The sequence below is a fragment of the Choloepus didactylus genome, chromosome 5 (assembly GCF_015220235.1).
Source record: "Choloepus didactylus isolate mChoDid1 chromosome 5, mChoDid1.pri, whole genome shotgun sequence".
NCBI lineage: Eukaryota > Metazoa > Chordata > Mammalia > Pilosa > Megalonychidae > Choloepus > Choloepus didactylus.
The window spans coordinates 166,050,591-166,194,769 of NC_051311.1; the positions used below are offsets into that span (position 1 = coordinate 166,050,591).

Genomic DNA, 144,179 nt, shown 5'->3' on the forward strand with positions numbered 1-144,179 from the left:
AAGTTCACAATAAAAACTTCATTAACAAATGGTCTCTGGAACAATGCATATCTCTGAGACACCTGAAACTCAGAGCTAGAGCTTGGCAGATATGAATGTAAGTATTAGTGCATACAGCCACTGTCAAAAAAAAAAAAAAAAAAAAAAAAAGCTGAAAAAGAGCCCAGACTTCAATTAGTGATATGAATGAAGCAGGTCTGGTTAAGACCAGGGCAAGCCAGGCCAAAGGGTAAAGGTTGAAACTGATTGTGTTTTAAAACTTCAACTTCCATGTGAGACCAAGGGAATAGATATCTATTTGGTACAGGATCTAAATTTTCTAAACGGTACAACTCTACAGTCGATTTCTTCAAACACCACAATTGCATGGAACTTTGAATAGGAAGGGAGATACGGTAGGTTAGTATAGGCTGGAGTGAAATAGTGACACATCCTAGAGTAATTTGGGCAGATAATAAAAAATATATTTACGGCCTCCCCCTCCCCAGCCCTGAGGATCTGGGGGAAGGTGCGGATGTGTTGGACATCCTCACCTGGACTGGTGTTGTTGTCACAAACATTGGGACTGGCCGTTTGATGTGCTGAGCCCTCGAGCATGGGACTTGCCCTTATGAAGCTCATTACCACAAAGGAGAGTCTAAACTTGTATGTAATGGTGCCTAAGAGTCTCCCCCTGAGTACCTCTTTGTTGCTCAGATGTGGCCCTCTCTCTCTCTAACTGAGCCATCTCGACAGGTGAACTTGCTGCCCTCCCCCCTACATGGGACCTGACTCCCAGGGGTGTAAATCTCCCTGGCAATGCAGAGTATGACTCCTGGGGATGAATGTGGACCCGGCATCGTGGGACTGAGAGTATCTTCTTGACCAAAAGGGGGATGCAAAATGAGATGAAATAGTTTCAGTGGCTGAGAGATTCCAAATGGAGTCGAGAGGTCACTCTGGTGGACATTCTTATGCACTATGTAGATAACACCTCTTAGGCTTTAATGTATTGGAATAGCTAGAAGTAAATACCTGAAACTACCAAACTCCAACCCAGCAGTCTGGACTCCTGAAGACAATTATATAATAATGTAGATTACAAGGGGTGACAGTGTGATTGTGAAGACCTTGTGGATCACACCCCCTTTATCTAGTGTATGGATGAGTGGAAGAATGGGGATAAAAACTAAAGGACAAATGGGGTGGGATGGGGGGATGATTTGGGTGTTCTTTTTTCACTTTTATTTTTTATTCTTGTTCTGGTTCTTTCTGATGTAAGGAAAATGTTCAGAGATAGATTGTGGTGATGAACACGTAACTATGTTATCATACTGTGGACAGTGGATTGTATACCATGGATGATTGTATGGTGTGTGAATGTATTTCAATAAAACTGAATTTAATAAAAAAAAAAAAAAAAGGAAATTACACTTGTAAAAAAAAAAATGAGGAAGAGATTAAGACATTCCCAGATAAACAAAAGCTGAGGGAATTTGTCACAACTAGATCTGCCCTAAGCAATGCTAAAGGAAGTTCTTCAGACAGAAAGAAGAACATTTCACAGTGGACCAAAGCAGCATAAAGAAATAAAGACATCCAGTAAATATAAACATATGATCATTATATGGGCCAGTACTTTTGTATTTTTGTTATGTAACTCTTGTTTCATAAAGACACTAAAATGCAAATGCAGGGAAAGTATGATTTTGGACATAGAATTTATGTACAAAGATATAATTTTTAACAAGTACCAAAAAGAGAGGGGAATGGAGGGATATAAAGACACTGCATGTGCTTGTTATGAAAGAAGTTGGTATCAAAGCAAATCTGATTGTTATAGATTTGGATGTTAAAATTTGACCTCATGGTAACTACAAAGAAAATACATGAAAAATACATTGTGAAAGAAATGGGAAGGGTCTCAAAATGGTATGATACAAAATCCAAATAAATATGGAAGGCAGCATCAACAGAAGAATTGAGGGTCAAAAAGTATACCAATTACAAACACAAAATACCAAAATGGCAAAAGAAAATCCAGCATTATCAATAGTTACTTTAAATTTAAATGGATTAAACTCCCCAGTCAAAAGGCAGAGACTGGCATATTGGATAAAAATAACCTATGACCCAACTATATGCTATTTACAAGAGACCTTAAATTCAAAGAAATAAGTAGGCTGAAATTGAAAGGATGAAAAAAATGTAACATATAGTAGTAACCAAATGAGAACTTGGTAGCTATACTAATATAAGATAAAATAGACTTTAATTCAAAAACTGGTATGAGAGATGTACCAGTTTGAATGTATTATGTCCCCCAAAAGCCATTATCTTTGATGTAATCTTGTATGGGCAGACGTTATCAGGGTTGATCAGATTGTAATTCTTTGAGTGTTTCTTTGGAATGCGCCCCACCCAGCTGTGGGTGATGACTCTGATTGGATAATTTCCATGGAGGTGTTGCTCCACCCATTCAGGGTGGGTTTAAGTTGATCAGTGGAGCCATATAAATGAGCTGACACAACAGAAGGAACTCAGTGCAGCTGTGAGTGACGTTTTGAAGAGGAGCAAGCTTGCTAGAGAGGAACGTCCTGGGAGAAAGCCATTTTGAAACCAGAACTTTGGAGCAGACTCCAGCCACGTGCCTTCCCAGCTAACAGAGGTTTTCCGGATGCCATTGGCCATCCTCCAGTGAAGGTACCCGATTACTGATGTGTTACCTTGGACACTTTATGGCCTTAAGACTGTAACTGTGTAGCCAAATAAACCCCCTTTTTATCAAAGCCAATCCATCTCTGGTGTTTTGCATTCCGCAGAATTAGCAAACTAGAACAAGAAACAACAAAGATCGCTAAATACTGATATGTCTACAAGACATAACAATTATAAGTATATATGCACCTAAACCAGAATCCAAAAATTTATGAAGCAAATATTGATAGATTTGAAGGGAGAAATAGATGGTTCCACATTAATAGTAGTAGCTTTCTATACATGACTTTCAATAATAGATATCTAGACAGAATATCAATAAGAAAATTAAAAATCTCAGCAATATCTTAAACTATCTAGACTTAACAGACATATATAGATCACTTTTGCCAACAGCAGCCGAACAGACATTCTTCTCTAATGCACGTGGATCATTCTCTAGGAATTATAACCGAGAAGTTAGGATTTAAGGACTGATTATGATTACTGAATCATTATACAGATATTCCTTTTTACTTTCTGGTATATTAGAGTAGACAGAGGGAAATACCTGAAACCTGTGTTGATCTCTGATAATTATTGTATGGCCTTTGTCTTGTACTCTTGTGATTATAGAAATCTTGTGAAACTTCAGTTGTACCCATTTATCCAGTTTTTCAAATTTAAATTCCTATGATCACTAAAAGCCTGAAATGTTTATTAATGAAGGTTCTAGGATCAGCCTAGAACTAACCCACCCTAAGTCTGAAGTTATCTGGATAACTGAAGCTGGATCTAACCAAAGTAGGTCCACCTAACAAGTAAAGTGGCTTAGAAATTAGCCTGCAAGTATTATCATTACAATACTAAAAATCATGCCCATCATCATATTAAGGCTGCCATTTTCTTACATACATTCTGTGACTAGGCATGTAATCAATCTGCGTGTGCTCAATAATTAGATCACTTCTAGTTACATAATCTGGGGCTGTTGTACTCATTATCTTAAAACATCCCACCTTCTGATGCTATAAAACTATCAGAATTACTGCAGTTTGGGGAGGCAGAATTTGGACCCATTTAGACCATCTGCTCTCCTGCTTCATGCTTAGCAATAAAACTCATTCTTTCTTTGAAACCCTTGTGTCTCAGGAATTGGTCATTTGAGCACACTGGGGAAAAGAATCCACCACCTTGGTCTGGTAACAAAACAAGTTTCAATAAATTTTAAAATATTGAAATCATACAATGCATCTTCTCCTACCACAATGAAAAGAAGCTAGAAATCAATAATATAGGGAGAAATGGAAAATTCACAAATATGTAAAAATTAAACAATGTACTGTTAACTATGGGTCAAAGAAGAAATCACAAGGGAAATTAGGAAATATCTTGAGGTGTATGAAAATGAAAACAAAGCAAACCAAAGCTTATGGTATGCAACAAAGGCAGTGTTGAGTGGGAAATTCATAGCTGAAAATGCTTACATTAAAATAAGAGGAAGATCTCTAATCAGAGCCCTTACCTCAAAACTAGAGGATCTAAAAAAAGAACAAACTAAACAGAAAGCAAGCAGAAGCAAGGAAATAGCAAAGATCAGAATGGAGATAAATGAGACAGAGAATTTTAAAACATTAGAAAGAATCAATAAAGCCAAAATTTGGTTCTTTGAAAAGATCAGCAAAACTGACTAATCTTGAACAAGACTGACAAAAAGAGAGGATACAAATAACAAAAATCAGAAATGACAGGAAGGATATTGCTACTTACCCAACAGAAACCAAAAGGACTATAAGAGGATATAATGAACAACCAACAAATCAGATAACCTAGATGAAATGGGCAAATTCCTAGAAACACATTAATAGAATGTGGTACATACATACAATGGAATATTATGTGGAATGGAGCCTGATACGTACAACAACATGGGTGAACCCTGAAGACACCATGTTGAGTGAAATAAGCCAGAAACAAAAGAAAAAATGTCATACGATCCACTGATATGAAACAATTAGAATAAGCAAACTCATAGAGTCAGAATAAAGAATATTGATTACTAGTAGATAGGGTGGGGGTAGGAATGAGGAGTTAATGCTTAAAATGTGCAGAGTTTCCATTTGTTGTTATCACAAAATTTTGGTAATAGATCATGTTGATGGTAGCACAAAATTTGGAACATAATTCACAGCACCAAATTTTATATTTGAATGTGGTAAAAGGGGGAAATTTTAGGTTGTACATATTATTAGAATAAAAATTTAAGAAAATACATAAGACTGTACAACACAGTGAACTCCATTGGAAGTGAAGAACTATAATTAATAGTATAATTATAAAAACATTCTTCCATGAATTATAGCAAAGGTACCACATGAATGCAAGATGTTAATAATAAGGTTGTATATGGGAACTCTGTATTTTATGCATGGTTTTTCTCTAAACCTACTTCTCTAATAAAACGAAAAAGGAAAGTATTCATAATTTGACTGGCATTTCTCATGAATCAATTTGCTGTGTCCATCTACAGATAGGCACAGATTGCTTAAAACATGGCAGGATCTAAATACAATTCTATGCACCTCCTGTTATGTCCTCCAATTCCTTACCAGGTTCCAGTCCAAGTTAACAATATGAAAAGTTTACATGCTCCCCAGCAGCCTTTAGGAAAAGTTGTAATATTTTTATTATTTGAATAGAAGTTCCCCTGCAATGGAGTGGATTCTAGAAAAATTGATGCAAGTAAAAATACTTTTTAAGTCATTGATAAATACAGGGCATTCACTCTGAACACAAATGACTTGTTATTTATTCTTATTTTTTAAAATGTTTTTAGTAGAGATATGGATTTACAGAACAATCATGCATAAAATACAAGATCCCCATATATCACCCTATTATTAAGACCTTGCATTGGTGTGGAATATTTGTTACAACAGATAAAATCACAGTTTTTTTATAATTCTACTATAATTGTCCATTGCTTACCTTAGGATTCACTGTGTTATGCAGTTCCATGGATTTTTTTACAAAAATTTTATTCTAGTAACATACGCACAACCTAAAATTTCCCCTTTTAACTACATTCAAATATATAATTCAGTGCTGTTAATTACATTCACAATGTTGTGCTACCAGCACCACCATCCATCACCAAAACATTTCCATTATCCCAACAGGAACTCTGTACCGTTAAGCTTTTCAATTTCCCTGCAGCAGTACCCTGAAGGTAAACCATGGACCTTGCCACTGGAAAGTGAATTGATCTTGGGCCTCCTGCAGGAGTGGGTTTGTGAGAAAGGCATTCGCCAGGTTAATGACAGTTCAGCAAACACTGGTGGAGGCCATAATGGCATCCATGGGAGAGCCAGTATCAGCCTATTCCCTGATAGAAGTACCTCCCCTATCCCAGCAAGGGCTTGTCCTACATCACACACAGGGATACCAGCAACAGGGCTTTGAACAGGGAGAAAGTTTCCCTTCAACTGAAAGGTGCTCATTTTATTAATTTATTCCTCATACCTGCTGTAAAAGTGGAGAGGTCAAGGGTCCCAGAAAAAATGGGCTTGTGCTCCTTCAAAAGTATTCCAGGGAGTGGTGGTATCTCCTGGCATTTCCCCCTCTGACAGCCATGCCTCATGGCAGACATTAATAAGCTGGTCAGTAAAGGTGTGACTGCCCAGCACCACCTCGCCCCATGTCAGCACTGTCTGATGGATGGTGGATGGTGGCATCACTTCCCTTTTCAGCATCACTCAGCCTCACAAGACAACCCCATCAGCTGCACTATCCTATAACCTTACTAGCCATGCTGCCTGTCTCCTTAGGATTTTGGTGGAAAGAGCGTGTGCTATCAGTCAGCTTCACAAGGGTTTAGTCCTAGGTGGAATATATTTGATTCACTGACAGAGGGGGTCCTTGAGCTCCTGCTGATCTAGTCTGTTTCACCTTTTCTGTGTAAGGGGATGTGCATGCACACACTTCCCTTCCTCATTCTCTGAGGTGATTTCCTTGAACTCCTTGGATTCAATCTTGCCAAATGATTCCAAGTCTTTGCATCTCAAATGGGAGCCTTTGCTATGAAGTTTTATGTTAGAGAGCCTTTTCCCACCCATTTTTCACAGGCCAAGGTGTTCAACCTAGACTCCGCTTCTTCCACCTTCTCAGCCATATCAGTTCCCAGCAAAGTTGCAGTTGACCTCATATTTTCCTCCAACTGCACTTTTTTCTCTAGTTTATATACTCTGGCTTCACTGCTAACCATGCTTTGGTAGTCACTCTTGCTGCCCACAACAGGGGCCACACTACCCCAGTCACTAGCTGCTTCCCCTCTTGGCCAGCAGAATGCAACTTTAGCCCTTTCAGCAGGAAGGCAAGACCTGCCAGAGCTGGAGCTTTTAGAGCATCACCATTCTCCAAGACCCAGACGTCTACAAGACATGTGACAGAGCCACACATAGACCCTTGCAGCCAACCTAGAATTCTTTGCCAGTTCCTCTTTCCCCAGCTCATGTCTCCAGAATCTTGCTTACTACCCCAATTCTGTTCCACTGAACCAGCAGCAGGACTCACCCCAAAAGAAGACAGAGGGGAAGACCCAGCTGGGACTGTCCCGAACAGGGCTGCTGAGATTCCAATGAAAAAGGTACTAAATACCAGAGTGATCAGTCCAATAATATTTATTAGGGGAACTGATTAATTCCCCTAGTAGCTCCCATACAGAGCTGCAGTTATCTTGCAATGGACAGTGAAAAAGCAAGAAGTTCACTCTGCATATATGGCAACCTCTCCACAGATTATATATAACCATATATATAACAGGAACAAAGATGCCTGAGTGTCAGGGGCTTACCTGCAAACATTGGGAAAATATTTTGTTATGTGCTCTTTTCTCAAAAGAAAATTTGCTAGGGGTGGGCTGCATTCAAGGTTATAGCAGCCAAAGCTCGGCTTCCAGGGTGTTCCAGGAAGGGATGTCTAAGGAAGGTGGGGTGACATCAATACTTGGTCAGGTAGGAGATGCTATATGTATCACACTACATTGTGGTGACTGAATTAAGGCAGACACAAAAAGACAAATATTATATGACCTCAGTTATATGAAATACCTAGAAGTAAAATTCACAGAAACAGATGGTAGTTTATAGGTTAGAGGGGCATGGGAGGGGCCAGGGTGGTAAAAGAGTGATAACTTAATGTGTTAATAGTTTCTGTTTGAGGTAATGAGAAAGAAGGGGTAATGTATGTCAGTGACTGTAGCACAATCCTGTGAATATAAATTACTACTACTGAAATTGTACACTCGAATGTGGTGAAAAAGAGTAATTTTGTGTTCCATATTAGTTTCTACAATAAAATTTTTTAAAAAGCCTGAGGGATATGGTAAGGGATAGGCTCAAAATCAAGGTGACAATAAAGGACCAAGGTAAGGGATCAAGTTCAAGCTGGGGATCAGCATTAATGGCAGTGTAAGGTCAAGGTCAAGATCAAGGCAAGGACAAGATCAAGGTCAAGATCAAGGTCAAGATCAGCGTGAGAACATGTACAACTTGGTGTCAGGTGAGAATCAGAAACAAGGTGAGGGAAAAATTCAGATTGAGGTCAGAAGCATTGTCAGAATGGTCCAAATCAGGGTCAGGGTGATGGTCAGGTTCAGGGTCAAGCCCAGGGTCAAGCCCAGGGTCAGATCAGTGTGAGGGACAGAGCCTTGCTGAGGATCTCAGGGAGAAGATCAAGGACATGGTATACATGAGGGTTGAGCCTCAGTGTCAAGGTCAGGATCAGAGTCTAGGTGAAAGTCTGGTTGAAGAGTCAGGGTCAGATTTACATGACTCTCAGTTTCAGGATGAAGGTCACATTAGGAGTCTGGGTGAGGGGTTCTGGGCAAAATCAAGGTGAGCATCAGCGTTAGTTAGGATGAGGTCAGGATCAGGTTAAGATTCCAGTCCAGTATCTATATAAGGCTCATGATAATATTACGATGAAGTTCAGAGTCAGGGTCTTTGTCAGGGCAAGGGTCAGATTTAGGATCAAAGTCAGGAACCGAGTAGGTGTCAGGTTCAGAGTGAAGTCCAGTATCCAGGAGAGGGACCAGGGAGGGTCGGGGTGCAGGGTAGGGTTAGGGTAAGTGTGATGGAGAAAGTCAGAGTCAGGCTGAGAGTCAGACAGGTTAAGGTCAGATTCAGGGTCAAGCATGGGTTTTGGTCAGGGTAAGGGTCAGAGACATGATCAGGGAAAGTCTGAGTGAGAGTGAGGGTGATGGTCATAGCTACACTGAGGTTGAGGGTGAAGGCCGAGTTGTGGGACAGAGTCAGGGACAGGATTAATGCCAGAGTGAGTGAGGCTGAGGTTCAGGTTCAGTGTCAGAGTGAGGATTATGGTCAGGATGAGCCAAGGTTGGGGTCAGGGTAAAGGTCAATGCCACCGTCAGGGTTAGTGAGCCAGGGTCACTGTCAATTTCAGGATTGGTGTGAAGGTCCAGTCAGGGTCAGGATGAGGGTGAGGCTGTGAGTCAGTGTCAGGCTGAAAGTCAGGGATCCCTGCTTCCCCCCACCCTCTCCCTCCTGCAGCACCACACACAGGCTTTCATGGGGGCAACTTTCTGTAATGCTCTGTGCTAGTTTACCTGCATGTCTACCTCCTTCACCTCCTTGGAGTCTCTAAGTGGCCTAACCCTGTCCCCCCTACCAGAGTATCAGTGTCATAAACCAAGGATCCTGGAGTGTTTTGCCCATTAATGAATCCCAAGCACTTAGAAGAGAGCCTGCCACAGAGAAGGTAAATTTGTTGAATGAATGGATGGGTATGTACTAAAATAATTCTGAAAAAGGGTACATTTGAAAATAAAACACAATAAAGTGTTATTTCTTTCTGGGGGAGAACTGTAAGAATGCTTCTTGGTCTTCTTAGAATATGTTCATATTGTTTTGATTTTTTAAAAAATTAACAATGATTATAATCAGCAATAATGGATCTTTCCACTTGGAGAAAATAAAAAAAATTTGGGTAAACTGTTCACACTGTGATTGGCACAAGGTACTCAATGAAGTAGAGCCAGAGCTGAAATTCAGGTAATGGGAGGCCTTCCTGGGAAGCCCTCCACAGTTCCACGGGAATAGTAGAGACATCCTGTAAGGCAGGACAGCAGAGAGGGCCATTATTCTACAGCAGCTTTAAAAACAAGGCCTCAGTACACGGAGGGGATGCATTTCCCCATGTTCTACTTCACTTCTTTCCAACATACTTCAGTCCTTTGCAGGCTAGAGACTGATGGAAAAAGGTGGGGAGAGGGGGTGATTGTCCTCTAGCTTCTTATACACAACCTTTGAGGGAACAGTCTGGAGATGAAGACGCATGGGACGGTTCTAAAAGCGGGACAGCAGAATTTCACTGTAGCCCACAAGGAAGTAGTACTTGTGAGAAGGCAGTTGCCTGAGCTTCAGGGCACAGATCTCCACCTGGTCAGGCAGGCAGCCCGGGAAGGTACCAGCAGGAACGTGTGCAGGAAGACATCCTCCACTGTTCAATCTGCAGCATGGTCCTCCCCGTCCAGGTTGTCTGAGGAGAGAAGGACATCACAGAAGAGTCAGCCCAGCTGCCTCAGGGACCTGCCAGACTCCACAGGTGACACCCACAAGCTATGGGCATCACCCCCATGCCCCGCCCCACCACCTCCTCTGTTTTCCTCTACCAGTGGGATAACAACAAAGTATTTTATTTCATTAAATTCTTAAACCAATCCTGCAAGGTAGATGATATCATTATCCTTGTTTTATAAAAGGGGAAACTTAGGCCTGAAGCCAGGGCACAAAAAGATGATCTGGCCCCTTTCCCACTCTTTCTTGGCTTACAGAAGCACTGGCCACCAGCTACTTCTAAGATTAGGGACACAAGCTCTCCCCTGAGAGAGCCTCCTGCAGAGTTACACAATGTGGTCCCTGGAGCCCCCTGCAACACTTAAGGAACCTGTTAAAAAATTCTCCACACCCCACCCCCAGACCTAAGAGCCAGACCTGAGGGGTTGGGAGACAGGAATCTATATTGTAAATACGTTTTCCAGGGCATCTCAGACATCCAAACTGAGAACCTCTCCCCACCCCCAGGAGCCAAACAAATACTACTTGTAGAGATAACATATGTGATTAAAAAGAAAATGGCATGAATTAGAGCACAGTCATCTCTTACGTGATTCTACAAGCAGGCTTTAGACCTGTCATTGCCTGAGTTATCTTACATCCCGGTAAATTGGACCTAAGTGATAACAATGCAAAATAATTTTTGTCTACAGACATTCTAATAATTTCTGTTCTTTGGAGGTTCAGTTGACTCTATGTCCTAGGTGGAAAAAGCTAGTTTTGCATTAATCTTTAGGTTCATTTCAATATTCCTGATGTGTCTCAGCGTTTTGATTTTTTAATTAGATTCTATTAGATTTTTTTATTAGATGTTATTAGATTTCTGATTCCACCATTAATTACTGAGTTAAACAAAAATCTTGGACACATGTTCATTTTCTATTTGCTTGACATTCGTGGGTGTTTTTGTTTTTAACCGTCCTTTAACATTCTGAACAAAAGCGAGGGCTCCTCTTCCTGTGCCCCTGAGGTGGGCGTGCTGCTGTCTCTGGCACGTCGCTGTGGCCTCACCTGTGTGCAGCGACAGCCAGCCCTTACGGTGGGCGATGTAGTGCGGCGCGTGGGCCTCCTCGTGGGTCACCGGCTTGTCCCCCTTGCCCACGCGGACCCGGGCAGCGCGGTTCTGCGAGCAGAAAGGGCCGTGACCCCGAGCGCTCCCCGCGCCCCCACCTCTCCCCGCCCTGCCCGCCAAGGGCTCCTGCCCCCGCCTCCCCTCCCTCCCCTTGGCGCGGGCCGCGGAGACGTGCAGGGCGCGCCAGGCGCACAGCAGCTCTCGGCTCCCGGCCAGGGCCTGTGCGGATGGGGGAGCGTGAGGCGGAAACCCGGGCCTCCCACGCAACCGCCGCCCGACCCCCAGCCGCACACGCGCGCCAGCACTCGAGCCGAGGGCAAAGGGCGGCGGAGGCGGGGCCACTTGGCCGGGGGCGGGGCGAGGAGGAGAGGGGCGGGGCCGGAGGACGCGGAGGCCGAGATTTCCGGTGCGGCTCTGGGGGCGGGGCCTGGGTTGCTGGCTCTGGAGCTCCTGGGGAGGGGCGGCGGCTCGCAGTTGCGGGATTGGGCTGGGCCGGGCCGGATCCGGATGGTTCTGAGATCTGAGCACCTGGGTTTTCCTGCATTTCCCCGCAACCCTGCTAAAGGTGCATCCCTGCAGCTCTCCGCCATGCCACGACCCTTGTATCAGGTTTCAGATCCGAATATTTGGTGATGCAAGAAGTGAGTTTCGCCCCCGAAAGATCTCGCACATTACTGAGGAGGGAGAAGGGCTCAGGGAAAACGTGGCGTCTCCACCCGGGTGTACCCCCCGCCCGCGGAGCTTGGGGGGCTCCTGGCTCGGAGGGGAAGGGTGGTTTTTTCCAGGTGCTAGAAATGAGGCCGCTGAGCCCCGCCCTAGGGAGAGATAAGGAGATAAACCTGGGCTGCACCTCCCCGTCAGCAAATGATCCACACCCGCAGAAAATCGCGCTCTGACCCACAAATAATGAAGACGCGTGTTTTCGTTAAAACTATACAATCCTTCAATGGTGAATTAGGGAGAGCGAAGGGTTTGGCCACGAGTGACCATAACCTTAGCGGCTAACTAGGAAACTAGGTTAACTCAGGAACGAAAATTTAAAGTAAGGAGGAAAGGGCCTGCGCGCAAGGAAAATCATAGGGATATCGTAGGGACTATAACACTCAAACCAGAGCCTGCCACTGTAACTGGTTTCCGGTAATCATTAACCTCAGAGGGGAGAGTAGCAAAGCCGGGGGTCTTATTAAGAAATCCCGACAGTAACTGAAAAGTCACGGGCTCTGTAGTCAGACCCAGGTACAACAATCTTGGCACAGTTAAGCCTCAGTTCCCTAACCTGTAAAAAGGACCAGTAATAGCTCCTACCTCACAGAGTGTTAGGATCAAGAGAGATTATTTCATCAATGATAGTTGTTATTCGTTATATTCTAATGAACCATGTGAAGTTGCCAATATTTGGCCACTTTTGACTAACAAAGATGGCAATTTCATATGGTTCATCCTAATGTTATTTGCTCTGGGCTCTGGTTTACAGTGTTTTCCCCTTGTTTGCTGTGGGAGGGAGGGTTGAAATATCTTCTGGGAATTGGCAGGGACATGAAGACAGACAGTTGTATGCTGGAGGTCACACAGGAGAGAGGCAGTGAAGAACACATCTGGCCAGTACGTTTTGCATTACCAAGATTTCTTTGACCAACCTTGACACTGGGACCTCATAAAACCTATTAGAAAAGGTGCAAGGTTGTTCTGGTTTGTTGAAGCTGGCCTAATGCAAAACACCAGAAACAGATTGGCTTTTATGAAGGGGGATTATTTGGTTATGAATTTACAGTCCTAAGGCCATAAAAGGGGCTGGGAGAACTGGATATCCATATCCAAAAGAATGAAAGAGGACCCCTACCTCACACCCTACACAAAAATTAACTCAAAGTGGATCAAAGACATCAACATAAGAGACAATACCATAAAACTCCTAGAAGATAATGTAGGGAAATATCTTCAAGACCTTACACTCAAAGCATAAACAATGAAAGCAAAAATAGATAAGTGAAAACTCCTCAAAATTAAAAGCTTCTGTACATCAAAGGAATTTGTCAAAAAGGTGAAGAGGCAGCCAACTCAATGGGAAAAAATATTTAGAAACCATGTTTCTGATCAAAGACTGATATCTTCCATATATAAAGAAATCCTACAATTCAATGACAATAGTACAAACAACCCAATTATAAAATGGGCAAAAGATATGAAAAGACATTTCTCCAAAGAGGAAATACAAATGGCTAAAAAACACATGAAAAAATGTTCATCTTCACTAGCTATTAGGGAGATGCAAATTAAGACCACATTGAGATATCATCTCACACCAATTAGAATGGCTGCCATTAAATAAACAGAAAACTACAAATGCTGGAGAGGATGTGGAGAAATTGGAACTCTTATTCATTGCTGGTGGGACTGTATAATGGTACAGCCACTCTATAAGACAGTCTGACAGTTGCTTAGAAAACTAGATATCAAGTTACCCTTCAATCCAGCCATTTCACTTCTTGGTCTATACCCAAAAGATCTAAAAGCAGTGACACAAACAGATATTTGCACACCGATGTTCATATCAGCATTGTTCACAATTGCCAAGAGTTGAAAACAATCCAAATGTCCTTCAACAGATGAGTGGATAAACAAAATGTGTTATATACACACGATGGAATACTACATGGCAGTAAGAAGGAACGAGGTTGTGAAACATATGACAACATGGATGAACACTGAAGACATAATGCTGAGCGAAATAAGCCAGACACTAAAAGAGAGATACTGTATGTTACCACTAATGTGAACTCTGTGAAAAAGGAAAAAAAAAAAAGTTTTATATTGTAGAATGTAGGAGACCTAGCAATAGAAAGCAACTACTGAACAATAATGCAATAAGAACAGAAAAGTAATGGAGGGTAATCTTAATTGTATGGGAATGCTCAGGAATGACTATGGTTTGTTAATTTTCTTGGGGTATGGTAGGAACATGTGGGAAGCAATGTAGTTATTTCAGGCTGTTAATTTTTCTTATTCCTTTGTTTTGTTTCAAATGTTTTTTTAAAAACTCCTTGATAAAGAGTTAAAAAAAATTACATGCCACAAAAACAAAACAAAACAAAACAAACAAACAAACAAAAAAACAGGAAAAAAAAAAAACCCAAGAAATCAAAACAACCAAAACAAAAGAACAGATACTTGGGCTGAGTCTTGAAACAGATGTGAGTCAGATAAAGGACAAGAGTGGGACTGGGTTTCCAGCAAAGGTGACAAAGGCGTTTTGGGAGCCAACAGCCCTGCAGTGGGAGATGCTTCAGGCCAGCTGAGCAGAGGAACAGGCTAGTTGAGCAGAGGAAGAGGCTGGCTGAGCAGAGGAACAGGATAGCTGAACAGTGGCTGCATCACCAATGCTGTGCTTGGGACTTTAGAATTTGTCCTAGAGGCATAATCAAATTTGTTTTCTCCACTGTTCCTTAGGCCTAAGGTGTCTCCCAGGAATTCCAAACTGACCTGGATCTTTCCAAGAGTGATAAAGACCATGTCAGTTGGCAAACATTTCCATGGTCCAAATTCTTTGTTACCTACACTTTACTAATCTTTTTTTATCCCTTACCCTGTTGCAAAAAGGATTTCAGTTCATTCATCGGGTAGAGGGAATCATGTGAGTTTTTTGCATGATTAAAAATGTTTATACAAATTTTTATACAATTAGAATGAGTTGTTGCATTGTTTAAATCAGGAGGAGACTGTTCAACCACTCTTGTACTCCTGAAATAATTCCACTCAGTCATGGTGCATAATCCTTTTATACAGTGTTGGATTCAGTTTACTAGTATTTTTAAAGTAGTTTTGCATTTGTATTCAACAGAGGTATTGGCCTGTAATTTGCTTTTCTTGTGCTGTCTTTATCATTCTTTGATATAACGGTTATGCTGGCCTCACAGAATGAATTAGTAACTGTTTCCTCTTGAATTTTTTGGAAGTGTTTGAGGATTGTGGTCTTAATTCTTCTTTAAATGTTTGCTAGAATTCACCAGTGAATCCATCTGGTCCTGAATTTTTCTTCATTGGGAGATTTTTTTAAATTACTAATTCAGTCTCTTTAGTTGTTATGGTCTGTTGAGATTTTCTTTTTCAGTCTCTTTACTTGTTGAGGTAAATTTCTATTTCTTCTTGAATCCATTTAGGTAATTTGTGTGTTTCTAGGAATTTGAAATTCATTTCACCTATTTGTGACTTCTTAATTAAGCGAGTCTTTTCTAATCAGCATATAGTTGGACCACACTTTTTTCCATTCTTCAAGACTCCGCCATTTGACTGGAGTGTTTAATCCATTTACTTTTATGATAATTATTGATGACACAAGACTTCTGCTATTTTGCTACTTGTTTTTGTATGTTTATACCTTGGAAAAGATTTCTCTATTATTTTGATTTGTTGACATTTTTAGGCACTTGGGTTGTCCCAACAATCCTGTAAAGGAGGCAATGGTAGTCAGGTTTTTCAGATTGAGAGTTGGGGTCTCAGACTCACCTGAGGTAACAGAGATAATTTGAAGCAAGGCTTCTTGTTCCAAAGCATATGTGCCTTCCTTATCTAGGATCCCTCACCACTGCATCATTGGGTAGAGGTGGGGGTTCAGAAACACATTCAGATGGGAGAATGGCCTCAGTATTTGTTGTTGGCATCAGAACACTTCAGACTGGCCTTTGTGAATTTTCTGAATATGGACCAGCCACATCAGAAATGAAGAAAATCTTCCTAGTGGTGTCCCAACCCTACAGGCCAACCGGACCCCTGCTCAGGATATGGGACCAATGTCCTGGGGCCATTGAAGAGACAGAGATGTAGAACTATTATTATCAGGCAAGAATCTTTTAACTCTCAGAATGATAACCAGGAGGAACCAGTAGACACTTTTAGGTTCTAAAACCAGTGGTTCTCACCTCTGGCTGCATGACACAATACCTTGCACAGGTTTTAAATATCCTGTCTGATGTTCCATCCCCAGAACAATCCCCAGAACACCAGAATAATTAAATAAGTCTTGGTGGGGGCGGGGGGGGGGGGGACTAGGCACCAGCACTTTTTAAATGTTCCATAGATAATTCCAATTTGCAGCCAGGGTTGAAAACCAGTGTCCTAAACTCAAAGTTTATTTGGGAGACTTTGACAACCTGTATATGTAGAGAATTCCTTTGGGAAAGAAGGCCAGCCAGATGCTCCTTAAACCTCCTCCTTTTTCCAGCTGCTCCAGGAAGACCCAAGCAGCTGAGTTCTGGATGGGAGAAGACTCAAATATCAGTTCTAATCTTGAGAGGACTGAACTCAGCCCAAGTCCACTACTGTTTGGCCACAAGGCAGATGAAGTGCCTGCTGGGTGGTCTGGAACTCTTTGAGATGCTCTGTCCAGTTGAGTCCACAGCAGACCACCATGGGCTCATCTGATGTGCTAGGATACAGCAGACCTAGCCCTGGCCATGTGGTGTGGTGACACTCTGTGAGTGGCATCATCTGGGCCCACTTGGATTTGCAGAACCTGGATCCTGGTGTTTATTCCCTGGAACTCACCAGAATTTAGCCTCAAGTAGAGGGCTTCCCAGCTTGAGGAACATCTGCCTCTTTTTTGGCAAGGAGTGTTAGCCAAGACAATTCAACTCATGGTGGTTCCATTTGCAAGGCTGGTTTATCCTGAGTCAGAAATGCTGACTTTAAATTTTGTAAATCTATGTTTTTTATACTATTCCTGATAATTCATTTTCTCATAATCAACCCATTCACCAAGAGGAATTCCAGAGGTTCTCAGCTCTATTTTGGAAATAAATCAACCACGGAAATCCTATCAGTTAAAGCAAGAGAGGTGTCTCAAAAACATCCTCTCTCACAGATAGGCAACCAGAGTACCTCTGATCACATATTTGCCCTTGAATAAAGGCTAAACAGAGCAGGACCCACAGGCTCACCCCTGTGAGTTCAGGCTCCATGCTACCACTCCCATTCTCCCTCTGCTGCAGCACAGGAAAAGAGGTAAGCTCAGTGGGCAGAGGTCACTTTCTTTCCTGTAAATCTACGAAGCTATAATTGCTTACTTCAGCTTTGGGGAATATATTTCCTCCAACTAGGAAAGGGGCCCTGGGGACATCCACTTTCCTGATATTGGACCACAGGGAATTAGAAACACATTATCAGCACCACATTTGGACCTTGGGCTGAGTCAGATCCCAAAGGAGCAAACCATTGACTGGGAGTAGAAGGGTAGGAATCTGCACCAAGAAAGGTAAGATGGAGGAATGGGCCTTGTATGAGCCAGAAATTGTGTCTCAGACACTTGTGATTTACCAAACACCCTGCTATATCTGAACAAAAACACAAGTGGGACATTCTGGGGAGCTCTGACTGAGAGGACAGAAAATTAGATAATTAAAATGCAGCCAGTGAAGACTATAATAGGAGCAGATAAATGGGCCCCATAAGCCTCCTCAGGGAGGGACATTTGGCAATCTCATGCCAGCTCCACACCAAATGTCAACTAGAGTCAGCCACAACAAAGGAAAGGGGGAGGAGGTTCCAGGCAGAGAACAGCACAAAGAAAGGATGCAGAGTGAATGCCATGAGTGAGAGGCAGCAGTCATGGAGACAATTCTAGAGAACCATGAACCAGATTCTTTTTTGTTCTCCCTATTCTATGGTTTGGACTCAAAAGAGCCCATAAAGCTGCACTTTGAAGTAATTTTGTTGGAATCTTAGAGGCACTCAGGATAGCTTTACAGCTAAAATCATTTTTTATTACTATCTCAGAAAAGAGAAGACATTTTTCTTTACTGGGCTAGCACACCACATCTGGGAAGTTGAGGATGGCTACCATATCAGGTTCAACTTTACATTAGAAGACACCACTATTTTATATCTCTATAAGAAAAAGGAAGCCAATTAATTTTAAGATACCACTGACTGATTATAACATGAATCCTGATTTGACATGTTAAAATATGAAAAATTTTGCCTCCTAGATTTGATAAAATATAGCAGGTGAGAGTGATGTAGAAGGCAGTAAATAAACTAGGAATAGTAACTTTCTCCACATTATAAAGGGCATTTATGATAAACTCAGAGTGAACATTTTACTTACGCAATAGTGAAAGACTGAAAGTTTTTCCACTAAGGTCATCAGGAACAAGACAAGAATGCCTGCTTTCACCATTGTTATTCAACATTGTGCTGGAAGTTCTAGTCAGAGCAATTTGATAAGAAAAATATAATAAAAGCCATCCAAGATAGTAAGGAAGAAGTAAAACTATATCTATTCATAGATTACACTATGTTCCATATAGAAAATCCCAAATAATCCACAAGAAATTTAATAGAGCTGTAAATGAATCTAGCAAGTATCTGGGTAGAAGAGCATCACCCAAAAAATCGATGTTTCTATTCACTAGCAATGAATATGCCAAAGACAAGACCAAGAAAAGAGTTCCATTTATAATAGCATCTAAAACAATAAAATACTTAAAAATAAATCTAACCAAGGAGGTGAAAGACTGGTACACTTAAAACTACAAAACAATGCTGAAAGAAATTTAAAAAGACATAAGTAGATGGAAAGATACCCATTTTCATGAATTGGAAGATGTAATATTGCTAGGCTCTCAATACAACCCAAAGCAATCTACAGATTTAATGCAATCCCTGTCAAAATTCCAGCATACTTTTGTGAAGAAATGTAAAAGCCAATCCCAGAACTCATGTGGAATTACAAGGAGCCCTGGATAGACAAAACAACTGAAAAAGAACAGAGTTGGACATCTTACTCTTCTTGAATTCAAAACTTGCTTCCAAGCTGCACAAATCAAACAGTGCGGTAATGGCATATGGAATAGATGTATAGCCCAATGGAATAGAATTGAGAGTTCAGAAATAAACCCATACATCCACATCCATTGATTTTTTTTTCATTTTTATTGAGATTTTTCAGAAACCATACAATTATCCAGAGATCCAAAGTGTATAATCACTTGCCCCTGGGTACCCTCATACAGCTGTGCATCCATCACACTTAATTTTTGTTCAATTTTTAGAAACTTTTCATTACTCCAGACAAGAAATAAAGTGAAAGATGAAAAGAGAAAAAAAGAAAAGGAAACTCTAATCCTCCCCTATCCCTAACCAACCCCCTCAATTGTTGACTCCTAGTATTGATATAGTACATTTGTTACTGTTTATGAAAAAAATGTTGAAATACTACTAACTGTAGTATATAGTTTGGAATAGGTATATAGTTCTTCTCTATATGCCCCTCTATTATTAACTTCTAATTGTATTGTCATACATTTGTTCTGGTTCATGAAGTGATTTCTAGTATTTGTACAGTTGATCATGGACATTGCCCACCATAGGATTCAGTTTTATACATTTCCATCTTTTGACCTCCAACTTTCCTTCTGGTGACATATATGACTCTGAGCTTCCCCTTTCCACCTCATTCACACACCATTCAGCACTGTTAGTTATTCTCACGTCTTGCTACCAACACCTCTGTTCATTTCCAAACATTTAAGTTCATCCTAATTGAACATTCTGCTCATACTAAGCAACCGTTCCCCATTCCTAAGCCTCGTCCTATATCTTGGTACCTTATATTTCATGTCTATGAGTTTACATATTATAATTAGTTCCTATCAGTGAGACCCTGCAATAATTGTCCTTATATGTCTGGCTTATTTCACTCAGTACATTGCCCTCGAGGTTTTGTCATCAACCCATTTTTTTTTTAATATGGTTTTGTTCACTCACCATACATTCCATCCCAAGTAAATAAGTGATGGTTCTCTGCATGGTCATACATTTATGTGTTCACCACCTTCACCACTATTTATATAAGGGCATCTACATTTCTTCCACAAGGCAGGAGGGAGAGTCAAAGAAGGTAGAGAGGCAAAAGAAAGAGGAAAAAAAATGACAGCTAGGAAGCAGCAAAAGGAAAAATAACCTTAAATCAAAGTAGAATAAAGAATCAGACAATACCACCAATGTCAAGTGTCTAACATGCCTCCCCTATGCCCCCCTCTTATCTGCATTTACCTTGGTATCACCTTTGTTACATTAAAGGAAGCATAATACAATGATTCTGTTAGTCAGTCTCTAGTTTATGCTGATTGCATCCCTCCCCCAATGCCTCCCCATTTTTAACACCTTGCAAGGTTGACATTTGCTTGTTCTCCCTCATAAAAGAACATATTTGTACATTTTATCACAATTGTTGAACACTCTAGATTTCACCAAGTTACACAGTCCCAGTCTTTATCTTTCCTCCTTTCTTGTGGTGTCTCTCATGCTCCCCACCTTCCTCTCTCAACCGTATTCATAGTTACCTTTGTTCAGTGTACTTACATGTTTGTGCTACCATCTCCCAAAATTGTGTTCCAAACCATGCACTCCTGTCTTCTATCACCCGGTAGTGCTCCCTTTAGTATTTCCTGTAGGGCAGGTGTCTTGTTCACAAAGTCTCTCATTGTCTGTTTGTCAGAAAATATTTTGAGCTCTCCCTTATATTTGAAGGACAGCTTTGCTGGATATAGGATTCTTGGTTGGTGGTTTTTCTCTTCCAGTATCTTAAATATATCACACCACTTCCTTCTTGCCTCCATGGTTTCTGCTGAGAGATCTGCACATAGTCTTATTAAGCTTCCTTTGTATGTAATGGATCACTTTTTTCTTGCTGCTTTCAGGATTCTCTCTTTGTCTTTGACATTTGATAATCTGATTATTAAGTGTCTTGGCGTAGGCCTATTCATATCTCTTCTGTTTGGAGTACGCTGCGCTTCTTGGATCTGTAATTTTATGTCTTTCATAAGAGATGGGAAATTTTCATTAATTATTTCCTCTATTATTGCTTCTGCCCCCTTTCCCTTCTCTTCTCCTTCTGGGACACCAATGATACATACATTATTGTACTTTGTTTCATCCTTGAGTTCCCAGAGACGTTGCTTATATTTTTTCATTCTTTTCTCCATCTGCTCCTTTGAGTGTAGGCTTTCAAGTGTTTTGTTCTCCAGTTCCTGAGTGTTTTCTTCTGCCTCTTGAGATCTGCTGTTGTATGTTTCCATTGTGTCTTTCATCTCCTGTGTTGTGCCCTCATTTCCATGGATTCTACTAGTTGTTTTCTTGAACTTTTGATTTCTGCTGTATATATGCCCACTGTTTCCTTTACAGCCTCTATCTCTTTTGTAATATCTTCTCTGAACTTTTTGATTTGATTTAGCATTAGTTGTTTACATTCCTCTATCTCAGTTGAAGTGTATGTTTGTTCCTTTGACTGGGCCATAACTTTGTTTTTCTTAGTGTAGGTTGTAATTTTCTGTTGTCTAGGCATGGTTTCCTTGGTTATCCAAATCAGGTTTTCCCAGACCAGAATAGGCTCAGGTCCCAGAGGGAAGAAATATTCAGTATCTGGTTTCCCTGTGGGTGTGTCTTAGAAAATTGCTCCACCCTTTGCTGCCTCAGGTCACTGTGCTTTTCTGCCCAGCAGGTGATGCCTGTTAGCCTATAATTCTTGACTGGTGTGAGGAGGTATGGCCGTGTTCCCCCAGGCTCTGGGGTCTGGTTCTGAATGGAAAGGGCCCCACCCCTTTCCTCCTAGAGAAGACAGACCCCCCAGGTGGAAGTCATTAGCATTTCAATGGTCTTGCTCTCTGCTTGTGCTGTCTCCACCCTTCCCCGAGTCACAGCCCTGGAAACTGAAAATGACTGGGGCTTTCTCCACTGAGCCAAAAAAGAAATAGATAGTCCCCTTCAGACCCAGTCCAAGGTGACCCTCCAGGCTCTCCCAGGTCAGTTGTCACCCAAAGCCTCTGTCTGTTTTTTGGGGATGTGTACCTGTAGTGAGCAGTTCACACTCGCTACTTAAAACCCCAGTTGGAGCCCAGCTGAGCTATATTCGCTTGCTAGGAGAGAGCTTCTCTCTGGCACCATGAGGCTTTGCAGCTTGGGCTATGGGGAAGGGGGTCTCACGACTTGGATCCGCAGGTTTTACTTACAGATTTTATGCTGTGTTCTTGGGCATTCCTCCCAATTCAGGTTGGCGTATGATGAGTGGATGGTCTCGTTTGTCCCCCCCCCCCCCCATTATTCTGGATTATTTACTAGTTGTTTCTGTTTTTTTGTAGTTGTTCCAGGGGGACTACTTAGCTTCCACTCCTCTCTATGCAGCCATCTTGCCCTGCCCATCCATTGATTTTTGACAAGGGCAACAACAACAATTCCATCCAGTGGGGAAGCAATATTCTCTTTAACAAATGGAAATGGGGCAACTCTGAATCCACATGCAAAAGAATGAACTGGGCCCCTGCCTCTTCCCATATACAAAAATTAACTCAAAATGGATTAATGACCTAAATATAAGAACTAAAACAAAAAACCCACAGAAGAAAATTTAGGGGGAAATTTTCAGGACCTTGTACTCTTAGGTATGACACCAAAAGCATCAACAACAAAATAAACAGTAGATAAATTGGAGTTCATAAAATTAAAACCTCTTGAGCAAAGGACATTATCCAAAAGTAAAAAGGCAACCTACAGAATGAGCGAAAACAGTTGCAAATCATATATAAGGGTTTAATACCCAGAATATGTTAAAAACTATTACAACTCAACAACAAAACAGAAACAGTCCAATTTTCAAAAAATGGATAAAGGACTTGAATTGATATTTTACGAAAGTGAATATACAAAGATGATAAGCACATGAAAAGAATTTTATCATTAACCATTAGGAAATGCAAAACAAAGTCACATGAAATACCACTACATACCCACTAGGATGCCTATTATTTAAAAAAAATTGTTAGGGAAGTTGTAAAGAAATACCAACACTTGTACTTTGTAGGAATATAAGATGATTTGGTCACTGTGGGAAACAGACCAGAGGTTCCTCAAGGAGTTAAACAGAATTACCATATAACCAGCAATTCTTCTTCTAGGTAGTTATCCAAAAGAACTGAAAGCAAAGACTTGAACAGGTACAAGTATACCAATGTTCATAGCAGCACTACTCACAACAGCCAAATGGTGGCTATTCAACCCAATAATCCAAGCGTTCATTAAAACATGAATGGATAAACAAAATGTGATCTGTACATACATGGAATATTATTCAATCATAAAAGAGAATGAACTTCTGATGCATGCTACAACATGATGAACCTTAAAAGCATGCTAAATGAAGTAAGCCAGACACAAAAGGACAAATATTGTATGATTCCAGTTATATAAATAATTTAGACTAGGCCAACACACAAAAACAGAAAATATATGAAAGTTACCAGTGGATAGTGGGAGGGATATGGGGAGTTGTTGCTTAATGAGTACAGAATTTCTCTTAGGGATGATGAAAATGTTCTGGAAGTAGATAATAGTGAGAAATAGACAACAGTGTCCAAGTACTTAAAATCTCAGAATTGTGAACTTGAAAATAGTTAAAATGTTTTTATGTTATTTATATTTTACAATAAAATTTTTTTAAATGAATGTGTTGAAACAGGAAGAGCTGATCACTGTAAAACTTAGTGTATATAGTAAAGATCACTGAAACAAACACTTTAAAAGGGTTTTATGTGACTTGTGTTTCAATTTTTTTAAAAGAATATGTTTTAAACAAAGAAAAAAAAAAGCAAGAAGCCTAGATGCACAGAGTGAAGAACAGTCAGGAAAGAATTGTTATTCTAACATTTCTTGACTGCTAGATACAATTCCTATAAACACAATGAAGGATAGTATAGAAAAGGAAAACTAAGATGGAGGGAAGAGTACAAAGGTCTGGACCTTGCAAAGGGTGGTAATGGAACGTGATGTTTGAGATGTTTTTCAAAGAGTTATCTACCTGTGATGTTTAGGTAGATGTGTCAACTTGGCCAGGTGATGGTGCCCAGGTGTCTGGTCAAGCAACCAATGACCTAACCATTACTGCAAGGATATTTGTCACTGGTTAATAAAGCAGAAGGTGGGTTTATTAAATCATTAGTCAATGGATTGCATCAGTCAGTGGATTGCTTTTGTGGCTGATTATATCAAGAAGGGAGTGTCTTCCACAATGAGATAATTCAATCAGCTGGATTTAACCCAATCAGTTGAAGACTTTTAAGGGAGAAGAGAGAGAACTTTCACTTCTTATTCAGTCAGCCAGCCTCTCCTGGGGAGTTCATTGGAGACCTTTAGCAGAGTTGCCAGCTTGCTGCCAGCCTTACAGTTTGGACTTGTACATCCTGCCCTACAGAATTTGGACTCATGTGTATCCAGCCATACAGAATTTGGACTCATGCATCCTGCCATGGAATTTGTACTCATGCATCCCCACAGTTGCATGAGACACTCTTATGAAATCTCATATTTGCAGATACCTCCTGTTAGTTCTGTTTCCCTAGAGAACCCTAACTAATAATACACTACTTGAGCGGAACCATCAGGAAACTCTGGCAGCCATCCTCTAGATCCATGGTCCACCACTGTAAATACAATATTTTTAATGTAATTTTATTGAAACATTCACATACCATATAATCATCCAATGTGTACAATTGTTCACAGTTTCATAATACAGTTGTGCATTCAACACAATTTTTGAATTTTCATTATTCAAAAAAATAAAAATGAAAATAAAAATAAAAGTAAAAAAGAACATTCAAAGCATCTCATACCTTTTCTCCTCATTTACATTTTTTAATTTTTAATTGAAATATATTCACATATCATACAATCATCCAAAGTGTGAAACATTTGTTCACAGTATATTATCATATAGTTGTGCACTCATCACCAGTTTTTGAAAATTTTCATTACTCCAGAAAATAAAAATAAGAATAAAAATGAAAGTGAAAAACACCCAAAACATCCCATACATCCCATATATCCCATACCCCACTCCTCCATATTTTCATTTACTTGTTATCCACATTTTTCTACTCATTTGTCCATACACTGGGTAAAGGGAGTGTGAGTCGTAAGGCTTTCACAATCACACAGTCACACCATATAACCTATATAATTATATGATCACCTTCAAGAATCAAGGATCCTAGATGGCCATAAACATTTTCAGATATTTCCTATTCTAATAAACTAAAAACTAAAATGGGTTATCTGTATAATGCAAAAGATTTACCTCTGGAATGAACTCTATGCAATTTGAAATCTCTCAGCCATTGAAAATTTATTTTGTTTCAATTCTTTCCCCCCTTTTGGTCCAGAAGGTTTTCTCAGTCACACAATGCAGGGTCTAGGCTTATCCTGGGAGTCACGTTCCACATTGCCAGGAAGATTTATATCCCTGGGAGTCATGTCCCATGTAGCAGGGAACACAGTGAGTTTACTTGCTGGGTTGGCTTACAGAGAAAGGCCACACCTGAGCAACAAAAGAGCCCCTCTGGGGGTGAGTCTTATGTACAATTATGAGAAGTTTAGCCTCTCCTTTGCAGTAACAAGTCTTATAAGGACAAGCCCCAAGATCAAGGGCTCGGCCGACTAAGCTGATGGTCCCCATTGCTTATGAGAATATCAGGAATTCCCCAGCTGGGGAAGTTTAATATTTCAACATTTTCCCACAGTCCTTCAAGGGAGCTTGGCAAATACTTTTTATTCTCTGCCAAAATTACTCTGGGTTGTATCAGGGTTTCATGCTAACCTGTACAAACAACAAGGTCTCACTCTCTTGTCAAGGTTCCATGCAGTCATGGCATTTGACAAAACTGACCATACAAGTTAAATTATATAGTGTGATATGGAAAATATAGATTTTGCATCATATAAACATCTCTTCCTTTGGTCCCAAACAGAAGTCAAAATTTTAAAACACAGTTAATATCATCCTTTACCCTTTAGTCTGATCTACCTCAATCTCAACCAAGTCCATGTCATACATATCTCCAATTGATGTCTGATCTCCTTTTCAGCCTCTTTTAACAGTTGATTCATGGGGCAATGCCAACACTCAGAGCTGCTGAACTCTGGCAGAGTGCCAGGTGCCACACAGACACCTGAAGCTCCAAGAACCAACCATATCAGACACAAACTGCTCAGAATCTCAAAATTTAGAAATAACTGTTACAACTCTTGAATAAATGTGACCGCTGTAAAAGCTTACAATCCAGGAACCTTTACATAAGCCTTCTGCTTACAACTCATGCTCACAGATTCAATTCACAGAGTTTACACATTGTTATTAGTTCATATTAGTGAGGCATTATGTTTGTCTTCATTTCTGGTTTATTTCAACCTACTCTCCTCACAGCATACCTCATAACTTCCTTCTCACTTGCTGCTCCCTCATGCAAAAATATTCTTTTATTTGTACATTTAATCACACTCATTGACCACTCTAGATTTCACCATATTGTCATATTTTTTCAGTGTACTTATAGTATTGTACTTCAATCACACAGTATTGTGCTATCCATCTCTAGATCAACACAATCAATCCTGTAGAATATTCTATACTTCAATATCAAAGGCCTGATCTCTACCCTTTCCCTATTTCCTGGTATCTTCATTTCTACACTCTTCTCTAAACCTCTCTCTCCTGTCTTTTCCTGTCTGTAGCACTCCCTTTAGTATCTGCTATAAAGGAGGTCTCCACTTCACAAATGCTCCAGTCTGTTTATATGTAAATTTAAAACTCTACCTCATTTTTTGAAGGGCAGTTTTGCTAGATACAGGATTTTTTGTTGGCAGTTTTTCTCTTTAAGTATCTTGAATGTCATACCACTGCCTTCTTGCCCCCAAGGTTTCTGCTGAGAAATCAGCACTTAGTTTTATCAAGCATCCCTTGTATGTGATGGATTGCTTTTCTCTCGCTTTCACAATTCTTTGTCTTTGATATTTGAAAATCTGATTAGGAAGTGTCTTGGAGTAGGTCTATTTGCATCAATTCTGTTCGGGGTGTGCTGTGCTTTTTGGACCTGTAATTTTGTCTTTCATAAGAGTTGGGAAATTTTCATTATTTCCTCTATTTTTCCTTCCTATAACACATACATTTATGTGCTTCATGTTGTCATTCACTTTCCTGAGACCTTGCCCATATTTTTCCATTCTTTTCCCTGTGTTCCTTTGTGTAGAGGATTTCCGATGTCCTGTTCTCCATTTCACTGATCCTTTCTTCTGCCCCTCCAAGTCTGCTGTTGTATGTCTCCATTCTGGTTTGCTAATGCTGTCCATTATGCAAAATACTAGAAATGGATTGCCTTTTATAAAGGGGGTTAACTTAGATACAAAGTTAGTCTGAAGGCCACGAACATGTCCAAACTATGGCCTCAACAATACAGCTTCATTGAAGAAAGGCCAATGGCATCCAGGAAAACCTCTAAGCTGGGAAGGCATATGGCTGGCATCTGTTGATTCTGGGTTAAGTTCCAGCTCTTCTTTCAGTTCTTGTGCATTCTTCAAAATGTTGCTCTTGGGGCATTTGTTCTCTCTTAGCTTCTCTGGAGCAAAAGTCTGCTTTCAATAGCCGTCTTCAAACTGTCTCTCTAAGTTGCTCTCGAAGATGTCACTCACAGCTGCTCAGCATCTGGCCTATGTGGTTCTATATAAAATACTCCAGTGATCCAATAAAGACTCACCCTGAATGGGTGGGGCAAAACCTCCACGGAAATAATCCAATGAAAGGTTTTGCCCACAGTCAATTGAGTGACATCTCCATGGAAACACTCAATCAAAAGGTTCCAACCTAATCAACACTATCAAGTCTGCCCCCACAAGGCTGCATCAAAGATTGTGGCTTTTTCTGGAGGACATAATACATCCAAACTGGCACAGTCTCCATTGTGGTTCTGCAGGTTTGGATGTATTATGTTCCCCCAAACACCATTATCTTTGATGTAGTCTACTGTGGGCAGATGTATTGGGTTTAGATTGTAATTCTTTGAGTGTTTCCATGGAGATGCACCCCACCCAACAGTGGGTGATGACTCTGATTGGATAGTTTCCATGGAGGTGTGACCCCACCCATTTGGCATGGGTCTTGATGAGTTTACTAGAGCAGAGAGAAGGAGCAACCTTGTTACAGCCAAGAGGAACACTTTGAAGAATGCATAGAAGCTGGGAGTAGGTGTAGATGAGAAACAGTTTGAAGATGGCCACTGAAAGCAGACTTTTGCTCTGGAGAAGCTGAGAGGACAAACACCCCAAGAGCAACTGAAAGTGACATTTTTGAGGAATGCAGCCTAGAGAGGAACGTCCTGGGAGAAAGCCATTTTGAAACCAGAATTTTGGAGTTGATGCCAGCCATGTGCCTTCCCAGCTAACAGAGGTTTTCCTGATATCACTGGCAATCCTCCAGTGAAGGTACTCGATTGCTGATGTGTTACCTTGGACACTTTATGGCCTTAAGACTTAACTGTGTAACCAAATAACCCCCCTTTTATAAAAGCCAATCCATCTCTGGTGTTTTGCATTCTGGCAGCATTAGCAAACTAAAACAGCGGTTTTCATCTTTTCTCTTGTGCCTTTCATTCCGATATTGAGCCACTTGTTTGTCAAGCTTACAAATTCTTCCTTGTGATTACCCAGTGTCTTTTTTATAGCCGTCATCTCTTTTGTCACATTCTCTCTCACCTCGCTGCTTTGATTTAAAAGATTTGTTTGAATGTCTATAATTAATTGTTTCAATTCCTGAATCTCAGCTGAAATGATAGTTAATTCCTTTGGGCAATATCTTCCTGTTTCCTGATGTGGCCCATGAGTTTTTGCTGGTGTCTTTGCATGTGATCTTCTCGGTTGGTTTATTTTGGAAGCTGTTTTCTCTCTGTTATCTAAGGTTTTCTAGTTTGTTGGCTTTCATCTCTCTTTGCTTTTTTCTCTACCTGGCCAGTTTTCAGTTATGCTCTTCCTGCTACTCTTCTCCCCAAAATGTGGTGCTTAACATGGCCTGCCACAGGGATGGGAAGCAGGCACTGGGCACCCCAGGAAGTGCACTGTGTGTGGTAATACAAATATCCTGGCTTTCAGTGGTGCTCTATTTTCCACTGGCTAACAAGACCTGGGTTTGTGTTGGGGTCCTGCTTTAACAGTTGGGTCTTTCCTATTTGTCAGCCAGAAACAGGGCTAAGTTTCTGTACAGGACATGTAGACCAGCTCCTGTGTTCCTAAGAAAGGGTCTTTGCACTTTCTGGATTGGCCAACAGATGGAGTATTTAGGTAACTTTTAAATTGTCCTCAGAAGCTGCTGTGCCTTGGAGCATGGCTGCCAGCTGCTCCTTCCCTCAAGGGTGGGGGATGGGCTTTCAGACCGAGGGGCTGGAAACGTGACTCTGGTCACATTTTCTCAGTCTCCTTGTCCCTCACTGATCAGGGTCTTGAAATGTCCTCCCCTGTCCACTGGGCCTTCAAACAGTCAGGGTATTTTTCAGTGCTATGAGATTTTAAAATCTGTTTCCCTGGTGGGATTGATCCCATCTGCTGTTTTTATGCCTTTCCTGCATGGAGTCTGAGTGAGGCAGATAACAACCTGCTGGTCTGGGACAAAAAATTCCTACCTGCATTTGCAAGGTGTTTATCCAGTCTATATCCTCCTCCAGAGTTTTGAACAATTCAGAATTGTCCCATTTTCCACTGAATTTCTGAAGAGAAATTTTCAGTACCTGCTTATGTCACCATGTTGATAATGTTACTCTATACATGCAATATTAAGCCCTCATAAGCACTGTCCACAGAGGGTCCTGAGGTAGAGGGGAACATGCAAACAGGCAGAGAGGCCCCAAATAATGGAACAGACGTTGTATTCAAAGAAATAAATTGGCAGTGCCTTGGAACTCAGGATTACAGAGTAGGTTATGGATTAAATGATGCAAGTATCAAACCATAAAATATAAAATGAATGACTCAATAATTCTACATCTAAGGATATACCCAAGAAATCTGGAAAAATGTTTCCACAAATATTGCACATGAATGTCCCTCCAAATAAAATGCTGGATGAATATAAAACTTGTGCACAAATGTTTTGACATTATTCATAACAGCCAAAAAGTGGAAACAACCCAAAAGGCCATTAACTGATGAAGATATATAAAATGTGGTGTATCTACACAATGGGATGTCATTCTGTAATTAAAAGGAATGAAGTTCTCATACTTGCTATGATACATATAACAGCATATTAACTGAAAGAAGCCAGACATAATGGCCACCTGTGTGATGCCATGTATATGAAATATCCTGAACAGGCAAATCCATAAAGACAAAGTTGAATAGTAGTTGCCAGGAGCTGGAGGATGGGGAGATTTGGAGTAAATGTGTTCATGGGTAAAGAGTTTCTCTACAGGGTGGTGAACATTTACGGAATTTGATAGTGGTGATGGCTGCACAAGCTTATGAATTTCATGCTACATGAATTTTATCCAAATAAAATACATCTAAAATTCTCTAAACATTAAATGATGCAGATCAAAGGAAACAACTCACATACACACCCACAAGATTATATTTACTTGGTTCATCAGAGGAACCAAAATCTCTTATGAGCATGTGGCCCTTTCTTTCCTTGTAAACAACCTGCTGTACTGTCCATGAGCTGTCCTCTAAGGAGACTCACTCTTTTTGCAAATCTGTGTGAGGCTCTCCGTTCACTAAACTCTGCTCCAAAAGCATTACCACCCAGTAGCAGTAGTCCTAGGCAAGTTCTGGGGCCTTTTAGGCCCTGAGATATCTTCCAGTCTAAAGTAGACGGGGCCTCTAGCTGTGGGAAACATTCAAGAATGGGGAGGGAAGACTGAAGTTTACTGTTTTGACTCCAGGGCTGTGATAAGGCTTGGGTACCATGGAAATCTGAATCACAAGAGAGCAGCTCTGGGCTCAAAGACTGAAGCTAATCTCTTTAGCAGGCCATGGCATTTCAACAATCTCAAAAAGGACAATGGGAGAACCACAGGGGACTCTGGAAAAATCCTCAGCTCCAGATCAGTCTCTATCGTTCCTATGTGTTTGAGGATCAGTCTTCCTACACTACCCAGGGGAGTTCTAGAATTCTTTGGGTTGCTTTCCATGAATCCTGCCTGAGACTGACTGCCCTTGTCAATCTCTCTTGCTCCAAGTCTATTAAATCTATGGTCTTTCTGTTTAAAAGTTTAAATCCTGGGGGCAAATGTTCGATCATTTTTCTGATTACTAAGCAGTTATTAATTTATTTTGTATGCTGCACCCCTTTGAAAATCTGATGAAATTGATGAATACTCTCCTCTGATAAAAATGCACACACCTAATTTTCAGGAATCCAGTCTTTGGATCTTATCTTCGAACAATGGATAGACCCCATGAAAAGAATCCTTGATTTGTAGGAAGCCACTAGGTCTGGCTTCCCTGATTTGGATTTCACGATTCTGATAATATATTTTAGGACTATCCCCAAGGAAAAACAGTTTACATCAGCCTTTAAGGGAAGTAGTTAATATGCACTGATGCTAATGTACCTGAGAGTTAAAGAGTTAACAAATGTTTGACACTATCTTCAATCAGAATGCACATAAAAAGCATTATCTTTGATAATGCTTTATTGTGTAACTATATATTTACTTTGTAACTCTACAGCCTCTTAACTTTTGACTGACCCCACTTGAACCCCTTTAACTTGTTCTACAACTTTAAAGTCTTGTGATCTCATAGACAGACTGTTACTGTTTATTAAAGAACTTGAGTCAGCCCAGAACTAACCCACCCCAATTCCTAAGCTATCTTATTAGATAAAGCTAGTTCTCACCAAAATTTGCCCTATTGACATGCACCATAGCTTAAACCTTAACCTATAGGTGACCTGTACCTCATTATAATATTAAAAATCATGTTCATCTTCATGTTAAGGCCACTATTTCCTTACATACATCCTGTGACTAGTCATGAAATCACTATGTGCATGAACAATACTCAGATTTTTTCTAACTTGGTTATGTTGAGACTGTTTTCCTTATCCTAAACCTTCCTTTGAATACTGTAAAACTCAACAGCACTTGGGGGAGGAGCCTAATGAGTTACAGCAGTTAAGGGAGACAGATTTAGGGCCCATAGGCATACTGTTCTCCTTTGTGCAAGGTCTTCACATCTGAAAGACATTCAATCATTGCCATCTCCAAGGCCATGTACCACTATCAGATTCCAGAAGACTCGGGGCCACAATGCTTCCAGTGCCTTTCTTGCACCTCTTGGAGTTAAAATAAATCTAGACTGTTTCCGTCAAAATTGCTTTCATTCACTGACATCTCCATCACTAAGCCACTCCCAGCTTCCAGGGGTCTCTGGTCCTCACAGCTTACAGGGACTCCCCATCATCTACCTGTGTTAAGACAGGCAGAGAATCTTTGCCTATTATGTCTTTGATTATTAAAATGATTACTTCAGTAGGTTCTGACTAATAATTCATAATGGGCCATTAGAGAGGGGAAATGGGAACTATCTGGAACTCCACTTGATGCAGTGAACTACTGTGTACAGAACCCTCTAACCCAATGATTAATAATACTGAGATGAAGTATTCTAAGATTTGAAACAATGCAAACATTTTTGTTCCTACCTTTCATATAATCACTGACCCAAGAAATGTTCACCACTCATCCAGTAGAAGCAACCATTGAAGCATATTCATTTACCCTACAAGAATACCAAATCAGACTTCACATTCACCTATGCCCAAACACATAGCATTTCCACCACTGAGCTGAAAAACTCAGCCACCAGATACCCAATAATTTGCCCAATCTCATCAAACACTAACTCTCATAAAGACATAATAACTTATGCTAACAACCTTCCTAATTACTGAATAAGCAGTTTTCCATGATTTTATATTTAATACATTCTCCATCATGAAATTTCTGGAAATTTCCTAACAAATACTCTTCCCTCTCATTTCATTTATATATGGTTATTTCTAAATTGAGTATATTTTTAGCACAGCAAAGCTTGTGTCTCATTGAATGACAGTGAACATTAATTACAGACTTAATTTCATTTCAGTGGCGTTCACTTATTTTATTTAAAGGAAGAATTACAAATTAGGGCATTCCCACCTTGAGTACAGAGAGAATTTTTCACATGTAATTTCTCTGGCTTGCATATAAGAGCAGTCTATTGGGACTCCACTTCCATTTGGTTTATGTTGTGAGTTCTCTCGTATGATATAACATCAGACCATCTACTAAGGGCTTTTCTAGATAGGTGACATTCATACAGATTCTCTCCTGAATGAATTTACTTATGTTAACTGAAATACTACCGATGAAAAGGGTCATCATACTGATTATGAATATAGTGTTTCTTCAATATGTCAGTTCTCTAGTGTGTTTAAAGTCTGAAGCTATGACTCCAATCTCTTGCATATTCAAAGCATGTGAGAACTCTCATTTCTATTAGGTGAAAACATTGAAGGATTTCCCACATTGATGACATTCACAAGATTTCTCTAAAATTTGATTGCTTCATGTGGCATAAGAGAAAAATTAAGATGGCATTCTTATGGCTTTTGTCCACTGTGCATTCTTTCATGTTTGCCAATGGAAGAACTACAAGAAAAGATTTTCCACATAGATGACATTCATGGGTTTCATGACACTGTGAGTTCTCCCATGTGGTCTCAAGAATAAATGAAGGCTTTTCCATACATATGGCATTTGAAGGGTTTCTATCTGGTGTGCACTCTCTGATGTCACCTAAGTTGAGAATAATGACTAAAGGCTTTCTAACATGTATGGCACACATAGGGTTTCTTGTCACTCTGTGTTCTCTCATGCACTCCAACACAAGAAGGTTGCCGGAAGCTTTTCCCACAGATGACATTCATGGGGACACTCTTAAGTATGAGATCTCTCATGTTTTCTGAGGGAAGAAGTATACTGGAATGCCTTACCACAGGTATGGCATGCATAGGGTTTCCCGCCACACTGTGTTTTCTCATGTTCTCTAAGAGTACTGGATTGCCTGAAGGTTTTCCCACATAGATGGCATTCATAGGGTTTCTCTCCAGTGTGAGATCTCTCATGTAGTCTGCGAGCAGAAAAACATGTGAAAGCTTTTCCACATGTATGGCATTTATAGGGTTTCTCTCCAGTGTGAGTTCTCTCATGCACTCGGACGGAAGAAGAACAGTTGAAAGCTTTCCCACATATATGGCATTCATAGGGTTTCTCTCCAGTGTGAGTTCTCTTATGTACTCGGAGGGAAGAAGAACAGCTGAAAGCTTTTCCACATGTACAGCATTCATAGGGTTTCTCTCCAGTGTGAGTCCTCTCATGTATTCGGAGGACAGAAGAACATTTGAAAGCTTTTCCACATGTACAGCATTCATACGGTTTCTCTCCAGTGTGATTTCTCTCATGTTGTCTAAGGGTAGAACTATGAGGGAAGGCTTTTCCACATGTAAGGCATTCATAGGGTTTCTCTCCAGTGTGACTTCTTTCATGTAGCATGAGGGAATGAGAATACCTGAAAACTTTCCCACAGGTATTGCATTCATAGGGTTTCTCTCCAGTGTGTGTTCTTGCATGTAGTCTGAGGATAAAACAATGACGGAAGGCTTTCCCACATATATGACATGCATAGGGTTTCTCGCCACTGTGTATTCTCTGATGGTGTCTAAGACCAGATAACTGTGTGAAGGCTTTTCCACATAGATGACATTCATGGGGTTTCTCTCCAGTGTGAATACTTTCATGTTCTGTGAGGACAGATTTATAATGAAAGGCTTTCCCACATGTATGGCATTCATAGCGTTTCTCTACACTGTGTGTTTTCTCATGTTGTCTAAGATTACAAGATTTACTGAAGGCTTTTCCACATAGAAGGCATTTGTGGGTTTTCTCTCTAGTGTGAGTTCTCTCATATTCTTGAAGATTAGAAGACTGACTGGAGGCTTTTCCACATAGAGGGCATTCACAGAGCTTCCCTCCAGTCTGAATTTTCTCATGTTGTCTAAGGGGAAAAGTTTTCCTACATAGAAGGCATTCATATGGCTTATCTCCAACTTGAGTTCCACTGTATTGCCTGTGGCCAGAGCTTTCAATAAAGGCTTTAGCACTTTGATGGCATTCATATGATTTACTTGTACTATGAATCTGCTTGTGTTGATTAAAAGATGAATGGTCACTAAGGACTTTTCCAAGTGGTTTCCTTGAAAATGGTTTCTTTCCCATGGGAATTAATGAGTGTTTAGTCACTGTGGATCTGAGAGTGGAATCTTCTAGCAAATAATTACATTGAAAGAGATCCTTTTGAGTGTCTGATACCTGCTGTGGGAAATTAGATGAGAGAGAGTCAAACATTTGTCCATATACATACATTTCTTCATTCCCCTACATGTTATTTCTCAACACTTCAGTGATAGTTTGGGATTAAACTCATCCCCACATTAGTTTCACATACACATTATTCACCTTAATGGATGATCTTCTCAGTATTAACACCCAAATTGCAGACCTACCTGATGAAATTTGACCTCTATGATGTTTCAAATTTTATGTATATAAACCATATTTAGACAATCATATTTTTATAAGAACTCGGCTTCGAGTTCTGTGCTCAGTTTACTTTTTCCCTTAATTCAAACCACCACAGATTTTTGATGGATTAGCATTTAATCCCAACATTAATTATACTTCGGTGATTGTACTGAATTCACAATTTATTAAATCCTTAGGTATTCATTTGGAAAATTAGGGTTCACCCCAACGAATCTTACCAATGACATGTTAGAATTGTCTTTCCTGCAGGTAAGATGCATGACATTCATTTCTTGCTTTTTACAGGGACTTTTCCTGCCTATAATTGGGGGAAAAAGCACAATAAATTGTTAGGTTAGCATTATAGGAAAGAAAACCTTGGCAAGCTGAAAATATCCTTGCCAGAATATTTCAAACATTGACACTTGACTGGGAAACAATTTCCAATTAAGGAATACTTTAGGTAAAAGAAACAATTATATGACATAAACAATAAGAAAAGATTTTCAAGATTAAAATATGAGAAAAATAAAAAGAAGTTAGGAAGTCAAGAAGGTAAAGAGAGTGAAAATCTTACAAGAGTAAGACCAGGACAAGGCTCATTATTGAAATGTTAATTCCAATAATACATTAATATCCCTCTCTCAGAATCAAAGACACTTGAATAGGACTTGATAAGTGTATAGGATAAGGACCACATACAATGAAAATTTCCCCAATATCCTTGCCTACATTTTAGGAATCATCACTAACTTAAGGAAACCTGAAATTGACATTTCCAAGGACCCACTCATTAACTGACGAAGCTGCTCCACTACTGATGCACAGGTTCCTAGAGCTCACCTGGACTATGTTTTTGGATAAATCCTATTCCTTCTCTCCATACTTCTTTTCTTTGTGCCAACTGAGAAAGCACATCTGATTTGCAGACCTGAATTCCTGTTTGTAGGAAGAAATAACAGGAATTTGAATTAAGTATTAATAGTGCATTATCAATGCAACACAGAACATTGACCATATTTCACCAGCAAAGGGTAATTCTTGACCTTGTTCTCATTACAGTGGGTACCTTTTGCTATTGGTCCCCATGCACAAGGTCATAGAGAGACCGGACAATTCAATGTATTCTAAAAGGAGAGAAATTATGTTTCCATAGTTATTATTATTTTCAAAAATAATCCAATAAGCATAAATTCCATCAAGACAATCTAAATTCTGTGAGGAAAATGATATCTGTGGTGTTTTTACTATTGTCTTCTGTAGCCTCAGCATACCCCGTAGAGCAGAACAATTTTTCAAAATGTTTAGTCACTTATTTATCCACTGAAAAATTATTGCTTGACATACCAGAACTACTCCGAGTGCTGGAGACTGTTTCAAGGGAGACATTAAATTATGGTCAAGAATTTAAAATTTCTAGATATTGCTTGCAATTTTTCATCTTTATCTGTCATCAGATTTTTCATATACTTTTACTCTTCCTTATCAATTTTTCTTCATTTTAAAATTTTTTGAAATGTAAAATATATCAATGTATAGGCATGTCTAAAATATTCAGTAATCACCCCTTATCCATAAGATCTGTTTCATTCTTCCATATATTGACAGAATTAGAAAAAAAAAAAAAAAAAGATGTTAAAATTCTATGGGGGTAAATTACATGTAAATAAAATGTTAGTAAATATTTTAAGTGGTTGTATGTGTTATAAAATAATATAATTTTAATGTATTAACAATATGAAATATAAAAATATAATATACAGAATACAAAAAGATTATACAATGTGGGGAAGCTGACTTATATACCTGAAATAAATAGATGACATATGATAGATACATACATAGATAGTAGATAGATGGATTGATGTTTGATAGCTACATATCAATAGTATAATTTCTGTAACTCACCGACTGAGACCAGATGGTTGATATTCTCTAGCATCACTTCTCTGAACAGCTTTCTCTGGGAAGAGTCTAGCAATGCCCACTCTTCCTGGGTGAAGGCTACAGCTATATCTTTGAAGGTCATTAACTCCTAACATATCACAGAAATTTGGGTTAACACAAGGCCATCCTTACTGAAGTCTGGAGTGTGATAATCAGAATGACAGCACTAAGGAAGTAGGGACTGTGTATATAAAACTGAAAACGTGTTTGGAGTTCCAGCAAGATCACTTTCAATATGGAACTGCTGTCTGTCTTTCATATACACTCACAGAACCACAGACATTTTAAATACATACAACTCCATTGTAAAGGAATATTAAATGACATGTGGAGTGATACACACCTGGAAATTTTCTGACAATCTTTAATTATGACCTCTTGATGCTCATTATAATACTTGCTCTAGAGCATGCCATAACTAAAATAATATTTTCCACCAATTTCAGCTAAATCTACAGACATTATAAGGAAAGAAATACCCATGATTTGTCACTTTTAAAAAATGACTAGGGTTAGATTATTCCTGTATATGGATGACTACACTTTGTTTCATTTATAAAATTGTTTAACATTATGTTATGCATTTAAACAGACCCAATGCACTGATATGAGGAGTGCTCTCTATCTAAATTCAATTCACTAGTCTGGTTCATTGCCATGGCAGGGAACTTTGAAGCAATATCTAGAATTATATGAAAATGGTTTCATACAGAACTCAGGATCAGTAAGTGCTGTCTCCCTTAATTCTACATAACTCAGTTTGTGATGTAAAGTACAGCTGTTCAGGATCACAAGTCAGGGACCCTTGAGACAGTTATATTGAAAGATGGCCCTAGTCTGACTGTTTCTGTGGTGGAGACCTCCCATTCCCAACATTTTCTGGGGCCTACAACACCACTTTCAATGTCTCTATTATACCTTCATCTCCTTATATCTTCATCTCCTCTGTCTGCTCAAGGTTAAAAGAAGCCCCATCTTTCTGGTCTCCTCAAATCTGCAAAAATTTTCATAGTTCCATAAACTGCATTCTATTAAAGGGAAGAATACTTCCTACATATTGAATTCATGTAAAAATTAGAAAAAAAGTTGACTTAAAAAAATTGAAGATGGGAAATTAGGAACAAGAGTTAAAAAAAATTTTAGTGCCCTTTTTTGAATGTTTCAAAATGTATAAATATATTCTATCAACACTTTAATTTGGGAAAATAAATTAACAATTCCTCAATTCCTTTTATTTGCTAACTTTCTCCTGTGCTCCAGTCAAGAATGCAGTCTTATACCCCACCACCTATAAAACTGGATTGATCGAATGCACCCACTGAAACATCACCCTCTCCCCTGATTGTTAACTTCTGCTCTCATTCATCTGTAATACCTATGCTAACCGCAAGCCTAAACAAACTTCAGGCACTGACATGATCCATGAGTGCATTATTTCTCCAATGAGGGCATGGGGTGGGTGAGAAAAAGAAAGTCTCTCTCATCTCTTCAGAGAATACACTACCTTAATGGAGGCTGGAAGAAACTACTGCAATGTTGGGAAGCAAAATATTTACTGATGAGCCCCAAACTTACCCTTAACTATTCTAGAGCCTAGATAAACCAAACTGAAGCTTATATCATTGAACACCTCATGAATGGATTTGGAAAATTTTTGCCAATAGGGGAAACCTCCCCATCTGCTGACAATAGTGGTGTAACTTCAGTTAAAGAATTCCCTACTCACCGATGACTGCATTATCAATAGCTCAGGTGACAACTGTCTTCCTTTAGATGTTCACTCACAACCAGACAGGCAATAGGTGAGTAAAGCTGAGAAAGGAGACAGAACCTTCAGAATCAAGTACTGAGCACAAATTCCAGACTCACCTGTCAAGAATCTGAAACACTTCAGCTGGGAGTAAAACCAGTATAATCAACAGGAATATGAAGTACACTACAAGAAAAAGATGGAGAGGTCTCTTCTCTTCCAGTGTCAAGATGTAGGAGGTCCTGGCTTCTTTAGTGACTAATGAATAAATGAATACCTTCATATTACAGATAAGAACATACAAATCATTGAATTGTGTGTATTAATTTCCCATGCTGTTCAGAAACTTTTAATTCCCTCCCTGATTCCAAAACATATTCCTAATCCATGTCTCATCTGGAATTAGAACCCCACTACCAGAGAAAGGTGACTAAAATTTCTCAGATGCAATTATTCTTGGTGTATGCACCAGAGCTTTGGTTCTCCATCTCTGTCTCTGGACTCCCACTAATTCCCTGCTCTAACTACTTGCACCAGGTTTTCTGGACACAGTTGTTGGAAATCATCTTAGTTCTTTCACATGTGGTGTATAACACTGTAACTTCCTCAACACTGAGTACTAGATCTCATTCCAATGGATTTGGATATCAACCAAGAAAACAACAAAAGTATATGGTCATAATGTCACTGTCATGTCCCCCAAATATTCAAAGGATTAAGAGGCTCAGAAGATGTAGAATGAAAAGATCTGGAAGAAAATCTATTCACTCTGATCTTTTTATCAGGGGGTAGCTGAAAGCTTTATCATATATTAATCATCAGCTGTTATACCTAACACTTCATTATTCATATTAATGAATGGATGTATAATGTAAATTGCTCCACAAAAACATGATTAATAATTGCATACACTTCATGGACAAACAATGAAAATGTGTCATAAACATAGGTAGGATTAACTTACCCATTGCCACCTGAAGTCTGGGGAAAAAAGGGTTGTATTAACCCAACAGCCTTGATTTTGAAGATGAGCGTATAACTATGCATTTTGCATGGTGTGATTGTGCAATTGAGAGAACCTTGTAACTCATACTCCCTTTATCAGTGTATTGACTGAGGAGTAGAAAAATGGGGACAAAAACTAAATGAAAAACAGGGTGGAATGGAATGGTATAGGTGTTTTTACTTCTATTTATTTTTATTTTTGGAGAAAGGAAAATGTTCAAACATTGATTTTGGTGATGAATGAAGAACTATATGATGACTGTGAATAACTGATTGTATACTGTGGATGATTATAGGGTATGTGAATATATTTCAATAAAACTATTTAAAAAAGGAAAGTACTTCATTACTACTTTAAATTCAGTTTTACTGAGATATATTCACTTACCATACAATCATCCATGGTGTACAATCAACTGTTCACAGTACCATCATATAATTATGCATGCATCACCCCAATTTATTTTTGAACATTTTCCTTACACCAGAAAGAATCAGAATACGAATAAGAAATAAGAGTAAAAATGAACACCCAAATCATCCCCACCATCCCACCCTATTTTTCATTTAGCTTTCATCCCCATTTTTCTACTCATCCATCCATACACTGGATAAAGGGATGTGATCCACAAGGTTGTCACAATCACACTGTCACCCCTTGTAATCTACATTGTTATACAATTGTCCTCTAGAATCAAGGCTGCTGGGTTGGAGTTTGGTAGTTTCAGGTATTTGTAAACCAATGTTCATGACTACTGTTAATGTAAATAGATTCACTCTCCAGTCAAAAGGCAGAGATTAGCAGGATGGATAAAAACAAAAAACACATCTGACCTTCATGCTGTATACAAGTAACTAACTTTATTATTTTTTTTTTTTTCTTTTTAAATTTATTGAGACTTGTTTTGTGCTCTATCCTGGAGAATGATTCGTGTGCACTTAGAAGGCAACTTCCTTAACAAGTATTTTGAATTAGTTAAGCTGGATTGTAAATCTGGGTCCAGGTGGAGATCAGATGCAACATAATGGGAAACTAAGGCTATAATGCATGAGAAAAGATAGTTTGCTTTTCAGAGGTCTCATAGAGAGGGGTGCCATGAGAGGGTGACAAGAAGTGCAATGAGCTGGGGTGGCTCAACCAGTGGGTGGGGAGCATACCAGCAGAGGGAAAGGGACCCATGGGCTTGTGCTTTATGAGGTTAGTAGATTTCCCATGAGAGTCCAAGATTGATTCGTTTAAAGCAAAGGTGTGAAAAAGGAAAGGGATTGGGAGTCTGAGAGCTGTGGGGATGGTTAGCTTATCATTTGGGGCCAACTGTGGGTTCTGGGTGAGGCATGTCATTGGTGTGGGTGGTGGCCAAAAATGTGGGGTTGAGCTCTGAAGTTCCAGCCCCAGGGATGGAAAACTGTTTATTAGCTAAGTCAAAGGTCATTGTTGAGGCAAGTGGCTTACACAAAGTAAGATGGATGCCAAAGTAGCACTCAAAAAATTTTTGATAGTTATGATAATCCATCCCTTGATGCCTTGGCGTCATTTATTTGGAGGATTGTGGCAGTTTGGGTGGCTGATATATTTACTGCCAGGGACATAGCATTATCAACCCAGTGAATGAGACACTTAAGGATATTGGTTATTATAAAAATATCAATATTTAGTCAAAGCAAGAGCTAGAAGCCTTTGCGTAGCCATTCCCCCCATCTTTCAGTGGATAGCCAGGAGAAAACACTGGAGTATTTTTTTAAGGTCTGAGGTATCTGCTGGAAAACCTTAGTTATACTCTGAAACACCTATCTCTTGAGCCATCTTGTGTAAGTTGATTTTGACCTCCCCTAAACTATTAATATACATGCAGCAGAAGGTACTTCTTTTTTTTTTTTTTTTTTTTTTTAAATCATCATTTTATTGAGATATATTCACATACCACGCAGTCATACAAAACAAATTGTACTTTCGATTGTTTACAGTACCATTACATAGTTGTACATTCATCACCTAAATCAATCCCTGACACCTTCATTAGCACACACACAAAAATAACAAGAATAATAATTAGAGTGAAAAAGAGCAATTGAAGTAAAAAAGAACACTGGGTACCTTTGTCTGTTTGTTTCCTTCCCCTACTTTTCTACACATCCATCCATAAACTAGACAAAGTGGTGTTTGGTCCTTATGGCTTTCCCAATCCCATTGTCACCCCTCATAAGCTACATTTTTATACAACTGTCTTCGAGATTCATGGGTTCTGGGTTGTAGTTTGATAGTTTCAGGTATCCACCACCAGCTACCCCAATTCTTTAGAACCTAAAAAGGGTTGTCTAAAGTGTGCATAAGAGTGCCCACCAGAGTGACCTCTCGGCTCCTTTTGGAATCTCTCTGCCACTGAAGCTTATTTCATTTCCTTTCACATCCCCCTTTTGGTCAAGAAGATGTTCTCCGTCCCACGGTGCCAGGTCTACATTCCTCCCTGGGAGTCATATTCCACGTTGCCAGGGAGATTCACTTCCCTGGGTGTCTGATCCCACGTAGGGGGGAGACAAGTAACTAACTTTAAATTCAAAGAAATAATTAGGTTCAAAGTGAAAGAATGGGAAAAATAACACAGAAATGTTAACCAAAAGAGAGCTGGGGTAGCTATATATATATGTATCAGGCAAAATAGACCTTATGTCAAGAACTATTACAAGGGAGAAGGAGGCCATTATATACTGATAAAGGGGTCAATTTAACAAGGAGACATAATTATAAATATATATGCACCTCCAAAGGAGAGGCTAGGCCTGCTTATAATTGTGCCTAAGTGTCTCCTCCTGAATGCCTCTTTGTTGCTCAGATGTGGCCCTCTCTCTCCAGCTAAGCCAACTTGGCAAATAAAATCACTGCCCTCTCCCCTACTTGGGATCTGATACCCAGGGGTGTAAATCTCCCTGGAAACATGGAATATGACTCCCGGGGAGGAATTTAGACCCGGCATCGTGGCATGGAGAACATCTTCTTGACCAAAAGGGGGATGTGAAAGGAAGTAAGTTTCAGTGGCTGAGAGATTCCAAAAGGAGCCCAGAGGTCACTCTGGTGGGCACTCTTACGCACAATATAGATAACCCTTTTCAGGTTCTAATGAATTAGAATAGCTAGCAGTAAATACCTGAAACTATGAAAGTACAACCCAGAACCCTTGAATCTTGAAAACGATTCTATAACAATTAGCTTAAGAGGTGTGACAATGTGACTGGGAACAATAGATTGTATGCTTTGTATGACTACATGGTGTATGAATATATCTCAATAAAATTGAATTAAAAAAAATATATACCTAACAGCAGAGCCTCAAAATATATGAAGTAAATATTGACAGATTTAAAGGGAAAAGAAGATGGTTCAATATTAACAATAGGGGATTTCAATACATCACATTCAATAAGAGTCCATCCACAAATGAATAAAGGCTATCAGATATGCACATGCAATGGAATAATATTTAGCCATAAAAAGGAATGAAGTTCATGTGGCAATATAGATGAATGTCAAAGACTCCATAATGAGTGAAGTAAACTAAATACAAAGGACAAATATTGTGTGATCACCATGAAATAAAATAATAAACAATCTCAGAATCAGAAACTAAAACTCAAAAAAGGAAAACACAAAACACTATACAACACAGTGAACCCTATTTTAAACAATGGACTATAGTTCATAGTATAATTAAAATGTCCTCTTACATTTTAACAAATGTACCACATTAATCCAAGGGGTTAATAGGGTAGTATATTGGAACTCTGTATTTTATGTATGATTTACTGTAAACCAAAAACATCTATAATTATGAAAAAGATTGGGGCTGGCTGAGGAAAGAATCAGTGACCTTGAAGATAAGACAGCAGAAATTATCCAGTCTGATGAAGAGAAGAAAACTGAAAAAATAGTCCTCTTGTGGAGTATTTTTATAAACAGAATATGTGTGAGAGAGAGAAAAAGAGAGAGCACAAGCAAGCACCAAAGGTACTTCAGAAGAAGCCTTAGAAAAAAATGATGCATGTTATATATTATTGGAAAGTGGAGAAAAGGGAATTCATAGTCTAAATGGGAAGAGACCCTGGTGAAATTGATTTCTGATTTTAGATGGAAGGCAGAACTTAAAAGTGATGAGCTTGGATATTTAGCTGAGATTTCCAAGCTAAGTATTGAAAGTGCAGCCTGATTCTCCTTATACAACCATGTGAGAGGAAAGGGAGGAGCTGAGAACTGAGCTACCCAGAATAAAGAAACTAGAAACTGATGGTTTGGAAAATGACTTTCAGCAAGACTAGTCCACAGAGAATAGTGCCCAATGTGAGGGTATAACTGAACATGGTTCAAGTCAGCCATTTCAGTATAAAACAGGACTGGAGGTTCAGTTATATAAAAAGTATCTGTGGAAAATCCTACTGATAGATTTGTCCCTGTGAACTACATGCAAACACTACCAAGTTCTAGGTGATAGCTGTATGAATAGAACTGACAAGCGAGGGAAAAATCACTTCAAGGGCAGAACCACGGAAACTGAGGCCTACACCAAAGACATCTTTTCAAGCCAACAGAGCCAAGGTTAACAGGTGTTAATCCAGTTACTGGAGTCCTTTATAAATGGAATAAATATAGAGACAGAGAAAGGTAAAGCTACAGAAGCAAGAAGAAGAAAGCAAGGAAACCTAGAAAAGAAGGGAGACCAGCAGACACCACCATGTGCCTTGCCATGTGGAAAACGAGCCAAGGATTGCTGGCAGGTGATCTTCAGGAAGAAAACACTGCCTTGATGATGCCTTGATTTTGACATTTTCATGGCCTCAATACTGTAAACATGTAAGCTAATAAATTCCCCTTGTTTAAACTGAAGCATTTCATGGTATCTGCTTTGCAATACTTAGAAAACTGAAACAGACATCCATATGCATTACGGAACTTCCTGAAAGAAAAAGGAAAAGAGGCAGAAAAAATATTTTAAAAAAATGGCTGTAAACTTCCAAAATTTAATGAAAGACTTGTATATATAAAGACACTCAATGAAGGGGAAACAGGACACCAAATAGAACCACAACGTGACATGTTATAGTCAAACTGCTGGATGCAAAGATAAACAGAAAATGCTACCAGAAAAAATAAAAAAATGAAAGAAAAACACATAAAACTTTACAACACAGTGGACCCAAATGTAAACTGTGGACTGCAGGTAATAATATAATTACAATAATATATCATCAATTGTAATAGAAGAAAAACAAAATGCACGGGTTAATAATAGGATAATCTGCATGGTGGGTATATGGAAACTATTCTTTCTACATGATTTTTCTCTAAACCTAGAACTTCTATATTTTATAATGGCATAGCCACTGTGGAAAAGGTTTGGCAGTTCCTCAGAAAGCTAAGTACAGAGTTGCCTTACAATCTAGCAATCCTGCTGCTCGGTGGATACCAAGACAATCTAAAAGCAGGGATGTGAACAATCAACTTGCAGACCAATGCTCATAGTAGCATAATTTACAATTGACAAAAGATGACAACCCAAGCATCATTCAACAGACAAGCAGATAAACAAAATGTGGTATATACATATTACAGAATATTATTCAGCAGGAAGAAGGAATGAAATCCTGAAGCATGGAACAACATGGATCAACCCTGAGGACATTATACTGGGTGAAATAATTCAGACACATAAGGACAATACTGTATGATCTCAGTAATACAAATTAAGTATAATGTGTACACTCATAATCATAAAATCTAGAATGCAGCTTACCACGAGATGGAATGAGGGTAAATAATGGGGAGCAACTGAAGACAACTGTGTAACAATGTAGCTTACAAGGGGTAACAGTGTGATTGTGAAAACCTTGTGGACTGCAAACCCTTTATCCAGTGTATGGATGGGAGAGTAGAAAACTAGGGAAAAACAAAATGAAAATTAGGGTGGGATGGGGGGGGGATGGCTGGGTGTTCCTTTTGACTTTTATTTTTTATTCTCATTTTTATTCTTTCTGGTATAAGAAAAATGTTCAAAAATAGATTGGGATGATGAATGCACAACTATATGAAGGTACTATGAACAGCTGATTGTACACCATGGATGACTGTATTGTATGTGAACACATCTCATTAAAACCGGAATTAAAAAAAAATTTCTAGGAATAAATTTAACCAAGGTACTCAACTAAATACTGCTATCTATAAAATCTGGTTGAAAGAAATTAAAGAGTATCTAAATAAATGGAAAGACATCCCATTTCATGAACTGGGAGATTTAACACAGTTCAGGTGGCAATATTCCCCCAAATGATTTACAGATACACTGCAGTACCTATAAAAATTACACGGGCAATTTTTTAAAAGAAATGTAAAAGTTGACCCTTAAAATCATGGGGAAAGCTGAGAGGGTGGCATAGGGAGATGAAGAGTTTAGTCTATCCTTTAGGACAGCTAGTAAACAGCCAGAAACTGTATGAAGCAACTGGGGAGCTACAGAGAGCAAATGCATATTGTACACAAGCCAGAAATGAGTGGAAATGAAATCACAGCAAATCCTTCCACACTAGAGCCCCTCCCCCACTGACACAGCAGGCTGACTCAGAGTCCCTCCCTGGTGGGAAACAGAAGTCCAGCCTCCTCATAGCAACAAACGGGAATTCAGCCAAGCACAAACAGTGGGCTTCATTGATAAATTCAGAATGCTGACTCCCAGCTCCGAACACAGATAAATTTACAATGCAATCAATAAATAAACCAGGAAGGCCATTTCAGCCCCAGTCCCAGCAGTCAGGAAGCAGGGCAGTACCCCAAGAGAAGGGGCATAGAGAGCCAAGTACCAACTTGGGCTCTTGCTTGGTGATCCGGGGTGCTGCAGTCCAGCTCTCAGAACATCTATTTTTTCTCTAAGACAGTCCACTAAATAAAGAAGTTGGCAGTCTCCATGTTCAGCCCTGCCCAAGGCAAGGGTGAAAGTATGACTGAGAGACAAAGTATCTCATCAGGGAGTAGTGATAGCCCCTACAGGGTAGATTATCCTCAAGAAAAGTGTGTGGGGGGTGGGGTGGAGGTGGGGGTGGGTAGCCAGCACAATTGGTAGTTGACATTCAAAGAATTTAGATCCTAGGGATGGAATATCAGCAAGGAGCTTGCTTTGCAACCTAAAAAGGTGGTGCCCAGCCTCTGAAACATGTTCAAGTAGGAGTGAAACTGGGGCTGTGTGACAGCCACCATAGTTCTCCAGCTTGCAGGGAACAGGGGGCTGAGGAGCAGGAGGGGTAAGGCCTAGCACAGGTGTCTATTACTTAGAGAACTCAGACACCAGGGACTGGGAAAACAGCGACAATTTCAAATACCCCCATCCCGATAGCCGATGTCTCACCTATGCCCCTGGCAGGGGCCAGGCTGGCTGAGAATTAAAGGCACAGTACACCCTCAGTCAGTGGGGACCAGCAGACTGAAAAGTGTCATCTGCTAGACAGGACTGAACAGCACAGAATCATGAATCTTCACAGGAAAGACTAGCACCCTGCCGGATTTATCCCCAGGGAACACTGATACTGAACCCCTTCATGAGTCCTGGCCCTGTCTTTTCTGGGACAAACTGATGGGACGATCCTCTCTGGGGAGACTCTCCTCCCAGAATCAGCCCTTGAGGTAAAAGTTTCTAGACACAATGAAAGGAGTGTTAAAAATCACGAATCACACTAGGATGCACAAAGATACGGTCCAGCCAAAGGAACAAACTAACACTTCAGATGAGATATAGGAGTTCAAAGAATTAATTAAGGAGGTTCAAACAAATCTAAATCGATTCAACAAGTTGAAGGAAACTGCCAGAAAAGATGAAGGATATAAAGACACTGGGTGACCACAAAGAACTCAGAAACTTGCAAAATAAAATGAAAGGCAGAAGACAAGAGATGAAAAATACAATGAAGACACACAACAGCAGATTAGAAGAAGCAGAAGAAAGAATAAGTGACCTAGAGGACAAGACATCTGAAATCACAAAAAAAAGAATAGATGGGAAAATAATGGAAAAATTTGAGCAGAGTCTCAGGGAGCTGAAAGACAATATGAAGCCCATGAATATACATGTTATGGGTATCACAGAAGGAGAAGAGAAAGGAAAAGGGGTAGAAAGAAATTGAAATAATCACAGAAAGTTTCCCAACTCCTAAGTAAGACATCAAATTATATGTCCAAGAAATGCAACATACCCCAAAAAGAACAGACCCAAATAGACCTACTCTTACTAATCAGATTAAGAAATGCCATAGACATATAGAGAATTCTGAAAGCAACAAGGGTAAAGTGATCCATCATATACAAGGGAAGTTTGATAAGATTAAGTGTGGATTTCTCAGCAGAAACCATGTAGGTGAGAAGGCAGTGGTATGATACATTTAATATACTGAAAGAGAAAAACTGCCAGCCAAGCATTCCATACCCAGCAAAAGCGTCCTTCAAAAATTAGGGAGAGGACAGTGACATTTGTCCCCCCGCAGTTATTCCAGATTATTTACTAGTTGTTCTTGGTTGTTTATTAGCTGTTCCAGGGAGACAAACTAGCTTCCACGCATCTCTATGACATCATCTTCTTCCATCAAAGCTTAAAATCTGTAAGTAAGAAATGTGGATCCAAGCTGGGAGTCCCCTCCCACCACAGCCTGAACTGCAACACCTGAATTTATCAATGAAGCCTGGTGGTGCTAGAGAGCAGCACTCTCCCAGCAAGCAATTATAGTTCCACTGTGCTCCAACAGGGGATTTTAAATAGCACCAGCAGGGGATTTTAAATAGCACACAGGGACTGCTCAATACAAGATAGGAATCCCCAACAAGCAGACAGAGTCTTTTGGTGACCACTGACCTTGGAGAGCCAGAGGGCGGCCATGGACTGGCCCTGAAGGGGGTTTTCTATCCTTTTTTTGGCTCAGTGGAGAAAGCCTCAGCCATTTTTGGTTCCCAGTGCACTGACCCAGAAAAGGGTGGAGTTAGCACAGGCAGAGAGACTATTCAAATGCTAATGACTTCTCCCTAAGTATAGAATTGTCATATTATCTAGCACTCATGTTACTAGGTATGTACTTGAAAGAACTGAAAGCAGGGACACAAACAGTTCTTAGCACACTGATGTATATGGCAGCATTATTCACTACTGTCGATGGATGGAGGCAGCCCAAGGGTCCAGTGACTGATGAGCAGAAGGGCAAACTGTGGGATACACATATGATGGAAAATTGTGAGGCTACAGAAATAACAAGGCATGCAAGGATGTGAATGAACTTTGAGGACACTATGTTGAGCAAAATAAGCCAGAAATGAAAGGACAGATATTATACGGTCTCACAAATATGAGCTAACTATTATGAGCAAACTCTGCAAGTTAAGGTCAAGGATTAGGTCATCAGGAGATAAAGAGGGCAGAAACTGTGCAACTGATGCTTAAGGAATACAGAATGTTCAGAAAGGCAGAGTGTAAAGGTTTGGAAATGGATAGCAAATACTGTAAGCATAATTAACAAAGCTGAGTATGAGTAGGTTGAAAGAGGAAGGCTAGAGTTGTGTATGTCACCAGAAGGAAAGGTTAACGATATAAACTGGGACTGTATAACTTAATGAAGCCTGGAGTGGACAATTAGTGTGGTAAATTGAACAAATAAAAGAAAACTAGAACAATCATGTCAGTATTACAAGGTGTTAATAATATGGTAGTATATGAGAAAAAGCAATTAATGTAACCTAAGATATACAGTTAACAGTAACATTGTAATATTCTTGCATTAATGGTAAAAAGGCACTATATCAAAGCTAAATGTCAATAATAGGGGAATATAAGGAGTATGGGATTTTCTTCTTTACAAGAAATGAGAATGTCCTCATATTAACTGTAGTGGTGAAGGTGTAACTATGTGATTACACCAAGAGGCCATTGATTGTACACTTAAGATGGACTGTATGGTGTATGAATAAAACAGTTTTAAAAAAAAGACTAAGAGAGAGAATAGAACTCTCGCTGTGTCTTAAATTCTATACGAAGTATATTAGTTTCCTTTGGCTGCTGTACCAAATATCACAAATTTAGTGGCTTAAAAGAACCCAAATTGATATATGAGAGAGTGATATCATCAACAAAGAGATGTAAAACATACCCTGGAGAAGTCTACCCTCAGAATCAACTAATAAAAGGCAAAATATCACTTATTTGGAGCTCTGGAGTATGACAGAGGTTGGAGATGGACTCCACAAAGGCTGAAATGAGAGAAATGAAAAAGAAACAATGAAATCAGGTAGGAGACTTAAGTCCCAGACCTGCCAGTCTGGAACTCTCCCCTCACTAAGTCCTACACAGGAGGCACACAGAGGCAGCATGGCCTGGGTCCCTCCTGCATAGATGCAGACCATAGGGCCACCCACAGCAGCAAGCTAGAACCCAATGCATATCCAGGAACAGAGACCCAATTCTAAAGAGACCCAGGACAGAATTCAAGAGGATGAGGAGTGCCACATAAAAAGTACCCCCAGGGTAAAGAGACTATGACAGAACTGTTAGCAAGAGGTACTGCACACACTCAATCCAGTTTTTGCTGGAACAACTAAATGCAAAATGGACCTTTCTGGATTGACTATATCAGGCTTGCCAGGACAGGTTTCCCTATGGGGAAGAAACCAGAGGCAGAAAATCCTCACACAAAAAGGGGGAGGGGGAAGGCGGGCTGAACTGCTGTAAGATAGGATGTGTCCAAATACTGAAAAGTGTAATCGAAATGGGGACCCTGAGAGAGGGAGGCAATGCAAATGAATCATAGGACCTGGGAAGAAAATTCTTCAAAAAGACAAACAGAACAGATCATGATTCCTTGGGAAGCAACAGAGGAAAGGAAGCTTTACCCTGGCAGTGAAACAATTGCAAGCATAAAGGGAAATCTTAAAATGTACTGCAGATTAAGGGCAAGCATCACATGCAGAGGACCTGAGAAAATCTGAACAGTCTAAGAGAGAGAATAAAACTCTTGCTGTGTTTTAAATTATATAAATTATATATACTATAACGGTCCAGAAGAACTTGGAAAAAATGACAAATAAGAGCCTTAACACAAAGGCAATAGGCAGTAAAACCCTAGACAGGAAGTAGACAATGACTTTCAGAGATAACACATCAAAATAATCAGATGCCCAGACATCAACAAAACTTGCAAGCCACCCTAAGAAACAAAATGATATGGCTTTAGACAAGGGAACAAATCAAAACTTCAGGAAACAAAGAATTTGGAACAAATAATTAAAGAAGCTCAAACAAATCTCCTAAATTAATTCAAGGAGAGGAAAAAATGCATAGAAATAAATGGTGGGTATGGAGCTAAAGGATATTAAGAAGACAATACGTAAGCATAAAGAAGAAATTGAAAAATTTTTTTCAAAAATTATGGGACGAAGGGCACAATAATTTAGATTAAAAATACACTAGAGAAGATCCAAAGTTCATGGGAAGATGGCAGAGGGAGCTCCAGGACTCAATCTTTCTACCAGAACAACTGTTATTCAGGAAGGAACTGTTTTGAACCTCTAGAGGCTAGAAGAACACCGTACGGCACACATGACAGAGTGGGAGGAAGAGGCTGACAAATTATGGTAAAGAACAGTAAATTGCTCACTTCAAACAGTAGTTACCAGTGCCCATTCCCCTTTATTGCAGGAGGTTGCCCTGGGATCCAGCCCTGTGACAGCTCTCTGGTAAGAGAAAGGAACATAAAAATCCTCTTCCCCCAAGGTCAAGTCTAAGTACAGCCAATCCCCGATCATGGCTTTTGATGAGCAAATATGGATTGCTGGTCCCCAGCTCTGAGGACAGCCATTGTTGCTAACCACCCAGACTTGGGAGATGTCAGTGGAGACTTAAAGATGTTACAGTTCCTCAGGGACTGTAACATTTGTTGGGAAGACCAGGAAACTCAGCTGAGGGGAGCCATCAGGGCAGTTCTTGATACTCTTCCTGTGCCTCTCCCCAGGGAACTTTGGAGTTGGCCTGTGCCACTTTGATGGGTCCCTGGCCCAGTTTTAGCTGGGAAAGACTGACTTGGGAAACTCCTCTGCAGTGTGCCCTCTTCCAAGAATTTGCCCTCCAGGAAAAAGCAGCTTGAGACAATGTGTAAAAAATTATAGACATTGTAAGTCTGGGACAAAGGCCTGGAGCTTCAAACACCCAGGAGAGGGAGTTCTATCTCCAGGGAAACAGAGGGGACAACCAAATACTTGAAAACACAGTGCAGTAGTTTGATGCTATTATGTACCCCAGAAAAGGTCAAGTTCTTTTAATCCATTCCTGAGGTTGTAGACTATTGTAGGTACACCTTTTGATTACGTTATTTCAGTTGAGGAGTGCCCCAGGGTGAGTTTTAATCCTCTTACTAGAGTCCTTTATAAAACAATAAAAGCCACAGAGAAACTAAGAGATGAAATTGAGAGAAGTCTCCAAAGAAGCTGAGAGATGGAGGAACCAGAAGCTGGAGCCCAGAAGAGAAGGACCAGCAGACATCATCATGTGCCTTCCCATGTGACAGAAGGGCCCAAGCTCACAGGTAGCCAGCCTTCAGAGTTGAGGTTATCATCCTATTGATGTTTGATTTGGATGTTTTTCATGGTCAAAGAACTATAAATTGTCAGTTAAATCCTCTTTGTAAAACCCAACCCACATCTGGTAATTGCATTCCCTCAGCTTGAGAAAACTAAAACAGATTTTGATACCAGGAGAGTGCACTGCTCTGATTGCCAAATACCAAAAATGCTGAAAAGGCTTTATAAATGGGCTTCTAGTTTGCTCATGCTGCCGGAATGCAAAACACCAGTGATGGATTGACTTTTATAAAAGGGGGGTTATTTGGTTACACAGTTACAGTCTTAAGGCCATAAAGTGTTCAAGGTAACACATCAGCAATCGGGTACCTTCACTGGAGGATAGCCAATGGCACCTGGAAAATCTCTGTTAGCTGGGAAGGCACGTGGCTGGTGTCTGCTCCAAAGTTCTGGTTTCAAAATGGCTTCCTCCTAGGACGTTCCTCTCTAGGCTGCAGTTCCTCAAAAATGTCACTCTTAGTTGCTCTTAGGACGTTTTTCCTCTCACAGCTTCTCCAGAGCAAAAGTCTGCTTTCAACGGCTATCTTCAAACTGTCCCATCATCTGCAGCTCCTCTCTCAGTTCCTGTGCTTTCCTCCAAGTGTCCCTCTTGGCTGTAGCTCCTCTTGAAAATGTCACTAACAGCCGCAATGAGTTCCTTCTGTTATGTCAGCTCATTTACATGGCTCCACTGATCAACTTAGACCCACCCCGAATGGGCGGAGCAACACCTCCATGGAAATTATCCAATCAGGGTCATCACTCACAGCTGGGTGGGGCGCATTCCAAAGAAACACTCAAAGAATTACAATCTAATCAACACTGATAACATCTCCCACACAAGATTACATCAAAGATAATGGCCTTTGGGAGACACAATATATCCAAACTGGTACAAATGGGTAACAGGAAGAGAAAATACAAATGGCTCAAAAACATATGAAAAAATGCTCAACTTCATTTGGGAAATGCAAATCAAAACCACAATGAGATATTCATTGCTGGTGGGAATGTAAAATGGTGCAACCACTCTGGAAGACTGTGGAGGTTCCTCAGGAAGCTAAGTATAAATCTGCCGTATGACCCAGCTATTCCATTGCTAGGTATACACTCAAAGGGACTTAAAGTTAAGACATAAATGGACATTTGTAAAACGACATTTATTATGGCATTATTCACGACTGACAAGAGATAGAAGCAGCCCAAATGTCCATCAACAGACAAGTGGATAAACAAGCTGTGGTATACACACATGATGGAATATTATGCAGCTGTAAGACAAAACAAACACATGGAACATATAATAATGTCGACGAACCTTTAGGACTTTATGTTGAGTGACGTTAGCCAGAAACAAAAGGACAAATATTGTACAGTCTCTCTAATATGAACTAACATTAGTGAGCAAACTTTGAGAGTTAAAAGCTGATAACACAGGCTACCAGGAGATAGAAAGACGGTACAGATCAGGCATTTGATGCTGAAGGACTACAGAATGCTCAGGATTGACTGTACAGATCGAGAAATAGATAGCATAATACTATGTGATGGTAGCAAAATATCGTAAGTACACTGAACAAAGATGTCTTTGAGTAAGGCTGAAAGCGGTGGAATAGGGGAATGTATGATCCCAGAGGTAAAGCTAGATGATGAAGACTGGGACTGTTTAACTTGGCAAAAACTGCAGTGGCCAATGACTGTTACTAAATGTACAAATATAAAAATGCTTTCACACGTGGGAGAACAAATGAACGTCAACCTTGCAAAGTATTGAAAAAGGGATGGTATTTGGGAAAAAAAACAAAACCAAAGCAAACTGGAGTCTATGGTCAACAGTAACATTGTAATATACCTCCATTAAATGTAACAAAGGCAATATGCCAATGCTAAATGTATATGAGAGGGGGATATAAGAGAGGGATATGGGATTCTTGGTAGTGGTGTGGTTTTCTGTCCTTACTAATGTGTTGCATGACACTTTATTTTTCTTTTTATTATTATCTTTTTTATTATTCACCAAAAAAAAAAAAAACAAAATACTTTTTCATAGTAATCAATATGTTTAAGTGCTGACTGTGTTGATAAATAGACATCTATATGATGATACTGTGAACAACTGATTGTACACTGTGGATAATTGTATGTTATGTGAATATATCTCTATAAAATTATAGGAAAAAATACAAATATGGGTAAAAGTGCTGGAGACAACATGGAGAGAGGAATGTACCTACTTACTATTGATGAGGAAGCAGAATGGCATAGGCTCTCTGGAGGTCACTGTGGTGGTTCCACAAGAAGCTAAGTATGTGGGGGTCATAAGGTCCTACAACCTCATTATGGGGTATGTACTTGGAAGATCTGAGGGCAGAGACATGAATGGACATACTGCACATTGGTAATTATGGAGGCAGTATTCATGATTTGCAGTGGGTGGAGGTGACCTAAGGGTACACTGACTGAGGAACAGAATGGTGAACTGCGGTGTGTGCATGCAATGGAATATTGAGCAACAACAAGAAGGAGTGAAGTTGTGAGTCAAGGAGGTGAATGGATCCTGTAGACAGCTTTTTGAGTGAAGTACACCAGAAACAAAGGCAAACACTATAGTGCCTCACCGATATGGACTAATCACAATGTGTAAACTCAGAATTGAATCTTAAAGCATAGACTAACAGGGAAATTATTTTAATGGTCCCTAGATTGTAAGCTCTTACAGCAGTCAAATCTATTCCTGAATTGTAATGGCTATCTCCAAACTCTGAGATGTTGATTCCTTGGTGTATAACCTTTTGGTCTCCGGAACACTGGGTATCTGTGTGACACCTGAAACTCAGAGCTAGAGCTCAGCAGACATGAATTCAGTATTAACACATACAGCAACTGGTTAAAAAAAAAAAAAGCTGAAAAAGAGCCCAGACTTCAATTACAGATATGAATGAAGCAGATCTGGTTAAGAGTAGGGCAAATCAGGGCAAAGGGTAAAGGTTGAAACTGACTGTGTGTTAAAACTTCAACTTCCATTTGAGAACAAGGGAAGAAATGTTTATTTGGTGTAGGATCTATATTTTCTAAACAATATAACTTCTAAAGGCAGTTTGTTCAAACAACACAATTACATGGAACTTTGAATAGGAAGTGAGATATGGCAGGTCTGTATAGGTTAGAGTGAAATAGCAACACATCCCAAAGTAATTTGGGCAGAGAATAAAAATATATTCTCAGGGCCCCCCGAGGAGCTGGGAGAGGATGCAGAGGTGTTGGACTTTCTCACCTGGATTGTTGCTGATGTTCTCAAACACTGGAGACTGACGGCTTGACATGCTGAGCCCTCTGTCTTGGGGCTTGCCCTTACGAAGCTTGTTACTACGAAGGAGAGGCTAAACCTGCTTATAATTGTGCCTAAGAGTCTCCCCCCTGAGTGCCTCTTTGTTGCTCAGATGTGCCCTCTCTTTCTAACTAAGCCACCTTGGCAGGTGATCTCACTGCCTTCCCCCCTGCATGGGACCTGACTCCCAGGGGTGTAAATCTCCCTGGCAAAGCTGGATATGACTCCCAGGGATTAATCTGGACCCAGCATCATGGAATTGAGAACATCTTCTTTACCAAAAGGGGGATGCAAAATGAAAACGAAATAAAGCTTCAGTGGCTGAGAGATTTCAAATGGAGTCGAGAGGTCACTCTGGTGGACATTCTTATACCCACTATAAAGATTAACACTTTTTAGGTTTTATTGTATTGGAATAGCTAGAAGTAAATACCTGAAACTACCAAACTCCAACGCAGTAGCTGTGACTCTTGAAGACAACTGTATAACAATGTAGATTACAAGGGGTGACAGTGTGATTGTGAAAACCTTGTGGATCGCACTCCCTTCATCTAGTGTATGGATGGATGAGTAGATAAATGGAGGCAAAAACTAAATGAAAAATAGGGTGGGATGTGGGAGATGATTTGGGTGTTCTTTTCTATTTTTACTTTTTATTCTTATTCTGATTCTTTCTGGTATAAGGAAAATGGTCAAAAATAGATTGGGGTGATGAATGCACAACTATATGATGGTACTGTGAACAGTTGTTTGTACACCATGGATGATTGTATGGTATGTGAATATATCTAAATAAAACTGAATTTAAAAAAAAAAGGAACAAAGTAATGGAACAAGCTGTAAAATGGAGAAATCTCAAAAACCTAAGTGAAAGAAGCCAGATAAAAAAGGTCACATTTTTAAAAGATTCCATTTACATGAACTATCCAGAATATGTAAAGCAATACAGATAAGAAGATTAATGGGTATCATGGGTTGAAGGTGGTGGGTAATGGGGAGTGGTTCCTTTTGTGGGTATGAGGCTTCCTTTGGAGTAGATTACATGCCCTGGAACTAGATAAAGCTGATGCACAATATCGTGAATGTAGTAACCACCACTGATTATACTATTTAAAATGGCTAAATTTTTTATATGAATTTCACCTCAATAAAAAATGTGCAGATAAGACCAAGCACAGTAACTGCAGGGTATTTTATCCAAAGAAATCCAATTTACTCTGGAATATAGAACACATGCACTTTAATATTTATACATTAATATAAACATTAATAGTTCTCAATTTTTACAAATATTGATGTTCTAAATCAATTTTCCTTTTCATGCAAAAATAACAAAATATTCAGAGAAAAAAATTTTAAATGGCAAATTAAAAAGAAACATTTGATTTCCTCTCAAATGCAAAATTCAGTTCTGAATGAGATGGCAACAAAATTATGCCCTGCACTATGCTGTGCACTGTAATCTCAATATAATTTCCTCTTATCAAAAACAAGTATAGACTTCCAGGAAGACGGCAGAATAGGACAGGAAGAACTCACTCCTCCACTGTGAAACTAGAGAAAAGGCAGAAAATAACCAGAACAGCAGTTCCAGGCCACACGTGACTAGACAGAGACGTCCACATTATACAGGGAGGACCTGGATGAAAAAGCTGAGAAACTATGACTGGCAGGTCGGGGTGAGTTTGTTCAATCATGACCACACCTGGGGCTGGTGGGGGAGCGGTGCACTCCCACTAACACTGCCAGCTGGGGAGAACATCCCTCTCAGTCCCACAGCCGGGAGTTCCCACGTGGGAACCCAGGAACCAGCTGACTCCTCCAATGAGAGACCTTGCTGCAGTACCCAGTGTCACCCCCCATTCCTGAGGCAGGCCACTGCAGGCATTTGGTTTTGGTACCTGTTATTGGGGGTGATCGGAGGCCCTCCCCTTGGGAGGAGAGGGGGACTCAGAGCACAGCTCATGTGACAACTGGCCAGCAAGAGACACTCTGGGTCCTGCTGCCTCTATCCTTTCTCCATGGAGGCCCAGAGCACTGACTGGCCATGAGACAGGTACAAGGGAAGGAGGCACACTGCAGCACCAGCAGCTCTTCCCCTGCCCCAAAAACCCAGATGCACTTGTGCAGGGAGTTAATAATAGTCCCCAAACCCCCTGAAGTGGGCTCCTCAGACCCCTGAGCATGTTGGGGCCCTGGCCTCCTGCTGGCATAAATAAATCCTTTTTGTCCTCAAAAAAAAAAAAAAAAATCACCCTAGCTCAGCACTACCTGTGGGAAAGAATGGAACAAATTATGGTGAAATTACCAGAGTGGGTAAATAGAGAAAAGGATTGTGGGTCAGGCCACAGGTTGCGGATTTCCTCTTGAAGAAGATGGAAACTACATAGGTGTGAAAAAACATAGGAGTGGAGGTATAATGATTGGATTGGAATTTTTAAATGACTGTATTGTAGTGTGATCATAATTATAGTAACTTGTAAAGAAATAAAGCTTAATGAATTTACAAAGATACAATTTGTAAGTAATCACAGGCTGCAAAGATGGATCATCACTTCAAAAATTGAATTTGCCATGACATAGACTGAAGTTGAAAGGAATACTTTTGTTTCATTAAATACATTCTCTGTACATCCTTTGGATGCATCTAACCACCATGAATCTATCATATATTTACTTCTCCATTCCTTCTTAAAAGGTTGGAATAGCTCTTTCAGGAAGACTTCTGTTGTACTATTCATCAATGATTTATGCTGTCAAATACTTAAGCAGAACACTGTTGAGGATAGACAGTATCTCTACAGAGGGATATGAAGATGAAGACACTAACTCCTGTCTACGCAGGGATCACACAGCTGTGGAGCCTGGCTGCTCCCATATACCAACCGATACCTTCTCCTCTGAGTCAGGAGCCAGTTACTCCATCTGACATTGAAGCTCACCTAACAGAACATTTACCCAAAATTATTCATGTACAATTTTCAAACAACAGAAAGTGGAAAGGTCTTACTATAATAACTGGGCTGATGATTCATATCCTGCAAGTACTATATTAGAAAACCGTAACTAAAGTAGAAGCTAAGTAGGCCCAAACAAGAAAATGAGAGACAGTCATACAGAGTCTGCTAAAAACTGTGTAAATATATTTTTTGAAATGTAGAAAGAAATCCTTTCCAACTTTCTAAAATATAGATAACATGTAACCATCTTATCCTCAGTGTAAAAAGAAAACAGGATGAGTCTGCAGCTGTTATTTCAATCATAAATAAGTCATAAGTAATGTAACAAGGCAGAATAGTTTTCATCAAATGCATGCTTGGCAACATGATGCTATTACAGTGACATTTTAAATATAATCATAAAACTGTAAGCAAGCACGAAATTGTAAAGTAGCCTTAAAATGTAACCTTTAAAAAAACTTTGAAATGTAACTTTAAAATGGGGAGTAGGTAGGGGGTGGGAACTCTTGGTCTCACAAAGGAGCAAAATGTAAATGTAAGGTCTGCAGCAAGGTGTAAATGTAAAGTTTCCACCCAGATTTACATAAGCATTCATCTATGGTCCCCAGACCTCCCAGATATGAATAAAGCCTTTTCATCTATCTCCCTAGATCCTGGAGTCACCTTTCCCAGGTGTCACCTACTTCCTGAAGAAAATAGGAACTAACTAAATTAGTGAAATTCTCCAGACCTGTTACCTGTTAACTAAGATGATTACCTCTTTGTCTCTGGGTATAAAATGCAACTGAAAAATCACTTCCCCTGTCTTGTCTCCTGTGTAAATAAAAACATTTTCACTTTTCCTCCCCCCCTCCTCCTCCTCAAAAAAAAAGAGCTCATGACATTTGTTTTTATGTCTGATTAACACCAAAATATTTTTAATTGATACTTATAAGCTCTCTATTTTTGTCTATCAGCAGGTTTGTTACATATTTCCTACCTCTGAATGTAACTACCAAGTTATCCATATCCAAAAGAATGAAAGAGGATCCATATCTCACATCTTACACAAAAATTAACTCAAAATGGACCAAAGACATAAAACATTGGAGCTAAAACCATAAAACTCTTAGAAGAAAATATGATAGGAGGTGGTTTCCTGGCCATTACACCCAAAGCACAAGCAATGAAAGAATAGATAAATGCCATCTCCTCAAAATTTGAATAGTCATCAAAGGACTTTGGTCATTAAAGGACTTTGCCAAGTAAACGGGCAGCATACTCTACGGTATTTTTACATACTTATTTTTGTCATCAATAAGAAGGGAAATCCCCAATCCCAGGCAACATCATACCTGGTCTCAGAGAAATGATGAGGGATATATCTCCTAGGACCTGGATGTCAGTATCTTTCAAAATGGCAATTGGCTGAGGTAAATGAAATGCAAGTCCCAAATGAAAACGAGAATGGGGTGCTTCTGTACTAGCTCTCTCAAAACCTTTTCATTGCACAAGATGAATCAGGATAATCGGCTACAATGTTGAGGGTTGAATGCACAGGTGAGTTTGGGGTTACTTGTCCTTCCTGTGCTCTCATTTTCCACTCTGTGAAGTGGGTACAGTAAGAGGACCTACCTATCACATGAGCTAACTGCTGATCCTCTGAGACCCTCTGAGGATGACACTGAGTGATAACTTTTATAATTAATAACAATTAGTCGAATTGGTCATTTTGCTTATTCTCTCTTTGCCTAAGATTTGTCATCTACCGATGTGAATAATAATCATGGTTATCTCCTTTGTAATATCTTGTGAATATAATGAGTTAGTACATTCAAAATACGTACAATTTTGTCTGATGGACATTCGGGTTTCAAGTTAAGATTTATTAAGCCCTAATAACCCTCTCACGATTTCAAAGTAAAGGTAAATTGCCCTTTGGGGAATTTGTATCAAATTAGAAAAATATATTGATAGCCATAAGGAAGAACTGAACTAGCAATCCAATAGACCAATACCAGTACCTTCTACCACCTAGAATGAGACTGCTCCGTTTTCTTAACGCATATCCTTTTGAAATTTTAAATGTTTTCTTATTAGAACAGCAACATCTCTACAAGCTGATGTTCACTGACTGAAAATAAATTAACATCAAGTAAACCTTCTTCCTGGCATCCGCGGGCGAGTGTTGCCAGCGCTCTCCTGCCCACCCTCTCCCCAGGGGCGCAGGGGCGCGCGGGCTGCAGTGGGTCCGGGGAGCGGCCGCGGCGCCTCTGGGGGCCTCCGCGCCCCAGGCAGGGCCGACGAGCCGCTCCCGGCAGCTGAGAGACGGTCCGCGGAACGCGAACTCGCTTACCAGAGCCGTGTCCGCCGTCGGGTATTTTGTTTCCCGCGCCCACCAGAAGACTGCTACCTTCGCGGTCTCACAGGATCTGGCTGATGGAGGAAGCGTCCTGGAGTACGAACTCTCGCGATAATAGGGCTTTCTTCCCGCGACGTGGGAGGAGAAAGTAACGCGCTCTTTGTGTCATCCCCTGTCTGTCTCGCCAGTGAGGGCGGGAAATGAGCCCATAGACCCGTTCCGGGACTGAAGGAGGCTACTGAGCAGCAGAAGGCAGTCTCCCTAAACTATCAAGGAGACAAAAATGATGAAAGAACCGCCATATTTCATCGTTTTAAGATGCATGTTCTTTGCATTTTAACGTCCCTAAAAACTCAGGATGTGTCTCAAAACGAGTGGTGGGTTCTTGTTGAACTGGCAGCATTTTCTCTTTCCTAGTGACTCAGGAAGCAATAATGCATCTTAAGACTGATGGCATCGTAGATGCGAAGAAACACAGTAGGTAGAACTTCCACCCAATAAATGGGGCGTGTGAAACCAATCCGTCTTGAAGGGTATGCAGGCAGAGTCCCCCTTGTCCCTACACTTTTTGGGTTTTTAGGTTTGGTTTGCTATGGGGTTTTTGTTTGTTGGTTGGTTTGTTTTGCGGGGCGGGGGGATATTCAGGGAACTTTATTTTTTTAAAGGACAAATCAAATAAGACGCAGTTTTCATTTACCCATATATAATCCATTCTTAATATAAAATGCACCGAATTGGTAAATTACACATGAAATGCAAAGGGAATGCAATTTTACATATGTATAACGATCGCGTCTAAACCAATTTAACAGTCAAATTAATCAAGAGATCGTACATTTTTTTAAAAACTCAACATTTTAAAGCCAATTATCTATAGTAAACCATGGGAAATTCTGATATGGAATGGTTTGACTCAAAGCAAAAATTAAGACACCTGCTATGACCTGAGAACACTAACTTTCACTTTAACTTTATAAAATAGGTTTATTTCACCAAGACACCTCTTTCAAAGAAGGAGCCAAATACAGGGGTTGATTTACTGGGTGAGAAAGGCGGGTAACAATGTGGTTAAAAACCTACTGGCCAAGGTCAGCTGATTCCTATTCCTTCATTTGGAGCAGCTCAGCTAATAATGTAGTTATTTTAGGTTATTTGTTTTTTATTCCTTTGTTTTGGTTTTGTTTGAAATTTTTTTTTTAATGTTTGTTTTCAGTTTTTTGATAAAGTAAAAAAAACACACACACACACAGAAACAAGTTTTTTTTTCCAATTCATTAATAGACACCTCAGCCTTTTTTTCACCAAGTTATGGCTAAGAATATAAATAGCTAATGCTTCCAGTTTTTTAACCCTAATAGTAAACTCAAAATCTGCCTTTTCACCCTCACCCCTATTAGTAAAAAGGAAATTTGATTAAAACCTGTAAAATCATACAACAAAGGAAGACTGATCCTTATCCTTAAATCTATCTAATTTCAGATGTCACCCTAGTCTGTTGTATCTAGTAACTGACAGGATTTCAGTCATAAACCCAGCAAAACCATTTAGTTTAGTTGATGTGCCCTTGGGTTATTAAAAGTGCTGGTATCAATCTAACATATCTTATGTCATCTTGGTCTTAATAGCATCTCCTGATGAGAAATCCACCTTTAGTAGTATTTTTCCTTAAATTTTGTCTAGCATAGTAAACCCCTCTGACATTTTAAAATAATTCTGGTGAAATCAGTACTGACATAAACAACCTTCCCTGACTTGGTAAACAACCTTCCCTGACTTGGCTCCATGATAGCTTTTAGTGAAACTGCAATGTCTAAGTTACAAACTGCTCAATTAAATTTTTATGGCATCTTAGGCTAGTATGTTCATCCATGCAAAATCCAAGGTAGTATAATACAAAGACTAAAGTTAAAATAGATGTGGTGGCTATAAACATCTCCCTTCATAGTAGGCATTTAGAAGCTTTTTTAAATGTTCAGTTGCTAAAGCTTGTGGTTAAACTAGGCTGTGTAGCTGTTCCATTTATACACACCTTATTTCAGAATAGTTATTTGACTGTATATGGAAATGTGTTTCAGTTCAAGAGATAGTAATAAAATGCCTACCTATATAAAAACCATAGATTCCAAATTTTAAATTAAGCTAATTGCATTGACACATTACAGTTAACAAAATCTATACCTGCCCTGTTTTTAAAGGGTTCACTGTGGTCATCTGTAGTTTTGGATGACCTGCTCTGAGCAATTGCCATGTGGTGCACCCAGTCCCAAGCTTGGAATTCAGTTTTCCAATCCAGCAGAAGTGAATTCTGTAAGCTCAAGCATCCGAGATTGTTGCCTAGTAAACCTCAACAAAGTGGCTTCCCCAGTTGGGCAAGTCTCTTTTCAACCCTGGCAAGGTTTCACCTTGTCGTCCTCCAGAGACCCCTCAAATATGATAGGAAAGAATTTCACAAGGCAAAATCCCATGAGGGCATAAAAGATGGGAAGCTTGTGGAGCTGGAACTAGGTGGAGAGTGGTTGCTGCCTTAGAAGACTTGGGCATGGAGGCCAGTGCCTGAGACATCGTGCATGAGAACACAGCTGGAAAAGGAGGAGACCCCAGACCTCTCTCTCTACCCATGCTGCTGGCAGGCATGGCCCCCTCCCCAGCAGAGACTGGGATGTGAGGCCACAGAGAGGAAGACCACTCAACGAGGGTCAGAGCCCTGTTCTGAGGCACCTTGGAGAGGAGGTCTCCTCTTTGCAGCAGCTCCCAGCTCAAAAGGCAAGACTGCAAGTTAGGGGTCCCCTACTAAAATCGCTCAGCCAGATCCTGGCCTCAAAGCTCAGCAGCCCCAAGTCCTAGGAGCATCTCACTGGTCCTGTGACTGAAAATCCCAGGATATTCTCAGTCACCAGAGAAGAGATGGAAATTACAAAGGAGGCAGGACAAAGAAGGAACAGAGATGCTAAGGGAAGCAGAGGAAAAAAAAACTAAAAACAATATTCACAAACATATTAGAGAAGATGTTGCCAAAAAAACAAGGACAGGAGGCTATAAGAGAACATTTAGCAAAACAACAGAAAGTTTGATAGTAATCTTTCCAGTGCTTAGAACCAGCCTGACACATGGATGTTTTCCACACTACTGGAGGATGATGAAGGGGTTGTTGGGCTGGAACTGCCCATCAACAACAGAGGCAGCCACAAGCACCACCTATGGGCACAGCTTCCCCTGTGAAATGTGTGACATTGATGTATAAGTGTGGCACGCAGACTACATGTGTGCCAGGCATTGTTCTCATTACTTCATGCACATTAGCTCACGTGACCCAAATAAGAACCCAGTGGAGAAGGATACTGTTACTATCCAGACTTTTATAGATGAAGAAATGGGAGTAGAGATGAATGTCACACAACTGGGAGAGGAGGTGCAAAAGCCTAATGGCTCCAGAACTTCTGCCTTTTGTGCCGTAAACACTACATTATTTCCTCTTGCAAAAAAAATATATCCAACATCTAATCATGAGATTTCCAGAAAAAAAGGAAAGTAGAGAAATCCATAGAAATAATTCAAGAAAATTTCCTAAAACTTAGGATTATGAGTTTCTGGAATGAAAAATCCATGGAAGGCCCAAGACAAAGGATGAAAGGGGTCTACACTGAGACACATCATTGAGAATGTCTAAAGCATAGGGCAGAAAAGGGATACTAAAAGTTTCCAGGTAAAGAAAAGAGATCACAGACAAATGGTCAGAATTCTGAAAGGAACAAGTCTACTTGGTTTTAGAGGATGGCACACTACCCTCCAAATTATCTTGATAACCAAAGATGAATCTAAACAAAATGGGCCCACTTGACATGCTCAGTAGCTTAGATTTTATTATAATACTAACAATCCTGCCCATTATCATATTAAGGCCACCATTTTCTTACATATGTTCTGTGACTAAGCATGTGATCAATCTGCGCATGCTCAATAATTAGATCATTTCTAATTACATAATCTGGGGCCATTGTACTTATTATCCTAAAACCTGCCCATCTTTTGATGCTATAAAACTATCAGAAGTACTGCAGTTCAGGGAAACATTTTGGAACGATAGGCCATCTGTTCTCCTGCTTCCAGCCTAGCAGTAACTCTTTCTTTGAAACCCTGGGGCCTGGGGTTATGGGTTATTGGTAGGAAAACCACAGAAGTAAAGTGCCATGTTCATCACATCATATCAAAGAGACATCCTATCATTATCATTTAGACTGCTGTTGTCAGCCTCCATCACCTGGCTGACGCAGTGTTTGTTAGGTTCCCAAGTGATGTTTATGCCAGAGAACCACAAGGCAATGGAGAAAAGGACTTTGGGCTCTGTGACAAACCTGATTCTCAACTTGTGGCTTAGAAGAAAGTGGCCAAGTCAAGCTGACATTTCACAGGCAAATAGCAAGGCTTTACAAGCCAGAGGCCATTAGCACCTGACACAATGACCTTGTTTGTTCCCACAAAAGCCCCAAAAGGTGGGGGAAATCATTATTCCTGTTTTATGGATGAGGATGCTGAGATTTTGAGGCCTCACAGCTGGGAAGCGGCAGAGCCAGACTTGTTAACATGGCACCGCTCTGGGCTGTCAGATGCCCTGAAGGCAGGTAACACTGTGGGAAGGTGAGGAAACCATGGAGGGTCCAAACTGGAGTTCTAGCCAGGAGCCATCTACTTCCTCCAATCTAAGTGGTGTCAGTGGGGAATGTCCAGAACAGATAGAAGGTAAGAGACAGCCAGCCCCCACCCCCCAAAATAGTTCTTATGGAGCCAAGGTGTCCAGAGCCTTCAGGAATAAAACTGGCAGAAAAGATGCTAAAAAAAATTATTTTCTTTGTAATTTTCTTCAAGATATTAGAGAAGTGCCTTTGATCCTGTAGGTGTTGTATTTCTGTGACCAGTCCCTTTCAGATTAATGGTAATGTTTCTTAGTTTTTATTGTTACAAGGCAGCAATGAACATCTACTTGTCAGACCCCAGAAAAAAGTCTTAACATATAGAAGGAATGTCTGATCTAGGGGCCCTGCTGCTTATCTCATAGATATCAGGTGTGCCATAAACTAAGGGTTAAAGCCTGTTTTAGAAATCCCAGTCATAGTGGCGCCCAGACCTCAAAAGGGTGGATAAGGCAAGATCAGCTAGGTCCATAAGATGAATGACCACAAACAAGCCAAAAGGCCTGCTTCCTCCACATAGATAATACAGTGCACATCAAAGAAGAGTAGTGTGTTAGAACCCTAGTAACCAGTCAGCTCAGAAGTTGATAAGCCCTCACCCCTCAAAGCACAGGACACCCTTCCCTCCCCACGTGGTTTTCTCCTTTAAAAAATGCTGCTCTCAGATAGAGAGCGGGAGCCATTATCTTTCCTTTTTCTTTTTGCTGGCTCCCACCTGCTTTCTTCCTCTAATAAACCTTAAACTCTCTACTTAAACCATGACTCGCTGCCTTGTGTGGATTCCTGAACGACTCCGACCTAACACTACTTACCTATAATTTTTTATGTTCCTGCCCTATGACCCAGCACTTTCACCCACAAAAGTGAAAGTGCTGAGTCATAGGGCAAGAACATTTTGTATTTTGATACACACTACCAAATTATCCCTAAAAAGTTGCAGTTTCATATTACCAACAGTATAGAAGATTGCGCTATACTGGAGACCAATAATGGAACATCACCTTTTTATTATTTTTTTTACTCTGAAATGCAAAGAAAAGTCATCTCATTTTTATTTGGATGTCTTTCATTATTGGACAGTTTGTGCACCAATTCTGGTTTACTGACCATTTGGATTTCCTTGGGTACATACAGTTTATAGCCTTTACCCAATTTTCTTGTCATCTTTTCTTCATTGCTTTATAAGGGCTCTTTATATATTATGGATATTAGTTCTTATTTAAACATATTGCAACTATTTTTCCCAGTCTATCATTTATTTAGTGTTTTTCTCTGCACAGATTTTCCTTTTCAATTTGGTCAAGACTGTCAATTTTTTCTCTTACACCTTCAGTTTTATGCTGTATGTAGAAAAGTTTCCCCTACTCGTTTACTTTTTGTATAATCAGTAGTTCTGGTTCATGAATAGTTCTTATCCTTCTGCCACCCACTGCCTCACCAGCTGCCCAGCCTTGCAATGCCCTGTGCAGCTCTCCATTCCCAAGGCAGAGCTTGGCCCTGCAGAGTCCCAGGGTTGGCCTGGACATGGGAGCTGCTGGGTGCCCAGCAAGGGCCTTCAGTTCTTCTCCAGCTCTGCTGCCACCCTGGGAGCTGAAGCCTGGATGTCATCCTGGATGCTATGTAGTTCCCACTGGATCCTCAGGAGGGCATCATCCAGTGTGAAGAAGCCATCACCTGTGTGCCACACTTCAGAACAGACAGCAGTGGTCTTTAGCCCCAGACCAATTTCAACCACTAGCTCCTGCAGCTGCTCCTGCATCTCATGTATGCATTGAATCTCTGCCAGGGACACACAATGATGGACATGGGTGATCAGAAGCACAACCTCTCGTGTAAACTTATATGGTTCACACCTCTTGGACCCCTCCTGGCTGCATAATAACCTTAGGCAACTCACCTTAGTTCACTAAGGCTTTGCTGTTCTGCTAAAGTAAATCCAAGACCAGCCCCATCCACATCACCTGACAGCTTGTTAGACATGCTCAATCTCAGGCCTTACCCAGACCTGTTGGATCTGAATCTGTTTTTTGAGAAGATCCCCCACCCTCACCCCAGGTGATAAGTGGGCAGGTTAAAGTTTGCCAAGAGCTGCTCTAAGACTTGGTTTGCTCATCTGTAAAATGGGATGATTGTGAGGAGTCAAGGAGATAATTCACTTAAGGAGCTTAGCATTGCATGCTAAAGAAAGTGCTCAAGAAAAGGAGCTCCTGTTAATAGGATCATCAGGGAAGGGGGAGTGGCTAGAAGGAACAAAAGAAAATGGGGGATTGAGTTGGGTGAGAGTGGGAGGTGGGAGTGGTGTCAACAACTTGAAACACTGTGCAGCTCTGGAACTGAGTTGCTGAATATAACCTTTGCCTGTGAAAGTCTGGATTCAAAGCGTGACTCGGTAGGAGATAAGAGCATTTGTTCTGTGTGCTCTGTGATTCGCCAAGTCAAGCCCAGGGCTAGGAAGGAGGTCAAGACCTTGACTATTCACCAGCAGAGAGCAGGGCTGGCATGGGCCAGCCTTGGTTGAACCAGAGAACAACAGCCTCTGGAAGGGCATTCCACGGTAACTCTCCAAACCCAAGAGCCCATCTCACTGCTCTGACTTCCCGGAACAACCTACCTAAGAGGGATTCCAGAGGCGCAAAGTGGAGGCATCTGATACTAATTATCAGCATTGGGGACTTGTTCATGGGCTGGATCAAGCCTCTTACAGCCATCTCGTAAGCCTCCTGGGTCTTCAGGTAGAGGCTGGAGTACCTGGGAATCAGGAGGGGGCTTTAGTCATGCAGCCAGCATGGGGATGGAGAGCTGGGCTGCCTGCCCTGGCCCCACTCACAAAAGATGCCTTTTCTGAAGCTCCTTGCTCTCTTTCCATGTTTCGTGCCCTTCCCTGATTCTCCAACCACCTGTCCAGTAGCCTTTCTCTGTCCCCACCAAACCAGTTAAATGCAGGCTCTGCCCTCCCCCTGCACACTGTCCCTGGATTTAGCACACACCCAGGAGCTGGTCACTCCCACATCTCTACCCAGAACTCTGAGCTCCAGCTTCTCTGCCTATTAGTCCACAGGTGCCTCATTCTCAACCTAACCCAAAGTGAATTCAACATCTTCCCCTTCACGGGTTCCTCCTGCCCTTCCTAACAACCCAGAGGCCCAGCTAGAACCCAGGGTCCCCTCCCAGCCTCTACGTCTCCCTGCCCCACACACTGTCCAGTCCATTCTGCTTCCTAATCCTGCCCCCGTTCCTTATTCTTCACTGCTGATGTCCCTGGTGCAGGTTAGGCCCTTTTGGTGGTCCCCAGGCACTGTCCACAGAGCCTCCAGTTTTGCACCCTCCAGTCCATTCTCCATGTGGTTCCCAGAAGGATAGAACCACAGTTCCCAGGCAGCTTAAGACTCATCAATGGTTCCCACTGCCCTCACCAACTCTTGTGTTTACTTCACTCCCTTCCCATGAGGCACCTCATATCCCATGTGCAGGGCTCCTCATCAGTTTTCTGAACACATCTGCCTGTTTCATGCCTCTGAACCTTAGCATATGACATTCCCACTGCCTGGAATAACCTGTCCCCACAACCACAAACATCGGGCATTTCCATGCTCATCCTTTAAACAGTGCTCCCTAAGGTGATCCCTCCAAACACAGCAGCCTCCCCTGCCTTAGGTGGTTGTTCTGACTGGTGTCACCCTGCACTGTGAAGTCACTGGCTCAAGGACCTACCTGACCCCCCTGAGTCCTCATCACAGTTCTAAAAGGTGCAGGCTGTTTCTATGCCCACTTTACAGACAAGGAAATTGAGGCTTATAGCAGGTTAGGCTGTGCATCCAAGGCCATGCCACTGACGGCTGGTAGAACCAGGATCTCCAAGGCAGACTGGCTCCGGAACCCAAGCTCTTAGTCACTAGGCCAAACAATCCCCCAGCCTTGCTCCCCAACCCCTGCACCATGATGATGTGGATCCTTGATTTCCATGAGAACACACACTGTTTGGAAGGATAGCAGGGGTCTCTTGTTCCCTCAGTGCCCACAGTGGCCAGGACAAGACCCAGCACACAGAAACATATCTGTGTGCTATGGAAGGAATGGGTGGGTTGATGTCTGGTTTCAGGTTCTGAAAAGAAGAGCTGTGGAATCTTCCCCAGGGTGGTGGAGCCTGTGGGAGCCCTGTGGGCACTCCTTTCTGCTCTTCTAGCACCCCTCAGGTCTCTCTTACATCACCAGAGCCTTCTGATGGGAGCCTTGGGTCACAGACAGGATCTGGTCCAGCTTCTCCATGGTCACATTGTCTAGAAAAGCCAAGGGACTGTCAACACACAGTTGTCTGCTGACTTGCCCCATTCCTGGAACCTAGAAGGGGTGATGGAGCACACTCTGGTCCCAGGGTTCACATCATAGGGAGTTGAGAGTCCTCTGATAACCTGGAACACAGATATACACACATATATGTAAGAAATATATAGTGTTGCTTTATCACGTTTTATGTTCTTTACAGATGTAGAGTTGTGTGTCTCCCCCCCAGCTAAACTGAATTCAGAGAGGTTGGAGAACATGTCTGGTTCACCACATGTCTCCCACAAGAGATCAGTACATAGTTGGTGCTCAAACAGTGTTTGGCAAATAAGCAAATGCAGTACAACCCATGGGAAGTGAAGTCTTAAACCATGGAGACAGGGAGAATGAAGAAAGAAGCATTCATTCATTCAATAAACATGTATTAAGTGCCCCCCACATCCTGGGCCCTGTGCTACATGTACAACCACAGCGGTGAACCATGTAGGTCCTGCTCTCGGGGCAACAGCCTGGTGGGGAAGCAGATATTAAGTAAATAAACACAAATCATTAGTTAGTTACTACTGTGAGGGTCCATCCAGTTGGGACTTAGTCTGGGGCTGAAGAAGGCTTCTCTGGGGAGATGACATTTGAGCCAACTGAGGAGGTGACCACAGGGGATCCCCGGTGTCCAAAGCTCCACGAAGGCCAGATGGAGCCTGGCGTGTCTGAGAGTAACAGAGGCGGCTGGCATGGCCTGTGGGGCACTGAGGAATCAAGGGGAAGCAAACGCAGAGGGAGGCAGCCTTAGCCGACCCTCCCACGTGGCCTCAGTTCCATTGGAATAGATGAACTCCCATGGACTCTGTGCTGGTTTGAATGTATTATGCCCCCCAGAAAAAGCCATATTCATTGATGCAATCTTGTGGCCAATCTAGTTGGGATTAAGTTGGAACGTTTGGATTACGTTGTTTGCATGGAAATGTGCCCCACCCAACTGTGGGTGATGACTCTGATTGGATAATTTCCATGGAGGTGTTACCCTACCCATTCAGGGTGGGTCTAAATTAAATCACTGGAGCCATATAAATGAGCTGACAAGCAGAAGGAACTCAGTGCAGCTGAGAGGGACACTTTGAAGAATGCAGAGAAACTGAGAAAGTAGCTGCAGATGAGAAACAGTTTGAAGATGGCTGTTGAATGCAGACTCTTGCTCCAGAGAAGCGAAGAAAGGAAAAAGTCCTCGAGTAACTGAGAGTGACATTTTGATGAGGAGCTGTGGCCTAGAGATGAATGTCCTGGGAGAAAGCCATTTAGAAACCAGAACTTGGAGCACACACCAGCCATGTGCCTTCCCAGCTAACAGAGATTTTCCGGAAACCATTGGCCATCCTCCAGTGAAGGTACTCGATTGTTCATGCGTTACCTTGGACACTTTATGGCCTTAAGACTGTAACTGTGTAATCAAATAAACCCCCTTTTATAAAAGCCAATCCAGTTCTGCTGTTTTGCATTCCAGCAGCATTAGCAAACTAGAACAGGCTCTCACCATAGGTTGTTTTCTCCACCAGCCGCCCATCCTCACAGAAATCATCTGTGGCTTTGCCCAGGAGGCCAAGTACTGTGTAATCCTGTCAGGACAGGGAGGGGAAGACATGGTCAGTTCCCCCACTCTAAGCCTAAGCACCAAGAAGGCGAGCCTGGCCCAGTAGCTCATGCCCTGGAGGTGCTAGTCTGAGGCTGGGAGCTGGGAGGCCTCCCCACAACCATCCCAAATCTGTGCTATGGGATGCTGGGGATAGGGAGGTTGAGGAGGCAGCTCTTCCTTTAGCCCCATCTAGCTGCCTTGGACAGCTCCCTTGCTCTCTATGTACCCCAGTTCTCCTTTTTAACTGGGGGACAGTGGCAGGGTTTATCCCAAAGGGCTGCTGCCCCATTCAGTGAGACACAGTGCCTGTCTTCAAATCAGTGGGCTGCTGTCATGATCTCTGACTGGGTTTCCATGGGCGGATTTTCCCAGGACAGCAAGCACTACAGCCTGCACAGGGTACTGACAGCCATCCTGCCACTGCCCCATGCCTCCAACTCTCTTCACTCCAGCCAAACCAGACAAATGATTATCATGTGCCGCCCCCTCCCTAGTAGCCCTGTTGGCTTCTTTCCACCTGTCTAAACAGGACCATATTTTCCAGGCCCACTTCAAGCCACACCTCCTCCTTGACTTTAGGAATTCCTCTTCCTCTAAACCTGTGGGGCTGCCTTTGCCACAAATACAAATAACAACAATGACGAGGGTAGAGATGATGACAACAGTGTCAGCTACTGAGCATTTACTATGTGCCAGGAGCTGTGTTAAGCACTTATGTATGGTCACCAATTCAATCTTCAGAGTAACCGTATTAGGAGGGTACTATCATTTCCCATTTTAAAGATGAGAAAACTAAGGCGCAGAAAAGTAATCCACCCAAGAACACATAGTTGGCAGAGTGGTACAAGCTGGGTTTTTAACCCAAGCTGTTTGCATCCAGAAACTGTGCTCTTAACCACTAAAAAACACAGTCCGTCTAATGTGGCACCAGATTCCATGCTCCCACCCTAGATGGAAAGCTTCCTCAGGGCTGGATGGTGACATCCACATGCTCAGTCTCTGAAAGAGACTGGAGTGGTGTCATGATCAGGCTCTGGGGTCAGACAGATCCAGGTTCAAATCCAAGCTCTGCCCCTTCGGGGCCGTATGACCCTGGGCAAGTGACACCCCCTCTCTGAGCCTCATTCCTCTCATATACAAAACAGGATTATCAATAGGACCCAGTCTACAGGGAAGCTGTGAGGATTCAACAAGGGAATCTATGTACAGTGCTCAGCACAGAGTAGGCAGCATGCTTAGATGCCAGTAGTTGTTATCACGCTATTATTAGTGTCACCTACACACGACCATAGAAAAATGCTTGCTGATAACCTGGGTGCTCCCTTTGGAACTCTCTCTGCTGCAGGATCATGCCAGTAATGCCAGGGAAAGGGTTGAGGGATAAGCGGGCTGACCCTAGAGCCCCGTACCTTGGTGAGATGAGCATCACACATCAGTGAGAAGCCTGCAGCCACGTCCCATGCCGAGCCCTGAAAGGCACCCAACTTGATCTCACACCTGGCTCCCCATTCCCTTTACCCTGGGGGACCCCCATCCCCATCAGAATACTCCCACCTCTGATGCTGCTGAAGCCTGCAAGGTAGCAAGGAGAGCTTCTTCTACAGGGAGCCAGATGGCTGCTCTGGGCACATATCAAAATGCAGATTTCTGAGCTGCACCCATATTTACGAATCTGATTCTTGGTTGGGAATAGCCTAGGATCCTTACCAAGCTCCCCAGGGGATTCTTATGAACTCAAAAGTAGTCATACAGAGCTGTATACAAACCTGAAGTGAATGAGTATGTCCTCCACCTCCCTGGGCCCCAGGCTCCTCATCAGTAATGGAGATAAAAATACCGTCTGAATGCCTGTGGGTGTAGCAAAGGTTAAAGGAGTCAATGCATGAGAAGCAGTCAGCACCAAGAAAGATCCAATAAATGGTGGCCATGGGGGCACTCGCTGCCCTTCCCCAGGTCTGTTTCTGTCTCTGGCTGGAGGAATGAATCTCCACGCACTCTTGGAGAGGGAACAGGGAGCAGGTGGGTGAGATCACATCTGCCTGCCTGTGTTCCAGGAAGCAACACATGAGTACTGAGACTGTCGTGGCTAGAAGATTTGGCCAACTGACTTATCCTGGGCACTCAGTTGGTTCAGGACTCAGAGCTTTGTGTGCCCAGCACCAGCAACATCTAGACCTCAGCCAGGGGGGTCCAGAGCCACAGGGGTGGCTGCCTCGCGCATGCTATGATAGCTCCATCTCTGGTCCAGGGCACTCACAGGCCATGTGACCCTGGGCATGAAACCCAAACTCCTGGAACCTTAATTTCTTCATCTGTAAAATCATATATCAGCTACCTAATGAGATTGTGTGGTGAATAAATGCACACAAAGGGTGTGGTACACGTAACTGGAGGAATCACTTGATAAAGGTAGCCAATGTGACCATGACCTTGTGACACTCCTCCCTTCCACCATTCATGTTACAACTATCAGAGACTTGAGACAGGAAATCAGGGGAGAAAGGCAGGGGTGGAAAATGGCTATCAGGAAAAAAGTGGGCTGGGATCTTGATACTTCCCCGATCCTCCCCAAAATACGTAAAACTGCACCCCCAGACTCACCACATCACCTACGAATCACCCCAGAAGACTGGATATCCAGAGGGTGTCCCACACTGACCTTCAGGCTGGTGAATGCTGGCCCATGTATGCGAGAAAACAAACAAGGTCCATTTCCTCAATTCATCCAGCCTCCAGGACAACTTTGGGCTGTGTGATGACCTCATGCCTAAAACGTGACCCCATGGAACCCAAAGCCAGGATCAGGCTAGACTCTCAGGGGTTGCCACAATGGGATATGGAGCCCAGAACTATTTCCTCACTCCCCCTGGCCCAGAGAAAGTCCTATCCAATATACACGTCACTCTGCCAAGCACCATCTACCCAAGGAAAAGATTCAACCTCAGCCAGCATAACACTGGGGATCAAGACTGTGGGGTTCCCAGACGGCAGGTGAACTTACTGCCCTCCCCATTACGTGGGACATGCCTCCCAGGGATGAGACAGTACCCAGCATCGTGTGATTCAGAAAATCTTCTTGACCAAAAGGGGGAAGCGAAATGAAACAAAACAAAGTTTCAGTGGCAGAGAGATTTCAAATGGAGTTGAGAGATTACTCTGGAGGGCATTCTTATGCACTGTATAGATATCCCTTTTTAGTATTTAGTGTATTGGACTAACTAGTAGGAAGTTCCTGTAACTGTTGAACTGTAACCCAGTAGCCTTGATTCTTAAAGACGACTGTATTAATAAGTAGCTTACGTGGTGTGATTGTGTGATTGTGAAAACCTTGTGGCTCACTTTCCCTTTATCTAGTGTATAGACAGTGAGGAGAAAAATGGGGACAAAGACCAAATGAAAAATGGGGTGGGATGGGGGGATGGAGTACTTTGGGTGTTCTTTTTAACTTTTATATTTATTCTTATTTTTATTCTTTTCTGAGTAAGGAAAATGTTGAAAAATTGAGGGGGTGAAAAAATTCCATTTATAATAGCAACCAAAAGAATCAAGTATTTAGGAATAAATTTAACCAAGGCCTCAAAAGACCTGTACAGAGAAAACTACAAGAAACTGCTAAAAGAAATCAAATGGGACCTAAAAATATGAAAGAACATACAGTGCTCATGGATTGGAAGACTAAATACAGTTAAGATATCAATTCTACCTAAACGGATTTATAGATTCAATGTGATACCAATTAAAATCCCAACGACTTACTTTGCAGAAATAGAAAAACCAATAACCAAATTTACTTGGAAGGGCTGGGTGCCCCGAATAACCAAAAATATATTGAGAAAGAGGAACAAAGTGTGAGGTCTCACACTACCCAACTTTGAAACATATTACAAAGCTACAGTGGTCAAAACAGTATGGTACTGGCATAAAGATAGATATACTGACCAATGGAATTGAATTTATGGTTCAGAAATGGACCGTCTCATCTACAGACAATTGATCTTTGATAAGACAGTCAAGCCAACGCAACTGCAACACAGTAGCCTCTTCAACAAATGGTGACTGGAAAACTGGATATCCATATGCAAAAGAATGAAAGAAGACTCCTATCTCATACATTATACAAAAATTAACTTGAAATAGATCAAAGACCTAAACATTAATGCTAAGACCATAAAACTTTTAGAAGAAAATGTAGGGAAATATCTTAAAGATCTAGTATAGGAGGTGGTTTCCTAGACCTTACACACAAAGCACGAGCAATCAAAGAAGAAATAGATAAATGGGATATCCTCAAAATTAAACACTCTTGTAAATAAACGGACTTTGTCAGAAAAGTAAAAAGGCAGCTTATGCAATGGGAGACACTATTTGGAAACCACATATCAGATAAGGGTTTAATATCCAGAATATATAAAGAGATCCTACAACTCAACAAGAGAAAGACAAACAACCCAACTAAAAAACAGGCAAAAGACATGGATAGACACTTTTCTGAAGAGAAAATACAAACGGCTCAAAAAACATGAAAAGATGCTCAACATCACTAGCTATTAGGGAAATGCAAATCAAAACCACAATGAGATATCATCTCATAGCTACCAGAATGACTATTAACAATAATACAGAAAATTACAAGTGCTGGAGAGGATGTGGAGAAAAAGGCACACTTATTCACTGTTGGTGGGGATTTAGAATGGTGCAGCTACTCTGGAAGGCAGTGTGGCGGTTCCTCAGGAAGCTAAGTACAGAATTGCCATATGATCCAGCAATTTCATAACTACGTATATACTCAGAAGAACTGAAAGCTAAGATATGAATGGAAATTTGTACACCTATGTTAATAGCGGAATTATTCAGGACTGCCAAGACATGGAAACAGCCCAAATGTCCATCAATGGATGAGTGGATAAACAAATTGTGATATATACGCACAGTGGATTATTATGTAGCTGTAAGACAGAACGAAGTCATGTCAAGGAACATATAATAACATGGATGAACCCTGAGGACGTTATATTGAGCAAAGTTAGCCAGAAACAAAAGGACAAATACTGTATGGTCTCACTTATATGAACTAACATTAATGAGCAAACTTTGAGAGTCAAAAGCTGAGAATACAGGTTATCAGGAGAGAGAAAGAGGCAAGATTGGGCATTTGAGGCTGAAGGTGTATAGAATGTTCAACAGGATTAACTGTATAGATCCAGAAATGGATAGCATAATACTGTGTGTTGATAGCACAATATTATGACACTGAACAAAGATGTCTGTGAGTAAAGCTGAAAGAGGAGTGCCAGGGACAAGTATGACACCAGAAGGAAAAGCAGATGATAAAGACTGGGACTGTATAATTTAATGAAACCTAGAGAGGTTAATGATGATAACGAAATGTACAAATGTAAAAATGTTGTTACATGTGGGAGAACAATCTTGCAAGGTGTTGAAAAAGGGATAGCACTGGGGAAAAATATAATCAAAACAAATGGGAGACTATGGCTAACAGTTAACATTGTAATATGCTTCTATTAAATGTAGCAAAGGAAATATACCAAACCTAAATGTCTATGAGACAGGGATATAAGGGAGGGATATGGGATTCTTGGTAGTGGTATTGTTGTCTAACATTATTATATTGTATGGTATTTTAATTTTTTAAATCCTTTTTATTATTCTTTTCAAATTTTTTTTAAAATAATGAATATGTTCAAGTGCTGATTGTGGTGATGTATGCACAACTATAGGATGGTACTGTAAACATCTGACTGTACACCATGGATAATTGTATGATATGTGAATATATCTCAATAAAACTGAATTAAAAAAAAAAAAAAAGACTTTGTTTCCCTGCCCAGCTCCAGCTGAAGAAGAATCCTGACCACCATCTGGGGAGAAAATGGGAGCTGTGAGCTCCTTAAGACAGGACCTGGGTCTGTCTGCTCACACCTCTAACCCAGAGCCCAGAACTCACCAGCTGCTGAGGAAATAACTATTGAAAAAATGAGTGCGGGAATGAGCTGCAAGTGTATAGTCTTTTATAGATCAAAAGGAAACTAAGGGAAGGGTAGGGGGTAGATAAGAGCCTATTGAATCCAGGCTATGTTACTTAATGTCAACACTGAGCCTCACTTTTCTCAGTGTGGAATGAGAATAGGACCCACTTCACAGGATTGTGGTGAAGATTCATGAGGTCATATCTGGGAAAAGCTTAACACAATGCTTAGTACAGAGAAGGTACCAAATTATACTTGTTATTGCCATCATTCTATAAAGTCACTTAATTTCACCACTCAAGGGCTTGATAGAGGTTTCTGGCCCAGTTCCTTGGACTTTATAGCCTCCCTAACAGATACCTTGATCAATTCTAGTGACAGGGGTCTAATTACCAGAACCAGTTTCATTGTTGGGCAGCTTTGTTGACTAAAAGTCACTCTTTACCAGGAGCCCAAAACTCCCTCCTAGGCCTTCTACCTGCAGGTCTCTATTCCCACCTGGAGTTCTAGAATAGTAAAAGGACAGCAAACCATAGTCCACAGGCCAGATCCACAACCTGTTTTTTTAAATGGCTCCCCAGGTACAAATGGTTTTCACATTTTTCAGCGGTTCAAAAAAATCAAGAGAAAAATCTTTCAAGACAATTGAAAATTAAATGAAGGTCAAATGTCAGTATCCATCAACAAAATTTTACTGGATCACAGCCAGGCTCATCCCTTTATGTATTGTATATTGTTGCTCTTTCACTACAGTGGTAGAGTTTAGAAGTTGTAACAGGGATCACATGGTTCTCAAAGCCTAAACTATTAACTATCTGGCCCTTTCCAGAAAAAGGAAATACTTTATCCCCACAGCTGTCCTTCAAGGGTCTTGGAAAGAAGGAGTCTGAGCGCTGAGACATTGAATCTGCTCAGGGATTTGCTGGGAAGTGACACCCAGAACCCTGCCCCAATCTGCCTTACCAAGGGGATAGTTGGCCAAGGTGGGCACACTGGTGGTGGTGAGGGTCAACTCCTTCTCCTCGCTGCCTTCCACGGGGCCCAGAGGGAAGCCAACACGCTGTTCAGGGGCAGGAGGCTTCCCAGCCTTGAGACCTGAGCACACACAGGTAAAGAACATTTTGTCAATTCTGTCCGAAGATCTGGGGGGTGGGGAGATGGGCAGGGAAGAAGAGTGATGGCGCACGGTGTTGAGAACAGAATAACTGTAGTTCAGAGAGACAGACTTGGGTTCAAATCCCGACTGCTATTTTTAACTCGGAAACAATAGTCAGTACAGGCTTTCTCAGCCTCAGCTTCCCCAAATACCGAAACGCGAGAAGTAACAGAATGTATAGAACAGATAATCATGCCGGTCGCATAACTTTGGGGGTATCAGAGGCAGAGGTAGACCTCGGGCAAACCGGAGCAGGATCGTGGATCTGGTTGGAGTTACTCACCCTTCAAAAGCTGCAGCTCCACGGAGTTCCGCAGGTGCTTACATTTTAGACCCAGGGGCTTGCGGACCGCGAAGAGTCCGCGCAGGCGCACCTGCCCTGCAGCCGGAGCAGGTAACATTGGACGGAAGTGTCGCACGGTCCACCTCCGGGGGCCTCGCCAAATCCCGCAGCCGGAAGTGGTTCTTGTCTTATAGTCCTCGGGTAAAACATGCTGGAGAGAAGGAAGTAGGGCCCGGCTACGAAACCCAAAGCTAGGGGAGCTTACGTGTTCCCAGGAAACGCTTTTTTGACTGTGAGGTAAAATGGGAAGTCTTGCATATGTGGAAGTAGGCGGGTTAGGAAACTAAGACTCAGACTGGATGAGGTAACATCTAATTTCACATCCTCTATTTGTACCCATTTCTGTCCTTTCAGACAAGTCGCAATTCTAGGGGAGACCACAGGACGCTGAGCCCTGACGACCCTCAGGGACCAGATGAAGTCGGATCCAGAGGATACCCAGGTCCTGCAGTAGGTCCCAGCTCTGACCCAGGGGATTGGAGGCATTCCCAGGGATCCTGATCTCTCTGGAGTCACATCATATAAATTTCGTTCCTCTAAGGAGCTCTGCTTCATACCTTGGCCACAGATGGTTGCATAGACTGGGCACTGTCCAAGTCCAGGGTCAACAATCACATATAAACTATGATGACCCCTGAGTTGTGCAGTGTGGTGGCCTTGGCTCAGTATCTCTAAGTTTCCATAAAATGTTACTACCCTGATTGTATGTCAGGCCTTCCTCCCTCGTTAGACTTATGCCCCTGCAGACAGGAACCATGCCCTTAGCTTGTGTCCTGGCCAATAGTAGATACTCCATAAGGGCTTGTGGCCCCATTGTGGACCCCACCCCTCACAACCTTGCTGTAGCTGGACCTTTCACCTGCCTTTGAGGATGCCTTCCCAATATCTGAGTCCTGCCTTCCACCTTGCAGGGAGCAGCATCGGGTCTTGCTGTCCACCCTTGTTTTAGTTTGCTAATGCTGCAGAATGCAAAACACCAGAGAAGGACTGGCTTTTATAAAAAGGGGGTTTATTTGGCTATAGAGTTACAGTCTTAAGGCCATAAAGTGTCCAAAGTAACACATCAGTAATCAGGTACCTTCACTGGAGAATGGCAAATGGCGTCCAGAAAACTTCTGTTAGCTGGGAAGGCACGTGGCTGGCGTCTGCTCCAAAGTTCTGGTTTCAAAATGGATTTCTCCCAGGACATTCCTCTCTAGCAAGCTTGTTCCTCTTCAAAACGTCACTCACAGCTGCACTGAGTTCAGTCTCTTTGAGTCAGCATGTTTTATATGGCCCCACTGATCAAGGCCCACCCTGAATGGGTGGGGTCACGCCTCCATGGGAGTATCCCACCAAAGTCACCACCCACAGCTGGGTGGGGCACATTCCAAGCAAATCTAACCAGCACCAAAAACGTCTGTCCAACAAGACCACAAAGATAATGGCATTTGGGGGACACAATACATTCAAACCGGCACAACCCTCAACCTGGGCAAGCTCCAGAGACAGCCCAAGGGCACACTTAGCCATGAATATCTCTGTTTCCTGGATGTGAATGTGAGTGTCCAACTGCTGTCCATCTGGCAGTCAAGAGGAAGTGCAGCGACGTGGGGCAGCAGGGACATCCTGAAGAAGGAGGAGCTCTGCCCACCATGGGCAGAAGTGCTTTACAGTATTTTATGCCAGGGCTGTTTCATTTTCCATGGGAAAGGCAAATCATCTGGCAGCATCACTCCAGGAATAGAAAGATGTGTTAATGTGCATACAATGTTTAAAGTCAATTCAATAGGGGAAAAATAGTCTTTTCAACAAACAGTGCTGGGACAACTAGAAATTCACATGCAAAAGAATGAATGTGCCTCTCCCCATATACAAAAACATACTTTAAAATGGAATAATGACCTAAATATAAGAGCTAATATTTTATATAAATATATACGTATATATATATTTCAAAATTAACCAATGACTGGTCACAGCCCTGGAAACTGAAAATGACTGGGGCTTTCTCCACTGAGCCAAAAAAGAAACAGTCCCCTTCAGACCCAGTCCAAGGCGACCCTCCGGCTCTCCCAGAATTATACAAGCAAGAAGAGTATCTCTAAGTTTATCAATAATAAAAAACACATCAGTATAATAGAGAATCAGGAGTGCAGACTCTGAAGAGAATGCATCAATGTGTAAAGTTTCAGGTAGGCTGGTAACAGCAGGAGTTGATGCCACGACAGTCTACAGTTGATGTTACAGTTCTCCACATCTTATATTGTCAATAACAAAGGCTGAAGGAAGGTCCTTTATATGGCACAGAAGACCTTGCTCCATATAAAGGAGCATGAGTATTAGGAGACTGGAGCCTTGAGGCTGCCCAAATGGCTACAAGGTCAAGTAATGAGATTTTCAACTTTGAGGAGGCATTGGGAACATGTACAACTGGTGGGGCCAACAGAAGATACTGCTGCTCTCTGGAGGAGGCTTTGAGCAATGGAGAGGGTCCAGGTGAAGTTGGTCACCATCCCAAGAAAATGACACTCACAGACTATGAGGAGATCAGCATCAGCAGAGGCAATATCAGATGGAACCAGACTGAGCCAGAGTGAGGGCAGGATCTAGTTAACATTTACATGAGAGGCTCTCTACTCATTTCTTTTCTCTGTATTGTGAACGCTGGAGGAGCTAGTGCCTGGGAGAGGAAAGGCAAGATGTGAATTAGAATTTGATCATATTTCTGTATTCTCCACCGTTTTTTCTAAGGAGCTAGGGAGAAGAGGAGAAGCCAAGTTTTGAATCAAGCAATGAGGGCTACATTTTAAATTATAAAAATAAGACTTTTCTAGAAACTGAAAGTGACTGGAAAGCTATGGAATCCAGCAAAGATTTCACTAAAGAAGCAGGCACACCCACATTTATATCCCAGTGAGTTGCAAATTCTCAGTAAATCTGATGTATGTGTTTGTATATTTGTGTGTGTGCATGTTTCTGGTAATATGTGAGCCTAGGTTATTTCTGCCAACTTTCCTATTGAAAACAACTGAAAATGTTTGAATGAAATATTTTCAGAAGCCTTAAGAGCATGGAAAGGGTAACAAGATTTAAATAATTATCAGGTCAAAATTTAAGTATAAGAAGGAGCTCAGCTCCTCTGGGTACCAACTCTCTATTGCGCTACGCACAGCCATGCGTTTAACCCAGGCGAGGAGGAGAAGGAGAAAATTCCCCCAGATCCGGGCAGGCCCCGCAACCCATACCCCGTCCTGTTTTGAGAGGAGGAGGGAAGAGAAATGTAGCAGCGCATGCAAGTCTGTCCTTAGGATGAAGCTTTAACTGAACTGAAGGAAGGAGAAACAGCCCTGAATTCTGGGAGGTCTGTCAGTCTTTTGGGCCTGCGGAGCTGAGGGGAGGGAGGCCAGCAAACTACTTCTGATCTCAGCAGGTCCTGCTCGGCTTGCAGCCTTGGCCGAACTTGGGAGCCTGAGCTGAAGAGTCTCACTCGCCAGGACGTGCACGCACCCCACTTGGGCAAGTCAGCTCTGCATCCTGGATCAGGGAATCAGCCCAGCTGCACCATGAGCCGCGTTCGCGATGCTGGTTGTGTAGCCGCAGGGATAGTGATCGGGGCTGGTGCCTGGTACTGCGTGTACAAATACGCCGGGGGAAGAGCCCAAACGAAAAAGAGACTGACCAAGCCGAAGACCAGGGCAGGGGCAGTGGCTGGGACAGGAGCCAGAGCTAGAGCTGGGTTAAGGGCTGGATTCACAATTGACCTTGGGCCCGAATTCAGTCCTCCCGCTCCAGTCCAGGCTGGGGCGGAAAACAGGGCCCAGAATGAAGCCTCTGCTCTGGACACGGCCGGAGCTAAGGCAGTGGTCCCAGCTGCAGCCAGTGCTGACGGTCAGAGTGGGGAAGGAAGTCAGGCCAAGGAGCCTGATGGGGTAGGGGTTGAGACTAAGGCCGAATCTGTAGTAGCGGCTGCAGAGGCTTCTGCAATGGCAGCATCCCTCGGGGCAGAGGCTACTGGGGCTGCAGAGACCACCGCAATGTCAGAGGCTCCCAAAGTGGCAGAAGTCCCCGGGGCAGTGCCTCTGGGGACAGAAGAAGCTCCAGAAGTAACAGAGGCTCCAGGGGCTGTAGCTCCTACCCAGGCTGTGGAGGCTCGTGGCGCTGCAGGGCATACTCGGGCAGCAGAAGCTCCCCAGGTGGTGGTTCCTACCGGTGCTGCAGAGGCTCCTGGGACATCAGGGTCCTCTAGAACAGCAGCAGTTCCTGGAACAGCAGCTGTCAAGAGAGCTACTCCTGGGGCTCACACTGGGGCTATACCTAAGTCTGGGTCATCAACTGGAGCTGTACCCAAAGGTGGGGCCAAGGGTGGAACCAAGGCCCGAACTGGAGGCAAGGGTAAGGGCAAGAAAAGCAAAGTTGAAGTAGATGAATTGGGGATAGGCTTCCGCCCTGGGGATGGGGCTGCAGTAGCTGCTGCAGCCTCTGCTAATGGGGGACAAGCTTTCCTAGCAGAGGTTCCTGATTCTGAGGAAGGGGAGTCCAGGTGGACTGACACAGAGTCCGATTCAGACTCTGAGCCTGAGACTCAGCACAGAGGGAAAGGTAAAAGAACCATTCCCATGCAGAAGCGCCCCTTTCCTTATGAAATTGATGAGATTCTGGGTGCCCGTGACCTCAGGAAAGTCCTTACCTTGCTTCAGAAGTCTGATGATCCTTTCGTCCAACAGGTAGCTTTGCTCACCCTGAGCAACAATGCCAATTATTCATGCAACCAAGACACAATTCGCAAATTGGGAGGCCTCCCGATTATTGCAAACATGATCAACAAAACTGATCCCCACATTAAGGAAAAAGCCTTAATGGCCCTGAATAACCTGAGTGAGAATTATGAAAATCAGGGTCGTCTTCAGGTATACATGAATAAAGTGATGGATGATGTCATGGCCTCTAACCTGAATTCAGCAGTACAGGTAGTTGGACTAAAATTTTTAACAAACATGACTATTACTAATGACTACCAGCACCTGCTTGTTAATTCCATTGCAAACTTTTTCCGTTTGTTATCTCAGGGAGGTGGAAAAATCAAGGTTGAGATTTTGAAAATACTTTCAAATTTTGCTGAAAATCCAGATATGTTAAAAAAACTGCTCAGTACCCAAGTGCCGGCATCATTTAGTTCCCTCTATAATTCTTATGTGGAATCAGAAATTCTTATTAATGCCCTTACTCTATTTGAGATCATCTATGACAATCTCAGAGCAGAAGTATTCAACTACAGAGAATTCAATAAAGGTTCCCTTTTTTTCTTATGCACTGCATCTGGAATATGTGTTAAGAAAATTCGAGCCTTAGCAAATCACCATGACCTCCTGGTGAAAGTGAAAGTTATAAAACTAGTGGACAAATTCTGATTGCCTATCTATGTGCCCCCAAAGAGCTTGAAGAAATTTGGTTCTGCAGTCTGGAAGCATTGAAAATTGAAAGTTACTGCTTTTCCACTTTGCTCATATAGTAAAGGAATCCTTTCAGCTGCCGGTTTTGAATAATGTATCATCCAGAATGATGTTAATCGGTGAGTCTCCAGCTTTCAGCTGAACCATTTTATGAATACCAAATAGTCATCTTGTACTGAAAACACATTTGTGACTTTAATCATGCTGCTTGGATGGGAATACTTTTACTGGTTCCTCTATGTGAATTGAAAGTGAACATGTCCATCATGAATAGCCTACATTTCTATCATTTGTTTTGACTTGAATTTATGCACCAAAGACTTCATTTGTGTATCATCAATAAAGTTATATGTTTCAACTGAAAAAAAAAAAAAAAAAAAAAAAAGAAGGAGCACAGAATGGTAAGCCAAGCACAAAATTCACTTTTGACTTGAGGACATTTGCTTAAGCAGAAGAAACTGAGCTGTGGCTTTCACTACCTGGATGGCATGGGGAAGCAAGTGGTGCATCCAGAGCCTACCCCTCTAAAACTGGGGTCCCAAAAGGCTAATCACTTAGTATAAAGAGAAATCAAAAAGATTATAAACATATGTACTTACCGTGCTTAAAGAAATAAAAATAAAGCTGAAAATATCTTAAGGAACAGATAATCACAAAAAGTGATCCAGCAGATACGGAAAAAAATGAGTGGGCTTAACAGCATATCAGGCACAGTTGAGGAGAGTCTTTGTGAAGAAGATAAGCCAGAAGAAGTTACCCAGAATGCAAAACTGAGAGAGAAAAAGATGTGAATTATGGAAGAATGGTTAAGAGACAGAAATGATCAGTGTGTCATTGTCAACTGGAAGACAGGCAATCCTTGTTTTAAATTGAGAATTTGACAAAATTGAGTCCTGATGTCAAATGGAAGGCAGAATTTGAAAGTGATAAGCTTGGATATTTAGCTGAGACAATTTCCAAACTAAATGTGCAAAGTGCAGCCTGGTTTCTCCTTACAGCTTATGGCAAAAGGCAAGAGGAAAGGGATAACCTGAGAATTGAACTTTTGGCTACAAAGAAACCAGAAATTGATGGCTTGGAAAATTTTGAGCTTCTGGAAAGCAAGTCCTCAGAGACTTGCTGGCGGATTTAACCAAACATGGATCAAGTCAGCCATCTCAGTGTGAGTCAGGATTGGAAATGCCATTATCCAGAAAGGATTTGTGGAAAGTCCTATTGTCTAACAGTTGGGACCCCTGTGTACTACACGCAAAACTGACAAGCTTTTTGTGAGATCTGTATGAATGGAAACACTGCCAGCCTGTAGTAAAAGGGATAGAAGAGGGACAGATTGAAGGAAAAATTACTTCAAAGGCAGAACCACAGAAGCTGAGTCTGGAGTGAAGACACCTCAGGCCAGGAGAGTGAACCCACTTGTGTATGTGGAAAGGGTGCATCTGCCCTGGAGCTTACAGAGAGTGGACATTCCACCCTGTTGTTCAGAAAGAAGGTTACCACCCCAGGACCCTCAGATGCCTGGGAGATTGCAGAGAGCTGGCCTGCCCCATTGTTCAGGAAGAGTGCTGCCACCTCAGGCCTCATAGAGGGTGGAGCACATTCTGTGGAGGTTAGGGAGAGTCTGGCAACTACCCCACTGTTCAGAGGGGGTTGAGCCTGTGCCTAGAGATTGCAGAGAGTCTGGCCACCACCCTGATGCTTGGAAATGTTGGAGTCTTCAGCCCAGTGTTTTGAGAGAGCAGGGCAGCTGTGTAAGCCCTTGGAAAGGGTGGGGCTGCCACTCTTTTAAGCCCCAAGGACCAAACATCATTCTAAAGATGACTCTCAGATCTTGAAAGCTAATGAAGTATATGCCCTGCAGGTTTTCAGAACTGTTTAGGTATGGTGACCCCTGGTTTGTTTCCAATTTCTCCCTATGGCAATGGGGATGTTCACTCTGCAACTCTCTCCTTTGTATATTGGAAGAGGATAACTTTTTTTAAGTTTCAAAAGTCCACAGCCAAAGGGGAATTGTGCCCCAGGACAGACTACACCTGTAACTGATTTTGATGAGAATTTGTACTTAATATTGTTACAGAAATGATTTAAGGCTTTTGGGATATCATATAGAATGAATGTATTTTGTATATGGAAAGAACATGTCATTTGGGGGACCCAGAGGGTGGAGTGTAATGGTTTGAAGCTGTTTATACCCCAGAAAAGACCACGTTCAGAAAAGATCAGCCAATCCACTCCTGTTGGTATAGAACTATTGTGGTGGGACATTTTGATGAGGTTATGTCAGTTGATGCATGCCCCAGGTGGGTCTTAATCCTCTTACTGGAGTTCTTTATAAGAGGAAAAAAGACAGAGAAAAGAGTCCTAGAGAAGCTAAGAGAGACAGAAACTAAAGAGAGAAACTTGCAGAACGCCACTGAAGCCAGAAGCTGGAAGCAATGAAAACTGGGAGAGAAGGAGAGGCCAGCAGACATCACCATGTATCTTCCCTTGTGACAGAGCAGTCCTGGATCACCAGAAGCCTTTCTTTGGAAGAAGGTGTTATCCTGATGATGCCTTGATTGAGACATTTTCACAGCCTTGGAACTGTAAACTTGTTAATAAGTCTCCATTGTTGCTTGCCCTTATGAAGCTTGTTGCTGCAAAGGAGAGGCTAAGTCTACTTAAAATTGTGCCTAAGAGTCACCCCCAGAGAACCTCTTTTGTTGATCAGATGTGGCCTTTCTCTCTAAGCCAACTCTGCAGGTAAATTCTCTGCCTTATCCCGCTACATGGGACATGACTCCCAGGGGTGTAAATCTCCCTGGCAATGTGAAACATGACTCACAGGGATGAGCTTGGCCCAGGCATCGCGGGATTGAGAAAGCCTTCTTGGACCAAAAGGGGGAAGACCAATGAAACAAAATAAAGTTTCAGTGGCTGAGAGATCTCAAATAGAGTCAAGAGGTCATTCTGGAGGTTGCTCTTATGCATTATATAGATATCCCTTTTTAGTTCTAAGTGTATTGGAATAGCTAGAAGGAAATACCTGAAACTGTCAAACTGCAACCCAGTAGCCTTGATTCTTGAAGATGATTGTATAACTATACAGCTTACACTGTGTGACAGTGTGATTGTGAAAACCTTGTGGCTCCCACTCCCTTTATTCAGTGTATGGACAGATGAATAGAAAAATGAGGACAAAAAAGTAAATGAATAATAGGGAGGGATGGTGGGGGGCATGGGTTTCTTTTTTTTTTTTTTTTTTTTTTTTTTTTTTCTGGAGGAGAAAAGAATTTATTTACTATCTTGCAAGATAGGGCGTCCAGCCAAACACATGGAAGGAAGGCTGGCGCGCCCGAGGAAGAGAATGGCGATGTTTAAATCTCCTACTCCTAATTCGCAAGTCCCTCCCCTGTTTCCCCATTGACTGGGTACTACAGAGGTTACAGCCTATCCGAGAACACTAACTAATTCATCTTTTGAGATTTTAATTTGTACAGCCAATCCCAGAGAGCCAACTAGCTCATTATTAAGATTTTGAACTGATTAGCCAATCCCCCCCCAAATTTTTATTTTTTTTGCTGTGAGTTCCCACCTCTGATACTACCTCATGTCTCTTTACATCAGGCAGATTCTCTCTTCTCTTTGTCTGGGGCTTGTTTAAACTGGTTTTCCCTCCATTTCCCTTATTCCATGCTGTCTCTATGTGAAAACGAAACTTATTCCTTTCTTACAGATTCCCTCCTCTTTCTTTTTAAACACTTTTAGTTTTCACATTTTAGATTTTCAAATTTGCTAAGGGCTTTTTCACATTTTTTATCATAGGGATCTTTTTTTTTATTTTTTATTCTAGTGGTTTTGATGGGTTTTTGAACTAGCCTTTGAGCACACGGGATTATGTAGCACCTATTTGTTATAAACATTTTGGCTGGAATGACAAGGAAAATTAAAATAGATGTTGCAATTCCTTTCCATTTCTTGAACCAATTTTCCAACCATTCTATGAGTGGGTTGTTAATGCTAGAATTCTTTTCTAGTTTTTTGAAATAAGGCTGTTAAGCCTTGTAGGGCTTTGGTGATAGTTCCATTAGGTGCAGTATTATTGGGGATGAATGTGCGACAATTTCCCCCAACTATAGCACAGATGCCTTCTTTTTTAGCTAGCGTTATGTCTAGGGCCATTCTGTTCTCCTATGCCATTCGGCTAGTGGCATTTAACTGTTCTGCTATTTTTTAATGACATTCTTGGTATAGTTGATAAATTTTAGCTGATGATTGACATTTTTATTGATGGTGACCCACCAGAATAAGGATGATTTAAATTCTGCAGCTAATTGATTTTTAGCTTTAAACTCTTTAGGAACTTTCTGGGGAACCCCTATGCTATTTACAAACATTTTTTATTGAAGGAACTAGGTACACTTTGTACATTTTTCTTTTTTTCTTTGCCTTGGGTTGGTACTTTATTACTTTCAAATGCCAGGGTAAATGAGATAGCCAACTGAACCAGAGCACAGGTTCCTCCCCACCTTTCAGGTAGTGTTGGCCAGAGGATGCCCTTCCCACAGTACCACCAGAGGTCTGCTCGGGGTATAGTTAGGCTGGAGAAGTTGCCAGTACTATCCTTGCTCACATTCCACACCTGTGTACACAGAGCCATGGTACCAAGATCCTGGAGCCCTTCTTCCCATCTGGAGAGACAGGCAGAGTGGTTTCCGGGACCAAGGTGAGACGCTGGTATGGCTTTGACACTTCCCTCCTGGACTGGAGGGAAAAGGGAGGACAACGTACTACAACTTTCACCAGGAGTAGCATTTTGAAAGAGGAGTGTTATACATTTAAACTCCCTTTCATGCTTTTTCATCCCCAAGGGGAAGGGCATAATCTGAACAGTGGGTTGTTTGGTTGTACAAGCAAACAGTTACTTCTGTTTAGACTTTGGATGGTATGTTTGCCCCATTCTACCCAGGCATTTGTATTTCCATAATCTGTCTCTATTTCTGTGGTTTGCTTTAAGTCTTTGGCCTTAAGTATTCTAATGACCTTGGGGTCAATTTGTACTGGAGAGTTAAATTCCAGCCAAGTTTTCCTTAATGGTTTTTTCTTCAACCTGGGTTAAGACCCATCCCTCATACTGTGTGGTCCACCAAGCAGTGTTCCAAGAATAACAGGGGTTAGGTGTCTCATAAGTTATACTCTTAAATGTTTGCTCCTCAACAATCTTGCTTTCTACTTGAACAGTCTGCTTTCATAAATGCTTATATTCCTTCCTCAGTTGTTGCTGATGTTTTAGATTTTTACAGCTCATTACTTGACAGACATTAAATTGTACAGTTTGAGACTTTAAGCCTTTGACTACACTTATAACCAGCTTAGCAGAACCTGTTACTCCTTGAATATAGAACATTATGATCAGTATAAGCAATTTCATCATTAAGCTATACACAGAGCACAATGCAAACATAGGGTTTAATCCAGCCCTTCCTCCCTCCTAGTATGTTCTTTCAACTGTTGCCTATTTAAGGTGATCCTTAGGGGATCTGAGGTAGGAGTCACTTTCCAGGATTCAGGTTGAGTTGCTGGATACTTATCGTCTGGTTCAGGCACCGGTCCCTTCACTCGTGTGTAATGAGTCCAGCCTCTTTCTGCCGTTCGGACTGCCGTCTTAGTTGTTAGCAAGATTTGATAGGGTCCTTCCCAGATCGGTTGAAGTTTGGATTCTTTCCACGACTGGATCAGAACCCAGCTGCCAGGCTGATGTCGATGGGCAGCAAATTCAAGAGGCGGGGTTTGAGCCAACAGTCCACGGTGCCTGAGAGATGATAAAGTAGAAGACAAGGCCAGTATATAATTCTTAAGAAAAAGATCCTTTGTGTCTAGGGAGGGGAGCTCTCTAGTCCTCCTGGGGAAAGGCAAACCAAAAAACCAAAGGCTTACACCTTATAATTGCCTAAGTACTAAATTACACATGGCTTGCACCCCTCTAATGACTCCCCTAGTGTAAAACTGCTAATACTTGCTTTAGGTACAGACACTCCTGAAGTCATGTGCATGAAGAGCAGCAAGAACTTACCAACATTTCGGGCTGAAACAATTAGACTAAAGGACAACTATAATTTACAATAACCTAAGATTAATGAACATAAAAAGGCTTACCACTCTTAAATGCTAACTTAAAATTTAGTTTTTAGTACACCTAGTTTAGTGATGCTTGAATATACGTGATTCACATATATGCATACCCTGAACATACACACAAGTTTTGCTGTTAGATGAGTAAAAACTCACTCTCCAGGGAGAGGAGGACAAGCCTTGGTGTGTAGTATTTGACAATATATGTGGTGTTTTTATTCCTATTAGACTTAATGTTAAGATAGCAACCTGGCATTACCAAATGGAGACCTGGGAAGAGATATGAACCATTTACTGTTCTAAGTTTGTTTAATTCAGCTTTAGTGAACCTTAAACCCTTTTATAGGAACATTTACTTGCACTTTGAGTATGGACCTTTTGTTTTTGCCCAAAATATATCAGAAAAATTATTCTGCTTTTTACAAGAATACACAGTCTCATATATCTGGAATACAGACACATATAACTTATATACACACTCATAACCATACGAAACAGACATACATTCCCATTTACAAGCATGTATAGCCAATACACTACTGTTACACATACATAGAAAACTTTTACACAGTTTTTCTCACTTTTTTTCATTTTTCACACTATTGTGAAACTGCACACAATTGCCCAGCTTTAGAGTACACACAAACTAGTATACGCTATAAAGACACAAAGAAATAGCTTCAGTTTACTATAGATGAGTACACAGGAAATTTTTGCCAAGTTTTAAATTACACACTGACAAACTTTCACAGTTTGAAAGACTCCTACGTAATTATATTACATGCTTTTATTACATACAAATACAACTATCCCACATTCCTGTGTAAACATACAACTTAAACTCCCATTAGATTTATGAAGTTTTAACTCTCAGAATGTATCCAAATACAGTCCTAAAAAATGTGCATATAACTTTCTATATACCCTGATACACACATTAAGGGACTTTAAATGTAGCTTCCACATGCCTTAGACTTAATTACACAGCACACTAAAATATGTAAATGTATTTATTAATACCTGTTTAGCCCTACATAAGTATATGAATAGAGAATTACACAAACCCCATGCTACAAATTTCCTTCCTCCTTTTTTTTTTTTTTTTTAAACTGCTCCAATTACTTCTCTATCTCACTTTTGTCTGTTTCTTCCCTGGCTTGTTGACTCTCTGAATATTTCCTCTAATGGCTTATTTAGCCATTCATTGATTTTTGGATCTTCTCTGAATATTAGGCTAAAATTCCTTTATATAGCTGACCTTTTAAAGTCTGAGTTATTAACAGAATGACATTGTATTCTTGGGGCTTGAGGGAGTGGGAGTTCAACCCTTTTTAGAGGCTTTTGTGGCAGCCCTTTTCTTTTCAAAGTCTGGGGTGATGTTGGGGAGATTACCTTTTTGGCCCCACCCTTCTTAAACATCGGGGTGCCACCCAGACTCTGCCTCTTCGGGGTAAAGGCTCTACCTTCTCTGAACAGTGGGGTGGCAGCCAGGCTTTTCGCATTCCCCTGGGAATGTGCTCCACCCTCTGGGTCCTGAGGCGGCAAAACTTTTCTAGAGCATTGAGGCGGAAGGCCCACCCTCAACCCCCAGGGCAAACTTACCCTTTTCATGCATGTGGGCCACTCCACTCTCCCAGCCTGAGACCACTTGACTTCAGACCTCAACTTTCATCGTTCTTTGGGGATATGGGTACAGCCAATTTTATTTTAGGTGGATGCAGTCTCTCTCTTTCTCTCATAGCCGCCCTCTTTCCCATTTCCCTTTCTTCTCCCAAGAAAGGGATATTTACATAAACCGGAGTTTAAGAATTAAGTTAATTGTTATTTAGCTAGCCTTGCTAGGCTTTTTATTAATGATTCTTACCTTTCTTTCTTTAAGAGCCTTTAGAAACAGAAACTTTTGGAAATCTCTCCGTTTTTTTTTTTCTTTTTCTTAACTTTTGGTGGGTTGTAATTACTGGAGCAGTCAGCATTAACTGGCTCTCCAATTGCCTGGGGGCATAGACTGCTTCCACTAAAACCCCAGGCTTTAATGGTTCCCGCCCCAGTGGGGGAGGGGAAACCATAAGGTGGGGGAATGCTTATCCCAGGTTTTAGTTTCTTTTTTTTTTTTTCTGCAGCCACCACATGGCACAGTTCAATTCTGCCTTGGAAAAAGGTTTATTTTTATTAACATGACACACGAGGTCAGCACAAAGTCAACTCTTATCTGCCTTATATTTTGGCCAGAATATATTTGGCAGCAAAATGCCTTTTTTTTTTTTTTTTTTTTTGTCTAAACATAACAATAATATTTGATCATTTTCTTTTACCCTTTCCCTTGGTCCAATTACTTTTAGCCCAATGTTTTAACATGTTTCCTAATGGATTATTTAGAGGAATGTTCCCCAGGGACCCTAAAGGTACCCCCTTCCCTTTATTCCCAGCCGGCTGACTGCCTCTATTCCCCATTCTGAGTCTTGCCTAAGCATCTTTCCCTTAGGATCAGCTCTAGGCTCATCAGAATGTCCCCATTCTGAGTCTTGTTTGGGCATCTTTCCCTCAGGATCAGCCCTAGACTCTCAGAATGCTTTAACCACCAAGGTAATATAATATTTCTTTCCTTACCTTGGTCCGTGCACGGAGTTGCCTGGTTAACCAGAGGCAGGCCTTTTCATTTTCCCCTTTTCTCATCCACAACCGGCAGATTCAAGCATCTGGTCTCGGGCCCTTTAGCTGCCGGAGATGGGCCCCCAATGGCGGAGTCTGAGACCGCTCAATCAGCGGGGCGCGCCTTCCCTTTGTCCACCTCGGGGGTCCCCCTCCGAAGCTTTGGATCCCGGACGAGCCCCCAAGTTGTCGGAAATAAAGTGGTACTTGTAAGGGAATAAACGCTCTCTCGGTTCTGGAGGAGAAAAGAATTTATTTACTATCTTGCAAGATAGGGCGTCCAGCCAAACACATGGAAGGAAGGCTGGCGCCGGGTTTCTTTTTTACTTTAACTTTATTCCTATTCTTTTTTTGTGTGTGGTAATGAAAATGTTCAAAAATTGATTGTGGTGATGAATGCACAACTATATAATGGTACTGTGAACATTTGATTGCATGGTATGTGAATATATCTCAATAAAATTAAATTAAAAAAAAATTAACCAATGACCTAAATATAAGAGATATTCTCTCTCTCTCTCTCTCTCTCTCTCTCTCTCTCTCTCTCACTCTCTCTCTCTCTTTCTCATACACACACACACACACACACATATATATACACACATAAATATATGTATATGGGAGGGATGGAGATATACAGGAGTAGTGAGTTTGTATACTACTGAAACTAAGTTGGTGTTAGTCAAACTAGGTTATTATTAGTTTAAGATGTTCATTGTAATTACCAAGGTAATCATTAAGAAAATAATTTTAAAATATAGAGAAACAAAGGAAGAAGAGAGTCAAAATGATATACTGCAAAACAGAAACTAAATACAAAAAATGGCAGTAATGGAGTCATGGAGGGACAAAAAACAAAGAAGACATACAGAAAACTAGTGACTAATTGGCAGAAATAAATCCATCTCAGTTATTACCTTAAGTGTCAATGGATTAAACTCCCCTATTAAAAGGCAGAGATTGGTAGATTGGATGAAAAAGCATGGTCCATCTATAAGAGACTCATATAAGGTACAAAGACCCAAAGAGATTGAAAGTAAAAGGATGGTGTGCCGGTTTGAATGTATTATGTCCCCCAGAAAAAGCCATATTCTTTGATGCAATCTTGTGGGGCAGACATAATAGTGGGGATTAAGTTGGAACATTTAGATTAGGTTGTTTGCATGGAGATGCACCCCACCCAACTGTAGATGATAACTGATGGGATATTTCCATGGAGGCATGGCCCCACCCATTCAGGGTGGGCCTTGATCAGTGGAGCCATATAAATGAGCTGACTCAAAGAGAAGGAACTCAGTGCAGCAGTGAGTGACGTTTTGAAGAGGAGCAAGCTTGCTAGAGAGGAACGTCCTGGGAGAAAGCCATTTTGAAACCAGAACTTTGGAGCAGACTCCAGCCACGTGCCTTCCCAGCTAACAGAGGTTTTCCAGACGCCATTGGCCATCCTCCAGTGAAGGTACCCGATTACTGATGTGTTACCTTGGACACTTTATGGCCTTAAGACTATAACTGTGTAGCCAAATAAACCCCCTTTTTATAAAAGCCAATCCATCTGCGGTGTTTTGCATTCTGCAGCATTAGCAAACTAGAACAGATGGAAAATGATATTCCATGGAAACTAATGAAAAGAGAACTGGGATGGCTATATTAGTGTCAGACAAAATAGATTTTAAGTCAAAAAGATTATAAGAGACAAGGATAATATATATTGATAAAACATTCAATGAAGTAAACAAAAGGATTATAAACCTGTCACCTCAAAACAGAGCCCCCAACTACATGAGGCAGAAATTGACAGAATTGAAGAAAAAATAGGTACTTCTACAATAATAGTTGGAGACATGGATACACCACTTTCAATAATTGATAGAACACCAAAAGAGAAGATCAACAAGAGAATAGAGGACTTGAACAACACAGTTAACCAATTAGACTTAATAGACATATATGGAGCACTCTACCCAGCAGTGAGAGGATACAAATTCTTCTCTAATACACATGAAACATTTTCCCAAATAGACCACATGTTAAGTAACAAATCACATCTTATTAAATTCTCCAATATCAGAATCATACAAAGTATCTTCTCAGACCACAATGGAATAAAGTTAGAAATCAATAACAAATGTGGAAATTTTATAAATATTTGGGAATTAAACAATACATTATTAAATAACCAATGTGTCAAAGAAATCACAAGGGAAACTAGGAAATATATTGAGATGAACAAAAACACAACATATCAATACTTATGTGATGCAGCAAACCCAGTCCATAGAAGGAAATTTATAGCTCTGAATGCTTACCTTTAAAAAGGAGAAACATCACAAGTCAAAAACCTAACTTCACACCTAAAGAAACTAGAACAAGAAGAGGAAACTGAACCCAAAGTTAACAGAAGGAAGGAAATAGTAAAGATTAGAGCAGAGATAATTGAAACAGAGAATAAAAAAACAACAGAATCAACAAAACCAATTTTTTTAAAAGATAATGCTCAGAAAATTAGGGATATAAAGGAACTTTCTCAACATGATAAAGGGCATTTATGAAAAAATACCATAGCACAGCAAATATCGTATTCAGTAGTGAAAGATCAAAAGCTTTCCCCCTAAGATCAGGAACAAGACAAGGATACCCATTGTCACCGATGTTACTCAAAGTTATACTAGAAATTCTAGCCAGAGAAATCAGGCAGGCAAAAGAAATAAAGGCATCCAAACTGGGAAAGAAAATGCCAAATTATCTCTATTTGTAAATCACATGACCCCTACTAATAAATGAATTCAACAAAGTTGCAAAATACAAGGTACACATGGAAAAGTCAGCTGTGTTTTTTTAATTCATTTTTATTGATATATATTCACATACCACGCAGTCATACAAAACAAAACATGCATTCAATTGTTCACAGTACCATTATATAGTTGTGCATTCATCATCAAAATTAATTTTTGACATTTCCATTACAACACACACAAAAATAATAAGAATATAAATTGAAGTGAGAAAGAACAATTAAAGTAAAAAAGAACACTGGGTGCCTTTTTTTTCCTTCCCCCATTTTTCTACTCATCCATCCATACACTGGACAAAAGGTAGTGTCGTCCATATGGCTTTCCCAATCGCATTATCACCCCTCATAAGCTACATTCCTTTACAATCGTCTTCAAGATTCATGGGTTCTGGGTTGTAGTTTGATAGTTTCAGGTATTTACTGCCAGCTATTCCAATTCATTAGAACCTAAAAAGGCTTGTCTATATTGTGCATTACAGTGCCCACCAGAGTGACCTCTTGGCTCCTTTTGGAATCTCTCTGCCACTGAAGCTTATTTCATTACCTTTCACATCCCCCTTTTGGTCAAGAAGATGTTCTCCATCCCACCATGATGGGTCTAGATTCCTCCCCAGGGGTCATATTCCATGTTGCCAGGGAGATTCACTCCCCTGGGTGTCAGATCCTATGTAGGAGGAGGGCAGTGATTTCACCTTTCAAGTTGGCTTAGCCAGAGAGAGAGGGCCACATCTGAGCAACAAAGAGGCATTCGGGAGGAGGCTTTTAGGCACAATTATAGGGAGGCCTAGCCTCTCCTTTGCAGGAACAGTCTTCCCAAGGGCAAGTTCCCCACCATCAAGATGGGGAAGCCCAACACCCCTGCATTCTCCACCAGCTCCCCAAGGGGGCTTGGCATATTTTTTTCATTTTTTTTAATTAACTTTTTTTTTAAATCAACTATATCAAAAATTTTTTTTAAAAAAAGCATTTCAAACAAACCATAACAAGGGAGTAAGAAAGATAACTAAACTAACTACTTTACTTCCGACATGTTCCTACTTTACCTGAAGAAAGTTACCTAATATAGCAACATTTCTGTGAACTTGTTCCTACCAAAACCATCAGAAATTAACAGACCATAGTCATTCCTTGGCATTGCCAGAATGTTAAACTTACCCACAATAGCTTATCTGTTCTTATTGGATTATCATTCCCCCGTCCTTAATTGCTCTCTATCACTAGTTCCCCTACATTCTACATTATTAACCATTTGTTTTACATTTTTCAATGTTCACATTACTGGCAGCATATAATACTTCTCTTTTTGTGCCTGGCTTATTTCACTCAGCATTATGTCTTCAAGGTTCGTCCATGTTGTCAAATGTTTCACGACATCGTTCCTTCTTACAGCTGTGTAGTATTCCATCGTGTGTATATACCGCATTTTATTTATCTACTCATCTGTTGAAGGACATTTGGGTTGTTTCCATCTCCTGGCAGTTGTGAATAATGTGGCTATGAACATTGGTATTTGTGTCATCTGTTTGTGTCACTGCTTTCCGATCTTCTGAGTATATACCGAGAAGTGCAATCGCTGGATCGAAAGGTAACTGTATATCTACTTTTCTAAGGAACTGCCAGACTGACTTCCAGAGTGGCTGAACCATTATACAGTCCCACCAACAGTGAATAAGAGTTCCAATTTCTCCACATCCCCTCCAGCATTTGTAGTTTCCTGTTTGTTTAACGGCAGCTATTATAATTGGTGTGAGATGGTATCTCGTTGTGGTCTTAATTTGCATCTCTCTAATAGCTAGTGAAGCTGAACATTTTTTCATGTGTTTCTTGGCCATTTGTATTTCCTCTTCAGAGAACTATCTCTTCATATCTTTTGCCCATTAGATAATTGGGCTGTCTGTACTATTGTCATTGAGCTGTAGGATTTCTTTATATATGCAAGATAGTCTTTTGTCAGATACATGGTTTCCAAAAATTTTTTCCCATTGAGTTGGCTGCCTCTTCACCTTTTTGAGAAATTCCTTTGAGGTGCAGAAACTTCTAAGCTTGAGGAGTTCCCATTTGTCTATTTTTTCTTTTGTTGCTTGTGCTTTGGGTGTAAAGTGTAGGAAGTGGCTGCCTAATACAAGATCTTGAAGACATTTCCCTACATTATCTTCTAGGAGCTATATGGCACTCTCTTTTATATTGAGATCTTTGATCCACTTTGAATTAATTTTTGTGTAGGGTGTGAGGTAGGAGTCCTCTTTCATTCTTTTGGATATGGATATCCAACTCTTTGAGCCCCATTTGTTGAAAAGATTGTTATATCCCAGTTCAGTGGCTTTGGGGGCATTATAAAAGATCAGTGAGCCGTAGATCTGGGGGTCTATCTCTGAATTCTCAATTCAATTGCATTGATCAATATGTCTATCTTTGTGCCAGTGCCATGCTGTTTTAACAACTGTGGCTTTATAATAAGCTTCAAAGTCAGAGAATGTAAGTCCTCCCACTTCATTTTTCTTTTTTAGAGTGTTTTTAGCAATTTGAGGCATCTTCCTTTTCCAAATAAATTTGATAACTAGCTTTTCCAAGTCTGCAAAGTAGGTTGTTGTAAATTTGATTGGGATTGCATTGAATCTGTAGATGAGTTTGGGTAGAATTGACATCTTAATGACATTTAGCCTTCCTATCCATGAACATGGAGTATTTTTCTATCTTTTAAGGTCCCCTTCTTTTTCTTTTAGTAGCGTTATGTAGTTTTCTTTGTATAGGTCTTTTCATCTTTGGTTAAGTTTATTCCTAGGTGCTTGATTTTTTTAGTTGCCATTGAAAATGCTATCTTTTTCTTGAGTGTCTCTTCAGTTTGTTCATTTCTAGCATACGGAAACGTTACTGACTTATGTGCCTTAATCTTGTATCCCGCTACTTTGCCAAATTTGTTTATTAGCTCTAGTAGCTGTAGCATCGATTTCTCAGGGTTTTCCAGATATAAGATCATATCATCTGCAAACAATGACAGTTTTACTTCTTCCTTTCCAATTTGGATGCCTTTTATTTTTTTGTCTTGCTGGATTGCCCTGGCTAGCACTTCCAGCACAATGTTGAATAACAGTGGTGACAGTGGACATCCTTGTCTCATTCCTGATCTTAGAGGGAAGGCTTTCAGTCTCTCACCATTGAGTACTATGCTGGCTGTGGGTTTTTCATATGTGCTGTTTATCATACAGAGTAAGTTTCCTTCAGTTCCTACCTTTTGAGGTGTTTTTATCAAAAAGGGATGTGGGATTTTGTTGAATGCTTTTTCAGCATCTATTGAGATGATCATTTGATTTTTCTCTTTTGATTTGTTAATGTGTTGTAATACATTGATTGATTTTCTTATGTTGAACCATCCTCGCATGACTGGAATTAACCCCACTTGGTCATGGTGTATGATTTTTTTAATGTGTCTTTGGATTTGATTTGCAAGTATTTTGTTGAGAATTTTTGCATCTGTGTTCATTAGGGAGATATGCCTGTCATTTTCCTTTTTTGTAGCATCTTTGCCTGGTTTTGGTATCAGATTGATGTTAGCTTCATAAAATGAGTTAGGTAGTATTCCATTTTCTTCGATGTTTTGAAAGAGTTTAAGTAAGATTGGTGTCAGTTCTTTTTGGAAAGTTTGGTAGAATTCCCCTGTGAAGCCATCTGGCCCTGGGCATTTATTTGTGGGAAGATTTTTGATGACTGATTGGATCTCTTTGCTTGTGATGGGTTGGTTGAGGTCTTCTATTTCTTCTCTGGTCAGTCTAGGTTGTTCATATGTTTTCAGGAAATTGTCCATTTCCTCTACATTATCCAGTTTGTTGGCATACAGTTGTTCATAGTATCCTCTTATAATTTTTTTAATTTCTTCAGGATCCACAGTAACGTCACCTTTCTCATTCATTATTTTGTTTATATGGGTCTTCTCTCTTTTTTATTTTGTCAGTCTAGCTAGGGGCTAGAGCAACATTTCCATTGTTCCAATGGGGAGACTGAGGCCCAGGGAGGGAAAGGATCACAGAGCCAGCCCCTGGGAAGACATATTAGTAAGGGCAGAGACTTAGGGGGTTGGGAGGTGTGAAATGAGAGCACCTTAAGGATCTAGAATCATGCCTACCCCCAGATTGTACACTTCATTCGTGAGCTCTGCTGCTACCTCCTGAACAAGCCACCCCAGGAAACAGAAAACTGGCACCAGGTGCACATGGCACTAGGCAGTGGCCTCTGGCAGTCTATCTGGACTGACTTTTCCAGCTGCTTCCACATCTCCCAGGTAACCAAGTTCTATGGGGCCACTGAATGAAACTGAAGCCTGGGAAACTTTGATGGTTAGCTGTGGTCCAGTTTGGGGCATGGGCAGGGCCATTATGGGGATGGGTCAGAAGGCCCTGGATGGGAAATAGGGGGCAGAGTTCCAGGGGTACTGCATGCCCCCTCATCATACAGTTTCAGGCCCACAGTGGGAGCTCCCAGCACATGTCTTGGTTTTTGCAGGTGCGGGCCTGTGGCTTCAACAGGTGCATCCTAACCTTTGTGTACCCCATCCGGCTGGTGCATGTCAATGAGGACACCATGGAGCTGATCCAGGGGCCCAATGATGTCTGCATTCCCTGCCAACCAGGTATGCGAGTGGCTGGAGTTGGGGGTTGTTCCAGGAGAGAGAGAGCACAGATGCTGGTGGGTGGGGAGCTCTATTCTGGCCAGTGGCCAACAGTCAGTTCTCTTAGTTCTACAAGTGTTTCATTCCTTTTATCCATTCATTCCTTCACCATCCCATCCATCCATCCATCAGTCCATTCATTCATTTTCGTGTTGACTCGATAAGACTCTCCAGGCTGCCCTGTTTGATCCCGGCTCAGCCACTTGGCTCTGGGACACGGACGAGTTATTGAGCCTTTCTGCCTGAGTTTCCTCATTGGCAAATGGGGATGAAAGCAGCACCCACTCCATCAGGCTGACCTGAGGATTAGCTGTGACAGTGTAAAGCTCCTCCAGGCACAGACGAGGGGCTCGGTAAGCACTAGCTTTGCTCAGACTGTCCACGTGGAACTTGGCCACCCATTGTTTATTTGTTCATCTTCCCATGCATTCAGTGACAGACATTACTGAGGGTCTACCAGTGTCAGAGATGCCCAGATAAGCTCCCTGCCCTGAGGGTGCTCCTGGGCTAGGGGGAGAAATGGGGCATTTCCTGGGAAGCAGTGTGAATGGAAGTTAGATCAGGACACAGGGTGTGTTCAGGGGTGGAAGGAACAGGTGGAAGAGACAACCTGGGGGTGTTTCCAAATCCGACTCTGCCTTCCCTGCCCCCAGGTGAGCCAGGGCAGCTGGTGGGCCACATCCTCCAGCAGGACCCCCTGCGCCGCTTCGACAGCTACCTCAACCAAGGTGACAGTAACAAGAAGATCACCAAGGATGTGTTCAGGGAAGAGGACCAGGTCTACCTCATCTGTGGGCGGACACCTCTCCCCAGCTCTTCACAGCCCCCTTCCTCCCTTAGTAGCCCCTTCCTGGGGGAGGGGAATGAGGGGAACTCCCCGCCGCCTTCAGAGAACACCTCCCTAGGTCTCCCCCACTTCCAGGCCTTATGGTAAACAAATCCTTGGGATCCAGCGAGGACTGCCTGGTGTAAACCTCTGAGTCAGAAGCCAGGGCAGGCCCAAGCTCTGCCACACACCACCCCTCCCTAGGCGATGTGCTGGTGATGGACGAGCTGGGCTGCCTGTGCTTCTGAGACAGCACTGGGGACACGTTCCACTGGAAGGAGAGAACATGTCCACCACTGAGGTGGAGGGCACACTCAGCTGCCTGCGGGACATGGCCAGTGTGGTAGTTTATGGTGTTGAGGTGCCAGGTGTGTGTGGGAAGACATGGGTGGGCAGATGGAGCATCATTTGGCCAGTACCACCCAGGGGCTCCCTGCCACCAGCTGCTCACTGTCCACCTTACTGCCTCCAGGAAATAGGGTTGGGCTGGAATCGCTGCTCTGGCCAAACTCACTCGTAGCTGTGACTTGGAGCACTTTGTGCAGGTCCTAGAGAAGGAACTGCCCCTGTACACATGTCCCATCTTCCTGTGCTTCCTGCCTGAGCTGCACAAAACATGTCTGTCCACCCCCTACTTCAGCTGTCAGGTTCCAAACCTATCCCCTTGCCTATTTCCTTCTAGAAAGACCTGGGTGGTTGTCATTTGACCTTTACCCACAGCCTTACTGGGTAGTGGTAAACTGACCTCCCATTGTATGGGTGAGCAGACTGAGCCTTCAGAGAGAGGAGGTCCATCCATTTGTTAATAGAACAAATATTTATTGGATGCCTACTAGGTGCCAGTCAGTGTGCTAGGCCTTGGGGATACAGGTAATAAGTTTTGACAGGGCCTTTGCCTTCTTGAAGGTTCTAGAGTAGTGCAGGTGGCTGTAGGAAAAAGAATTCCAAAGATGCTGAATGGAATACAAGTGACCAGTCTGTCCACAAAGCAGATGAAAGGGGTTTGGCCTACTGCTGGGATAACCGGGAAGTTCCCCAGGAAGGAAATGTTTAAGCTGAGACAGGAATGCAAAGGAAGATTTTATGGGGAGAGGGAGGCATTCCAGGCTGTGGAACAGCGAGCACAAAGCTCCTGAAGCAGGAAGGAGCTTGGGGGCTGGAGGAATGAAAGGAGGCCCCTGAAGCTGGAGCAGAGAGTGAGGGGTGGGCCGAGGAGTGTGGTGGGATAGAGAGGCCAGCAGGGGCCAGAACCCAGGGCAGGAGCTCAGCTGCTGTGTGCAGGGGAGAGGACTGTAGGTGGGGAGAGGAGTGCAAGGGCTGCCACAGACATCTGGGTGAGAGACGAGCAGTTTGCCCTCTCCCACCAGCAGGGCAATGCCATCCTTCCAGCTGTTGCTCTGCTGAGGCCTCTCGGAAGTTCTCTGGTGGGTGCCTAGAAGCACTGAGGCTTGTGCCCAGACCCTGGCCCTTCCTGGCTCTCCCCACTACTCAGCCTCTGACCACATCTGCCTGGGTGCCTCCCATGGGGTCCTCATGGCAACTCCTGCCCCCTGATGAAAGCCTTTCCCTGATGATCTGGCCCCTGCCCAATAGCGGGCACCGAGGCCTCTGAAGCAGAGGGTGAGTCTTGGGCTTCAGTGTAGCCCAGGATGGGGATGCTAGTGCTGAACTCTTGACAAAGACTGTGGGTTCCCTGAGGATTGGATGGCCACTGTGCCAACTTGTCCAGGGGAGTTGGGAAGCTATCAGACTTAGGATTTCAGATAGCCTTTGCTACAGAATAAACCATCACAAAGCCTAATTATGGCCTAAAATAACCATTGTATTTGCTCATGAATCTAGCAATTTGGGGTGAAGCTCAGCTCAGTGGTCCTTCAGTTGGCCTCACCTGGGGTCGTGCAAAGAGCTGCAGTCATGTGGTGACTCAGCTGTGGCTGGAAAGCCTAAGGTTGCATTACTCCATGGCAGGCTCTCAGCTGGTGGGTTTTGCAGCACTGCCCAACAGAACTTTTGCATGATGGAAAGGTTTTGTGTAGGGTATATTGAGGAGAGCCGCCTGGCAGAGGAGTGGATACAGAGAGAGCAAGGAGAAATGCAAGGAGCAGATTGCCCTGGATAGGGTGGGGAAGGTTTGGGGAATCTTCAAAGGCCACAGAGGAGTTTTGACTTGTTGGGACTCAGTGTTATGGGCAGTAGGGAGCCACAGAAGGCTCTTGGGCTGAAAAGTGACAGCCAGACCCCAAGAAAGCAAGCCCTGCCCCTTATGGAACAGGGTGGATGGCCCTCTGAACATGCCGGTGTGCAGGGAGCTGCTGCAAATGCCTTCTGTGTGCGGGTGAGCTTCTGTGTTGTGACTCAGCCCACGGGTGCCCTTCAGTGTGCCCAGTGGCTGCGTGCCCCAGGTCTGTGTGCACGTACCAGCCAGTAGGGTGCTGGGCTGCTGGGGGTGGTGGAGAGGGGGCAGTATGGAGGGCACTGGGAGGTGAATGTGTGGTAGAAAAGGGGGGGCAGGCAAGGAGGCAGGGGAGGGGCGGTAGGGAAGAAGTGGGGCAGATTCCCTGGCCCCAGGTCACCGGGCTTTCCCTGCCAGTGACAGGATCTTAGATCACTAGGATCTTTAGTTCTTCATTAGCCCAGTAAAAGAAGGGGATGCAGGGATTATTGCCCAGGCCCAGGTGATGCTCCAGCTCTTCCATCTGCTCCTTCACGGCCACTTTTTTCATCCATCAGGCGGATAAAGTATTCCTGGAGCCAAAATGACAGGGTCAGGGCACAGCAGCGATCTGCCACCAATGCTTCTTGGACGATGTTAGGAGACAGTCACTCACCTGCAGCTTTTCCATGGCCACCTGTAAGGCCTGGTAGGTCTCCTCAGACACGCTGTCCCCACTGGTCCCACTGGGCTGAGGAGCCTCTGGCTCATGCTGAGATGAGGTCATCTGGTGTGCCAGGTGCTGGCAGCATAGCTTTTGGTCCTTCAGCTGCCCCTGCAGATGTGAGTATTCCTTTTTAGAACTGGCTAGGGCCGAGTTCAAAAGAGCCACCTGCAGGCAAGAGGTGCTTCTGTGGGGGGAATACTGAGGAAGAGTATTGAGCAGTGAAGCTGAAAGGAACCCTCCCCTCTCTGGGCCTCAGTGTGCTCACCTGTTGTTCAATGGCTGGCGTAGTGTCTGACCCACCAGCCCCCAGGGGAGGGGGAAGGACCAAGGGAAATCAGAGAGCAAGGAAACCAAGAGAAAATGCTCATCCCTTCTCAAAGTTAAGGTAACTGATGCATAGAGATGTCAAATGAATAGTGACCAGCACAGCCCATATGGGAATCCAGGTCTGACTGCAAGGATCCTCCCATCATATCACTGTCTCTTTCCCTATAACCAGGGACTCAGTGCCTCAAGCCAGGAAAATGGCCTATGGCCCAGGGTTACCCACTCTAAAGTCAGAGAGCATGGGGTAATGAATAGTCCCAGGCTCTGCAGGCCTCTAGGGTCACCTGTTCTCCCAGGCTGGAGCTGGCTCTCTTGTCCCCCAGAACCCAACTTCATCCCTGTTCCAAGCACTACCCATCCCCAACCCCTGCCCTGAGGATGGTGCCCATCTTCTGAGCCTTTGTGCAAGCAGGGCAGGGGTTACCATTTCTTTACGTTCTGCCAGCTTTTCCTGCAGCTGCCCCAGCTTCTTGGCCAGCTCTTTCTTAACATACTGTTCTCACTACCATCTGCCTTCCTAACCCATCTCTAAAAAAGCAAAAACACACAACCCCTTTGGCCACATAGCATAGCAAGGAATATGGTTCCCATTTGACAGTTGTATAAATAGAAGGCTAGAAAGATCATGTGACCTCTAAGTGTGTGTGTGAAGGGTCAGAGCTTATCTCCTCACATAAATGCTGTAACTTCTTCTGCCAAATGACACTCTGTTATTTCACAGCCTCTGCATAGCTAGCTCTCTCTAATTGCAGAAGCTTCAGTGATACTGTAAGCTGCAGGAATGGGCCCAGAAATTAGGAGGGGCTGTCACTGGGTTTAACCTATTCCCGGCCACCTGGGGTTCTCCTCCCATACCCCACCCTCTGTAAACCTGACCTCCCCAACATGCATCTCCAGCTGCGCCTGCTCCTCCAGGGCCTGCTGTAACTGCTGGGGGCTCTCAAGGACTCCAGGCTGGAGAGATAACTGGATGGAGAAAAACGAGGTTAGATCTGAGGAACCTGGGTTGTTTCACAGAATGCACCCCCCTCCCCAAAAGGGTCAATGAAGATCTCTACCCTCTTGTTATTATTTCATGTACATAGATTTTAGCTGTAATAACTAAAATAATACACACTGGTGAAAAATTCAAACAATTTCTAAGTGTTGAAAGTATTTAATTGAGAGGGTGATGGAATGAATGGGAACTATGTGAAGGAACTGGGGCTGTTTAGCTAAGAAAACATCTCAGGAAAGACAAGGGAACTCACACAAGCCCTTTTCAAGTATCTGAAAGCCTATCCTGGGGAAGAGAGAGACATTTCCTGGGTTGCTCCAGAGGGAAGGTACATGAAGACAGAGTATATAGTTCAGTATGAAGAAACAACTGGAGAAGAAGAGCTCTGACCCAACACCGTTACTACCTGGTTGTCACTTAGTGAAACTGTTGGCTTGGGCCCAGGGCCAACTTTATAATCTCTAAAATGATGGATTTCAACCAGGATGCTTTAAGAAAAAAGCCCTAGTCCTAAGTTTCTGATTCCACAGGTCTGGGCAGGGCCCTATTCTGTGGATTTTTATCATTCTCTGGAGATTCTATAGCAGGACCAGAACACAGATCCAAAGTTCCCAGCTCTTGGCTGAAGGCCAGGATGATCCCCTAGTCCCCAGGCCCCAGCTGGATGGGACCCAGACTCCCTAGGGCTCCCAGCCCCTCACCAGTGGCATTAGCTCTGTCATCTCATTTCTTGCGCAGCTCCACCATCCCATGCTGCGTGGCTGGCTTTCCCACAAGCAAAACCCAAAGTGTCTCTTTCAGTTTTAAGTTCTGCTGCTTCAGGTCCTCTTTGTTTTTGCTATGGCCAGTGGCAGTGGAGAAAGGCATGAATAAACAACAGAAAGGGATATGGGGAGGCGGGGCAAGATGGCGGACTGGTGAACTGTATGTTTTAGTTACTCCTCCAGGAAAGTAGGTAGAAAGCCAGGAACTGCGTGGACTGGACACCACAGAGCAATCTGACTTTGGGCATACTTCATACAACACTCATGAAAACGTGAAACTGCTGACATTAGCGAAATCTGTAAGTTTTTGCGGCCAGGGGACCCGCGCCCCTCCCTGCCAGGCTCAGTCCCGTGGGAGGAGGGGCTGTCAGCTCCGGGAAGGAGAAGGGAGAACTGCAGTGGCAGCCCTTATCAGAAACTCATTCTACTGATCCAAACTCCAACCATAGATAGACTGAGACCAGACACCAGAGAATCTGAGAGCAGCCAGCCCAGCAGAGAGGAGACAGGCATAGAAGAAAAACAACACAAAAAACTCCAAAATAAAAGCGGAGGATTTTTGGAGTTCTGGTGAACATAGAAAGGGGAAGGGCAGAGCTCAGGCCCTGAGGTGCATATGCAAATCCCGCAGAAAAGCTGATCTCTCTGCCCTGTGGACCTTTCCTTAATGGCCCTGGTGGCTTTGTCTCTTAGCATTTCAATAACCCATTAGATCTCTGAGGAGGGCCCTTTTTTTTTTTTTTAATCCTTTTTACTTTTTCTAAAACAATTACTCTAAGAAGCCCAATACAGAAAGCTTCAAAGACTTTCAATTTGGGCACGTCAAGTCAAGAGCAGAACTAAGAGAGCTCTGAGACAAAAGGCAATAATCCAGTGGCTGAGAAAACTCACTAAACACCACAACTTCCCAAGAAAAGGGGGGTGTCCGCTCACAGCCATCATCCTGGTGGACAGGAAACACTCCTGCCCATCGCCAGCCCCATAGCCCAGAGCTGCCCCACACAACCCAGTGTGATGGAAGTGCTTCAAATAACAGGCACACACCACAAAACTGGGCGTTGACATTAGCCTTCCCTGCAACCTCAGCTGATTGTCCCAGAGTTGGGAAGGTGGAGCAGTGTGAATTAACAAAGCCCCATTCAGCCATCATTTCAGCAGACTGGGAGCCTCCCTACACAGCCCAGCAGCCCAGAACTGCCCTGGGGGGACGGCACTCACCTGTGACATAGCACAGTCATCCCTCAACAGAGGACCCGGGGTGCACAGCCTGGAAGAGGGGCCCACTTGCAAGTCTCAGGAGCCATAAGCCAATACCAAGGACTTGTGGGTCAGTGGCAGAGACAAACTGTGGCAGGACTGAACTGAAGGATTAGACTATTGCAGCAGCTTTAAAACTCTACGATCACCAGGGAGATTTGATTGTTAGGGCCACCCCCCCTCCCTGACTGCCCAGAAACCCGCCCCATATACAGGGCAGGCAACACCAACTACACACGCAAGCTTGGTACACCAATTGGACCCCACAAGACTCACTCCCCCACTCACCAAAAAGGCTAAGCAGGGGAGAACTGGCTTGTGGAGAACAGGTGGCTCGTGGACGCCACCTGCTGGTTAGTTAGAGAAAGTGTACTCCACGAAGCTGTAGATCTGATAAATTAGAGATAAGGACTTCAATTGGTCTACAAATCCTAAAAGAACCCTATCAAGTTCAGCAAATGGCATGAGGCCAAAAACAACAGAAAATTATAAAGCATATGAAAAAACCAGACGATATGGATAACCCAAGCCCAAGCACCCAAATCAAAAGCTCAGAGGAGACACAGCACCTAGAGCAGCTACTCAAAGAACTAAAGATGAACAATGAGACCATAGTACGGGATGCAAAGGAAATCAAGAAGACCCTAGAAGAGCATAAAGAAGACATTGCAAGACTAAATAAAAAAATGGATGATCTTATGGAAATTAAAGAAACTGTTGACCAAATTAAAAAGATTCTGGACACTCATAGTACAAGACTAGAGGAAGTTGAACAACGAATCAGTGACCTGGAAGATGACAGAATGGAAAATGAAAGCATAAAAGAAAGAATGGGGAAAAAAATTGAAAAAATCGAAATGGACCTCAGGGATATGATAGATAATATGAAACATCCGAATGTAAGACTCATTGGTGTCCCAGAATGGGAAGAAAAGGGTAAAGGTCTAGGAAGAGTATTCAAAGAAATTGTTGGGGAAAACTTCCCAAATCTTCTAAACAACATAAATACACAAATCATAAATGCTCAGCGAACTCCAAATAGAATAAATCCAAATAAACCCACTCCGAGACATATACTGATCACACTGTCAAACACAGAAGAGAAGGAGCAAGTTCTGAAAGCAGCAAGAGAAAAGCAATTCACCACATACAAAGGAAACAGCATAAGACTAAGTAGTGACTACTAAGCAGCGACCATGGAGGCAAGAAGGCAGTGGCACGATATATTTAAAATTTTGAGTGAGAAAAATTTCCAGCCAAGAATACTTTATCCAGCAAAGCTCTCCTTCAAATTTGAGGGAGAGCTTAAATTTTTCACAGACAAAGAAATGCTGAGAGAATTTGCTAACAAGAGACCTGCCCTACTGGAGATACTAAAGGGAGCCCTACAGACAGAGAAACAAAGAAAGGACAGAGCGACTTGGAGAAAGGTTCAGTACTAAAGAGATTCGGTATGGGTACAATAAAGGATATTAATAGAGAGAGGGGAAAAATATGACAAACATAAACCAAAGGATAAGATGGCTGATTCAAGAAATGCCTTCACAGTTATAACGTTGAATGTAAATGGATTAAACTCCCCAATTAAAAGATATAGATTCGCAGAATGGATCAAAAAAAATGAACCATCAATATGTTGCATACAAGAGACTCATCTTAGACACAGGGACACAAAGAAACTGAAAGTGAAAGGATGGAAAAAAATATTTCATGCAAGCTACAGCCAAAAGAAAGCAGGTGTAGCAATATTAATCTAAGATAAAATAGACTTCAAATGCAGGGATGTTTTGAGAGACAAAGAAGGCCACTACATACTAATAAAGGGGCAATTCAACAAGAAGAAATAACAATCATAAATGTCTATGCACCCAATCAAGGTGCCACAAAATACATGAGAGAAACACTGGCAAAACTAAAGGAAGCAATTGATGTTTCCACAATAATTGTGGGAGACTTCAACACATCACTCTCTCCTATGGATAGATCAACCAGACAGAAGACCAATAAGGAAATTGAAAACCTAAACAATCTGATAAATGAATTAGATTTAACACACAATTATAGGACATTACATCCGAAATCACCAGGATACACATACTTTTCTAGTGCTCACGGAACTTTCTCCAGAATAGATCATATCCTGGGACATAAAACAAGCCTCAATAAATTTAAAAAGATTGAAATTATTCAAAGCACATTCTCTGACCACAATGGAATACAATTAGAAGTCAATAACCATCAGAGACTTAGGAAATTCACAAATACCTGGAGGTTAAACAACACACTCCTAAACAATCAGTGGGTTAAAGAAGAAATAGCAAGAGAAATTGCTAAATATATAGAGATGAATGAAAATGAGAACACAACATACCAAAACCTATGGGATGCAGCAAAAGCAGTGCTAAGGGGGAAATTTATAGCACTAAACGCATATATTAAAAAGGAAGAAAGAGCCAAAATCAAAGAACTAATGGATCAACTGAAGAAGCTAGAAAATGAACAGCAAACCAATCCTAAACCAAGTAGAAGAAAAGAAATAACAAGGATTAAAGCAGAAATAAATGACATAGAGAACAAAACAACAATAGAGAGGATAAATATCACCAAAAGTTGGTTCTTTGAGAAGATCAACAAGATTGACAAGCCCCTAGCTAAACTGACAAAATCAAAAAGAGAGAAGACCCATATAAACAAAATAATGAATGAAAAAGGTGACATAACTGCAGATCCTGAAGAAATTAAAAAAATTATAAGAGGATATTATGAACAACTGTATGGCAACAAACTGGATAATGTAGAGGAAATGGACAATTTCCTGGAAACATATGAACAACCTAGACTGACCAGAGAAGAAATAGAAGACCTCATCCAACCCATCACAAGCAAAGGGATCCAATCAGTCATCAAAAATCTTCCCACAAATAAATGCCCAGGGCCAGATGGCTTCACAGGGGACTTCTACCAAACTTTCCAGAAAGAACTGACACCAATCTTACTCAAACTCTTTCAAAACATTGAAAAAAATGGAACACTACCTAACTCATTTTATGAAGCTAACATCAATCTAATACCAAAACCAGGCAAAGATGCTACAAAAAAGGAAAACTACCGGGCAATCTCCCTAATGAATATAGATGCAAAAATCCTCAACAAAATACTTGCAAATCAAATCCAAAGACACATTAAAAAAATCATACACCATGACCAAGTGGGGTTCATTCCAGGCATACAAGGATGGTTCAACATAAGAAAATCAATCAATGTATTACAACACATTAACAAGTCAAAAGGAAAAAATCAATTGATCATCTCAATAGATGCTGAAAAAGCATTTGACAAAATCCAACATCCCTTTTTGATAAAAACACTTCAAAAGGTAGGAATTGAAGGAAAATTGCTCAACATGATAAAGAACATATATGAAAAACCCACAGCCAGCATAGTACTCAATGATGAGAGACTGAAAGCCTTCCCTCTAAGATCAGGAACAAGACAAGGATGCCCGCTGTCACCACTGTTATTCAACATTGTGCTGGAAGTGCTAGCCAGGGCAATCCAGCAAGACAAAGAAATAAAAGGCATCCAAATTGGAAAAGAAGAAGGGTAATTGTCATTGTTTGCACATGATATAATCTTATATCTAGAAAACCCTGAGAAATCGATGATACAGCTACTAGAGCTAATAAACAAATTTAGCAAAGTAGCGGGATACAAGGTTAATGCACATAAGTCAGTAATGTTTCTATATGCTAGAAATGAACAAACTGAAGAGACACTCAAGAAAAAGATACCATTTTCAATAGCAACTAAAAAAATCAAGTAGCTAGGAATAAACTTAACCAAAGATGTAAAAGACCTATAGAAAGAAAACTACATAACTCTACTAAAAGAAATAGAAGGGGACCTTAAAAGAGGGAAAAATATTCCATGTTCATGGATAGGAAGGCTAAATGTCATTAAGATGTCAATTCTACCCAAACTCATCTACAGATTCAATGCAATCCCAATCAAAATTCCAACAACCTACTTTGCAGACTTGGAAAAGCTAGTTATCAAATTTATTTGGAAAGGGAAGATGCCTTGAATTGCTAAAGACACTCTAAAAAAGAAAAACGAAGTGGGAGGACTTACATTTCCTGACTTTGAAGCTTATTATAAAGTCACAGTTGCCAAAACAGCATGGTACTGGCACAAAGATAGACATATAGATCACTGGAATCGAATTGAGAATTCAGAGATAGACCCTCAGATCTATGGCCGACTGATCTTTGATAAGGCCCCCAAAGTCAATGAACTGAGTCATAATGGTCTTTTCAACAAATGGGGCTGGGAGAGTTGGATATCCATATCCAAAAGAATGAAAGAGGACCCCTACCTCACCCCCTACACAAAAATTAACTCAAAATGGACCAAAGATCTCAATATAAAAGAAAGTACCATAAAACTCCTAGAAGATAATGTAGGAAAACATCTTTAAGACCTTGTATTCGGCGGCCACTTCCTAGACTTTACACCCAAAGCACAAGCAACAAAAGAGAAAATAGATAAATGGGAACTCCTCAAGCTTAGAAGTTTCTGCACCTCAAAGGAATTTCTCAAAAAGGTAAAGAGGCAGCCAACTCAATGGGAAAAAATTTTTGGAAACCATGTATCTGACAAAAGACTGATATCTTGCATATATAAAGAAATCCTACAACTCAATGAGAATAGTACAGACAGCCCAATTATAAAATGGGCAAAAGATATGAAAAGACAGTTCTCTGAAGAGGAAATACAAATGGCCAAGAAACACATGAAAACTGTTCAGCTTCACTAGCTATTAGAGAGATGCAAATTAAGACCACAATGAGATACCATCTAACACCGGTTAGAATGGCTGCCATTAAACAAACAGGAAACTACAAATGCTGGAGGTGATGTGGAGAAATTGGAACTCTTATTCATTGTTGGTGGGACTGTATAATGGTTCAGCCACTCTGGAAGTCAGTCTGGCAGTTCCTTAGAAAACTAGATATAGAGTTACCATTCGATCCAGCGATTGCACTTCTCGGTATATACCCGGAAGATCGGAAAGCAGTGACACGAACAGATATCTGCACTCCAATGTTCACAGCAGCATTATTCACAATTGCCAAGAGATGGAAACAACCCAAATGTCCTTCAACAGATGAGTGGATAAATAAAATGTGGTATATACACACGATGGAATACTACACGGCAGTAAGAAGGAATGATCTCGTGAAACATATGACAACATGGATGAACCTTGAAGACATAATGCTGAGCGAAATAAGCCAGGCACAAAAAGAGAAATATTATATGCTACCACTAATGTGAACTTCGAAAAATGTAAAACAAATGGTTTATAATGTAGAATGTAGGGGAACTAGCAGTAGAGAGCAATTAAGGAAGGGGGAACAATAATCCAAGAAGAACAGATAAGCTATTTAACGTTCTGGGGATGCCCAGGAATGACTATGGTCTGTTAATTTCTGATGGATATAGTAGGAGCAAGTTCACAGAAATGTTGCTATATTAGGTAACTTTCTTGGGGTAAAGTAGGAACATGTTGGAAGTTAAGCAGTTATCTTAGGTTAGTTGTCTTTTTCTTACTCCCTTGTTATAGTCTCTTTGAATTGTTCTTTTATTGTATGTTTGTTTTCTTTTTAACTTTTTTTTCATACAGTTGATTTAAAAAAGAAGGGAAAGTTAAAAAAAAAAAAAAAAAAAAAAAGGAAAACAAGGAAAAAAAAAGATGTAGTGCCCCCTTGAGGAGCCTGTGGAGAATGCAGGGGTATTGGCCTACCCCACCTCCATGGTTGCTAACATGACCACAGACATAGGGGACTGGTGGTTTGATGGGTTGAGCCCTCTACCACAGGTTTTACCCTTGGGAAGACGGTTGCTGCAAAGGCGAGGCTAGGCCTCCCTATGGTTGTGCCTAAGAGCCTCGTCCCGAATGCCTCTTTGTTGCTCAGATGTGGCCCTCTCTCTGGCTAAGCCACGTTGAAAGGTGAAATCACTGCCCTCCCCCCTACGTGGGATCAGACACCCAGGGGAGTGAATCTCCCTGGCAACGTGGAATATGACTCCTGGGGAGGAATGTAGACCTGGCATCGTGGGACGGAGAACATCTTCTTGACCAAAAGGGGGATGTGAAAGGAAATGAAATAAGCTTCAGTGGCAGAGAGATTCCAAAACGAGCCGAGAGGTCACTCTGGTGGGCACTCTTACGCACACTTTAGACAACCCTTTTTAGGTTCTAAAGAATTGGGGTAGCTGGTGGTGGATACCTGAAACTATCAAACTACAACCCAGAACCCATGAATCTCGAAGACAGTTGTATAAAAATGTAGCTTATGAGGGGTGACAGTGGGATTGGGAAAGCCATAAGGACCACACTCCACTTTGTCTAGTTTATGGGTGGATGAGTAGAAAAATAGAGGAAGGAAACAAACAGACAAAGGTACCCAGTGTTCTTTTTTACTTCAACTGCTCTTTTTCACTCTAATTATTATTCTTGTTATTTTTGTGTGTGTGCTAATGAAGGTGTCAGGGATTGATTTAGGTGATGAATGTACAACTATGTAATGGTACTGTAAACAATCGAAAGTACGATTTGTTTTGTATGAGTGCATGGTATGTGAATATATCTCAAAAAAATGAAGATTAAAAAAAAAAAAAAAAAGAACAGAAAGGATCACTTTGGTGATCAACTCACCTGCCCTTGGCACAGAACTATGCACCTGTGGCAGTGGAAGGGACCCCAGAAATCAAAAGATTTTCAAGTGGCAGGCCAGAGAGGACATGAGTTGTCCAAGGCAACAGAATAAACTGGTGGCACAGCTGGGACTAGCCTGGCTCTGCACATTTCCAAATCTGTACTACTCTCCTCACTATGCCTGCCTGTAGCCCCCTTCCGCTTACCACCACCCTCCAGGGCTAAGGACCCCAACCCACCTTCCCCCATCCTACCTTTCTTTGTATAACTCCAGTTTGAGTTTTTCATACTCTATGGTTAGCTCTTTGTTCTACAAACAGAAAAGTTACATCAGTATTTGGCAAGCACAAGGTACACCTTCCCTGCTAATAGCAACAGCAACAATAACTAACCCTTCCTCACCCTGAATCACACTTTACATTTTTTCAAAGCATTTCCAAGCCCATATTCTCTTTGCTTATAATAAGAACTCAGTAAGGATGCAAGAAGCAGGTAAAGTGAACTACTTTACAGCTGGTAAATGGAGTTCCAGAAATATCAGATATTTGCTGCTATTCTTATTACTTTCATCATTTGACCAGCCAACATTTGAGTCCTTTACCAGACATCATGCGAACACGTTATACACACAATCCTATTTATTCCTCACAACCTCAATAAGTGGCAGTTACTATTATCCCCATTTTACAGACAGCAAACCCCCAGAATTAAGTCCCTTGCTTATCCCAGGCAGAACTGGGATTTGACCATCCAGGTATGTCTGACTCTTGTAACCATATTTTTTTCTTGTGAAGGAGGTTAGACATGAAGGGGGAAATTATGTTTTAACCTTTTGTTCAGTTTTTGGATGGATAATGCATTCACCTGTTCCAAAGATACAGAAGTAAAATGTCTCCTAGTGACCCTGTTCTTCTCCTGATGTTTCAATGAATCCTTTAGGACACATTTTATATAAATTCAACTGTATATAAAATTGTGAATATAAATATGTACACCCCCCCCCCTTTCTACACAAGTGCTGTTCTGCAAATTCATTTGTCCCTTCTCCTGGGGCCCAAACCAGGTAATGGCAGGGCTTGAACTCAGGCTCCTGGCTCCAGATCCAGTGCTCCCTCTAGGACAGCAACCCCAAACCATGTTAACTAAAGGAGGAAGAAGCATCCCCTGTTGCTTTCTAGGCATCAAGTCTCTCCATCCTGCAGAAGGGACCTTTAGGCCAACTGCCCCATCAGGGAAGCTGGGGCTCACCATGTCCATCTGCCTCAGCTGAGTGGAGACAGCAGACAGGGTCCGCTCCAGCTCTCCTATGTGCTGACGGGAAGACAGCAGGTGATTCACGAGATCCTCTGACTCTCCTGGAATGAGAGAGGTACAGAGAGGGAAGCCAAAAGAAGGAATCCCACTGGAAGGCTGACCACATGACAGGGTGAAGGATGAAGTGGGTGTGCCAGGCTCCTACCTGCTTTCTGCCTGACTGCCTGCTGGGTGTGAGTCACGGCCATATATAACTTGGCCTTCTCAGCCACTAGAATCCCAGTGGTCTGGATGTGAACCTTTGGGAGAGAAGCCAAACAAGTCCTGGAAAAGAGGAAAAGAAGTGTTTCCTAGAACAGGAAGGAACACCATAGGGTCTACTCACCTGAAGCTCTTCCCTTAGAGCTCCCTGCTCCTTTGCAAACTTTTGCTCAAATTTTTCTTCTCCTGTAGGATGTGATGGTGTGGGGCACAGCTCTCACTGGGAGGAGACAGAGATGGAACAGCAAAAGACATGCCAGCATGGCCCAGGAAGGGCCCACCAATGAGACCAGATTATCAGGAACTCTGGTGGGGCCCTTAATTTCTCCAGACTGGGAACAGGCAAGAGACTGGAGCCTCTATGTCTGAATCCTCTCCCAAATCCATCAGGCATGTAATTAGCAAGCAAGGAAATCACATTACTTTCTCCAGTTGATACAGTGCATCTTGTTTCTGCTGTTTCTGTGGAGAGAGCAAAGCTAGGTGTCTGAGGTTGTTCCCCTTTACTACATTCCCCAGACCAAGTAAGAAGGGGCAGGTAGGGGCCAGGAATGGCTTTTAAAGGAAAAGTTCTCAGACCCTATGGAGACTTAAAGACAAACTCTTCTCAAGTTCCCAAGAAAAGAGAACTTGAGTCTTCCTTGGTTGTCTCTCACAGCTATAGAACTGAAAATCTGAACCTGGAGTCCTTCTAAAGGACAATAACATAAACCTCTAGAAATGGAGGCTGAGAAGGGAAGGACAACCCACCTGCCAGCTCATGACTTCAAAAGGTGCATTCACCCAGCAGGTGTTTACTCAGCAAATACTATGGGCCAGGTACTACCCATAATAGCAGGGATACAGGAATGCAAAGGACAAGACCCCCACATTCCCTAACATCTTCATTCTAGTGGACCTCTAAATTTTTTATTTTTAGAGCTAAAAGACACCTTAATTCTACTCCTCAGGAAACTGAACCCCAGGGAAGAGAGATGACTTGTCCAAAGTGAAACAGAACAAATTAGGTTCTGAGTCCAGACTGGAATCCGAGGATCCATTGAGGTTAGTGCTTCCACTGAGAGTCCACAGTGCAGGACAAGGTTGGGGAGGACTCAAGCAGTGGTGTTTAGAGAAGAGACTGGGTAAAGGGGGCAGTGACAGAAAGAGCCATGCTGCATGCTGAGTGTTCTGGATACCTCCAGCTGAGACATAGGCCCCTGAGCACCCCATTCTCTCTTGGTACTAGGGATCCCTCCTTTCTTCAGAACCCAACAGGGAAATTGGAGACCAGGGTTGACATCATGGAATCAGGGGACCCCATCAAACTCTTGCCAATTCCTCTGTTTACTGAGTTTCTTGTTTGTAAGATTGCTGGAATCCAGGGCTACTGAAATCTCTTGCTATTGGTGCTGAGGCACATGCAGAGAGGAAGAAGAGTGGGAAAAGAGTTGGGGGAGAGGATTAGAGAGCAATCATTAGGGTTGGCGGTGTGTGGTGCTGTCTAACCTGGCAGCAGGGTACCCAGCCCCCACTGTGGGAGTAGATGGGGGACAGGCCTGCAGGGTCACTGGGACACAGTCCAGGGCCACTTACCTCCAGATCTTTCATCTTAGCAGAAGAGGCTAGGCCCTCCCCATTGATGTAGGATGAAGACTAGAAGAGATTGAAAGAACTCATGTGGAGATGCTCATTGTCCTCACCAATGTCTAAGTCCTCTGACTTCCTTTCTTCCCCACCAACTTTCAAGAGTTTTTCTGCCAAACTTATCCCCCTCTTCTTATAATCTCTTACATGTCACTTTTTCATGGGTCTTACCTTCCCACCCTTCTTCCTTTCCTGAGTAGCTCTCATTCTGTACTTTCTGCAGTAGGATAAGAAGATGTAACTTATGGTCCAACTCTCATTCTTACAGCATCAAAAAAGGCTCAGAGGAGTGACCAAACATTACCCACCAAGTCAAATGTCCCATGATCTTTCCACCATATTGTGCTGCTCTCCCTCTTATGAGGGAGGTTTCTTTCTATCACACGTTCCTTCATCCTCTCTCCACTCCTGGGCCCCAATTTCTGGTGTACCTCAGACACAAGCCCATTGAGCTTTTGTGAAATCTGTCACAGGCTCTCAGTAGATGACATAGTCCTGAGGACAAAATCACATGGGTCAGGGCTAAAGGCAACTCACAGGAAAGAGTGGGTCATGGGCAGTAGCATACCCAGTGCCCTCAGCCTAGGGACTGCTGCCCCCCAAAGAGACACTTGTTTTCATTCAAAGTAAGAGGACCATTGTCTGCATAATATTTCTGTTTGCGTAGAAACACTTGAGGTGTTCATTCAGTTTCTGATAAGAATTGCATGAGGTAGGGTAAACCAAGCAAATTCCAACAAGCTCACCTCTCTCCCAAACCTTAAAGAAAAGCCCAGTCTTGGCCTCCTCCATCTCAGTCCTCATGATGTATGCTACCTGGAGAATGCAGAGGAGAATCTGAAGAAGATATAGTACTTTAGGAAGGGGGTGGGGACAAAGATACAATGGGGCAGTGGGCCATTGAGGAAGAGGCACAAACCTTAGGTGATGCCATGCTAGTAATACATGGGGAACTAGCCCAGGGGAGATGGACACCACCAGGAAATACTATGTCATCAGCAGATGAAACAGGAGTGGCTTGGTCTTTGGGCACCTGTCATAGAACAGAGTAGGGGTTTAGGGAGACATGCAGGAAAGAAGTCGCTGGGATACTGTGGCAATGAGATCATGGACTTAGGGGTGCAGAATGAGTAGGACAGATGTTGGTGCCATTGGAGTGACTGTCACACATGCTGGCAGACTTTCTGGGGCATGGACATGGCTTGTCCAGGCCTCTGGCCACTCTGCGGCATTTTTGACAGCCAAAGCTCAAAACACAGCCTGCAAACCTCCATGAGAACATGAGGAACTTAATGAGAACTCCCTGGAGCTGGGAAACAGTATCAGGCTCTGACCTGTGACAGCCACAACAGGTAGAAGGAAGGTATGTCAAAGTCAGGGAGAAGAAAGACATTATTCTTTCAGAAAGCTAGTTTGTGCCCCAGAGTGACCCTAACCCTCAGCCCCTGCTGGGAATAGGAAGGCAGTGGCGAAGAAGTAGACATAATCAACATAGCTGGCTGCCTTTTTCTTGGGTTGTCCTCCTCCTTTCTTCCTTCTGTCATGGGAAAGATGGTAGACAAGCTGACGCTTGACAAGGGGAGACACTGAGGGAGCCAAATCCTGACTAGGGAAACTGGACCTCTCTCAGGGGAAAGGGCTGCCTGCTCTCTGGACCCTCAGGCTCTGGCCTCTGAAAACCCAAATCTGCTTTGTTCCTCAGAGGGAAGTGTTGTGGAGCCTGAGAGAGCTGAAGGTGAGCAAAGTTGTCTCGGGAAGTTTACTATCTGTTGTGACCTTTGACCCTGGAACCTGCCTTGCTAATTTCCACAACTGACTCTGATAGGTAATAGCAGGGCTTCCGCAGCTGGCTAGGCTCGGGACTTTGGAGGAGGAGGCTGGCAAGCCTCACCGCAGACCCTGCCAGGAACTGGGTCCCACCAGGCATCCTGGTTTCCCACTGATCTCTAGGATTAGCAAGCAAAGAACAGAAGGGGAAGAAGTATTTTTCTGAGGACTTTTGAGGGAAAAGTAATTCCCCCCTAAATTTTTATAGTTTCTGTGCCTTACAGAGGAACTGAGGCACAGAATCTTAGAACATTTACAGCAGACAGTTTTTCCCATGAGGAACTGAGGTGCCAGATCCCCTAAATGACTGATCATCAACAGAGCAAAAGCAAAACACATGGATTCACGACTCCTCTAGGGCTGTGCTCCCCTCCCCGTGCCACGCCACCTCTCCTCTAAGTCAGCCAGGCAAGTCACAACAGCTGATAGACCTGATGACGGGTGTGAACAGGCCTGATGATCTGAAAAATCTTTCTGACACCAACCAGCGGCACCCTCTCCCAGTCCCTTTCCCCCTGCCTACCGCAAACAGGATTTGCCCCCATTCCAGGCCCCCTACTCTGCCTTGGGAGATGACTCTTGGGCAAGTAAGTTAAGGAGGGAGCGTGAACATCACATCTGGAAGAGATCAGCGGTCATCTCCCAGTCCCATGCAGCCCCAGCACCCTCCACTCCAGGCTCCCTGCCTTCCTAGAAGGTGCTTTGTGAGCTTATGATCCCAGCCCCTACCTGCACTGCTCCCGGCGCTTGGAATTCCCACATCCCCCACTCTCCACTGGATGAATACCACCCACCTTTACCCTTCAAGCCAGCACCAAAGGCCATTTCCTCCATCCTCAAGACCATTCAGAACCAACCTCTACTTCAGCTGAGCATCTAGAATGTTGCCACACTCTACCTCGCTTCCTTCAGAGGGGCCTTCCTCCCTCAGTGCGCACTACGTCTTGTTCATCTGTCTTCTCCAGTGTCTAGCAGAGGGCCCAGGCCCAGTGAATATGGTTGGGTGCACAGTCGATTTTTAGAAGAGACCAAGAGTAGAACAAATTTTACAATTTGTTCCTCTAAAAAAAGCACCTCAATCCTTGCAGCTATAATGCACTGTCTTTCTTTTACCCCTATAGTTCCTACACTCAGACCAAAAAGAATTCATCAGTTCTAAAAATCACAAATGTCCTCATAGTCTACTGGTCCTCTGGGAACAGATGCCCTAAAGGCAAGACCAAAGGGTTTTCTAAAAAATCTCTCCTGGTCCGACAGCACCATTGGACATTCAATAATTTTTTTTAAATTTTTCACTCACAGTCACTAATTGTTGGCATCTTGCCACATTTGCTTTATCCCTCAAATATTGTGCCCTTTACTCCTAAATACTTTCACATGTATTTCCCAAGAAAAAGAAAATTCTCTTACATCTGGAAGTACCAAGATTGAAATGGGGGAAACTTGACATTGATTCAATAGTATTGTTGAATAAATACTCCGTATTCAAATTTCACAAATTGTCTCAATATCTTTTGTTACCATTACACCTTGATTTAGGACGCACTGCAGGATCACAGGTTGCATTTTCGTATCTTGTCTCTTTGTCTCCTTTAATCTGGAATAGTTCTTCATTCTATCCTTGCCTTTCATGACATTGACTTTGAAGAGCACAGGCCTGTTGTTTCGTAGAATGTCATTCGTTTTGGATATCCATGTGAAATTTAATGAGAAGGCTTGGTTGTGTGGATTGGCAGAGAGGGAAAGGAAATGGAAGTTTGTGGTGAGCTCTGGCTGCAGGGGTTGGCAGGTGAGGTCCTGTGTTCTTACCCCTCTCTGTTTCTCCAGCACCCAGCAGTATCTGGTACACAACTGGTACTCAGTAAATGGTGGACAAACGCTTGGAACAGTGTGAAAGGCCAAGAACATCTCTCCCAGCTTCCATCTTTGAGAGCTTTTTATAGATGAGGGTTTGGTGAATTTTAGCTTTAATTCCAAACTTGGATAATTTTTCCTAATAGTTGTAATTTGTAATAGTAATAGTTAATTGAGCTCTTAATTGTGCCAGACACTGTTCTACATGTTGTGGATGCAGCAGTAAAGAAAACAGTAAAATCTGTGCCCTTTAGAGCTCATATTCTAGTAGACTGTGAGGGCAAATAGACAATAAACAAATAAAAACATTACTAATAATTACAAATACACATTCTGTTTCTCACAGTATGGAGAAAATAAAAGAGGAAGGGGAAATAGAGATTGTTGAGGTAGTTGCTGTTTAAATATTGAGATCAGGAAAGATGGCCTTCTTTGAGTAAAGATCTGAAAGAGATAAGGGAACTAGCCAGGTAGATATATGAGGGAAGAGATCTTTGCAGAAGAAATAGCATGTGCAATGGCCCAGAGGTAGTGGCTTGCCTGCAGGTTGGCAAAAAGTAGGAAGTTACACAGCTGAATATATATAAAAGAAGTAGAATATATTTATAAAGGCAGCAGAATAAAGGAAGGGGAGAGTAGTAAATGAGATCAGAGAGACAGTGGGTGGCCATAATATGTACTATAAGTAAGTCTCATTGAAAGGACTTCTGCTTTTGCTCTGATTTGGAAAATATTAAAAGATTTTAAGCAGGGGAATGAAATGATCTGATTACCTTTTTTTTACTGTGAATTTTAACATATATATATATACATAACAGTGATCCCTTCAAAGTATGATTTCACAAGTAGAAAGCAATTTTCAAAGAATGTCATGGGTCACATTTCCACAACTTCAGCCATTTCCATTATTGTAAAATATACATACAGAAAGGTGACATTTCTGAATGTACAGCTCAGCAAGCAGTCATATGGTAATTTCAAAGATTGTTATGGGTTAGAGTTCCAAGTTTCAGTTCTTTCCTTATTATGCAATGCAAAGTATGTACAGAAAGGTGAGAACCTTCAAGGCACAATTCAATGAGCAGCTATAGAGCAAATCCCAAAGGATGCTATAGGCTACAGTTCCACCATGTCATTTACCTCCTTCCAGCCATTCCAACACCCCAGCATCTAAATATATATATTTATATATATAAAGTTTCAGTGTTCATAGATCTTTGTTGAATCTTATCTTGTTTGTTGCTACCCTTTCATCTCACTTAATCCCTTTCTCTATCTTCAGGAGTATCTAGACAGTAAGCATCCTAACTTGTTCATACTGAAACGGGGTACAATGCCTGAATAATTCCCAGGCATTGCATACACCATTTCTGATTACCTTCCACTTGCCATAATGTAGTCATTGGGCTCCACCTAATTCCAAGAGTGGCTGGGAAGTATAGTCTCATTCAAGTGGGACAGGGGTTTCTATTACCACAGCAAAAGAAGAGAGTGGCCTGCAGAGAAATGGAGACCGTGTGCATCATGTTGCCACAGATAGGAACATGGCACACTCAGAGCCAGCAGTGGCTCAGTTTTAGGCTCAATCTTCTTAAAGAAAAGAACATTAATTCTTGCTTCCTGCTTAAACTGGGCAGGGAAATCTGTGAACAGTCATGCATCATACAACAGTCTGGAATGGGTGCAGTTATGGGGATCACAGGAAAACCTGTAAGTTTCCCTGGCCAGAGGTATGGTGTCCCCCTTACACCCCAGGCACAGCAGACTGTTTTGGAGCTGGTTTCCCAAGGGAAAAAGAAACAATCTGTGATGGGAGCAAGGCCTGGGGCTCAACCCAGCCCTAATTGTAGAATTAATTAACAAATGTGGACTGCTGAATAAGAGCTCCAAGCACAGATAAGATGAGAGCAGATACAAAGGGATCTGGGAAACAACACCCAGCAGTTAGGAGGCAGGGATAACAAAAACAGAAAAAGTAAAACAACAACAACAACAACAAAAAGAACAAAAAACAAAAAACAGAGACTTTTGGAGGCAGAGGTGTTCACAATAATGGAAAAGGGCTGAGGTCCAACAAAAATGGGCACATAGAAATGGGTACCAACTCATGTCTGAAAACCTGGGAAGCTGGCTCTGAAAAGTGTTTTTTTCCCCCGGTTTTCTTGCTGTCTGACTCATTATCCTTTTGCATTTCAGTAGCCCATCAGAGCTCTTGCTTCAGTGCAGCCCCCATGCAAGGGTGGAATTAAACTTGTCTCAGAGTACCTATTCGGGTAAAAAAGGTAATAGCCTAAAGAGCTTATCTTTAAATAGTCTACTATGGGACTGACAAAACTTTGTGGCTGGGGAAAGGCCTTGACAAGGGATTTGTTTTTCTTTTACTTTTCTTTTCTTTTTGGAAATAACTATTCTAGGTAGCTCACTAGCGAAAGCCTCAAATATTTGCAATTGGCCATTGGACCCAGGCAAGAGAGGAGGTAATATAGCTCTGAGAGACAAAGCAGTGAGTCTACTGGAGGAGACAATACCCTGAAGGGTATAACTTCTCCCAAGAAAAGGGGAGGGCAACTCAAGTGGTGGACCTCCTTCAGAGAATTCAGTGCCCAGGGCCTGGAAAACAAACCAGCTTGAGTCAGCCATGCCCCAGCAGTGACAAGATCTGCAGAGAATTAAAGGCACCTGTAGCAACTCTTTATACTGGTGGGGAGCTGTGGGCTGACAAGCATGACCTGCTGGCTGGATAGAAAAAGCACAGAGTCTAGAGGCTTCACAGAAGGCTTTGACAACTGCAGGTTCTTATTCTCACAAAGACTCCATAACCTCCTTCTAAGACCTGGGCCTGTCTAGACTGGGAAAATCTGATTGGGGTCAATCATATCTGGGCACACCCTGTCACAAAAAGGTTACACAGAGGCAGAGCAAAAACCAGAAAAAGAAGAGGTGAAAAATTCTGATCAACTAAGCAGAAGCTATGGTTGAGGTCTAGAATAAGTTGAACTGAATGTGAAAGGACAGAGAACAAAGCGAACCAACAAGAATACCCTAAAAGGTAAAAGAGTGAAAAAGAGCTGCAGAATAAATTAATCAAGACAATCAGATACCTAGACAGCTAAAGATAACAAGCCATACTAGGAAATAGGAAAATATGGACCAGCCAAAGGAACAAACTAACACTTCAACTGAGATACAGGAATTGAAACAACTAATGAAAGATGTTCAAACAGATCTCTGAAATCAATTCAAAAATCAAGTTAATGAAATGAGGGCAGATGTGGCAAAAGAGATGAAGGATATAGAGAAAACAATGGGTGAACATAAGAATGGACTCAAAAGTACAAAAAGAAATGGGAGAACTTATGGGAATGAAAGGCAGAAGAGAAGAGATGAAAAACACAATGGAGACTTACAACACCGGATTTGAAGTAGCAGAAGAAAGGATAAATGAACTAGAATACAGAACATCTGAAATCCTGCAGAAAAAGGAACAGATAGGGAATAGAATGGAAAAAATCTGAGCAGGGTCTTAGGAAAATGAATGACAGTATGAAGCCCACAAATATACATGTTATGGGTGTCCCTGAAGGAGAAGAGATGGGAAAAGGGGGCAGAAAGAATAATAGAAGGAATAGTCACAGAAATTTCCCAACTCTTATGAAAGACATCAAATAGATTCAAGATGTAGAGCATGCCCCAAACAGAATAGATCCCAATATACCTACTCCAAGACACTTACTGATCAGACTGTCCAATGTCAAAGATAGAGAAAATTCTGAAAGCAGCAAGAGAAAAGTGACCCCTCACATGCAAGGGAAGCTAATAAGACTATGTACAGATTTCTCTGCAGAAACAATGGAGGTGAGAATGTGGTGTTATGATATATTTAAAATACTGAAAGAGAACAACTGCCAACCAAGAATTCTATATCCTGCAAAACAGTTTTTCAAAAATGAGAGTGAGATTAAACTATTTTCAGACAGACAGACACAGAAAGTAAAAGAAAAGAAAAGGAAAAGAAAAAGAAATCCCTTCTCAAGGCCTTTCCCAGCCATGAAGTTTTGTCAGTCCCATAAGTGAATAAGATACCTGCACTTCAAGAAATACTAAATACTAAACAGAACTCTTGGGACTAGTGACAGAGGACTGAAGGTGGGCACTGCACAAAGCCCTGCAATGATCACTCAAGCAGAGTCTCAGGTAACTCTCTCAGTAGCAGGTAAACCAATTAAAAAAATATATATATATATATCTACACACACACACACACACACACACACACACACATATGTGTGTGCGTGTGTGTATATATGTATATTTAAAACTTCATCACCTAAAACTCTTCTATTAATAAAAACTCAGCTTATGTATTGTTAAACCACACAGTCATCCAGTTTAATACCTCCAAGTGCTGTTAATTCTTGCTCAAAATTGTGTATTACTGCCTCAATAATGCATTAACTAAAGTATTTTAAGTATTTAGCATTATTCTAACAAGTTTAATTTTAATGGTAATAGTATGTTGTATAAAGGGTATAAAGAATGTTTTTCTAATTAAAAAGAAAAAAGAAAATGGCTTTATCCTAAATAACTGGTTGTTTAAAAATGTGGGATGGAGACTGAATGGATACAGAAAGTTGCAAAAGCTTTGTAAAGGGGAAGTTTATTTCTGTAGTCAAAGTTGAAAAACAGATGAAGAAAGTTGCAAAAAGTTTGCAAAAAAGAAACCTGTTTCTGTGGTCAAAGTTAGAAAATGGTAAAAATTAGTGATATCACTGCTTAATAATAGAACCTCACAATGTAAAAAAAGTGGTTTTGTACATCAGAACAGCAGTAAATATTCTAAACTGCCACCCAAAGCAGTAATTAATATTCAATGTTGTAACTATGTGCCTAATAATTCACAAAATGTAAACATTCCTCACCTTACTACAATCTCCTCATGTTACTGTCTCCTGCTGTTTTACTATCAACCTGGCCACTCTCCTTCTGCTTCTCCTATCCTATTTCTGATCTCTGCTACAATCATTCTGGAACCTTGTTTCTTACAACTTCTAACCAAGTTTATTCACAGGTCTTTTCAAGCAGTAAAAACCATGTGGTTATTAACATGCTACTCTTCCAAAGAAAACATGCTTACCAGCCACTACCCTGCAACAAACCATACAGACAAATCTATGACCCCATCAGTAGGAAGCAGATACAGAAAACAGATCTGCACCCCCTTAGCACCCTTAGAAAATGAAAGAAAAAGCCTGTAATATTAGGCAAAACTCCCCACCCCCAACACATACACAACACACCCTTAGAAGCTCCCCCATAACACAGTGACCACTTACATAAAACCCACTCTAAGCTAATGTAGCAGTCTGAGCAAATATATAAACAATTTTCCATAAAGTAATAACTTCCCTGATGTCAACTCCTTATCTTACACTGAGCAAATCAATCCCATGATGTCAACTCCTCATTCCTCTACCTTACACACTGTGCCAGTTTGAATGTATTATGGCCCCCAAAATGCCATTATCTTTGATGCAGTCTTGTGTGGGCAGACATATTAGTGCTGATTAGTTTGTAATTCTTTGAGTGTTTCCATGGAGATGTGAACAACACAACTGTAGGTGATAACTCTGATGAGATAATTTCCCTGGAGGAGTGGCCCCACCCATTCAGTGTGGGCCTTGAGTAGTTAACTAGAGCACTAGTTAACTAGCTGCAGCCATGAGGGACACCTTGAAGAATGCACAGGAGCTGAGAGAGGAGCTGAAATGCAACCTGGGAGCAAGCAGGCACCAGCCACGTGCCTTCTCAGCTAACAGAGGTTTTCTAGATGCCATCGGCTGTCCTTCAGTGAAGTTACCTATTGGTGACACCTTATGTTGGACACTTTATGGCCATAAGACTGTAAATTTGTAATCAAATAAACCCCCTATATAAAAAGCCAATCCATTCCTGGTATTTTGCATAATGGACAGCATTAGCTAACCAGAACAGATTTTGGTACCAGAGAAGTGGGGTGCTGCTGAGATTGCAAATGCCAAACATGTTGGAATGGCTTTTAAATGGATAAGGGGAAGATTCTGGAAGAACTGTGAGGAGCTTGATAAAAAAAAGGCCTAAAGTTCTTGAAGCAACTGTTTGTGGAAATATGGATTCTAAAGATACTTCTGATGAGGTCTTAAAAACGAAATGATGAATGTATCATTGCAAACTCGGAAGAAAGGTGATCCTTGTTTCAAAGTGGCAAGAAATTTGGCAAAACTGAGTCATTGTGTTGAATGGAAGCAAGAATTTGAAAATGATGAGCTGGAATACTTAGCTGAGCAAATCTCCAGACTACATGTGGAGAATGTAGCCTGGCTTCTCCTTGTAGCTTACAGTAAAATGTGAAAGGAAGAGACAAGCTAAGAACTGAACACTTGGGTGCAAAGAAATAAGAAACTGATGGCCTGGAAGACTCTGAGCTTCCCAGGGGTGGAACCCCAGAAGCTACAGCCCAATGTGAGGATTTAACCCAAACATGGAACCCAGCCACCATTTCAGTACAAGCCAGGGATTGGCAGATGGAGTCATCTAGAAAGAATTTTGGGAAAGTCCTATTGTCTGATGGCTTTGACCCCCTGTTGTGCTTCATGTGAAGCCAACAGAATTTTTGCAAGATCTTTATAGATGGAGCCACTGCCAGTCTGGAGTGGAGGAGGAAATGGAAATGGAACAATTGAAGGAAAATTTTTTAAAGAAAGATCCATGGAGATTGAGGTCTGGAGTCAAGAGGTTTTCAGGCTGGGAGAGAGGAGTGGCCCACACACATGGAAAGAAGAGTTTGCCCCAGAGGTCGAGGTGGGCTTCTACGTCAATGTTCAGGAGAAGTACTGTCACCAGGCCTCAGAGAGGGTGGAGAACATTCCCAGGGGATTGGAGAGAGGCCTGGTCAACCACCCCATTGTCCGAAGGGGTTGAGTGTGGTGCCCCAGAGATAGAAGAGCATCTGGGTGCTGCCCTGATGTTGAGGAGGGTGGGGCCAAGAAGGTGGTCTCCCCAATGTGTCTATGTTGGAGCACTCACCCCAGTGTGGGAGAGAAAAGGGCTGCTGCAAGGCCTCTTAGGAAGAGTTAGACTCCTGTCTCTACTCAAGCCCCAAGATAAAACATCATTCTGTAAATAATACTCAGACTTTGAAATCTAATGGAGTTTGCCCTGCAGGGTCTAGGAAGTGTTTTGTTCCTGTTAACCCTGTTTTCCTTTCAGTTTCTCCTTATGGCAATGGGAATATTTATCCTATGAATATCCTTCCTGTGTATGTTGGAAGCAGATGACTTGCTCTAAGTTTCACAGGTCCACACACAGCCAAAGGGGAATTTTTCAGTAGGACAGATCATGCCTGTAAATGATTTTGCTGGGATCTTGTACTTACCTATTGTTACTGAAATGATTTAAGTTTTTGTGATATTGCAATGGGATGAAAGTATTTGTATATGGACAGTTCATGTCATTTTGGGGTCCAGGGGGTGGAATATGCTAGTTTGAATGTATTATGGCCCCCAAAATGCCTTTATCTTTGATGCAATCTTATGTGGGCAGATGTATTAGTTGCTGATTAGACTGTAACTCTTTGATTGTTTCCATGGAGATACAACCCATCCAACTGTATGTGATAACTCTGATGAGATAATTTCCATGGAGGAGTGGCCCCACCCATTCAGTATGGGCCTTGAGTAGTTTACCATATTAGCTCTGGCAGAAGGAGCAAGCTGGCTGCAGCCACAAGGGACACTATGAAGAATGCACAGGAGCTGAGAGAGGAGCTGAAATGCAACCTGGGAGCAAACAGACACCAGCCACGTGCCTTCCCAGCTAACAGAGGTTTTCTAGATGCCATCAGCCATCCTTCAATGAAGTTACCTATTGCTGATGCCTTATCTTGGACACTTTATGGCTGTAAGACTGTAACTTTGTAACTAAATAAACCCCTTTTATAAAAAGCTAATCCATTTCTGGTATTTTGCATAACAGGCAGCATTAACTAACCAGAACACCTGCCAATAATTATTTCCCCAACCTCCCTCCCAAGAACCTATAAAACTGTACTCCCACCTTTGTTCAGAGCTGTTGCACTCTTAGGCTTCAGCCTGCCTGCACATGGCTACAATAAAACTTTCTCCAATGAGCCTGATCTCATCTCTTTCCCAGTCAAAAAAGACGTAACATACACAGTTTGTACTTGCAGGTGTTTATGCAATTTATAGATTGCTTTCTCACCAAACATAATAACATGAAAATATTCTCTTTTTAATAGATCCTTAAAAATATTTTTAAATGTGTGTCATATTCCAAGCCTCTTAGAGTATCACTATAACTACTCTCCTTTTGTGGAAATTGGGAGTTTTTGTGCTTTCATAAATAATACGGGGATTGAAATTCTTTGTTTTCCCCCATGGTGTGTGATTGATGATTTCTTGCTTGTGTGCAAACTTCCTGTGTTATTTTTAAATCTGGAATGCTAAGGGTCATCCTGTGTCAACCCTTGTTGAAAATTAATTGGCCATGTGTGGATCTAATTCTGGACTTTCAATTCTATTCCATTGTCTACATAAATCCTTACATAGCACCACGCTGGTTTTGTTTTGGTTTGGTTTTTTGCTGTTGTTTTGTTTTATTAATCATTCATCCCACTCTTTTGATTACTGTAGGTGTAGTAGTACCAGTGTACCATGTAGGTGTGGACCTCAATTAGTCTCCAGGCAAAATCTGGGCTTCATAGCATCTCAGACATCCTTCCATCTACTACTCCAAGCATCAGCAAGCATCAGTGTTGCTCTTGAGTTCTCTTAAGTAACCCAGTGAAACAATCAAGACCTGCCCTGAGTGGGTGGGGTCCACACCCCATGGAAATAACAATTAGAGGTTTCATCCATCAGATGGGAGAATGGCCTGGGTGCCTGTGGTAAGCAGCAGACCACCTCATACGGCTTTTGTGGACTTCTGATATGGAGCAGCCACATCCATGAAAAGAAAAAATCCTCCTAGTGGTGACCCCACTCTACAGGCCCACTCGTACCCCCGCTGTGCGATAGGGACCAGAGCCTGGAGCCATTGAGGAAACAGAGATGTAAAACCACCATAAGTGTGAATGTCCTCCCATGGAATACCAGGAGGAACCGGAGGAGGACACTTCTAGGCTCTAAACTAGTGGTTCTCACCTCTGACTTAATGATAGAATACCTTGGACAGATTTTAAATATCTGTCTGGTGTTCCATGCTCAAAACAATCCCCCAGAACCCCAGAGAATTAAATAGTCTTGGGGGTGGGACTGACACCAGCACTTTTTAAATGCTCCTTAGGTAATTCAATTTGCAGCGGGGTTGCCAAGTTATTCAGTGGGGAAAGAATAATCGCCAACAAATTGTGCTATTAAAACCAGGATATTCACATGCCAAAGAACGAAGTTGGACTGCTACATCACACCATATACAAAAATTATCCTAAATGAATCAATGACCTAAATATAAGGGCTAAACTCAATGTTTATTTGGAATATTTCCAAAACCTGTGTATGCAGAGAATTTCTTTGGGAAAGAAGGCCAGTTGGATGTTCCTTACACCTCCTCCTTTCCCCCACTGGTCCTGGAAGACCCAGGCAGCTCATGTCCGGATGGAAGAAGATGCAAAGGATCAGTTCTAATGTTGAGAGGACTGGACTCAGCCCAAGTCTGCCACTCTTGGGCCACAAGGCAGATGAGTGACATGCTGGGTGGGCTGAAATTCTTTAAGATGGTCTGTCCAGTTGAGTCCAGTGCAGGCCACCATGGGCTCACCTGGAGTAATGCTCAGAGGATACAGCAGACCTAACAATTGCCAGGTGGTGTGGTGACACTGTGTGGGAGGCATCCCTCTGGGCCCTCCTGGATTTGCAGAAACTGGAACACAGAGTTTATTCCCTGGAGCTCATCAGAATCTAGCCTCAAGGAGGGGGCTTCCCAGCCTGAGAAACATCTGCCTCCCTATTGGCAAGGAGTGTTAGCCAAGACAATTCCACTTGTGATGGTTCCATTTCCAAGGCCTGGTTTATTCTGACTCAGAACTGATGACTCTAAATTTTGTAAATCTATGTGTTTTTTGTTTGTTTGTTTGTTTGTTTGTTTGTTTTATTTTCTCTATTTATTTTTATTTTAAATTCAGTTTTATTGAGATGTATTCACATACCATACAGTCATCCATGGTGTACAATCAACTGTTCACAGTACCATCACATAGTTGTGCATTCATCACCCCAATCTATTTTTGAACATTTTCCTTATACCAGAAAGAATCCTTATACCAGAAAGAATCAGAATAAGAATAAAAAATAAAAATTAAAAAAATTAAAAATGTCAAAACTGACTGCTTTAAAACTTCCATGTGAGACCAAGGGAAGAGATGTCTATTTGGTGCAAGATCTATATTTTCTAAACAGTGTAACTCTTTAGAGTTTGTACAAACACCACAATTACATGGAACTTTGAATAGGAAGTGAGATATAGTAGGTTAGTATAAGTTAGCATGAAATAGTGATACATCCCAAAGTAATTTGGGCAGAGAATATGAATATATTTGCAGAGCCCCCTGCAGACCTGGAAGGAAATGCAGAAGTGTTGGACTTCCTCACCTGGACTGATGCTGATGTTCTCACAAACATTTGAGACTGGTGGCTTGATATGCTGAGCCATCTGTCTTGGGGCTTGCCCCTTTGAAGCTTGTTACTGCAAAGGAGAAGCTAAACCTGCCTATAATTGTGCCTAAACATCTCCCCCTGAGTGTCTCTTTGTTGCTCAGATGTGGCCCTCTCTCTAACTAAGCAACCTCGGCAGGTTAACTCACTGCCCTCCCCCCTACCTGGAAACTGCATCCCAGGGGTATAAGTCTCCCTGGCAATGCAGGATATGACTCCTGGGGATGAATCTGGACCTGGCATCATGGGATTAAGAACATCTTCTTGACCAAAATGGGGATGCAAAATGAAACAAAATAAGTTTCAGTGACTGAGAGATTTCAAATGGAGATGAGAAATCACTCTGGTGGATATTCTTATGCACTGCATAGATAACACCTCTTAGGTTTTAATGTATTGGAATAGCTAGAAGTAAATACCAGAAACTATCAAACTCCAATGCAGCAGTCTGGACTCTTGAAGATGATTGTATAACAATGTAGCTTAAAGGGGTGACAGTGTGATTGTGAAAACCTTGTGAATCACACTCCTTTTATCTAGTGTATGCATGGATGAGTAGAAAAATGGGGACAAAAACTAAATGAAAAATAGGGTGGGATGCAGGGATGATTTGGGTGTTCTTTTTTACTTGTTTTTTTATTCTTATTTTGATTCTTTCTGATGTAACAAAAATGTACAAAAATAGATTGGGGTGATGAATGCATAACTATATTATGGTACTGTCAACAGTTGATTGTACACCATGGATGATTGTATGGTATGTGAATATATTTCAGTTAAACTGAATTTAATTTAAAAAAAAAGACTGTTTTTTCCTGATTGGATTGACTTGTTCCCTTGTGAAAAATCAAATGGTCATAGATGTGTGGGTTTATTTCTGGACTCTCAATTCTATTCCATAGGGCTATAGTTCTATTCCATATACCAGTACCACACTATTTCATTACTGCAGTTTTGTAGCAAGTTTTAAAATTGAGAAGAGTAAGACCACCAACTCTGTTCTTTTTCAAGATTTTTTTGGCTGCACAGGACTCCCTACAATTCCATGTAAATTTCAGGATTGACTTTTATATTTCTGCACAAAAGTCTGCTGGAATTTTGATAGGGATTGCATTAAATCTGTAGATTGCTTTGGGTAGTACTGAGATCTTAGCACTATTACATCTTCCAATTCATGAAAGTGGGGTGTCTTTTCATCTATTTAGATTTTCTTAATTTTCTTTAGCAATATTTTGTGGTTTTCTGTATACAAGTCTTTCACCCCCTTGGTTAGATTTATTTCTAAGTATTTTACTCTTTTAGATGATATTATAAATGGAATTCTTTCTTGATTTCCTCTTTGGAGTGTTCATAGCCAATGAATAGAAAGATTGATTTTTCTGTGATAGTCTTGTACCTTGATATCTTGCTGAATTCATTTATTGGCTCTATTCAATCTTCTTGTGGATTATTTGGGATTTTCTACATATAACATTGTGTAATCATGAATATTGTTTTACTTCTTTCTTACTAATTTGGATACCTTTTATTTTTTTTTCTTCCCAAAGTGCTCTGGCTAGAATTTCCAGCACAATGTTGAATAACCATGCTGAAAAACAAATGTTCTTGTCTTGTTCCTGATCTTAGTGGGAAACCTTTCATCTTTCACTATTGCATAAATACGATGTTCACTCTGAGTTTATCATAAATGCTCTTTATCATGTGGAGAAAGTTACCTTCTACTTCTAGTTTATTGAATACCTTCTATATCAGTCTCTTGCCTGGTGTATATTATCAACTCTAAGAGGTAAAGTTTCTCATATTTTAACATGTCAAATCAGGGTTCATGTTATATTCAGTCAATGGTATTAAATTTATTTGGCAGCCTTTTTCTTAATGATATATTAAAAATGGAGTGTCTTCTAATTGATGTTATCTTGTATTTCTTGAAATACTGTACCTAGCAAGGATGGTGTTGAGAAATCTTTACCAATGTAAAGTTGAACCTGATATGGTAGCCATCCTCAACTTCCCAGATGTGGTGTCCTAACCCAGTAAAGAAAAACCTCTTCTCTTTTCTGAGACAGTAATAAAAGATGATTTTAACTGTAAACCTTTCCAGAATTCCTCTAAGACCCCAACATAATTACCTCAGAGTGCAGCTTTATGAGCTCAATTGAGTCCAGACCATAGAAGAGAGCTGAAGAGCATCTGGCTCCTGGTTCTCTAGAATTGTCTCTGTGACTGCTGCCTCTCACCCATGGCACTCACTCTGCATCCTTTCTTCATGCTCCTCTCTGCCTGGAACCTCCTCTTGCTTTCCTTGGTTCTGGCTGACTCTGCTTGTCCTCAGGATGGTCAGTCTCATGCCAGCCCCATCCCAAATGTACCTCCCTGAGGAGGCTTATAGGGCCTTTTTTCTGCTCCTATTGTCATCTTCACTTGCTGCATTTGAATAATCTCCTTTTCTGTCTTCCCAGTCACAGCTTTCCAGAATGTCTCACTTGTGGTTTCTTTTATTTTTTCAGATCCAGCAGGGTGTTTTGTAAATCACAGCTGTCTGAGGCACATTTGTTGGCTCATGGGAGGCCCATTCCTCCATCTTGTCTTTCTTGGTACATGTTCCTACCCTTCTACTTCCAGCCAGTGGTTTGGCCCAATTGGGTTCTGACTCTTAGCCCAAGGTCCCAATGTGGTGCTGTTAATGTGTTTCTAATTCCCTGTGGTTCGAATACCAGGGGAGTGGATGTCCCCAGGACCCTGTTCACTGGGTGGAGGAAATATATTCCCCAAAGGTGAAGTAAGCAATTATAGCTTGGTAGATTTACAGGTAAGAACTTGCCCTCTGGTCACTGAGCTTACCTTACCACTTTTCCTGTGCCGCAGCAGAGGGAGAATGGGAGTGGTAGCATGGAGCCTGAACTCACAGGGGTGAGCCTGTGGATCCTGCTCTATTTAGCCTTTATTCAAGGGAAAATATGTGATCAGAGCTACTCTGGTTGCCTATCTTAGAGAGAATGGTTTGAGACACCTCTCTTTAACCGATAAGATTTCAGTGGTTGTTTGAGGGCCTCTGGGATTCATCTTGATGAATCCGTTGATAAGAAAAAGTGAATTACTGGGAATAGTATAAAAAAACATAGATCTACATTCATATCTGCTGAGCTCTTGCTCTGAGTTTCAGGCATCACACAGATACCCAATGTTCCAGAGACCAATCAGGTTATACACAAAGGTATCAACAACTCAGAGTTTGGAAATAGCCATTACAGTTCAGGAATAGATTTGACTGCTGTAAGAGCTTACAATCCAAGGACCATTACAATAATTCTTCCCCTCTTAGACTGTGTTCGAAGATTCAATTCTGAAGTTACATATTGTAGTTAGTCCATATTGGTGAGGCATTAAAGTGTTTGCCTTTATTTCTGGTGTACTTCACTCAAAATGCTGTCCACAGGATCCATTCACCTCATTGCATGTCTCACAGCTTCACTCCTTCTTGTAGTTCCTCCATATTCCATTATATGCATACACCACAGTTCACCATTCTGTTCCTCAGCCTATGTACCCTTAGGCCATTTCCACTCATTGCAAATCATGAATACTGCCTCCATGAGCAACAGTGTGCAAATTTCCATTCATGTCTCTGCTCTCAGGCCTTCCAATTACATACTCCATAATGAGGTTGCAGGACCTTATGGCCCCCACACACTTAGTTTTTGTGGAACTCATTGACCTCCAGAAAGGCTACACCATTCTTCCTTCTCATCAACAGTAGATAGGTCCATCCCTCTCTCCATGTTTTCTCCAACACTTTAACTCCTATTTACATTTTTTCCTATAATTTTATAGAGTGATATTCACATACCATACATTTATCCACTGTGTATAGTTAGTCATTCATGGTATCATCATAAGGTTGTACATTTCTCATTAAAATCAGCACTTGAACACATTTATTACTACAAAAAAAAACTTTTTTGTGGTGAATAATTAAAAAGATGATAAAAGGAAAAATAACATGTCATAAAATGTGATATAATATTAAGTACAGGAGAACCTAAGATGGCAGCTAGGAGAGACAGGGCAAAAACACACCTCCATGAAAAATACTAGATAAAAGCCAGAGAGTGACCCAGAACATCAGTTCCAGTGATGAACCAGCTGGACAAGGTCTGCTAAATCCACAGGGACCGTGCACTTGGTGAAACCAGGAGTCTGCATTCTGAAATGAGTGAAACTGCTGAATGTCTGGCAGCCATGTTGTGGTGTGGGGAAACTGTGGGTTGACATTTGGAGGTGGACTAGTTCTTTTTAAAAAAAAAAACCAAAAGCAGCTGCAGATACGGCAGCAAGAACCACACAGTGAAGGGTTGTGGGAATGGGCTGTGCGAACGCCTCATTATCTGGCATGGAAGATAGCTTTTTGTGGACCCACTGCTAATTGTCTCAGAGCAAGAAGGGCAGAGGTGAGCCAAAAGGAGAAAAAACCACACCCCTTACAGCTATCTTCCTGGCAGGCTGGGAATGCTCCTTCCTGGTGCTGGAGCCATGGACCAGAGCTGCACAAAGGGACCCAGTGTGAAGGGAAGTGTTTCCCATAACACAGCACACATGCCACTATATCAGGCATGTACAGTGACCTTTCATGCACCCACAGCTGGTTGTCCCAGAGCTGGGAAGGCAGAGATGTACAAAAAGGGGGAGGTTAACACACCCCATTCAGTCATCTTTACAGCAGGCTGAGAACACCCCTGCACAGCCCAGTGGCCCAGGGCTTCCCTTGAGGGACTGTGTGCACATGTGATGTAGCACAGCCTTCCCCCAGCAGAGGTCCTGGAAGGGCACAACTGGGAAGAGGGACCCACTCAGAAATCCCAGGGACCCTACACCAATACCAAGGACTTGTGGGTCAGTGGCAGAGACAATCTGTGGCAAGACTGAAATGAAGGTTTAGACTCTTGCAACAGCCTTAAATTTCCAGGAACACCTGAGAGATTTGATTATTAAAGCTGTCCTGCCTCCCTAGCCACTCAGACATACACCCCACATTCAGGGTGGACAGCACCAAAAATACACCCAAACATGGTGCATCAATGGGACCCCACAAGAACCAGACCTCCACACACCACAAAGACAAAGTTGGGAAGAACTGACTTGAGGGGAATAGGTGACTCATGGATGGCATCTGCTGGTTAGTTAGAGAAAGTTTATGCCACCAAGCTGTAGATCTGACAAATTAGAGATTGGGGTTTACATGATCCTTCATATCCTAAAAGAATACTATCAAGTAAAGCAAATGTCAAGATCCCAAAAACAATGGAAAATTTTAAAGCATATGAAAAAACCAGATGATATGGATAACCCAAACCCAAACACCCAAATCAAAAGATCAGAAGAGACACAGTACTCGGAGCAATTAATCAAAGAACTAAAGACAAACAATGAGAGCATGGCACAGGATATAAAGGACATGAAGAAGACCCTAGAAGAGCATAAAGAAGACATTACAAGAGTAATTAAAAAAAAGACGATCTTATGGAAATAAAAGAAACTGTTGACCAAATTAAAAAGATTCTCGATACTCATAGTACAAGACTAGAGGAAGCTGAACAATGACTCAGAGACCTTGAGAACCACAGAATGGAAAATGAAGGAACAAAAGAAAGAATGGGGAAAAAATTGAAAAAATCAAAATGGATCTCAGGGATATGATAGATAAAATAAAACATCCAAATATAAGACTCATTGGTGTCCCAGAAGGGGAAGAGAAGGGTAAAGGTCTAGAAAGAGTATTCAAAGAAATTGTTGGGGAAAACTTCCAAACCTTACTGTCAAATACTGAAGAGAAGGAGCAAATTCCAAAAGCAGCAAGAGAAAAGCAATTCACCAAATACAAAGGAAACAACATAAGACTAATTACTGACTATTCAGTGGCCACCATGGAAGTGAGAAGGCAGTGGCATGACATATTTAAAACTCTGAGAGAGAAAAATTTCCAACCAAGAATACTTTATCCAGCAAAACTCTCCTTCACATTTGAGGGAGAGCTGAACTTTTTCACAGACAAACAAATGCTGAGAGATTTTGCTAATAAAAGACCTTCCCTACTTCAGATACTAAAGAGAGCCCTACTAACAGAGAAACAAAGAAAGGAGAGAGAGATATAGAGAAATTTAACAGACATATATAAAACATTGCATCCCAAATCACCAGGATATACATTCTTCTCTAGTGATCATGGAACTTTCTCCAGAATAAACCATAGGCTGGGACATAAAACAAGCCTCAATAAATTTAAAAAAATTGAAGTTATTCAAATCACATTCTCTGACCACAATGGAATACAAATAGAAGTCAATAACCATCAGAGACTTAGAAAATTCACAAATACCTGGAGGTTAAAAATGAGGGGGGAAAGCCTATGGAAGATGGCAGACTGGTGAGCTGTAAGTTTTAGTTACTCCTCCAGGAAAGTAGGTAAAAAGCCAGGAACTGCGTGGACTGGACACCACAGAGCAATCTGTCTTTGGGCATACTTCATACAACACTCATGAAAACGTGGAACTGCTGAGATCAGCGAAATCTGTAAGTTTTTGCGGCCAGGGGACCCGCGCCCCTCCCTGCCAGGCTCAGTCCCGGGGGAGGAGGGGCTGTCAGCTCCGGGAAGGAGAAGGGAGAACTGCAGTGGCTGCTCTTATCGAAAACTCATTCTACTGATTCAAACTCCAAACATAGATAGACTGAGACCAGACACCAGAGACTCTGAGAGCAGCCAGCCCAGCAGAGAGGAGACAGGCATAGAAAAAAAACAACACGAAAAACTCCAAAATAAAAGCAGAGGATTTTTGGAGTTCTGGTGAACACAGAAAGGGGAAGGGCGGAGCTCAGGCCTTGAGGCGCATATGCAAATCCCGAAGCAAAGCTGATCTCTCTGCCCTGTGCACCTTTCCTTAATGGCCCTGGTTGCTTTGTCTATTAGCATTTCAATAACCCATTAGATCTATTAGGAGGGCCGTTTTTTTTTTTTTTTTTTAAATCCTTTTTGCTTTTTCTAAAACAATTACTCTAAGAAGCTCAATACAGAAAGCTTCAAAGAATTGCAATTTGGGCACGTCAAGTCAAGAGCAGAACTAAGAGAGCTCTGAGACAAAAGGCAATAATCCAGTGGCTGAGAAAATTCACTAAACAACACAGCTTCCCAAGAAAAGGGGGGTGTCCGCTCACAGCCACCATCCTGGTGGACAGGAAACACACCTGCCCATCGCCAGCCCCATAGCCCAGAGCTGCCCCAGACAACCCAGTGTGATGGAAGTGCTTCAAATAACAGGCACACACCACAAAACTGGGCGTGGACATTAGCCTTCCCTGCAACCTCAGCTGAATGTCCCAGAGCTGGGAAGGTGGAGCAGTGTGAATTAACAAAGCCCCATTCAGCCATCATTTGAGCAGACTGGGAGCCTCCCTACACAGCCCAGCAGCCCAGAACTGCCCTGGGGGGACGGCAATCACCTGTGACATAGCACAGTCATCCCTCAACAGAGGACCCGGGGTGCACAGCCTGGAAGAGGGGCCCACTTGCAAGTCTCAGGAGCCATACGCCAATACCAAAAACTTGTGGGTCAGTGGCAGAGACAAACTGTGGCAGGACTGAACTGAAGGATTAGACTATTGCACCAGCTTTAAAACTCTAGGATCATCAGGGAGATTTGATTGTTAGGGCCACCCCCCCTCCCCGACTGCCCAGAAACACGCCCCACATACAGGGCAGGCAACACCAACTACACACGCAAGCTTGGTACACCAATTGGGCCCCACAAGACTCACTCCCCCACTCACCAAAAAGGCTAAGCAGGGGAGATCTGGCTTGTGGAGAACAGGTGGCTCGTGGACGCCACCTGCTGGTTAGTTAGAGAAAGTGTACTCCACGAAGCTGTAGATCTGATAAATTAGAGATAAGGACTTCAATAGGTCTACAACCCTAAAAGAACCCTATCAAGTTCAGCAAATGCCACGAGGCCAAAAAACAACAGAAAATTATAAAGCATATGAAAAAACCAGACGATATGGATAACCCAAGCCCAAGCACCCAAATCAAAAGACCAGAAGAGACACAGCATCTAGAGCAGCTACTCAAAGAACTAAAGATGAACAATGAGACCATAGTACGGGATATGAAGGAAATCAAGAAGACCCTAGAAGAGCATAAAGAAGACATTGCAAGACTAAATAAAAAAATGGATGATCTTATGGAAATTAAAGAAACTGTTGACCAAATTAAAAAGATTCTGGACACTCATAGTACAAGACTAGAGGAAGTTGAACAACGAATCAGTGACCTGGAAGATGACAGAATGGAAAATGAAAGCATAAAAGAAAGAATGGGGAAAAAAATTGAAAAACTCGAAATGGACCTCAGGGATATGATAGATAATATGAAACGTCCGAATATAAGACTCATTGGTGTCCCAGAAGGGGAAGAAAAGGGTAAGGTCTAGGAAGAGTATTCAAAGAAATTGTTGGGGAAAACTTCCCAAATCTTCTAAACAACATAAATACACAAATCATAAATGCTCAGCGAACTCCAAATAGAATAAATCCAAAAACACCCACTCCGAGACATATACTGATCACACTGTCAAACATAGAAGAGAAGGAGCAAGTTCTGAAAGCAGCAAGAGAAAAGCAATTCACCACATACAAAGGAAACAGCATAAGACTAAGTAGTGACTACTCAGCAGCCACCATGGAGGCAAGAAGGCAGTGGCACGATATATTTAAAATTCTGAGTGAGAGGAATTTCCAGCCAAGAATACTTTATCCAGCAAAGCTCTCCTTAAAATTTGAGGGAGAGCTTAAATTTTTCACAGACAAAGAAATGCTGAGAGAATTTGCTAACAAGAGACCTGCCCTACTGGAGATACTCAAGGGAGCCCTACAGACAGAGAAACAAAGACAGGACAGAGAGACTTGGAGAAAGGTTCAGTACTAAAGAGATTCGGTATGGGTACAATAAAGGATATTAATAGAGAGAGGGAAAAATATGGCAAACATAATCCAAAGGATAAGATGGCCGATTCAAGAAATGCCTTCACGGTTTTAACGTTGAATGTAAATGGATTAAACTCCCCAATTAAAAGATATAGATTCGCAGAATGGATCAAAAAAAATGAACCATCAATATGTTGCATACAAGAGACTCATCTTAGACACAGGGACAGAAAGAAACTGAAAGTGAAAGGATGGAAAAAAATATTTCATGCAAGCTACAGCCAAAAGAAAGCAGGTGTAGCAATATTAATCTCAGATAAAATAGACTTCAAATGCAGGGATGTTTTGAGAGACAAAGAAGGCCACTACATACTAATAAAAGGGGCAATTCAGCAAGAAGAAATAACAATCGTAAATGTCTATGCACCCAATCAAGGTGCCACAAAATACATGAGAGAAACACTGGCAAAACTAAAGGAAGCAATGGATGTTTCCACAATAATTGTGGGAGACTTCAACACATCACTCTCTCCTATAGATAGATCAACCAGACAGAAGACCAATAAGGAAATTGAAAACCTAAACAATCTGATAAATGAATTAGATTTAACAGACATCTACAGGACATTACATCCCAAATCACCAGGATACACATACTTTTCTAGTGCTCACGGAACTTTCTCCAGAATAGATCATATGCTGGGACATAAAACAAGCCTCAATAAATTTAAAAAGATTGAAATTATTCAAAGCACATTCTCTGACCACAATGGAATACAATCAGAAGTCAATAACCATCAGAGACTTAGAAAATTCACAAATACCTGGAGTTTAAACAACACACTCCTAAACAATCAGTGGGTTAAAGAAGAAATAGCAAGAGAAATTGCTAAATATATAGAGACGAATGAAAATGAGAACACAACATACCAAAACCTATGGGATGCAGCAAAAGCAGTGCTAAGGGGGAAATTTATAGCACTAAACGCATATATTAAAAAGGAAGAAAGAGCCAAAATCAAAGAACTAATGGATCAACTGAAGAAGCTAGAAAATGAACAGCAAACCAATCCTAAACCAAGTAGAAGAAAAGAAGTAACAAGGATTAAAGCAGAAATAAATGACATAGAGAACAAAAAAACAATAGAGAGGATAAATATCACCAAAAGTTGGTTCTTTGAGAAGATCAACAAGATTGACAAGCCCCTAGCTAGACTGACAAAATCAAAAAGAGAGAAGACCCATATAAACAAAATAATGAATGAAAAAGGTGACATAACTGCAGATCCTGAAGAAATTAAAAAAATTATAAGAGGATATTATGAACAACTGTATGGCAACAAACTGGATAATGTAGAAGAAATGGACAATTTCCTGGAAACATATGAACAACCTAGACTGACCAGAGAAGAAATAGAAGACCTCAACCAACCCATCACAAGCAAAGAGATCCAATCAGTCATCAAAAATCTTCCCACAAATAAATGCCCAGGGCCAGATGGCTTCACAGGGGAATTCTACCAAACTTTCCAGAAAGAAGTGACACCAATCTTACTCAAACTCTTTCAAAACATTGAAAAAAATGGAACACTACCTAACTCATTTTATGAAGCTAACATCAATCTAATACCAAAACCAGGTAAAGATGCTACAAAAAAGGAAAACTACCGGCCAATCTCCCTAATGAATATAGATGCAAAAATCCTCAACAAAATACTTGCAAATCGAATCCAAAGACACATTAAAAAAATCATACACCATGACCAAGTGGGGTTCATTCCAGGCATGCAAGGATGGTTCAACAGAAGAAAAACAATCAATGTATTACAACACATTAAAAACTCGAAAAGGAAAAATCAATTGATCATCTCAATAGATGCTGAAAAAGCATTTGACAAAATCCAACATCCCTTTTTGATAAAAACACTTCAAAAGGTAGGAATTGAAGGAAATTTCCTCAACATGATAAAGAGCATATATGAAAAACCCACAGCCAGCATAGTACTCAATGGTGAGAGACTGAAAGCCTTCCCTCTAAGATCAGGAACAAGACAAGGATGCCCGCTGTCACCACTGTTATTCAACATTGTGCTGGAAGTGCTAGCCAGGGCAATCCGGCAAGACAAAGAAATAAAAGGCATCCAAATTGGAAAAGAAGAAGTAAAACTGTCATTGTTTGCAGATGATATGATCTTATATCTAGAAAACCCTGAGAAATCAACGATACACCTACTAGAGCTAATAAACAAATTTAGCAAAGTAGCGGGATACAAGATTAATGCACATAAGTCAGTAATGTTTCTATATGCTAGAAATGAACAAACTGAAGAGACACTCAAGAAAAAGATACCATTTTCAATAGCAACTAAAAAAATCAAGTACCTAGGAATAAACTTAACCAAAGATGTAAAAG

General features: G+C 41.7%; 2 protein-coding genes and 3 pseudogenes across 2 annotated transcripts; 2 read left to right on the forward strand and 3 right to left on the reverse strand.

Moving 5' to 3' along the window:
* Window positions 1-7,337: 7,337 nt before the first annotated feature.
* Window positions 7,338-14,892, reverse strand: LOC119535504 (annotated as a pseudogene).
* Window positions 14,893-28,755: 13,863 nt separating this feature from the next.
* LOC119534668 (zinc finger protein 596-like) lies at window positions 28,756-61,867 on the reverse strand. The gene is made up of 6 exons (XM_037837278.1): window positions 61,764-61,867; window positions 39,490-39,575; window positions 37,725-37,851; window positions 36,660-36,755; window positions 36,056-36,135; window positions 28,756-35,606 (listed from the first exon to the last, which is right to left on the reverse strand). Exons 2-6 carry the CDS (start codon window positions 39,499-39,501, stop codon window positions 34,173-34,175), a joined length of 1,749 nt encoding a protein of 582 aa, XP_037693206.1. The 5' UTR covers window positions 39,502-39,575; window positions 61,764-61,867; the 3' UTR covers window positions 28,756-34,172.
* Window positions 61,868-67,444: 5,577 nt separating this feature from the next.
* Window positions 67,445-80,004, reverse strand: LOC119534671 (annotated as a pseudogene).
* A 3,119-nt stretch (window positions 80,005-83,123) lies between these two features.
* On the forward strand, window positions 83,124-85,649 carry LOC119534667 (armadillo repeat-containing X-linked protein 2-like). The gene has a single exon (XM_037837277.1). It carries the CDS (start codon window positions 83,397-83,399, stop codon window positions 85,239-85,241), a length of 1,845 nt encoding a protein of 614 aa, XP_037693205.1. The 5' UTR covers window positions 83,124-83,396; the 3' UTR covers window positions 85,242-85,649.
* Window positions 85,650-87,571: 1,922 nt separating this feature from the next.
* LOC119535505 lies at window positions 87,572-104,751 on the forward strand (annotated as a pseudogene).
* Window positions 104,752-144,179: the final 39,428 nt, after the last annotated feature.

Coding starts and splice junctions, on each gene's coding strand:
- LOC119534668 (XM_037837278.1), bottom strand. Junction 36,756..37,724: donor CAACCATCTGGTCTCAGTCG/GTGAGTTACAGA, acceptor TCCTACAAACAG/GAATTCAGGTCTGCAAATCA. Junction 36,136..36,659: donor TATCCAAAAACATAGTCCAG/GTGAGCTCTAGG, acceptor CCCCAATTATAG/GCAGGAAAAGTCCCTGTAAA.
- LOC119534667 (XM_037837277.1), top strand. CDS start 83,397: ATGAGCCGCGTTCGCGATGCTGGTTGTGTAGCCGCAGGGATAGTGATC.